Source organism: Ovis aries, chromosome 15, assembly GCF_016772045.2.
Source record: "Ovis aries strain OAR_USU_Benz2616 breed Rambouillet chromosome 15, ARS-UI_Ramb_v3.0, whole genome shotgun sequence".
In the NCBI taxonomy this organism is placed as follows: Eukaryota; Metazoa; Chordata; class Mammalia; order Artiodactyla; family Bovidae; genus Ovis; species Ovis aries.
In genome coordinates, this window is record NC_056068.1 from 47,727,430 (window position 1) to 47,871,608 (window position 144,179).

General features: G+C 39.7%; 7 protein-coding genes and 2 pseudogenes across 12 annotated transcripts; 1 reads left to right on the forward strand and 8 right to left on the reverse strand.

Annotated features, from left to right (window-relative positions):
- Window positions 1-9,893: 9,893 nt before the first annotated feature.
- LOC101122462 (olfactory receptor 51I2) lies at window positions 9,894-10,832 on the reverse strand. Its single transcript, XM_027979025.1, has one exon. The coding sequence runs from the start codon at window positions 10,830-10,832 to the stop codon at window positions 9,894-9,896; it is 939 nt and encodes a 312-aa protein (XP_027834826.1).
- Window positions 10,833-30,901: 20,069 nt separating this feature from the next.
- Window positions 30,902-31,846, forward strand: LOC101103669 (olfactory receptor 51I1). The gene is given in 1 exon segment (XM_015100791.3): window positions 30,902-31,846. A coding segment is annotated over 1 exon segment (945 nt).
- Window positions 31,847-42,631: 10,785 nt separating this feature from the next.
- On the reverse strand, window positions 42,632-43,651 carry LOC101122723 (olfactory receptor 51Q1). The gene has a single exon (XM_004016650.4). It carries the CDS (start codon window positions 43,649-43,651, stop codon window positions 42,632-42,634), a length of 1,020 nt encoding a protein of 339 aa, XP_004016699.3.
- Window positions 43,652-53,349: 9,698 nt separating this feature from the next.
- LOC101122977 (olfactory receptor 51J1) lies at window positions 53,350-54,303 on the reverse strand. The gene has a single exon (XM_004016651.1). The coding sequence runs from the start codon at window positions 54,301-54,303 to the stop codon at window positions 53,350-53,352; it is 954 nt and encodes a 317-aa protein (XP_004016700.1).
- A 5,499-nt stretch (window positions 54,304-59,802) lies between these two features.
- On the reverse strand, window positions 59,803-66,646 carry LOC114118376 (olfactory receptor 51I1-like). The gene has a single exon (XM_060400175.1). The coding sequence runs from the start codon at window positions 63,168-63,170 to the stop codon at window positions 62,235-62,237; it is 936 nt and encodes a 311-aa protein (XP_060256158.1). The 5' UTR covers window positions 63,171-66,646; the 3' UTR covers window positions 59,803-62,234.
- Window positions 66,647-73,707: 7,061 nt separating this feature from the next.
- On the reverse strand, window positions 73,708-76,181 carry LOC114118235 (olfactory receptor 51L1-like; annotated as a pseudogene).
- A 2,196-nt stretch (window positions 76,182-78,377) lies between these two features.
- LOC114118271 (olfactory receptor 51M1-like) lies at window positions 78,378-88,626 on the reverse strand. Its single transcript, XM_027979026.3, has 2 exons — window positions 83,671-88,626; window positions 78,378-80,084 (listed from the first exon to the last, which is right to left on the reverse strand). The coding sequence occupies exon 2, from the start codon at window positions 80,067-80,069 to the stop codon at window positions 79,107-79,109; it is 963 nt and encodes a 320-aa protein (XP_027834827.1). The 5' UTR covers window positions 80,070-80,084; window positions 83,671-88,626; the 3' UTR covers window positions 78,378-79,106.
- A 513-nt stretch (window positions 88,627-89,139) lies between these two features.
- Window positions 89,140-110,473, reverse strand: LOC114118272 (olfactory receptor 51M1-like). 6 transcript variants are annotated; one of them, XM_060399395.1, is made up of 4 exons: window positions 110,328-110,473; window positions 103,314-103,429; window positions 93,320-93,494; window positions 89,140-90,901 (listed from the first exon to the last, which is right to left on the reverse strand). In XM_060399395.1, exon 4 carries the CDS (start codon window positions 90,884-90,886, stop codon window positions 89,900-89,902), a length of 987 nt encoding a protein of 328 aa, XP_060255378.1. In that variant the 5' UTR covers window positions 90,887-90,901; window positions 93,320-93,494; window positions 103,314-103,429; window positions 110,328-110,473; the 3' UTR covers window positions 89,140-89,899. The 6 variants fall into 6 exon arrangements, with proteins under 6 accessions (XP_060255378.1, XP_060255375.1, XP_060255376.1 ...); XM_060399392.1 differs by having other exon boundaries at window positions 93,320-93,521; XM_060399393.1 differs by having other exon boundaries at window positions 93,320-93,521; window positions 110,256-110,473.
- Window positions 109,379-110,418, reverse strand: LOC105613974 (olfactory receptor 51B6-like; annotated as a pseudogene).
- Window positions 110,474-144,179: the final 33,706 nt, after the last annotated feature.

Genomic DNA, 144,179 nt, shown 5'->3' on the forward strand with positions numbered 1-144,179 from the left:
TGCTCTCTCTAACATGTAGCCACCCAGGAAATGGGCAGCCTTCCTGTGTGAAATGTCCTACATCAAAACTGCAATAGCCTCCTACTCAATCCTGCTATCAGAGCAGCAAGGAACTTTCATTGCTCCATTTAAATTTCCAGGGGTAATAAGGAACTGGTCTGCTGTGGAAACCTTGCGGAAACTCTCCTTTCATTCAGGTACAGTGGGATGCACCTCTGTATTCCTTCCTCTTGTATGAGGGGTGGGGTGTTGGTTACTATGAGTGAAATGACACAGAACATACAAGACACACAAGAGACAGACAGGACACCACTCTGGCCAGAGGAACAGAACTGGGCAAACTAATTGCCGTTTATTATTATAAAGCCCTCCTTAGGCAGAATTCCAGACTGTAAAAATAAGCCTTTTCAGTACAGTGCAGGTGCATACATGTTATCGTACAGCAAAGGGGAGTGAAATCTCTGTCTACTGCAGAGTCTGCACAAAGCCCTCATCTCCCTCTTATCTCAAGAAGGGAATGCTCCCTCGTTTGCAAGGGACCATTAAACTCAAGGCTGTATCCAGACTCTTTGGCAGAACGCCTCGTATGCAAGGACGCTCAGCCTGAGCAGAGAGACCCGTTTGCAGGCACATCTCTGCTACCCTATTAACCCTTCATCTCCCCCTTTTTTATTTTATTCAAGCCCTAGAGACATTTGTATTGATGTTTTGTAGAGCAAGGCGTAAAGCTGTAGGCAGCCAACCTCTAGCCTCGCTAGCCCCTCTTGCGGCTGTGCCTGTCTTAGGTTGCCCTCCTCTGAGGGTCTTACCCGTCATTGGCTATCCAGCCATCTCTTAGGGGCTAGGCGGAATCTCTCTAGATGATGGGCATCTAGAACTCTTTATTTATATGTCTCGGTTAATCTCTTGAAGGGCTCATGTTAAATGGTACAGGTGTTATACAAAACAGAAGAATTCCAATCACATTTTAACAAACTTCGTGTAGATAAAACAGCCAATTGATCTCCATGCCAGGAAAAGGTGTGTTTGAAGATTAAGCACGTCGGTAGCAAGTTGTGCATCCAAATCTCGCTGTTGTTGCCATAACAAATGAGAGTCCTTTTGCCAGTCCAGAACAAAATCAGCTGTTTGAATTCCTTGGTGTAACGCAAGGCCTGCTACAGCTGCTGTTGCAGTTACTGATGCGACTGCGAGAATCGAAGCAATGACCACAGCAAGCATACGTCGAGATCGGTGTAGCAAAGTCTGTACAGCGGTTACTAGATGAGAAGCAGCAAAAGGATCTGACCACAGCTGAGTCAGATTTATAGACAACCATACTTCTGTCCGAGCTTTAACAATTACTAGAGAGAAACTGGAGTTAAAGGCTTGTCTTTTAAATTTTTCCCACCAAGACATTTATACATTGAGTTAAATTACAATAGTTACTTGACATAGACCCCACAGTATCATTTTAGGTCCAATTCCCATATAACAATGTAAAAGGATATTTTACACATGCCATTGAGGAATAAGATTTATTAACATGTAAATTAACATGGAATGGACCCGAAGAGTCACCACTGTCCAAAGTATAATTTCTTGACCAGATAGTGAGATTACCAGAAACCGCCCATAGTTTTTAAATATCTCCTTGAATGTGCGGATATCCTTGCAATTGTAATTGAGGAGGGACAAGTGCAAATTGCTGCCAATTAACTGTTTCGTTACCGTTGCCCATCAAAGTGGTATTTGCGCGATGCCACCTAAAAGGTTTATTTGACCATTTTTTTAAGAATTGTCCATGATCTGGACTCCAATCTACAATGATGGCCCCAGAATAATTCATGACCTTAAAGAGTCGATGGCCTCGGTAACGTTCCCACTCCAAAGACTCTAGAGAAGGAACGAAAAGGTTAACAGGACATAGCGACATGTGTTTTCCATTATGAGTATCCATCGGTTTTGTCCAGGTACTAAATCCTGGTGGAAACAAGCACAGTAAAAGTAGCAAAATGGTAATTATTATACTTTACCCCCCATGTATTATAAGAATGATGAGAATGTTCCTTGGTGGACAGACAAAAGGGGTGTCCCCCTATATATAAAGGAATATCTTTTATTGCAGTGGTCAAATTATTAATATTATATTATTGTTTATGATGAGATAGTTGTTCTATTCCCCCGCAAGCTGGCAGGGGAAAGAAGGCAGTCTCATTAGTACATACCTGCACTTCTGGTTCCCCCCAGGAAACTGTTCTTACTAATGGGGGATTAGGTATATATGCCCAATATGTATGATTACTTGCCGATATGCCGATTACCTGACATGTTACCACTGCCATCGTGGCAAGCAAAAGATTGGTAGGATTTAGAGGTTGCCCCACCTTCATTAATGTCTTTTCTGCTTCCTGGGTCAACCTCTTCATTTGACCCCACGTAGGAGGTGTTGCTTCCCTTGTACGGGAGGTAAGGCTTCTCTGCATAGTAAGCTCTTCAAATTTTTGAACAAGAAGATTAACCATTGCTGATTTTGATCAATCTTGTTGGGGTCTAAAACCTGTAATTATCAACAGAAATGAAAGCATACCCTTGCCCCAAATATATTAATGATGCTGGGATCCAGCCTTTCTCTTTATCTTTATACCAAATGGGCGTATTCAAGATCTTTTTATCCTCTTCTTTCCCTTGAAAGTGCAACTTTGCTGCTGATAGATTTCCCCTGCTCCAAACATTCAAAAAATTTAGGGTAAGTAAGGTTTTATTCAGAATGTCTTTAGGTTTCATAAATCTCCCCTGTTCCCCCTTTTTTATTTTTTTAAGATAATCATGCAATGTACGATTAGCTCTTTCAATAATAGCTTGCCCTTGACTATTATAAGGAATACCAAAAGTATGAGTTATATGGTATTGGGATAAAAAGTGAGCTAATTTCGTGGGTTAATAAGCAGGTGCATTATCAGTTTTTAATTCAATTGGTAATCCCATAACTGCAAAACAAGATAACAAATGAGTAATAACAGCGTCAGCCTTTTTAGAATGTAATGCAGTGGCCCACACATTTTTGTTGTCCGAAGGAAGAAATGTAAATTACATTCATTTGCCATATCTGATTTGCTTGTTGTCCTCTCATGTTGACACCTGGTGAGGTAAATGGCAAAGCAAAGTGTGCACATATGGAACAAGAACGAACAATATTTTGAGCTTGTTTTCGAGTAATAGCGTGAGATTTTTCTAACCCTTTGGAGTTGGTATGTTGTAAGAGATGTTCTTGCTTTGCTGCTTTTATAGGATTAAGTAAGGCATCAATTGTAGCATTTCCGAATGATAAGGGTCCAGGAAGGGCAGAATGTGCAGATGTGAGTAAAGAAAATTAACTCTGAAAGTTGCAAGAGTAATTGTTGTACTTGGTAAAACAATTTATCAATAGCTGTTTTAAGAGTCAGCGGAAGGGAGACATGAGGAAGCTGTAGGCAAGAGAGAACAGCATATCGAGAATCTGAAACAATGTTAATAGGAAGTTGGGGAAAATCTTGTAAAACTAAATAGATAGCCCACAATTCAGCAGGTTGTACAGAAGAAAATGAGTGGGGGAGAACCTTGGAATTTTCTGGGGTCCAATATCCAGCAGTAGTTTTATTTGCATCTGTAAAAATAGTGGGTCCTTTAACTGGAACATCTGAAATTGGGGAATGAGATATCATAGTGTTAGTCTGGAGAAAATCAATCAATTTAGATGATGGATAGTGATTAGAAAACGAACCAGGATATGAAGCAAGAGAAATTTGCCAGTTTTCATTAAATTGTAAACATCGAGATATTTGAGCAGTTGTTAACTGAGTAACAATCTGGTGTGGTTCACATTCTTGATAATTGTAAAATATGATGGTGACTTTTTTGTATAAGGAAGGCTAATTTATCCATATATATTGTCAATTTTTTGGAAAAACTGTTAGGTAAGAAAACCCATTTTATTAATCCTTTTTTTTTGAGCAATTACACCAGATGGGGAATAAGGGGTATGAAATATGATAAAAGAAATAGGTTGAGATGCATGTAAGTAAGTCAAAAAGCTGTCATTCAGTCGTTGTTCAACAAGTTGAAGTTCTTGTAAAGCCAATGGGATTAAGGTCCGGGGGCTATCCAAAGCTGTATCTCCTTTTAAAGTAGAAAACAAATGTCGTAACTGATAAGTAGGAATCCCAAGTACCGGGCGTAGCCAATTAATATCTCCCAATAATTTTTGAAAATTATTTAAGGTTCTGAGATGGTCTCTTTTAATTTGTGACTTTTGGGGCTTAATTTTATGTTGTTCCAATATTGTCCTTAAATATGAAATAGGAAAGTCCTTTTGAATTTTTTCTGGGGCTATTTGCAAATTGTGTAGTCTTAAAGCCTCTTGTACTTTTACTATTTTTTATTTTTTATTTAATTTTTTAATTTTTTAAATTTTAAAATCTTTAATTCTTACATGCATTCCCAAACATGACCCCCCCCCTCCCTCCCCACAACATCTCTCTGGGTCTTTTAAAAAGAATTAGTCACGTTCAGCAATACTAGGAGCTGCCAATAGGAGATCATCCATATAATGATATAGAATATAATTAGGGTATTCTTGACGGAGAGATTGCAAGGAGTGAGCTACAAATTCTTGACATAAGGTAGGACTATTTATCATTTCTTGCGGTAGGACTGTCCATTGATAACGCTTAACAGGTTGAGCATGATTAAGAACAGGAACTGTAAAAGCAAATTTATTTCTATCTTGAAATTGTAGGGGAATGGTAAAAAAACACAGTCTTTAAGATCTAGCACCATTAAGGACCAATTTTGAGGAATAAGAGCTGGAGAGGGGAGTCCCAATTGCAATGCTCCCATAGGTTCAATACATTTATTAACTTTTTGTAAATCAGTTAACATTTTTTATTTTTTAGATTTTTTTTAAATAACAAAAACAAGAGAATTTTAGGGTGAGGTAGAGGGCTCTATATGACCAAGTTGGAGTTGTTCTTGTACTACTTGTTCTAATGCCTCGAGCTTCATTTGTGGTAATGGCCACTGCTCAACCCATTTAGGAGTATTAGTTAACCATTTTAGTGGGAGTGCTCGAGGAGTTTGAGCAGTGGCCACTAGTTTTCCGATGGAATGGTTACAGAAGCCCCCAAAGGATAGAGGAGATCTCTCCCCCATATATTAATAGGTATATTTACAATATAAAAGGTAACAAACACTGATCTTCCATTATGGAATTGACATTGCAAGGGGTGGGTACTCTTCCAAATATCTGCAATGGAGCCCAATCCCGTCAGCATTAAAGGGCTCTTTTTCCCTTTTCCCAACCTTGGGGCCATTGCTGAGAAGAAATGATTGAAACATCTGCCCCTGTATCTACTAGTCCCTCAAAGTTGTTTCCTTGTATAATCAAGGGGAGAACAGGGTGAGAATCTCTGATAAGCATTTCCCAAAATATATTTCGCCCAGTACTTCCAAATCCCCCTGTTTGTTTATTAGGAAGAGCCAAAAAGGGGTGATAAGGTAGGAGAAGTATTTGGGCAATACGTTCTCTAGCTAACAATGAAAGTGTGGTAGAAGTAGAGACCATAATTAAAATTTCCCCAACATAATTAGAGTCTATTACCCCAGGAATTATGGTTAGACCCCTCAAAGCCACGCTGCTATGGCTTAATATTAAGCCAAAAGTGCCTTTAGGCAGTGGTACAAATACATTTGTTTTTAATTTATAAATGCCTCCCCCTGGTGACAAAAGAACATTATCAGCTAGCGGCAAATCAGCAGCAGCACTTCCTGAAGTAGCAGACCATAAGTCCGAAATCATCATCTGAGGTCTTCTTAACGGGGCAGATGGAATGGGAGGAGGGCAAGGAGGAGAAGCCCCCGGTATTGTTCCTGGGCCCCAAGGACTCAGGCCCACAGGATAGTTTCCCGGTATCGGGTTGCCCATTTTGTCTGTTTTAGATTTGCATTCATTAGTCCAGTGAAATCCCCTCCTGCACCGACGGCAAAGTCCAGGAGGAGCCTTATTCTTCCTAGCAAGAGATCTGTCTTTATCAGCTTTTAATTTCTGACACTCTTTTTTTATATGACCAGGTTTTCCACAATGAAAGCAGTAACCTCCCTTTGGTGGTCTCATAACCTTGGCCAAGGCCGTAGCAAAGACATTAGCCTGGTGCTCAGTTCCTCCTACTCCCGAGCAGGCTCTGATATATTCAGCTATAGAGGCACCCTGTCCCTTTAAAGGTCCCAGTATATGCTTGCATTCAGGATTTGCATTTTCAAATGCCAAAGTTTGTAATAATATCCCTGAGATTTCATCCCTCCCTACAGCCCGTTCCACAGCTACCCTCAATCTTGCTAGAAAATCAGTATATGGCTCATTAGGGCCTTGCATTGTTTTAACAAAGGAGGGCTGGGCTTGGCCAGTAGGCACCACACGGCGCCATGCTCGTAAAAAGACCTGGCAAACTTGTTGTAAGTCCTGGTCAGAGTATTGAGCCTGTTTTCTTAAAGCCCAATATTGTCCCTCTCCCATTAATTTGTCCTCGAGAGGACCAGGGGGATTTTGTCCCTCATTAATCCGAGCTTGCTTCCTGGCTTTTTCCTCCCACCAGCTACGAAGTTGCAACCATTGAGAACCCTCCAAGACAGCTTGGGCAATGGATTCCCAATCTAATGGAATGATTAGTTTGCCTTTTCCCAATGATTCCAGCATAGCCAAAACAAAGGGAGATTGAGGACCGTATTGCGCTATTGCAGCTTTAAGATCTTAAAAAAATTTATATTCCAAAGGAGCATATTGAACATTTATCACATTGCCATCCTGCTGTCTCTGGATGGGAAACAATTGTGGAGGATCAATAAACCCACCAGGGGGAGCAGACAAGTCATCATCATGAAGCATAGACAAAGGAAAGGAGAACGGACAATGTCCCCTGCCCACATCGGGCCGATCAACTGCCGTGGGGAGACGAGAAGCACAAGCAGGAGCAGAAGGTATAGATTTTTTCTCCTCCTTACGGGATTTCCACTATTCCCAGAATAGATGGGTCATTTCTTTAATCTCTTTGCCCTCCTCTGACGAAACTGAAGAAGCCTCTGAATCTGATTCTGAACTATCAGATGTTTCACCATTTCCAGAAGAAGGCTTATTTGTATCCTTACTTTCAGGCAAGGCAGAAATTCCACCAACATTTGGCATATCCTCATAAATTGCCTCTCCCTTCATTAAAGCATTAGATTTAGTCTCATTATCAGTAGATAGCAAAGTCAAAGCCTGTGTTATAGCATTACATAAATTCTATAACATGATTCAATATATAAATTCACATATTGTGCCCATAACGAACATTTATTTCTTCCTAGCAGGATTTCCCCATGGTTTTTTGAACCATGAACTTTTGAAAGTTCCCATCTGCTAGGGTGAAGAATTCCCCATGATTATGTACAAGAATTCACCTAGCAATTTCTTCCGCTAGGGTGAGGAATTTCCATGTTTCCGAAAGCTCCCCTGCTATGGATCTAAAATCCCCCCGGGGTTTCTTACCTCTTTCGGTTTCACTCGAGCCCCATCCGTTGGGCGCCAGATGTTGGTTACTACGAGTGAAATGACACAGAACATACAAGACACACAAGAGACAGACAGGACACCACTCTGGCCAGAGGAACAGAACTGGGCAAACTAATTGCCGTTTATTATTATAAAGCCCTCCTTAGGCAGAATTCCAGACTGTAAAAATAAGCCTTTTCAGTACAGTGCAGGTGCATACATGTTATCGTACAGCAAAGGGGAGTGAAATCTCTGTCTACTGCAGAGTCTGCACAAAGCCCTCATCTCCCTCTTATCTCAAGAAGGGAATGCTCCCTCATTTGCAAGGGACCATTAAACTCAAGGCTGTATCCAGACTCTTTGGCAGAACGCCTCGTATGCAAGGACGCTCAGCCTGAGCAGAGAGACCCGTTTGCAGGCACATCTCTGCTACCCTATTAACCCTTCAGTGGGGGATGGGAGATTTAGCTCTTTCCAATGAGTCTCTTCAGAAACCTTTATTTAAATCCTCTAATTCATAACTCTTTTAAATTTTTGTTTAGAGCAGAGTTTCTTAACCTCAGTAGTGCTAACAGCTGAATACAAATGTGCTGATCTGAGTTCTGAATTAGTAAGGCATCACCAAACAAAATAGTGATAGTAATTTCTTTCAGTGTTTGAAAGTACTCGCTTTCCAGCTCTTGCTTGGTTAGGGACCTATGGGGCATGTGCAGGTGTGTACACACACAGCCTGTTTGTAGTGACCTTAGATTATAGAGACATTTGTTGAGGAGGTTGAAAATGATAAGCCCTTATATTCTTAATAGAGAAAAACATAATCCATTATATATGAGTATGTATGTAAATTTGCATATGTATTGCTTTGTTTTAATTTTGCTGTTGTTTGGTCGGTTGTGTCTGACTCTTATGACCCCATGGACTATAGCCCACTAGGCTTCTCTGTCCATGGGATTTCCCAGGCAAGAATACTGGAGTGGGTTGCCATTTCATTCACTAATGTATATGTAATATTTCTGACTAATAAATGTTGACCAATTTCCTAATTAACAGACTTGTGGGGAGAAAGAAGTGTCTTTTCTGAGATAAGTTGTATTTGTTGAAGCTATTAAAATAAGTTTTTATGTAAGCTATTGATATCTAAATAAATGATAGACTATAAACTTGTTTATGATATTTATTGGAAATTGGAAGACACTTATTCCTTGGAAGAAAAGCTGTGACAAACCCAGATAGCCTATTAAAAAGCAGAGACATCGCTTTGCTGACAAAGGTCCGTGTAGTCAGAGCTATGTTTTTTCCACTGGTTATGTACAGATGGGAGAGTTGGACCATAAAGAAGTCTGTGTGCTGAAGAATTGATACTTTTGAACTGAAATGCTGGAGAATACTCTTGAGAGTGCCTTGGACAGCAAGGACATAAAACCAGTCAGTCCTAAAAGAAATCAACCCTGAATATCCATTGGAAGGACTGATGCTGAAGTGGAAGCTCTGATAGTCTGGCCACCTGATGCAAAGAACCGACTCATTGGAAAAGACCCTGATGCTGTGAGAGACAGAGGGCAGGAGGAGAAGGGGATGACAGAAGATGAGAAAGTTGGATGGCATAACCCACTGAAAGGACACAAGTTTGAGCAAACTCTAGCAGCATGCCAGGGAGGCCTTGGGGTTACGAAAAGCAGGACATGACTTAGTAACTGAACAATGAACAGCAAATCTTTTTCTAGAGTCCACATTTAAGCAATGTCATATGATATTTATCTTTCCCAGTCTGGCGTACCTCAAGAAGTTGTAATGTTAATAGTGATGTCAGTTAGAGAGGCAGTATTTGCAGTAGTTGGGTACAAACACTGGAGACAGGCTAGTATTGAATCTCACTTGGATCATTATGTGAGTTACTTTGAACAGTTTATTCCATTCTCTATACTTCATAAGATTGTTAGAAAGATTAAATGAATTAATGCAAAAATAATTTAGAACTGAATCTGGCACTTTTAGGAAACAGATACTACAATTATTATTATATTAGTAATATTTATTATTATGGAAAATGATTCCTAGCTTAATCTTCCTCTGAAAAGTTTTGTCTAATCACTCAATTGACTCTCATAGTTATCTTTCTATGAATGAAATTGATTTTTGTTAGATGTGTTGTTGCACATTTGTTCTGTCCTATAAGTTTTGAATCTCCTTTCTGATCTTTTACTCCCCCTAAAACCCCCCAGTATATCTACCTTTGTAATGATAATTATGATATCTAGGATAACAACATCAACAATGACGATAATAACGACACTGTGGATGATAGTCTAGGACTACAGCGATCATTATATTTTAAAGCCAAACGTGGAAGTCACATTTTGATGTGGTGGAACATGTGAACAATGGCTCGGCGGATCTCCTTTGTCTTGGCGCTATAAATGAGAGGGTTGAGCACAGGAGGCACGAAGAGGTAGATGTTGGACAAAAGGACATGTATGTAGCGTGGGACATTTTTCCCAAAGCGGTGTACCATGGAGACCCCAATCATTGGTACATAAAATGCTAGTACAGCCAAGATATGTGACACACATGTGTTGAGAGCTTTGAGGCGTTCCTCACGGGAGGCAATGGCCATGACTGAGTGCAGAATGAGCACATAGGAGAGGAAGATAAATAACAAGTCCATGCCAAACGTCGATATAAGAACAAAGAGTCCATAGACGATATTGATTGTGATGTCAGCACAGGCCAGCTTCATCATGTCTGGGTGAAGGCAGTAGGAGTGGGAAAGGACATTGGATCTGCAGATAGGCAGCCTCTGGATGAGGAAGGGAAGAGGAAACAGGGTGATGAAGCTCCGAGAAGCCACTGCTAAACCCATTCCAGCGATGACTTCGTTAGTGAGCACAGTGGCATAGCGCAAGGGATCACAAATGGCCACATAGCGGTCAAAGCTCATGGCCAGCAGAATGCCTGACTCCATCATGGAGAAGGAATGGATGAGGAACATCTGGATTAGGCAGGCATCAAAATCAATGGTGCGGGCATTGAGGCAGAAGGTTCTGAGAACAGTAGGCAGTGTGGCCATGGACATGGCCACGTCGCTGAAAGACAGCATGGACAGGAAGTAGCACATGGGCTGATGCAGGCTGGGCTCCGCTCTCACAGCCTGCAGGATCACTGTGTTGCCCCCGAGAGCCACAGCATACATCACACAGAGGGGTCCTGCTAGCCAGAACTGAGAGCTCTCCAGGCCAGGGATACCAGTCAGAAGGAAAAAGGCAGGGTGAGTGATATTGAACAACCCCATGGCAGGAGGAAACCAGAGAGCTTTTCAGGGTTAGACCTTCTGATTTAGTGATTTCTGGAGGTGCACTTACTGGAAGGGAAGGAACCAGGGAGTAAAAGACAGAGCAGATGGTGTCTACACAGTTTAAACTGATGCATTCATGAAATCACTTGTTTTGAGAAAATACAGGCAAACTTCTTTTCTGCATACTTTATGATCATCAAGTCATAGGCTGGGCTACATATCCCTCTGTTTTATGAAAGAAGGACAATATTGACAAATGCTTAGATGTGTCAGTTAGTTACAAAGAAAATGTTCACCCTATGGTATCTACAATTTTAATCACATCTTTGAATGGGAATAGGTTAATTAAACTTCATAGAGAACTATTACAAAGGACATTGGGAGTATGACTCATCAGTAATTATACAAGTATTTAAATTTTTCCTTCACAGTGTTGTTTGATTCAGACGTGTCACTAATTAATGATAGCGTACCCCAGAGCTAGTCTGAATTATGATATATGTTTGGTTAGGGAGGAGAAGGGCCAGTGAGACTTCGATGAAGTTAACTGCCAGTGGATATCAGCTTTTTACTAGCAGAGTTGCTGCAAAAAAGCAACAAAGAAACCTTTTATTTGTGCAAAGGTGTGAAGTTGTTCCTGTCTGGGGAAAATTTATGAATTCTCCTCTAAATCTGGTATAGGTATACTAACATTCAGGTTGTCTAAAGACCATAGTTTTTTTCTTTATTTTTTAATTGAAATATAGCTGATGTAAGGACCATGGTTTTAAATCTATGTCATAGTCATCCATGTTTAGATATGCTCATCCATTTATGGCTACAGCTTATGACTAACTGATTTCTTTTTCTCTGGGGGACTTTTATATACTTTTTTATTTACCCTGAGAACTTTTATATATCTTTTTCTCAGAATTAATAAAATGAGAACAAAGTTAGATCATGTGTGCTGGCTCAGCTGTTAGTCTGAGCCATGGAATTAGCAATGATCACTTCGCTCCTATTTTTCTGAACCTTTCTTGCGCCCAAGTCCTGCTTTACTTCCTCAACTTGCAGCAATGTTAGTGAATCATAGAAACATTGATCTCAAGGAATCTGACTCTGGAGAGTGACAATCTAGAGAAGTACGGCGAATCACTCCGAATTACATAAGCAGTAGCTATTTCAGGATTAGAACCCCAAGGCAAAGGACAGTCCCACTTATTCTGTTCACTCAGCTAAGATACTGCCTCCACGCAGTGTCTCTCTCTTCTTCATCCTACCCTTTTCCCAATGTAACCCCTTCTTGGGGCAGGGTTAAACCCTTTCAGGACAGTCAGCTAGTTCACCCCTACTGGGTTTCAGAACTCACCAGAGAACAGAATGACGGGAGACATCCATGGAACAACACATTCTTCTCTCTCTGCTCAAGTGCATTCATGCCTGCCTGTTTTATATCTCACTCTAAGCCCCAGGAGGAGGGCAGTGGTGCTGACTTTGTGCCTGAAAACTTGTTAGGAAGATTTTATTCTCTTGAGGACTTTCATGACTACTGACAATAAGCACTTTTAGCTGAAAAAGAACTCTGCAATCTGCCACACCAGTTATCTCCCCAGCGCAAGACACTGCTTGGTGAAGGCCAGGCAGGCATGTAAGACAGGAGCTCATTATCTTTAAAGAAATCCCAGAATTACATAATATATTGATTTAGCCCAACAAATAAGGTATAATCAGAAAATAACTGTTTTCTTATCCTGTTGAATTTATTGACAATGCTTAGTTCTTTTTTAAAATTAATTTTATTGGACTATAATTGATTTACAATGTTGTGTTAGTTTCTGCTGCACAGGAAAGTGAATTCATTATATATATACATATACATATATATGTATATATATTGCCTCTTCTTTGGATTCCCTTCCCATTTAGGCCACCACAGAGCACTGAATAGGGGTCCCTGAGCTATATAGTAGGTTCTCATTAGTTATCTATTTTATGCCTTCACCTTTGTAGGACTATATATTCTTCTGATCAGAAGTGACAACACCATGGCAACTCTCTCTAACATGTAGCCACCCAGTAAATGGTTAAACTTCTTGTGCATAACTAATGCTCTACCTCAAAATGGCAATAGTCTTCTATTTAATCCTGCTATCTGAAGAGTGAGACGACTACTTAAATTTTCAAGTGTAATAAGAAACCAGTCTGCTACGTCTCTTTTCCCCTACAACTCAGATGACACATGCTCCTGAGTAGAATCCTTGAGGAAACTCTTTATTCAATAACAGTGGGATGTACCCCCATATCCCTTTCTGTTGCATGTAGGATGTGGGATGGGAGACAGCTCTTTTCAATGATTCTCTTCAGACATCTTTATTTAGATCCTCTAATTCATAACTCTTTTATACCTTTGATTAGGGCAGAGTTTCTCAACCTCAGCAGTGTTAACAATTTGTTCTGAATAATTCTTTGTTGTGATGTGATGTCTTGTGCGCTGTAAGAATTCTAGCAGTGTAACTGGCCTTTACCTAACAGATGCTCTACCCCCATTATGACAATAAAAAAATGCCACCAGGCATTGACAAGTGTGCCACGCAGTACAAAAGAACCTTTGGTTGAGAACCACTGAATTTTGCAAGTTCAGTTCAGTTCAATTCAGTTGCTCAGTCGTGTCCGACTCTTTGCGATCCCATGAATCGCAGCACGCCAGGCCTCCCTGTCCATCACCAACTCCTGGAGTTCACTCAGACTCAACGCCCATCGAGTCAGTGATGCCATCCAGAAAGAAGTGTATAAGTCAGCTAACTGGTTCTATGAGAATCAAAATTTCCCACGATTGTTCATTAAAAATACAATAGCCATTATCTTCACATATGAACCAGTCTAAGATACACAGGATCCATTTTAAAATTCTGTTTCATGTACAAAGCATCTCAAACTCTTAGCACATTAGAATTTCTCATCTCAAAAGTGTGGTTTGTGCATGAATAAGGAAAGAATTTCCAGACACGAGGCAGAATCAGAGGTGAATAGAGTTTATTACAGAGAAAAGATGCTGTTAGAATAGTGGGCCAGCTCAAAGGAAAGCAGAGCCCTTTCAAGGGCTACTAGGCAATTTTTATAGCCTCATGACAAAATTCCTGCAGGAACAGTGGCGTTAGGTGATTGGTTAGGATGCTATAGGGTGGTTATTTTACCTAATATGGGGTCAGAGAGCTGGCTGGGGTAAGTCAGGGGGCTTGGTAATAGTTGCTATGGGGCTTGGTCAGTTCTGGAGAATTTTGTCCTGTGACTGTGGTAAAGGGTTCCGCATCTGTGGCCTTAGTACAAGGTTCCCCACCTGTGACCTTGGTGTAGGGCTCAATAATAATCTCTCAGCTCAAATCTTTATTACATTCCTTCCTTTCTTTCTTTCTTTTTTAACTGAACCTCTTGCAGATTCTTAAACAAATATGCCATTTCATGACCTTATGCTTCTGTATTTGTTCTTTATCATGTCCTCTGCTGGGAATTTTTGCCACCTAAAACATTTCCTAGTGAATCCTACAGCTGTAAGAACCTTACCTGCTTATTTAATTATTTTCCTAATTTCTTGTGTGTTTTTTTGTGATTGTTTGTGAACTTGACATTTCCCTATTTCTGGTTTTATCAAATGCTACTGAAACTTTACATAAATCACGCATTTTGTATCTTCAGTTCAGTTCAGTTCAGTCACTCAGTCGTGTCCGACTCTGCGACCCCATGAATCGCAGCTCACCAGGCCTCCCTGTCCATCACCAACTCTCGTAGTTCACTCAGACTCACGTCCATCAAGTCGGTGATGCCATCCAGCCATCTCATCCTCTGTCGTCCCCTTCTCCTTCTGCCCCCAATCCCTCCCAGCATCAGAGTCTTTTCCAATGAGTCAACTCTTCACATGAAGTGTCTTCCTCATTACATTATCCTCAATACCTAGCTCAGTACCTGGGGCTTTTTTGACCCTGAGAAAGAATGAATAGAGAAAATTATTTTCAGCTTCATAGTCACAGAAACCATGTCTTATCCAGAGTCTGGCTTGACTTCACATGATGTAGGCATTTAGTAATTGATTTTGGAATGGAGTCAGTCCATGACAGTGTACATAATCACAGAAATAGCTAAAGGTTTCCTCACAAATAAGCAGTTTTAACATGTAACCTAAGATAGAGTTATCCACATTCAGTGCCATTCATGAGTTTTCAAAATTTCTCTAAAAAGAAGTTGAGGGAAATTTCTAAGATGAAGAAATAATATGGAATGCACAACTAACCATTTTAAGGATATTAAGTGATATTTGGCCTCTTTTAACCCGGAGTTTGAGTCATCTTCTTGTACCAGTTATTTTCTCCCAAATACTGCCTACCTCTTAACACTACCAGGAATGTTTTAGGTACTGTCAATGAATTTATTCACAATTTCCTCAGACTATCATCACAAAACTCAATATGGGGCTCTAAAAAAGGAAGGAGTCTGGTTCCTCTTGTTTCCCCACAGTATATATTGGGTACTCAGTTTATTTGTTAAATTATAAAATTAATTAATAAATAAATTAGCCAAATACCATTTTTAAGTAGCAACTATATGCTTAGACTTGATTAAAGTTTTAGATTATGATGTATGAATCCTGTATCTATATTAGTTACCAATTGATATGTAACAAATTAACAAAAAAAAAAAAAACTCAGTAGCTTAATACTTATTAACTCATTAAGTTATGAACTTTGTGTCTTATTTATGAAGGACCAGTGATTGACTTGGTTGAGTTGTTCCAGCTAAGATTCTCTCATGGGGTTGCAGTCAAACTGCTGGTTAGGGCTCCAGTTCATGAAGAATTGACTAGGTCTGGAGGACCCTCCCCCAAGTTAACATGGGTGTTGGCAGGGGGCTTCAGTACCTGGTTGCTTAACCCTCTCCACAGAACTGTCTGCGATACAGCTTCCTCCAGAATGAGACAGGATGGATGGTGCAATCTTTATCTCTAATCTGAAAGATGGATGATGTGCTGTTACACCTCCTCATTAAAAGAAAAAAAAATTTAGACTTTGTTTCACACATGATCATTTACTTCTTATTTTATTACTTATAAGTGTCCCTAAGTCCACCCATACACAATGGGACAATATTGCACAGGGGCATGCCTACCTGTATACTGCTTCCCAGGTGGCTCAGCGGGTAAAGAGTCTGCCTGCAATGGCGGAGCCACAGGCAACATGGACTCGATCCCTGCCTGAGTTGGAAAAATCTCCTGGAGGAGGAAATGACAACCCACTTCAATATTCTTGCCTGGATAATCCCATGGACAAAGGAGTCTGGTGGGCTACAGTTCATGGGGTCACAAAGAGTTGGACATGACTGAACACGCACACACATATATGCATATCTGTAGCTGGGGATCTTTGGGGGCAGGAGAAAATTAATGTTAAAGCATGTGTTGATGATTATAAGAATAATTTCTAGGATTTAAAATATTTACCTCAAAGCAAAAAAGAAAAGAATACAGGAAAGTTCCATGGATTAACTGGTTGTAAATAAGTTGGTGTTCAAATCACTACCATCTTCCCATAATTTTTCTCTTTTTGTTTCTCATTCTTTTTCTCTTCTTTCTGCTTCTGCTTTTGATTCTACTTCCCTTTCTTCTAGATATTTCTCTTATCAATTAACTTTTTTTCTAACTGCTCAGCGTTTGTGGGATCTTAATTCCCTCACAAGGGATGGAAACTCAGTTGCAGTGGAAGTGCAGAGTCCTAACCATTGGATATATAGGGAATTCCCCTCTTATTTCTTCTTATTTTCTCATATTTTCTTCTTTCCCAGCTCTCTTCTTTTTTCTTCTTTTTCCTATGTTATGGTCCATTTATCCTTCTTTATCTTCTTCCACAGCAAGAGCTGTGGTAGCATTGGTGCCTTCAGCTTGACATCATCAAACCCTAGGCTTCAGCTCATGCTGTTCCGTATCTCCTTCACACTGCAGAAAACCAACCAAAATAAACAAAAGAAAACAAAACTCTAATTCTACATTGCCCAAGCCATTTGAAACCATCTCTATTTATTCAATCAATATATATAGAGCCTTCATTAAGTGCCAAAGGGCTTCTCAGGTGGCCCTAGTGGTAAAGAATCCACTTGCCAAAACAGGAGACACAAGAGATGCGGGTTCCATCCCAGGGTCAGGAAGATCCCCTGGAGGAGGGGATGGCAACCCATTCCAGTATTCTTGCCTGGAGAATCTCATGGACAGAAGAGCCCAGGGGCCTACAGTCCATAGGGTTGCAAAGAGTTGGACACGACTGAAGCAACTTAGCATGCACACACGAATGTATCGCTTAATATGTCAGCATTAGCAAGCCTTAGAATATAACAATATATTTTTAGTTTTAATTTTATTTTCTTCAACCCTCTCTTCCTTCTCTGAAATTCCTTGTTATTGCCTATCATCTCTATAAACACCATCCAAATTAGCTGTGGCTGTTTTGTTCACAGTTGTGTCTACATTATTTTAAATATTGTAGGACACTTGTTGGGTTTTTAATAAGCATCTGTTGACCAAATGAACTTATACTCCCTGTTCTTTTAGATGAAAAGAGCAGTGAAAGACACATTATATATATGTCTCTTGCTTAAACATCTTTGAAATTTTAGGGTATTTTCTGTTCAAATGTTTCTAATTACTTGCATAATGTATGCTCAAGTACTCTCATAATATTCCTTACTTTCTTGGTAACTGTCCTTTCACATGGATTGTGATGAACTCACTTGTTACATTTCCAACTGGACAATAAGCTCTCTTAGAGAAGGATCCCACCTGTGTTGATATTGCTACATCTCCAGGTCCTAGGAATGCAGGAAAGTGCTTGGAAGGTAGCATATAGTGATGTCTATTGAATTCATGCGTTAGTTGTGATCTAACCCAGGAAACAAAAACTTAGTATAGCTATGGTCCAGTCAAAATATAAGGACCACGTCAGTTCCTTTAATTAAGAAAAATTAATGTAAAACTTCATAATTAATTATTAAGTAATGCATAAGACCAAAAGAGATTATGATGGTTGTCACTGGAGGTGATAATTTCAGGAAATAGCTTCTAACCATAGGACTTGAAGAACAAGGTTAGAGTTTTGAAATTATTAATTCTTACAATTTTGAGGGAATAGTGGTGAAGAGCTGAAACTCAGACTCCTGAGAAGAAGATACTGTTTAGGTGATGCTGGGATCTAGAGTTCAGACAAGAGGCCTTACATAAATAAGATTTACTCCCCTGAGGTGAGAGGGACAGGGAACTTCTCTGGCTTATTCAGAGGTCTTTAAAAGGTCTCATAAGACCCCTTCTGGAGTTTTGTTGTTGTTTAGTCACTAAGTCATGTCTGGTTCTTTGTGACTCCATGGACTATAGCCTACCAGGCTCCTCTGTCTTTGGGATTTTCCAGACAAGAATACTGGAGTGGGTTGCCATTTCCTTCTTCAGGGGATCTTCTCAACTAACGGATTGAATCCAGTTATCCTGCATTGGCAGGCAGACTCTTTACTACTGAGCCATCAGGGAAGCTCTTGGAAAGCTAGAAAATGGAACCAGCTAATGCATTGGAAAGAATCATTGTTGCTCAAGTGCAAAAGCGTTGCTGGGGTAACACTGAAAGCAACAAAAAAAAATCCTCCATCTTGCTCTAGTTTCCTAGCACATCCTATTTCCAGATCTGGGGAACTGATTGGAAAGTGAGAAATGGAGTTTACAGAGACCCAGTACCACAAGGTAATGTAAATGTGTAATTGAGACTGAGAGACAATAATAAAATAACTAGTACAGTAAAACAGAGTGAGCTTAATCTTGGAAATTGTTTGTACATATTTCAAAAGATCCAGGAAATGGATCTGCTGTTGCTAATACAACTTAGAGATTTGCCACTATGATCCACAGGCTGAAGACTTGAGGTGGGATCACCAGAACTGAAGCCAGGGTGGTTCTAACTGGCAAAAGCTGGAGCTGTGGAAGAAACGTAACACATTCCAGAGACTTCTTTAGGCAGGAGAATGGAGGGAGTGACATAATCTCTCTAACTACTGAATGTATCTGGAAGCTAGCTGATATTCAGTTCAGTCGCTCAGTCGTGTCCGACTCTATTCGACCTCATGGATTGCAGCATGCCAGGCTTCCCTGTCCATCACCAACTCCCAGAACTTGCTCAAACTCATGTCCATTGAGTCAGTGATGCCATCCAACCATCTCATCCTCTGTCATCCCCTTCTCCTCCTGCCTTCAATCTTTCCCAGCTTCAGCGTTTTTCCCAATGAGACAGTTCTTTGCATCAGGTGGAGCTTCAGCTTCAGCATCAGTCCTTCCAATGAATATTCAGAACTGGTTCCCTTTACGATTGGTGGTTTGATCTCCTTGCAAAGGACTCTCCTTGTGAAGGGACTCTCAAGTGTCTTCAACACCACAGTTCAAAAGAACCAATTCTTTGGCACTCAGCTTTCTTTATATTCCGACTATTACATCACATCACATCACTACTGGAAAAACCATAGCTTTGACTAGATGGACCTTTGTCAGCAAAGTAATACCTCTGCTTTAAAAAAAATTAATTTTTTTGAAGGATAATTGCTTTACAAGGTTCTGTTTATGCCCTCCAAGAGTCTATTTCCCAGTCCTGTGTAATTTCTGGCAGCTCTATGGTGGGGTTAATGGCAACCTCCTCCAAGAGGGCTTATGCCATATCCAAGTCTGCTGCACCCAGCCATACCCAAGTCTACTCTACCCAGAGCCCCTGCACCTGATCAGTCCACTTCTGACCTGTACATCCACAGGAGATACTCAAACACAGTTTTGTCTCAGTCTCTGTGGGGTCTCTGAGTCCTGGTGCACACAGTTTGTTTGAGCTCTCTGAGCATCTCTGATGCGTATGGGATTTGATTCCAAATGTGATTTCACCCCTCCTACCATCTTGCTGGGGCTTCTCCTTTGCCCTTGGACGTGGGGTATCTCCTCACAGTCACTGCAGCACCTAGTGTCTTACTGGGGTTTCTCTGACCTTGGATGTGGGATATCTCCTCATGGCCACTACTCTTGACCTTGGCCATGCAGCCACCTCTCCAGCTGCCATCCCATCACTTCATAACAAATAGACGGGGAAACAGTGGAAACAGTGGCAGACTTATTTTGGGGGGCTCCTAAACTGCTGCAGGTGGTGATTACAGCCATGAAATTAAAAGATGCTTGCTCCCTTGGAGAAAAGTTATGACCAACCTAGACAGCATATTAAAAAGCAGAGGCATTACTTTGTCAACAAAGGTCCATCTAGTCAAAGCTATGGTTTTACCAGTAGTCATGAATGGATGTGAGAGTTGGATTATAAAGAAAGCTGAATGCCGAAGAATTGATGCTTTTGAACTGTGGTGTTGGAAAAGACACTTGAGAGTCCCTTGAACTGCAAAGAGATCCAACCAGTCCATCATAAAGGAAATTAGTCCTGAATATTCATTGGAAGGACTGATGCTGAAGCTGAAGTTCCAATACTTTGGCCACCTGATATGAGGAACTGACTCATTTGAAAAGCCCCTGATGCTGGGAAAGATTGAAGGCAGGAGGAGAAGGGGATGAAAGAGGATGAGATGGTTGGATGGCATCACTGACTCAATGGACATGAGTTTGAGTAAACTCTGAGAGTTTGTGATGGACAGGGAGGCTTGGTGTGCTGCGGTCCATGGGTCTGTAAAGAGTCAAACACGACTAAACTGAACTGAATTTCTTTATAGAATTTTGCTGTTTTTTGTCAAACCTCAACATGAATCAACCATAGGTATACATATACCCCCTTCCATCTCCTGCCCCATCCCACCCCTCTAGATTGATACAGAGCCCCTGTTTGAATTCCCTGAGCCATACAGCAAATTCCCATTGGCTATCTGTTTTACATATGGTAATGTAAGCTTCCACGTTACTCTTTCCATACATCTCACCCTCTCCTCCCCTCTCCCCATGTCCATAAGTCCATTCTCTTTGTCTGTGTCTCCTTTGCTGCTCTGTAAATAAATTCTTCAGTAACATTTATCTAGATTATGTATATATGCATTAGAATATGGTATTTATCTTTCTCTTTCTGACTTACTTCACTCTGTATAATAGGTTCTGCGTTCATCCACCTCATTAGAACTGACTCAGATGCATTATTTTTTATGGCTGAGTAATATTACATTGTGTATATGTAAAACTACTTCTTTATCCATTCATCTGTTGATGGACATATAGGTTACTTCCATGTTCTAGCTACTGTAAATAGTGCTGCAGTGAACAATGGGATACATGTATCTCTTTCAATTTCGGTTTCCTCAGGGTATATGCCTAGGAGTGGGATTGCTGGGTCGTATGGTGGTTTTATTCTTAGTTTTTTAAAGGAATCTCCATACCATCTTCTATAGTGGCTGTATCAATTTACATTCCCACCAACAGTGCAAGAGCATTCCCTTTTCTCCACATCCTCTCCAGCATTTATTGTTTGTAGACTTTTTGATGTTGGCCATTCTGACTGGTGTGAGGTGATATCTCATTCTAGTTTTGACTTGCATTTCTTTAGTAATGAGCAATGTGGACCATATTTTCATGTGTTTGTTAGCCATCTATATGTCTGCTTTGAAGAAATGTCTGTTTAGGTTTTTTCCCCACTCTTTGATTGGGTTGTTTGATTTCTGGTATTGAATTGTATGAACAGCTTGCATATTTTAGAGATTATTCCTTTGTAAGTTGTTTCATTTCTGTTATTTTCTCCCATTCTGAGGGTTGGCTTTTCACCTTGCTTATAGTTTCCTTTGTTGTGCAAAAGAGTTGAAGTTTAATCAGGTCCTACTTGTTTACTTTTGTTTTTATTTCCATTACTCTGGGAGATGGGTCATAGAGGATGTTACTTTGATTTACATCACCAAGTGTTCTGCCTATATTTTCCTCTAAGAGTTTTATAGAATCTGGTCTTACATTTAGGTCTTTAATCCATTCTGAGTTTATCTTTGTGTATGGTGTTAGGAAGTGTTCTAATTTCATTCTTTTACATGTAGCTGTCCTGTTTTCCCAGCATCATTTATTGAAGAGGCTGTCTTTGTCTGGGAAAAGGAGACCTCTAACACAATAAGTTAAAAAAAAATAAGGCAGAGAAATACTATACAAATGAAGGAACAAACTAGAAACACAGAAGTCCAAATAAATGAAGAGCAAATAGGTAAACTACTTGAAAAAGAATTCAGAATAATGATAGTAAAGATGATCAAAAATCTTGAAAACAGAATGGAGGAAATTCAAGAATCAAGTAACAAAGACCTAGAAGAATTAAAGAATAAACATACAAAGACAAACAACACAATTACTGAAATTAAAAACACTTTAGAAGGAATCAATAGCAGAATATCTGAAGCAGAAGAACGAATCAGTGAGCTGGAAGATAAAATGATAGAAATAACTTCTGAAGAGCAGAATAAAGTAGAAAGGTTGAAAAGAACTGAGGACAGTCTCAGAGACCTCTGGACAATATCAAATGCACCAGTATTTGATTTACAGTGGTCCCAGAAGAAGAAGAGAAAAAGAAAGCATATAAGAAAAATTTTGAAGAGATTATAGTTGAAAATTTCTGCAACATGGGAAAGGAAATAGTCAACCAAGTCCAAGAGGCACAAAGAGTACCATACATGATAAACCCAAGGAGAAACATACCAAGACACATACTAATAAAACTAAAATGGACTAAACACAAAGAAAGAATATTAAAAGCAGCAAGGAAAAAGTAACAAGCAACATACACTTAAAGCTGATTTTTCAGCAGAAACTCTGCAGGCCAGAAGGGAATTGCAGGATATATTTAAAGTACTGAAAGGGAAAATCTATAATCAAGATTACTGTACCTGGCAAGGATCTCATTCAAAATTGATGGAGAAATAAAAAGCTTTTCAGACAAGTAAAAGTTAAGAGAATTCATTAGCACCAAACTAGCTTTACAACAAATATTAAAGGGACTTATATAGTCAAGAAATACAAGAGAAGAAAAAAGATCTACAAAAACAACCCCAAACAATGAAGAAAATGGAAACAGGAATGTGTATATCAATAATTAGTTTAAATGCAAATGGATTAAATGCTCCAACCAAAAGACACAGACTGGCTGAATGGACACAAAAAGAAAATCCATATATATGCTGTCTACAAGAAACCCACTTGAGACCTAAAGACAAATATACACTGAAAGTGAGAGGATGGAAAAATATATTCTATGCAAATGGAAAGCAAAAGAAAGCTGGAGTAGCAATCCTCATGTCAGACAAAATAAACCTTAAAGTAAAGAAGATTACAAGATATAAGGCAGGACACTACATAATGATCAAGGGATCAATCCAAGAGGGAGATGTAACAATTGTAAATATCTATGCACCCAACATAGGAGCACCTCAATACACAAGACAAACACTAACAGACATAAAAGGAGAAATTGACAGTAACACAATAATAGTAGGAGACTTTAACACCTGACTCATACCAATGGAAAGATCATCAAAACAGAAAATTAATAAGGAAACACAAGTCTTAAATGGTACATTAGACGAAATGGATCTCATTGATATCTTCAGGACATTCTATCCAAATGCAGAATAAGCATTCTCAAGTACCTTCTCAAGTACGCATGGAACATTCTTCAAGATAGACCACATCTTGGCTCACAAATCAAACTTTGGTAAATTTAAGAAAATTGAAATCATATCAAGCATCTTCTCTGACCACAATGCTACGAGACTAGATATCAATTATAAGAAAAAATGCTGTAAGAAACACAACCACATGGAGATAAAACAACGTTTCTAAATAACCAACAGGTTACTGAAGAAATAAAAATGGAAATGAAAAAAATTTTCTAGAAACAAATGACAATGAAAACATGAAAACTCAAAACCTATGGGATACAGCAAAAGCATTTTAAGAGGGAAGTTTATAGCCATACAGTCCTACCTCAAGAAACAAGTAAAACATCAAATAGCCTAAATTTACACCTAAAACAACTGGAAAAAGAAGAACAAAAACTCCCCAAAATTATTAGGAGGAAAGAAATCATAAAGATCCAAGCAGAAATAAATGAAAAAGAAATGAAAGAGACAATAAAAAAAGATTAATAAAAGCTGGTTCTTTGAGAATATAAACAAAATCAACCAACCTTTAGCCAGACTCATCAAGAAAAAAAGAAGAATCAAATTGGCAAAGTTAGAAATAAGAAAGAGGTTACAACAGACAATGCAGAAATACAAAGGATTATAAGAGATGATTATGAAGAGCTATATGGCAATGAAATAGATAACCTGAGAGAGATGGACAGATTCTTAGAAAAGCTCAATCTTCTAAGACTGAACCAGGAAGAAATAAAAATTATAAAGAATCCAATTACAAGCACTGAAGTTGAAGCTGTGATCAAAAATCTCCCAGAAAAGAAAAGCCCAGGATCATATGGCTTCACAGAAGAATTCTATCAAACATTTAGAGAACAGCTAATGCCTATCCTTCTAAAACTCTTTCAAACAACTGAGTGGAAGAAACACCTCCAAACTCATTCTATGAGGACACCATCACCCTGATATCAAAACCAGACAAAGACAACACACAAAAAGAAAACTACAAGCCAATATTATTGATAAACATAGATGCAAAAATCCTCAACAAAATTTTAGCAAACAGAATTCAGCAACACATCAAAAAGCTCATACACCATGATCAAGTTGGGTTTGTTCCAGGGATGCAAGGATTCTTCAATACATGCAAATCAATCAACGTGATACACCATATTAACAAATTGAAAGACAAACCTCATATGATAATCTCAATAGATATAGAAAAAACCTTTGACAAAATTCAGCACCCATTTATGATTAAAGCTATTCAAAAAATGGGCATAGAAGGAAGCTACCTCAACATAGTTAAGGCCATGTATGATAAGCCTATGGCAAATATTATTCTCAGTGGTGAAAAACTGAAAGCATTCCCCCTAAGATCAGAAACAATACAAGGATGTCCACTTTTGCCACTATTATTCAAAATACTTCTGGAAGACCTAATTACAGCAATCAGAAAAAGAAGAAAGGAAGAAAAGGAAATAAATGGAATCCAGATTAGAAAAGAAGTAAATCTCTCACTGTTTGGAGATGACATGATACTGTACATAGAAAACCCTAGAATTAGTATCAGAAAATTATTAGAGCTAATCTGTGAATTTTGCAGAGTTTCAGGACACAAAATTAATACACAGAAATCACTTGCATTTCTATATATTAACAATGAAAAATCAGAAAGAGAAATTAAGGAATCAATCCCATTCACCATTACAACAAAAAGAATTAAATATTTAGGAATAAATTTACCTAAGGAGAAAAAAAAAAAACTGTATACAGAAAAGTATAAGACACTAATGAAAGAAATCAAAGACAATATAAATAGATGGAGAGATATTCCATATTCCTAGGTACGAAGAATCAATATTGTGAAAATGGCTATACTACCAAACACAATCTACAGATTCAATGTGATCCCTATCAAATTACCAATGGCATTTTTTTCACAGAACTAGAACAAAAATTTTCACAATTCATATGGAAACACGAAAGACCTAGAATAGCCAAAGCAGTCTCGAGAAATAATAATGGAGCTGGAGGAATCAACCTTCCTGACTTCAGATTATACTACAAAGCTACAGTCATCAAAACCATATGGTACTGGCACAAAAACAGAAATGTAGAACAAGAAGATAGAAAGCCCAGAAATTAACCCATGCACCTATGAGTGCTTTATTTCTGCTTTTTAATATGCTGTCTAGTTTGGTCATAGCTTTCCTTCCAAGGAGCAAGCATCTTTTAATTTCATGGCTGCAGTCACCATCTGCAGTGATTTTGGAGCCCAAGAAAATAAAGTCTGTCACTGCTTCCATTGTTGACCCATGTATTTGCCATGAAATGTTGATACTGGATGCCATGATTTGCTGACATTAGAGTCTGGGATATCCTTCAAGTAATAAATGGAGCCCTGTGATATGGAGAAGAATCACATAGAGTGAGAGGTGAATCCTTGGTATAGCACAGAGGCAGGATTCTTCCACTCATCTCAGTCTTGTTATATCACTAGAACTGTAAAATACATGATCTCCTATGGACTTTTACCTTCATAGTGAGAATGATGTAAGGTATCAAGTCACTATAGTCTTTAAAAATCACAGTTGGACTTAGTTTTTAGAACTAGAGTTTCTATTGTATATAATAATCTTCCCTCTCAAAGCCAAATAGCCAGGATATCTTGGAGTTATTTCAAAATTGGCACACATTCAAAACATATCCTATAACCTAACTCAAGTAGAAGTGATTCTTTATTCATAACATTGTTCATTTCCGCCATGAAAGCAGCAATCATAGTGTTATAGCTGTTCCTGTGTGGTTTTGTAGCCTTGATTGCAGAGAAAGCAGTGTAGGGGAAGAACCAAATACCCCTAGGATGAAGCACAGGTATGACCCGGAGTGCTGATTTGTTCACCATAAGCGGCTGACCTTGGAATAAAATGAGCTGCAGCTGAGAAATTTGATTCTTGTCTTTAATCATATCAAAAGGTATCAATTTTGTTAAATACATAAAATTGATCTCATAGTTATATAGAAGATGTTCAGGGTTGATTTAAAATAGGTCTTGAGATCATTTATATCAGATTGAATTTTCATTGCAGTTGAATGGGGTTTGTGCTTGCTGAAGAATGGTCTATGTCCAGCAAACTCTTGTGTGTGTGTGTGTACAGATGTGTGATCAGTGACTAGAGCATTAGAGAATTGTAGGAATATATTTGTTTCTATCTGTAAAGAGTCAGACATGACTGAGCGACTGAACTGAACTGAATTGAACTGAAAAGAGGCAATGTAAATGTTAGTAAATAAAGGGCTGAATGTGCCTAAGGGTATATCTGTGGGGAGGAAGGGTCTCAGAATGTCTATGATGCATCTTTGTATGCATAAGTAAGTGTGTATTCCTTGGCCAAGGAAGGATTAACATAGTAAAGGATAACATAGTAATGGATATAGATAGAGACATTAGCATTGTCGAGGCTGAGAAGCTTCTCCTGGGAGCAGTCCTCCTATGGGCATTCCGTTACTCATTGACACCACCGTCCCCATTATTTTCACTCTCCCTCCTCCCATCACAAACAAACAAGCTCAGTGGTTTGATATATTTATGAGTCACAGAAGACTGGGCTGATGCTGCTCAGCCTGGGGGATCCACAGACCACTACCTCCAGTTACAGGGAAGAGTTGTCTGCTATCCAGTGAGTGCCACCTCCTTCAGATTGCTCATCAGGGCTCCTTATTGAGAACTTATCCCAAACTTTAACACTTTTACTGTGACTCCAAGCAGACTCAGACCCTCATACTCTTTAGACATTAGATAACTAGCTTTTCTTCCAAAGCCCGTGATTACAAACCCTGATGCCAGGTTGCCATCTAAATGAAAATCCTAGTACCAAACCACATATGTTTAGATTAAGAGACGATTCATCAAATCTAGATTTTGTGTTGATGGTATCTATATTTTTTCCCCTGCAATTTGAATTATTGTATCCTATACCTAACTCTTGGGTGTGTAGCTGGTCAAAATCAAGAACCAAACGAACTGAAGTCATTGAACAATGAAGTCTTCAGTTTTAGCTGGATTTTCATTATTGAGTATGCCATGGGAACATAATTAATTAGGATATTACTGTGAGTCTGTTAATGCATTTATAGCACTGTGTGTGTGCACATGTGTACTTAGATATATACCTTCAGGTGGGTATAAACATGGAAGGATATCTGCAACATACCATATAATACCAATGAGGAACTATTAGTCTTATTAAATTCTGTGATTGTGCTAGTGTTATTTGAGCAAGGGACTATGCAATAGTTTCTATCTGTGTGATGCGAGGTAGTGCCTATGACTACATGGGTGTATAAGTGTGCACAGCAGTGTATTCATTGGTACCTTTATGCGACTGTGTATAAGTATACATGCTCATATACATGCTGTGCAAAAGAAGTACATTGCTTGTATCTATGTTTTTTATATATATATATTATGTCTAGATTAGTTATATTTAGCAAGACTTAACTGACACCCCTTTGGTCAAAACAAAGAAAAAATTGTTGCTGGGTGGTGACAGATCATGTTTTCCTTGGGGGAGACATTTTCAAAATTACCTTCTATAGTGAGGAAAATCTGAAACACTGGTGAAATACGCCCTCTGGACTACATAAATTTGCATACCAGTGGTTAAGGACAGTGGGGTAAACCTGTCTTGTGAAGAGTCCTTCATGTTTGTTGATCCTCTAAGAGTTTTTCCTTTTCTCCAAGATCTAGAAATCATCTTGGAATGAAGATGATAAAAGAGTAGATATAAGAGAGGTTGTATCTAAGATGATTTTTTAAGAGACATAAACTTTTAAACCTAGGTGAGGAGGAAGTGAAAAGTTTACAGGGGAAGTAAGAAAAAGAACTCCTATTTATTAAAGGTTTCCTTTGAATTCTCAGTTGAAAAGGAGGGAAACCAAATGAATATAATTCCTTCTTAGGGTCCATGTACTTTCATGACTATTGCTGATATCAGGGCACCTCCAGCCTCTTGTCACCATCTACTTTTACTGATTTTACTAAGAGGGCTAGGAAGATGATGGAAACTAGAAAAGTCAAAGAAACATGAGGCTTAACTATTTCTAAATTTCAAAGCAGTTTTATCTTATTTTTAATTTTAAATATAGATTTTCTAGCTTTATTGAACTATTACTGACATATAACATATGTAACCTTAACTTACACAATGTGAGGATTTGGTAAGCAAATGTATTGCAAAATGATCACCATAATGAATTTAGTTGGCACCTCTATTTCCTTACATAACTATCGTTTTTTTTTAATGTGGTGATAATATTTAAGATCTACTTTCTTAAAGGCTTTAGTATGTATATTGGTAGTAGTGGTTTTGTCACTAAGTCATGTCTGACTCTTGTGACCCCATGGACTTTAGCCCACCAGGCTCCTCTGTCCATGGGATTTCCCAGTCAAGAATACTGAAGTGGAATCTTCCAGACCCAGGGGTCAAACTCCTGTCTCTTGCATTGCAGAAGTATCCTTTTATGCCTGAGCTACCAGGGAATCCTAAGTATGCATATTACAGAATTATTAATTATAGTCAACATGCATTTTATAGCTGGAAGTCTGCACCTTTTCATCAGCATCTCCCCATCTTTCCTCCAACCCTGCCACAGACCCCTGGAAACCACTGTTCTACTCTTTACAGAGTGAAGCTTTAATTTTGAGCTATCTGTTCCAGAGATATATAATTACAGAGATATTTTGGTTAAAAACTGGAAAGAAGTCCTTTATGACATGGTTTCTTAATTTTTACTATTCTGACTATTGATTTCTTTTCCAGGAGTTAGGTTGGAAAAGGACAAAGACAGAGAAAGAGGAATCAATAAAGAAGGTAGAGATGAAAATGCCAAGGAAGGAGGAAAATTAGGGAAATGCTTCTGAAGTAAGAAGGCAGTTCTAAAAGGATGAGTTACCAACATGTTAAGTCTTATAGGAAAGTCAAATAGATTAAGAAAGAGAAGGTTTTCATTAGATTTGGTGACAAAGAGGTCACTAATGACCACACAGAAATTAGTTTCAATTGGGAGGGTGCAGTGTAGAAGCCACAATACAGTAAATCAAGCACCGATAAGGCAAATTCTTGAATCTGGGGATCTCAGAATGGATTGGAAAAACAGACATGCAAACAAGCTCCCCTTCCTTGGCATCGAGAGAGACAGGGTTTCAAGAAGTTTGGCTATGAATTGAGAAGGAATAACAGCATGGAAGCTAGAGAAGGAAAGTTATGTTTCTATGATGGGATAATCTTGTATGTGCTTATTGCTTGATGGGAAAGAGATAGAAAGTGAGAGGTTGAAGTACAACAGACTAATGGAAGAGGTCTCTGAGTGAAATGGCAAGAAACACAGTCCTAAAGGTGGAGGGCCTGGGCTTGGGGAAGAGACACCTTTTTCTCAGAAACCAAGGGCTAGCTGAGAGCAAGTTAAAGTTTTTGGTAGTGGTAAATAATCTCACTCTGTCTCCTCTTTCTTCCCCAATAAAGCACTTGCTTCTTTGGCTTTATCCAGCTGCACAGCCAATTTGGTTATAGGATTTATCAGTGGTTATGAGTGAACTCTGGGAGTTGGTGATGGACAGGGAGGCCTGGCGTGCTGTGATTCATGGGGTCACAAAGAGTCGGACATGACTAAGCGACTGAATTGAACTGATGGTGTATTTTATGAATGTGAAAGAGAGGCAAAGGGAAGATAAAGATACCAGTCCTAGAGGGAGGGTAGGTCAGGAAAGCAGTGAGGAAGGAAGAGTTAATAGATAAATGGAAGAAGATGAAAGAATGGTTAAAACTTTGAAAGCAAGATCATGTGGTGAGAAGGTAAGATTATTGGTAGGTGGAAGGCCATAGTCAGAAGATTAAAAAAAAATAGAATTTAAGACTTCAAAGTGATAAGGAGGTTGATGTAAAGTCTGAGTAAAGTTATTGAAGCTGTAATTTTCTAGCTGTAGAGGTTTCATCTTTGACACCTACAAAATGTTTCCCAGAGACAAGGACAGTGTTTCCTTTTCCCTGTACATCTTAATTTCTAATTTTTTCTCAAAATTTCCAGAATATGTTTTCCAGGGTGAGATGGTGAAGTAAAGGAATACTGGAGTTTTAAGTGAGAACTAGGAAACTATCTCATATAATCTCCTGTCCTGTCACTTTGCTCTTGCTCACTTGTTCATCATACTTTCATGGAGTTTATAACATGGTCGTGAGAGGGAACTGGCTCTGGTGAGTCAGAGATGAGTAGAACTCAGTTATCCTCAAAGAGCTCATAGTCTAATGGAGGAAGTAGGACCAGAAGCCAACATTTTCAATCTCTGACCTTTTGTGTTGGAGATAGGATGTCTGAAAAAGAGTGAAGAACATTCCCACACACCCTCTTGGGCACATCCCCCATCTGTGTTCTTACATCTGCCTGCCATGTTGGGCCTCAACGGCACCCCCTTCCAGCCAGCCACACTCCAGCTAACAGGCATCCCTGGGATGCAGACAGGTCAAGCCTGGGTTGCTCTGGTTTTCTGCACCCTCTACCTGCTTTCCATCATAGGCAACCTCACCATCCTTGTTTTGGTGATTCGAGAGCCTGCTCTACACCAGCCCATGTACTACTTCCTCTCTATGCTCTCCCTTAATGATCTGGGAGTGTCCTTTTCTACACTTCCCACCGTGCTCGCTACCTTCTGCTTCAACGATCGTCATGTTGACTTTGATGCCTGCTTGGCTCAGATGTTCTTCATTCATACTTTCTCTTTCATGGAATCAGGCATACTGCTGGCCATGAGCTTTGATCGTTTTGTGGCTATTTGTGACCCACTACGCTATGCAGCTGTGCTCACCAACAACCGCATCTTGGCTATGGGCCTAGGCATCCTTGCCAAAAGTTTCACCACTCTCTTTCCTTTCCCCTTTCTGGTGAAATGACTGCCCTTCTGCAAAGGCAATGTTTTACATCACTCATACTGCCTCCATCCAGATCTCATGAAAGTGGCATGTGGAGATATCCATGTTAATGACATCTATGGGCTCTTTGTGGTTATTTTTACCTATGGCATAGACTCAACTTTTATCCTGCTTTCGTATACATTGATCCTGAGAGCCGTGCTGGCAATTGCATCCCGGGAGCAGCGGTTCAAAGCTCTCAACACCTGCATGTCCCACGTCTGTGCAGTACTGGCTTTTTATGTGCCTATAATCACTGTCTCCATGATCCACCGCTTCTGGAAAAGTGCCCCACTTGTTGTTCATGTCATGATGTCCAATGTCTACCTGTTTATACCCCCCATGCTCAACCCCATCATCTACAGTGTGAAGACAAAGGAGATACGCAGAGGGATCCGTCAAGTCTTCTGTAAGTCTTGGGCCTGAGGAATGCTGCAGACCCTGAGAGAACCATTTTGGAGGAAGGACTGGGACTTTTTCTGACTTTAGGAATGTTAAAACAAGGAAAAGGACCAGGATCTTGATAGCGGTGAATATGGAACTAATAAAAGAACACCGGACTCAGTAAAATGACATGTATTGAACACTTACTCTATGAAAAACTTTGTGCTAGTTGCTAGCAATGTTATAATGATGAATAAGACATATTCTTAAGAGATAGATTTATCAAGGAAAAACCATAAAAATAAAGATGCCCTGAAATATATTTGACATATGTGAAAATATTAGAAGCTCTACAGTGCACTTACCCTTGAACACAATTCTACTACTACCAAGAGTGAGGAAATGATACACTGAAGGCAGAATTCAGTGGAAGTTTGGTGCTTCTTTGGGTGGAAAAGGGCACTTTCCATGTGGTACTAGTAATAAAGAACCTGCCCACCAATGAGGGAGATTTGGGTTTGATCTCTAGGTTAGGAAGATCTCCTGGAGGAGGGCATGACAATCCACTCCAGTATTCTTGTCTGGAGAACCCCATAGACAGAGAAGCCTGGTGGGCTACAGTGCATAGGGTCACACATATTTGAACACGACTGAAACAATTTAGCATGCATGGGGAGAAAGGGCCCATTGGTTTGTGGAAATAAAAAATTTTTTTCTATGTTTGTGAGGTAGACTATGAAGGAAAAGAAGGGCTATGGTAGTTGGTCAGGGTGGCAGAAAGACAGGAAAGTAATGATCTTGGCATAACAAACTGCTTGAGAAAAAAATATTTAGGCAAGCACATTTAGACCTTGTACTCCAAATGTGGTCCAGTGAACAAGAGAATTGTTATATCTGGTGGTTTGTTAATGAAACAGAATCTTAGACCCTGAACAAGACCTACTGAATTCAAATTTCTTTTAATAAGACCTTGGAGTGATTAAAGGTTGAGAGGCATATTGTTTCTCTTTTTCAACCCCTCTAAGGTTATGGGTATCTAATGTGCAACAAAAATAACAAAGATCATGAATAATAAGAGTCTGAAAAACTAGTTCTCAAAGTGTCATTCCCAGACTAGTGTCATCAGCATTGTTTGGGAAATTGTTAGGCATACGAATTCTCAGGCCTTTCCTCAGATATCCTGATCAGAAACTCTTAGGTGGTGAGGTCCAGCAATATGTATTTTTAATAAGTCCTCCAAGCAAATCTGATATATATTACAGGTTGAAAACATTTAAACTAGACTATTGGTCTAGACTATTTGGGAAAATTGCAAACAGCTTTGTTTAGACAAAGGGGAGGTTTCACACTAAGAAGCTCTGGAAACAAGATCGATCCTGAGAGACTGCCTAAGATTGTGTGTGTGCGCTCAGTCGAACTGGACTCTTTGTGACCCCATGGGCTGTAGCCTCTCCAGGCAAGAATAATGAAGTGTATGACCATTTCCTGCTCCAGGGATCTTCCAGACCCAGGGATCGAGCCTGTGTCTCTTGCATCTCCTGCATCAGCAGGTGGATTCTTTATCAATGTGCCACCTGGGAAGCCTAAGCTTGCAGGTGATTTTTAAAGCTGGAAGAAATTGAGTGCCTGACAACTACGTGTAAAGCGTTGGTGGTAAAGGGATACACCGAGTTATAGCCTCTTATCTCCACAAAGTGGTTCACATGGAACACAGAAATGACTTAAATGGGCTGAACAATCTCCAGCCTCTTCACTAGCACTCAGGCTCATCACTAGATTCCTTTCTTTTCTCCAAATTTCCACCTGCTAAGATCTCAACTAACCTGAAATCCTAAATTCAGGTAAAATCCAACTGGAAGGCTACCCTCTAAGTAAATACAATATAGAAGGGAAAATAATTCGTTGGGTGTTACACTGAGATACAGAATCTTGCAAGAGTTCTTGGGGTGAGATTTCCATGCATACAAGTCTCCTGATCAAGACCACTTCTGAGACTTTTTTGTTTTCTACAAACTCCATTAATTTCCTTCTGAAGTGTGTATTCCTTTTCTAAAATGAGGAATTCTTAATGTGATTGTATTCTTCTGCACCAAACGTGTACCTGCATTGTGCCTATCTTTTCTTTGCTCCATTGAAAAAAATTTTTGACTTAAACACCACAAGACAAATTTATTTCCCTATTTAAGCTCTGTGGGGCAAAATGTTTCATAATTTTTCCATAAATGAAAGTGAAAGTGATAGTCACTCAGTCAAGTCCAACTCTATGGGACCCCATGGACTGTAGCCCACCAAGCTTCTCTGCCCATGGGATTCTAAAGGCAAGAATACTGGAGTGGATTGCTATGCCCTCCTGCAGGGGATCTTCCCAACCCAGGGGTCAAACCTGTGTTTCCTGTATTGCAGGCAGACTCTTAACCATCTGAGCCACCAGGGAAGCCCTAACTTGCAATAGATCCCAGTTGTTGGGATTTGCACAAACATTATATTTGGCATTATCACTCTTGCAATGAACAAATACTATTTTCCCTGACTTCTTTTCTCATAAAATAGTGGCAGACACTAAGTCTTGAAAGAAGACTTTTCAAAAGTTGAAAAAGAGTTAGTGAAATGATAGTCAAACCTAAAATCTTACACCTAGCGCAGTGTTTGTTATGCCCAATGCATGTGAATTAAATCAATAACCAAATGACTAATTAAACAAATGAAAGACTATATCAAAGATGATGCTTATTTCCAATTATGCTGCCTCTAACGACATAGTTAAGAGACACTTCCCTTTGGGTCTTCTTAAAGCCTAGATTCTCCTCACGAGGAACTTATTATGCTCAACCTGAGGCACCATTGTAGGTCTCTCTCTTCTCCATAATTCTATGACCTCATTCACAAGACTGTTTTCTGCATTCTCTTTAATTATATCTTCTCATTCCTAACCCATTAATTTTTACCTAGTGGATTCTACAGTGATGGAAAGCAGAAAGAGTTTTCAAACTGCCTCTCTAAGATACATCAAAGTTCCACATGGAGAAGGAAAAATTTCTTCTATGTCCATATTTTGTTTCCATCCCCTAACCATCCCACGACTCGATAGAAAAAATAGAGAGGGTCTCCCACCATTCCTTCCCTCAGTACACCTTTACTCTGTCTGAAACTGAAACAAGGAGGAGGTAGAATGAAATATTTAATGGGAAGATCAGTTCTTTGGAAAAATAAACTATTTGGAGTATCTGAAATTAGAACCTTTAGCAGAACTTCTAATGAGTATAATTACCCTACCACATGTAGTACAATCACATTTTTAAAGATCACTTTCTTCTTTTTATTTGAATCCTTTATAGACAGGGTCTTTTTTTTTTTTTTTAATAGATCAGGTACCAGTTTGAAGGAATACCAGTTTGAAGTTTCATGAAATTATGGAGCTCAAACTCATGTCTATGTGACTTTGAACTCAGTGGTCTTTCTGTGGGGACGTCTCTCCTGGAGGAGATCTCAGTCTTGTAGAAGTTGGTAGAGGGTTGGATTGGAGGTGATGGGAGTGGGAATGAGCAGGAAACACCAGTTATAAGTGGATGGAGGTAGCCATGGTCATATGATCTGTTGGTTAAATCTTGGGAATAGCTCTGCACTTCAAGGTCTATTTTCTTGGCTCTGAGTTCTGGAGTTTGCCCATTGGGTCTATGCTTTAAATAGGTGTTCTCAGTCCTGTCCAGTTCTTTGTGGCCACATGAACTGTAGCCCACTAGGTTTCTCTGTCCATGGAATTTTCCAGGCAAGAATAGTGTAGCAGGTTTCCGTTTCCTTTTCCAGGGGAGCTTTCTAACCCAGGGATCGAACCCATGTCTCTTACGTCTCCTGAATTGTCAGGCAGGTTCTTTAGCGCTAGTACCACTTGGGAAGCCCCCAAAGTGAAAGTGTTACATGCTCAGTCCATGGGGACTCTTTGAGGCCCCATAGACTGCAGTCCACCAAGCTCCTCTGTCCATGGAATTCTCCAAGGCAAGCATGCTGGAGTGGATTGTCTTTCCCTTCTCCAGGGAGTCTTTACAACCCGGGGATTGAACCCAAGTCTTGCACATTGCAGGCAGATTCTTTACTCTCTGAGACACCATGTAGCTTCCCTGAAGGCTCAACAGTAAAGAATCTACCTGCAGTGCAGGAGACATCACTTCGACCCCTTGTTTGGTAAGATCACCTGGAGAAGGAAATGGCAACCCACTCCAGTGTTCTTGTCTGAAAAATCCTGTGAACAGAGGAGTCTGGGTGCACTATAGTCCAAAGGGTCACAGTCAGACATGACTGAACACACACACAACAATTATATACTATTTAGGACTTCCCTGGTGGTTTAGAGGGTAAAGCTTTAGGTTCTGCCTAAAACATGGATTTTTAAGCCCCCAAACTGGGGATTTTAACTCTGAGTTCTGTGCTGAGAATTCTGATTTTGAGAGTGGGTAATTGGAATAGGAAGAATGTTGCTATGGAGCTTGGAGGAAAATTCTCCTCTTCATAGCAAGGATGCAGTTGGAATTTTATTTTCTCTTTGGAGAGAGGGCAGCGTCTCCAGGGATAGTTTTTGTTTTCCCTCCTTCTGTTCCCAAGTGACATCTAATCCTCCTTTTCTTCCCCCTTTACCAACACAGTATCACACTCAGGCAAACCAGGACCCCAGAGGCTTTGGTGCCTAGGAACTCGTATTCAGAGACATAAAGTCTACCTCTCTGAGGCTAGTACCTGCTTGAGGTTCATTCTGGAAACACTGTGAGCTCAGGTTCTTTGTCTTTCAAGCCAACTCTCCCTTCGCTGAGCTCTTTCAGGTGAGTCTGAAATCTATTTGTATGAGCACAAAAAGTGTATTTCAGTCTATAATTCTCTCTGTGCCCCTGTGTGGTTCCCTCAGCCTCTCTCAAGTCTCTGTGTCTTTGAGTGAATTTCTGTCCATGCTTGTGTATTTGCTATCATTTGTTTGGCTTATGATGGAAGGGTTTAAAACAAATAAAAATAAAATTACCTTTTGTCGGATTCTTTTGTTGGATCAATTGAGATGATCTTGGTTACTTTCCTTCATTCTATTAAGACGACATTTCAGATTGATTGAGTTTTGTCTGTTGACCCATTCTCAAATTCCAAGAGTGGATCCCACTTGGTCATAATGTATAACCCTTTCAATGGAAAAAAAAAAATTAAAAAAAATTCCAAAATCTTAGTTTCATGTATATTTTCTTAAAAAAGAGAGAAGAAAAAAAGAGTAATATACTTTCCAGCACCAGGTGTCCTCCAGGACAGCACTTTTAGATAAGGCTACAGAAACTGCTCTATCAGTGAAGGACACATGGCAATCCCATGACAGGGGCTGAGAGTTTGCCTCTGTTCTATTCCACACAGAACCGAAGTCATGATATTGTCAGCATCACAGACCAGGAGAGATTTTGACCTCCTGGAACATCAGGCCCAAGGGCAGAAGGAGACTTGAAAGTGCCTTTAATCCCAGTTCAGCAGCTGCTGGAATTCTAGCCCCAGCATTTCTATCAATGGTTACACAATTGTGGCAATTGTTGCTTGAACATGCTCACTGATAAAAACTTATTGTCTCATCTTGTAAGCTTTGACTCAGAAAAATCTTCCGTACCTGGTCGCTAAATTGTCATCTTCATCTCTATCTGTCACTCACTACCTCTTATACCCATCCCCGACCATCTCTGCTGCAGTCTCTTCTTCTCAGAAAAAAAAAAAAAAAAAGCATCACTGGTTCCTTCAATGCTCTTTATATGACTTGGTCCCCTCTATCTCTGTGTGTGTCCCGTTGGTTTAACTTTGATCTAGAGAATAGAACCGAGAACTGAATGTACTTCAGTTATGACCCTGAACAATGTGCTCATCATGCTTTTATTAATTCATGAATTATTGAGCATGTCTTTGTGTTAGAAACATGAAGCAGTGGGAGGCAAGAATGAATCAGACACAAGCTTACCTAAGATTCCAAGGGAGAGCAGAGGTGTAAAGGCACGTCTCATAAAATAAAAAAGTATGTATAAAATATTTTAAAGTCATAGATGAGGCTATTATTTCCACTTAAGTAGTAATAGGAAAAGCTGCAGAAAAAATAAAGGTGTTGACTATGAATGGCAGTGAGAGTTCAAAAACAAGGAAGAGGAGGATAAAGCAAGTAAATCTCCTAGTCTGCTTAGGAGGCAGGAAAAATAAATCTATCTGCCATTCTCTACTTTGCTCTGCCTGTGAAGGTAAAGATGACCAACTTCCCAATATCTCTACCTTCTTCTTACTTCAATTCAGTTCAGTTGCTCAGTCATGTCTGACTCTTTGCGACTCCATGAATTACAGCATGCCAGGCCTTCCTGTCCAAATACCAACAAATTGATATTTGTTGTAATGACATGTGGCCAGACTTTGGAGACTTAACATTAAAAAAAAAAACACAGAGGGTAAACTATCTTATAATTTTTTAAACATAGGTTGCATGTTTAAATGATTACATTTTAGATATATTGGGTTAAATGATGCATACTTTGAAAATACTTTAACTTATTTCTGTTTACTTTTTTAATATAGCTACTAGAAAACTGTAACTAACATATGCTTGTCTTGTGGATCTACTGGGCAGAACTAGGTTTGAAGCTAAATTGCGTAAATTATATAAGTAGAGCGATACATTTCAATTAGCAATCAGCATTTCTTTGTTTAATGAATCGCATAGGTTCAGGTTCAAGAAATTTCCAACATGAATGGTAGAGAAAACGTCTTATGTTTAGATAACTTTACATACATTTATATGTATATAATACATTATACATATTTTTCTAATATTTATTTCTTTCACCTACAAATTGTGAAACATGATCAGCTTTATTATGGAGACAGATATTCCTCTATATTTTAAACAATTTAAGCATGTATAAAGGAAGAGCATATTAGAAAGGGAAAATACATGCTTAAATTGTATTTAATTGAAGTAGGTTGCCATTTTCTTCTCTTGGGGAATCTTCTCAAACCAGGAGTAGAACCACACTTCCTGCATTGGCAGGTGGACTCTTTACTACTGAGCTACCAGGGAAGCCCCTGCAATAACTTAGCTGGCTTTTAATACCCATGATGATGCTACCTTTTTCTGCCAATTTACAGGTTAAAAGTTGTTATTGGAGCTTTTAGTTTTGCAAATATTACCTGGTATTTAATACACAATACAGATACTATACTCACTTAAAGTATTTATATACATATATTTATATATTTACTGAAAATAGTCAAGCCATGACAAAAACCTAGCTTCTAAGATGAGAGGCAAAAGAAATACAAATAGATAATAAGTTTTAAAAATCCATAGTCACAATAACACAATGACAGAATATGCTCATATTGACATAAATGTTATGTAAAATGTTTTAATATTTTATAAATAAATTCAGAAGGGTTGTACAAGTATTCAAACTTGCTTAGTATTGTTTGTAAGACAAGTTAGTTTGGTATTTTTACAAAAAAGTTTAAATCTCTTATTTTTCTGATGTTATTTCAGCATGGAAAATAGTGAAAGAATAACTTTAATTTATACAAGTTTTCAGTTAATTTTCTCACTGGAAATCTGACAAATTTTAGCTTCAATATTTCCTGTACAGATTTTTTCAGATAAATTAAAATTATTTCCAAAAATATTGAATTGTATGTGATATATGCAATTGTTGCTACTAGCTTGTCATTTCTTCTTGGTCCTCCCAGTTAAGAGAGCAAGAAAATATATGTCTGTATACTGACCTATTTATATACAAATATTTATAAATATGTTTTACTTAATCATCTGTATCTACGTTAAGCGAAACACGACTTCATACTGATGTCTCCAACTCCAGTCCATGGATCATTCATGTTGCTCCCCTTGCTTTTCCATAACATCCCAGCCAAGTAGGGAGAAACTTGGTTCCCAGGTGGCATTAGTGGTAAAGAATCCAACTGCAGGAGACATAAAATATGCTGGTTTGATCCCTGGGTGAAGCATTTACTATATTTCATTTTGCCTTTAGTACAGATCCCACCCAATTCCAAAGGTCAGCATCATTTCCCTCCATCTTTTCCAGTGCAGTTGCTTCATATATTCATTACAGAACTACATTTTAGCATATTGTGTCTTCCATCCTGAGTAATTTTAAAAATATATATATAATAAATATATATAAATGATATACATTAATGATCACTCTGTGCTGCTGTAAATTTCTGAGTTTTAGCAAATGCCTAATGTCATCTGTGTACCGTCACAGTATTACAGAATGATTCTACAGTCTACAAAACCCTCTGCGCTTCACTAATTTCATACTCCACTTCCTTAATTCTTAGTTACCACCAATAAGTTTACTCTCTATGAAGTTTTGCCTTTTTCAGAGTTTTGTCTGTATGAAATCATAAATTGTTTTAAAGACCTGTGAGACTACCTTCCTTCATTTAGCAATGAACATTTAGGATTCATCCATGTCTTTATGTATCTTGATAATTCTCAGCAGCTGCTATAAAGACGTTATGCAGAGGCTTGGCTGATGCTTTCTGTCAAACATTCTTTGTCTTTAATTGCTTAGCTTGTATTTTGCAGTCATTCATTGGTCTCTGACCCCTGGAGAAGGAAATGGCAACCCAATCCAGTGTGCTTGTCTGGGGAATCCCATGGAGAGGGAAGGCTGGCAGGCCACAGCCTACGGGGTCACAAGAGTAGGGCACTACTTAGTGACTAAACTACCACCGCTGGTCATTGAGCAACTTATTTTGCCCCCAAATCCCCCTTCATGTTTCTAAGCTCTAGTCCCTTTATAACCTAAATATTAATATTTTTTCTCCTATAGCTGACCTTTATTTCACAGTTTCAGAAATACAGTCTATAGGTCTTTGGTTGTATTAGTTTGCTAGGATGGCCATAAAATGGGTGGCTTAAACAATAGAAATTTACTTTCTTCAAATTTTGGAGGCCTCTAGCAATTTCTCACATTTCTGGTTTCTTTGGAGCCTCTTCCCTGGCTTGCAGGTGGCTGTCTTCTCCCAGTGTCATCATTCTGGTCTTCCTTCTGTGCTTGTGTCCTAATAGTCTCTTCATATAGGGACATGAGTCACACGGGATTAGAGTCCACCCTAAGGACCTCATTTTAACTCAATTATGTCTCTAAAGTCCCTACCTCCAAATGCAGTCTCATGCTAAGATACTGGGGTTAGATTTTCAAAATGGGCATTTGTGGGGAATTCAGCCCAAGTCACTGGTAGGTCGAATTGTCCTGAAGCTAATTTTGTTCTGTCTCCTCTACCTTCAGAAACCCCTTTTTGTCCTGGGATGTGTTTAGAGGGCAATTGGGAGCAGCTGCGTATGTGGATGATTCCCACTCGGCCACCCTAATTCCTGTTCCCACAATGGCTGCAAACATAAATGTCCTCATAGATGTTCTTATCCATAATCTGGAGTGCAAATTGTGGAGTGAAGGAGAAAATAATTCACATAAACTGAGCACCTATGAGGCTATTAGTAATGCAAGACTGTATTTTTTACATGGACTTCCCAGGTGGTGCTAGTAGTAAAGAACCCACCTGCTAATGCAGGAGACAGAAGAGATGTGGGTTTGATCCCTGGGTCAGGAAGACCCCCTGAAGGAGGGCACGGCAACCCATTCCAGTATTGTTGCTTGGAGAATCACATAAACAGAGGAGTCTGGCTGGACCACCAAAGAAATTCCATGGCTGCCCTTCAAACTGATATTTCTGAGAGAGGCTACCTGGTTTCCATAAGATAATTTTTTATGATTATTAAAGCCACATCTATTTTGTTTGTTCGTTTTGGCTGTGCAGGGTCTTCACTGCATCACACAGACCCTTCTAGTTGTGGTGCAAGGGCTTAGTTGCCCTGCAGCTGGTGGTATCCTTGTTCCCTGACCAGGGATGAATCTGTGCCCCCTGCATTAGAAGGCAGATTCTTTACTAGGGACCACCAGGGAAGTCCAAAACCCACATCCTTTCTATCATAATATTTTCTAGTACAAAGTCCAGAATGCCAAAGGGAAACTGCCTCTAAGAATTTAAACCACATTAAGAACATTAAGGTTAAACAAAAAGAAGCCTATCACAGTGAGAAAAATAAATTTATATTCCCACAAATGTTACCTGCAGACATACTTGAAGTTTTGATACTAAATACTAAGACCCTCTAGCAATGCAGGAGAGTTAGTCCAATGCTGGGGGCTCTAACTATACCAACCTCCATCTTTAGGCTCTTTGCTCATTGTGTGTGTGCTTAAATCATGCTGAGTATAGATTAGGTAATCTCAGTTGAATAGCTGAGAAATATCTTGATCAATATCCATACAGCCTGGATCAATATCCAAACAACTTGATCAATATCCATCTTCCCTCAAATATTTACTATTCTTTTGCAAGAGAAACTCAGAGCACACCTATCCATTATATGAACCAGAAAAGTGGAGTTTACTTGGAGTAAGTGGAGCTGCCTAGGAGAATATGTGGTGGGGGCAACAACAAAGGTTTTCATTCACATTTACTTAACCAAGCCCACTGGAGAGAACAATATTCAGAAAGGAAGAAAAAATTTAAACAGACCTTTACTCAGTCAATGACACTTATTTCATTGGCAGATAAATGTGCTAGAATCAGATCAAATTGGATACACAACTCTTTTGGATAGAATGTTTGCTGCTAGTTTTTCCCAGAACAAAAATCTCATTAAATGCAAGATCATGTGGGATTTTTTTTACACTGTCCATTTAAAAAATTTGACTATACTCTCCCTGTAGACCTATGACTGCAATTTCTGTGTAATTAAGAGCATTCAGTCCTTCACCTTAAATGCATGCTTCTTTGAGAAATGAGGCGAAAAATTCCCAGGCGGATCTGCTTAGTCTTTACACTGTAAATGATGGGGTTCATCACTGGAGGTGCCAACAGGTAAATATTGGCCACAATAACATGAACTAGAGGAGGGGCGTGCTTGGCAAATCGATGGGTCATAGATACCCCAACCATGGGCACATAGAGGACCAGAACAGCCAGCATATGGGACAGACAGTTATTGAGGGCCCGCAGTCGCTCAGTCCATGAGGCTGTGCACAAGATACTTTTCAGGATGAGTGTGTAGGAGAGCACGATGAGCAGAGGGTCCATCACAATAATGAGCAAAACCACAGCAAAGGCATACCAGCTGTTGACTTGGATGTCAGCACAGACCAGGCGAATCATATCCTGGTGGAGGCAGTAGGAATGAGAGAGAAGGTGGGAGCGGCAGAAGGGCAGGCGCATGAGTAGGAAAAGGGAGGGAAGAACAGCCAGAACACAGCGGCAAAGGATGGCTAACCCCATCCTGCCAACGACACTGTTGGTGAGGGTGGTGGCATAATGAAGGGGGCGGCAGATGGCCACATAGCGGTCAAAGGACATGGCCAGTAGGACTGAAGATTCCATAAAAGAGAACGTATGGAGGAAGAACAACTGGGCAAAACAGCCCTCAAAACTGATGATCTGATTGTTAAACCAGAGGAGCTGCATGACTGTGGGCAGGGTGCTGAGGGTGAGACCCAGGTCAGTGAGGGCCAGCATGGAGAGGAACAGGTACATGGGCTGGACGAGGGATGGCTCTGTGCAGATGACAGTGAGAATGGTGGTATTTCCCATGATGGAGATGGTGTAGAGACAGCAGAAAGGGATGGAGATCCAGATGTGGTGGGCCTCAAATCCAGGGATGCCCGTGAGGATGAAGTAGAAGGGGTTTTTGGTGGTGTTAGCCAGGCTTGATGAAGGCAAAACCAGCATCTGTGTGTTCCACATAAGAATTCCATCAGCGTGTTGCTGCCATAGAGACATCATCTATTCAATCCAGGCCCCAAATATGTGTCTAGGATTGTTCTAACACCATGGAGCAATATACCAGTCAGAGCACTAACAACAGAACTGTGGTTCTTACTGCCCTACATTCTTTTTTTTTTTCCCCAAACTTTTAAGAGTATTTTTTCTTTTTTTTTTTAATTTAAGTTTATTTATTTTAATTGGAGGCTAATTACTTTACAATATTGTATTGGCTTTGCCATACATCAACATGAATTGCCACGGGTGAACACATGTTCCCAATCCTGAACCCCCTCCCACCTCCCTCCCCATACCATCCCTCTGGGTCATCCCAGTGCATCAGCACCAAGCATCCTGTATCCTGCATTGAATCTAGACTGGCTATTCGTTTCTTATATGATATTATACATGTTTCAATGCCATTCTCCCAAATCATCCCACCCTCTTCCTCTCCCACAGAGTCCAAAAGACCGTCCTACATTTTTATTTACAGGGACCTTTGGGAGACTTCCCTGGTGGTTCAGGGGCTACGACTTCATGATCCCAATGTGGGAGACTGGGCTTTGACCCCTGGCCAGGGAAGTAGACTTGCTGCAACTAAGTGTTTGCATGTTGCAACTAAAGATCCACATGCTAAAATGAAGATCTAGTATGCTGCAACTAAGACCTAGTGCAGCCAAATAAATAAACATTTTTAAAATAAATAGATTTTAAAAATAAAATCACCTGTGTTTTCAACTTTCATGCCTGACCCTATACACTAAAATTTAGCATTACTCTTCCTGTAAATCTTGTTACACACTTCCCACTTACTTGTGTGTAAATATATATGTACATACAAAACTTACATGGGCTTCCCAAGTAACGTTAGCAGTAAAAAACCTGCCTGCCAATGCTGGAGACATAAGAGATGCAGGTTCAATCCCTGGATCGGGAAGATTCCCTGGAGGAGGGAACGGTAACCCACTCCAGTATTCTTGCCTGGAGAATCCCATGGACAGAGGAGCCTGGTGGGCTAAGGTCCACAGGGTCACAAAGAGTCAGGCACAACTGTAGTGACTTAGCATGCTCACACATAAACTTATGCATTTTCTAACTGAAACTTCTCTCATCAATATTTCAAATAACTTTCAGTTCAGTCGCTCAGTCGTGTCCGACTCTTTGAGACCCCATGAATCGCAGCACGCCAGGCCTCCCTGTCCATCACCAACTCCCGGAGTTCACTCAGATTTACATCCATCGAGTCAGTGATGCCATCCAGAGACTTATTTCAGTTAATCTTGTACTTGACATACAGAAAAATAAACTTCTGCTAACTACTTCCTTCTTTTCAGTTGAATGGAACTATTATTGAGAAAATAAATTATGACCATATCACAGTATTTCGTTTGAGCAACTGTATGGTTGCAAGAGTCAGATACAACTTGACTAAACTACCACCATATGGATTATAGTCCCAATTACTTTTATTTGGCACAGTAGAAGAAGAGACGGGGAAAGATTAATGGCTTGGTTTGTACATGTTGAGTTTGATGTTCGTAGGAGCTATCTAAGAGAAAGACAACTAGGCAGATGAATATAAGGCCTAAGAACAGAAAAGTTCTGTTGAGCATTTTCAGTCTTTGGCATATTGGTAGTAGCCAAGAACCTGGAAGTTGATGTGATCATCTTGGCAAGAGATAGAAAAATGAAGCTTGAGGCGAGATCTAGATAAAAATGCAAGATTTAGCAATACGGTAGATGTAAAAGATTGGAGAAGGCAGTGGCACCCCACTTCGTACTCTTGCCTGGAAAATCCCATGGATGGAGGAGCCTGTTGGGCTGCAGTCCATGGGGTTGCTAAGAGTCAGACACGACTGAGCGACTTCACTTTCACATTTCACTTTCATGCATTGGAGAAGGAAATAGCAACCCACTCCAGTGTTCTTGCCTGGAGAATCCCAGGGACGGGGGAGCCTGGTGGGCTGCCGTCTATGGGGTCGCACAGAATCGGACACGACTGAAGCGACTTAGCAGCAGCAGCAGCAGCAGATGTACAAGATAAACTGAAGGAAACTGTGAAAGACTGCCAGGGGGAGTAAGTAAAATACAAGGGAAATGGTAGTCACAGAGGCCAAGCAGGTAAAGAGTGTGGTCCATAGTCTAGCGCTTTGTAGATATTCAGTAAAATACCTGCTAGAAATTGTCTATATAATTTAGGGATGTAAATGCTAGTAGTAATCTTTTCGAAAGACATTTCTGTAGAGAAATGGGACAAGAAGCTAAATTAAAGTGGTTTGAGAACTGAATTAATATGAAGGATTGGAGACAGTTTCCATATGTTTTGTATTCTAAAGGGGAAGCTATATTGTTCCTAGAAGATTAATAGAGACTTTTATTCTTTAAATACAAGGGTGAATGTAACTTGAGGGAATGAATGATAACTCGTGTTTGAAGTACACTAAGAAGGAAAGCTGTGAACCTTCTTGTGAGGAGATACACATAGCATTTAATGGGTTCCTGGTATTTGTGGTATCTACTCAAACTCCCTGTAAAGTGCCCATAAATGCCAAACTAAGAATCCTTCAAAAATCATTATACTTATGAATTTAGAAAATAATTCAGAATAAAATTAGGGGATAAGGGGAAATAAAGATGAGTAAAATGAAGGATTTTTTCAATTAGAAAAGCAACGGGGAGGGAAGAGGGTGGAGGGTTCAGGATGGGGAACACCTGTATACCTGTGGCGGATTCATGTTGATGTATGGCAAAACCAATACAATATTGTAAAGTAAAAAAAAATAAAAAATAAATAAATAAATAAAAATAAAAAAATTATGTGGTTGAAAGCATCTATGCAATCTGAATCCCTCTAACAAATCTGATAAAGAAAATGAAACATAGGCAAACATTTAGAAATGAAATGCAATGATAGAAGTAAAACTGTTGAAGATTATGGAGGTCAATGAGAGGTCACCAATAAAATTTTAAATAATAGGAATTATTTGTAGGACTTAAACTATAAACCAAAAGACAGGAGATCAGGACAAAGGTTTTTTAAACAGCACTGAGTACTAATGGACTTGATTAACATAGTTGAGGTATTGGAAACACTTTTTAAAATATTCTAAGTAAAGAACATGCTAATCAGAGAGATGCATGGTCTTTATGGAAGCATAAGGGAAAGAACATTGTAGGTACAAATGGTGATGGTACCTATTCAAATACTCATGTCCAGACTCACTTTTGCACTTTTCTGTCCCTTCAGTGTTTCTGTGGCCTTTATTCTCTCCTCTGGCTGAGTGTGGTTTTATGCTCCTGAAGATTCCAGGCTAGATTGTAAGAGGTGGATGAAGAAACTTCTGAAAGAATCTTATAGGAATACGAGGACTGTGCTCTGAGACTTAAGGCTCCAAGGGACAGAACCAGGAAAAAATGACAGTAAATAGAATAGCTAACTTTTACTGAGTGCTCAACATGTACCAACCACTGAGCTAGCCAACCCATGGAAATGTGTAGATTTTGTGAGGTGATGTGGAAAAGACATAGCCTGTGCTCTGGCAGATTTATTTATTTATTTATTTTCTCCTCAGCAATCAGTTCCCTTCTGCTTACTACAGTAAGAGAGGGACTATTATATTGGAATAGAGCTGCCCTTCGATGTTGTCATCTTGAATGTGATGAAACTCAGTTTTGATACAGCTAGACGATTTGGGGAAAGATATCCCAGATCTCTTGATAGATTCAGAAGTCAGACAGGCAAAATAGTTTTTTTTTTTTCCTCTCGGGGTCTTACAGATATTAACCTAACATACATTGCATTTTACTTCTTCCCTAAGAAGAAATATCTAGAGATAACTGACCTAGGGTTTTATGTGTGAGTTTATTTAGAGTATGCTTTTCTTCAGACAGTGGAAATCAGCAACTGTTTAGGTATTCACTGTGAAATCTATTGTTTTCTACATCCAAAGGCAGTGTTTCCTGCAAATGTGGCTTATCTTTGTGATTCTTCCTGTATCTGGCTTACTTGACTTTTGAGACTTTTTTGGTTCCAGGGAAGACCCCTCCCACAGGAGACAGGGATTCGATCACTGGGTCAGGAAGATCCTCTGGGGAAGAGAATGGCTACCCACTCCAGTATTCTTTCCTTTAGAATTTCATGGACAGAAGAGCCTAGTGGGCTACAGTCTATGGGGTCACAAAGAGTCAGACATGACTGAGTGACAAATACTATTGAGTATTTAATTTTATTTATTTGTAATTTTAGTATTCCTATTTTATTTTTAATAGCTTGCAATTGAATTGCTTAAATTCTACATCTCGAAACTTAAGTCCTAGGCTATATTAATCAAAAATATTTTAATGTCTGTGTATGCTAACCCCAATACCTGGATCACTGTGGATCTAATCCTTTGTTTTCTTTTTTTTTTTTTTCTTTTTTTTTTTTTTTTACCCTCCCCATAACATCTTAATCTCTTAATTTATGTTCAAATTTTGTACTTTGCATTCCTGTTTAGGTTTTAATGAATGTCATGAAAAATTATGAGAATAATTTGAAGTGCCGATTAATAACTTCCTGCTGAGAGTATTTAATTTTCCTTTTGGTTAGAGTGACCAATCACCCCAATTTGTGGCTGAAGGATTTCCTAGGATATGGTACTATCTGAGATACAGTTAGGGAAGTTCTGAAAAACTAAATTGGTTGGTTACCCTAAGTGTTACAGACAGAAGAGTAAAATTAGGTAGTGAGTTGACTTTATAAAGAAAACTACGTATTTCCCTGGTGGTCCAGTAGTTAAGACTTCACCTTCCTATGCAAGGGGTGTGGGTTTGATCCCTGGTTAGGGAGCGAAGATCCCACATGCCTTGCAGACAAAAATCCAAAACATAAAATAGTAGGAATTTTGTAACAAATTCAAAAAAGACTTTAAAAATAAAATAAAGAGAAAAGAAAATGTTTTTTATTTATTTATATAAAATAAACTATTTGTTAGTCTAGCTTGTTTCTAAATTTCTCTATTCTAAGGTGAGAATTTTCTGAGATAAAAATAAATGCCTGGGCATTTATTAGTCCCCTCGTTCTTGGAGATAGTTGTATTTTTTTTCCCCTTTGCAATACAGCCCTTTGAGGATGCTGTAAGTGTTTCTGATTTTAAGTTATTACTTTTGAGTTGACAGATTTCTTCAGTGGGAGAACTGCACAAAAACAGCCTCACTCTTCTATGTCTCCCTTGTATTTGGAATCTCATCCTTTACATCTTCCTGGCACTGGATGCTCTCTGAAGTCATTTACAAAGCATTTCTTTAACTTTTCTAATTATTCTTTATTTTGTATTAAAAAATTTTTAATATAAATTTATTTATTTTAATTGGAGGTTAATTACTTTACAATATTGTACTGGTTTTGCCAGACATTAACATGAATCCACCACAGGTATACATGTGTTCCCCATCCTGAACCCCCCTCCCTCCTCCCTCCCCGTTCCATCCCTCTTGGGGATGCACCAGCCCCAAGCATCCAGTATTATGCATCGACCCTGAACTGACGATTCATTTCATATATGATATTATACATGTTTCAATGCCATCCTCCCAAATCATCCCACCCTCTCCCTCTACCACAGAGTCCAAAAGACTGTTCTATACATCTGTGTCTCTTTTGCTGTCTCACATACAGGGTTATCATTACCATCTTTCTAAATTCCATATATATGCATTAGTATATTGTATTGGTGTTTTTCTTTCTGGCTTGCTTCACTCTGTGTAATAGGCTCCAGTTTCATCCACCTCATTAGAACTGATTCAAATGTATTCTTTTTAATGGCTAATACTCCATTGTGTATATGTACCACAGCTTTCTTATCCATTCATCTGCTGATGGACAGCTAGGTTGTTTCCATGTCCTGGCTATTATAAACAGTGCTGGGATGAACATTGGGATGTGTCTTTTTCAATTCTGGTTTCCTTGGTGTGCATGCCCAGCAGTGGGATTCCTGGGTCATATGGCAGTTCTATTTCCAGTTTTTAAAGGAATCTCCACACTATTGTCCATAATGGCTGTACTAGTTTGCATTCCCACCAACAGTGTAAGAGGGTTCCCTTTTCTCCACACCCTTTCCAGCATTTATTGCTTATAGACTTTTGGATAGCAGCCATTCTAACTGGCATGAAATGGTACCTCATTGTGGTTTTGATTTGCATTTCTCTGATAATGAGTGATGATGAGCATCTTTTCATGTGTTTGTTAGCCATCTGTATGTCTTCTTTGGAGAAATGTCTATTTAGTTCTTTGGCCCATTTTTTTATTGGGTTGTTTATTTTTTTGGAATTGAGTTTCAGGCATTGCTTGTATATTTTTGAGATTAATTGTTTGTCAGTTGCTTCATTTGCTATTATTTTCTCCCATTCTGAAGGCTGTCTTTTCACCTTGCTTATAGTTTCCTCTGCTGTGCAGAAGCTTTTAAGTTTAATTAGGTCCCATTTATTTATTTTTGCTTTTATTTCCAATATTCTGGGAGGTGGGTCATAGAGGATCCTGCTATGATGTATGTCAAAGAGTGTTTTGCCTATTTTTTCCTCTAGGAGTTTTATAGTTTCTGGTCTTACATTTAGATCTTTAATCCATTTTGAGTTTATTTTTGTGTATGGTGTTAGAAAGTGTTCTAGTTTCATTCTTTTACAAGTGGTTGACCAGTTTTCCCAGCACCACTTGTTAAAGAGATTGTCTTTAATCCATTGTATGTTCTTGCCTCCTTTGTCAAAGATAAAGTGTCCATAGGTGCATGGATTTATCTCTGTGCTTTCTATTTTGTTCCATTGATCTATATTTCTGTCTTTGTGCCAGTACCATACTGTCTTGATGACTGTGGCTTTGTAGTAGAGCCTGAAATCAGGCAGGTTGATTCCTCCAGTTCCATTCTTCTTTCTCAAGATTGCTTTGGCAATTCGAGGTTTTTGTATTTCCATACAAATTGTGAAATTATTTGTTCTAACTCTGTGAAAAATACCGTTGGTAGCTTGATAAGGATTGCATTGAATCTATAGATTGCTTTGGGTAGTATACTCATTCACTATATTTATTCTTCTGATCCATGATTATTCTTGACAAAAGGATTGGTCAGAAACAAATCAATATTCCCTTGATGAATGTAAAAATGCCTATATTTCATTCAGTTTTCAAAGCGTTCTGATTAGTAATTTAGCTTATGTCTACTTGAATATGAGGACTCAATTTTGTCCTACTGTGAGAATAAACAATCAAGGTGGTGTCAAAGGTCTAAATTTTAAGTTAAGATAGTAAACATAAAGGAAGAAAAATATAATGACAAACAATATTTTTTCATAGTCACATTGGATTCTACTTATTATTCAATTTTATAGACACCCGAAGACTTCCCATATGGATATGGTAAAGAATCTGCCTGTCAGTGAAGAAGATGCAGGTTCAGTCTCTGGGTAGGTGAGATCCCTTGGAGAGGAGAATGGCATCCACTTTAGTATTCTTGCCTGGAAAATCCCATGGACAGAAGAGCTTGGTGGGCTACACTCCATGCGATCTCAAAGTGTCAGATATGACTAAGCATACACAGCACAGATACAGAGACTTCTAAATTATTTTCACTGTGTGATTTTCTAGAATTTTGTCTGATCTTAAAGTTGTGTTTAAGTCTGGACCTTAGGAAGATAGAAAGATTCAGACTGGAAAGATTGGAGCTAGCTAGATAAGGCATGGTGTACAGAGTTCTTTCTAGGATAGAGCTAAATTAACCATGATCTGATAACTAATGATAAACTCTAGCTATAACAAAATATAACTGTCTTTGATGGCCTTGAATATAGAATTAATAATATTCTAGAAGTCTGAGGATTCATCATGTAATCTGAGAGAGAAAATGGAAGTGAGCACATAAGATCTTCATTTTACGTCAAGCCACCTGACAACCTGGTCCCATCATCTCTTACTGAAACTTTTAGCTATAGAATATCTTTCTCCAGACACTCTAGTGATATCCTGGATTCCTTTCTCCTCCCAGGGAATCACCATTCGCTCACTTCTCTGGTTATCTATGGGATGCCCCTTCCTGTGGGTTTACCTGCTTGGTTTCATTTGATATTTTTAAGTCATAATTCTCTTCAGAGTTCTACCATCCATCAGCAGGCTGTGAATCTAGGATATAGTTGCACACAACTGAAGACCCCTAGGTCAGAGTATATGGAAAAAGAGTATCTAGAAACCTGGTGGTAGAGTTACAGAATTAACTTAATAAAAATCTTTGGATTTTTTTGGCATCTCTACAACATACAACACAAACAAAGATTTTAAAAATTTAATTCATATTCAAAAACTTTATTTGTTTTATTCAAAAGTATTACAAGGTTTATTTAAAATTGGTTCTAAGCACCATTTTGGGAAGCATAAACTTGAACCCTGTAGTGGCAGAAAACAAGTTTCTAAGCTCCATGAGGAGTTTAGTTTCTTTTGTCCTCACATTGTACCTAGGGTCTAGATTTGTGGAATAAGTAAGCAAAAAAATTTCTTTCTGACCCATTGAGTTTGTTCAATTAATGATATCTGACTGACTACTGAGAGGATTCAAAGAGCTTCAGTTCTTGCTTAGCTGACAGTATAATTTAAGCTTTTATGCTGGAGTTTGATCCAACTGGATTCCACTGCTAATTTTTGGATGTATAGGTTTCAGTAAGATACTATATCTAAGCATCAGTTTTCACCTGAAAAATAATAATTACATTGAATATAACTCATAGGATTTTTGTGGGGAGTAATTGAGATAATAAATATAAACTTCCTAGTGTACATTTTCATCTCAAAAGTCTTAGTCACTTTCCATAAAATATAAATGTTAAATGTTTACATTATTCCAAATATCTGCAAAGAAATATCAAATCAGATAGAGCATATTAATGCCCACAAAGGGAATTTTCCTTTTTTGAAATATCCTGTGTTATGTGTGGGAGACCTTCAGACTTTGCATCATGAGCAAGATTTGTAATCTTCAGACTCCCAACTTGGGAGTCTTGGTAAGAATGAGTGAATGCAATACTGGAGCCAGTACTGAAAGTCTACTCAGAGTGAACTCTTGGTATGTCCTTCTGTTATTGAGCTTGGGTACAAACAACTCAAGAAAATGTAAATCCTTGCACTTTCTCTTTTCCTAGAACAGTTGACTCAATAATTTCCCAGGACATCTTCCAATTTCTGATTACTTTTATTCCTTATGTGGAGTTCTATGTCTTCATAAACAATCCTTCTGGCATTCTTGTTCCATCTATGCAAGGCATTGCACACCACATGTTTTAAAATGACATCAGTTCTTTACATTGTTCTGTCATACATAATCCCTTTCCGCTTGCACCCCAGCTCCTGTTCACTGCCATATTATGGATAACCTCCTCTTGTGCTCAGTCACTTCAGTTATATCTGGCTCTTTGCTACCCTGTGGACTGTAGCGAGCCAGGCTCCTCTGTCCATCGGATTCTCCAGGCAAGAATAATGGAGTGGGTTGTCATTTCCTTCTCCAGAGGATCTTCCCAACCCAAGGATCAAACACACATCTCCTGAGGCTCCTGCATTGCAGGAGGATTCTTTACTATTGAGCCACCAGGGAAGCCCAACCTCCTGTTAGATACCATATTTTAAGGTAACATCATTTGTATAACATGCAAGTTGGGACCACTTGTGATTATAGGAAAAGGTCTCTTTCTACTTTGTCCTTTGTCTAAACTCTGGCTTTCTTCTCTGATAATATCCAGGAAATACCATGACGGATTTCCTTGGTCTTAATGCTGTACACAATGGGATTGACAACAGGTGGTAAGAAGAGGTAAGCATTGGCCATCATAGCATGGAGCAAAGGGGACACATGATATCCAAGGCGGTGCACCATGGACAAGCCAATCATAGGCACATAGTAAGAGAATACAGCACAGACGTGTGAGCTACATGTGCTGAGTGCTTTCCTCCGTCCCTTCCCAGTGGCAATGCTTAGTACAGTGTGGAGTATGAACCCATAGGAGACCACAATGAGGAGTGAATCAAGCCCAAAGGTGGAAGTAACGATGAACAGCCCATAGATATTGTTGATAGTAGTGTCTCCACAAGGCAGGTGGATAAGGTTGGGGTGAAGACAATAGGAATGGGAGAGGATATTATGGCCACAGAAGGTCAGGTGCCTTAGGAGAATGGTCAGTGGGGCCATGAACACAATGCTTTTCAACCCAATACTAGCTGCCATACCAAAAATGCGGGGCACAGTTAGGATGGCTGTATAGCGCAGTGGGTTGTAGATGGCCACAAATCGGTCAACAGACATGGAGAGCAACACAGCGGACTCCATAATGGAGAAAGAATGGATGCAGAACATCTGGAGAAGGCATGCATTGAAACTAATCTCGGTGATACCAAAAAGGAAAACACCTAGCACTGTAGGCAGAGTGGATGCAGAGACACCGACTTCAACCAGTGCCAGCATGGCAAGGAAAAGGTACATGGGCTGGTGTAGGGCAGTGTCTGTCCTGATGACATGAAGAATGGTGCCATTCCCGAGGAAGATGATCGTGTACATCAAGCAGAAGGGGATGGATATCCAGATGTGCTCTGCCTCCAGTCCTGGGATGCCAACCAGAATGAACATTGTAGGTAGGGACTCCAAAGTACTACTGGAGTTCCTCATGTTGAAATCTCATTCAGTAAAATCAGTGCTTCCTTGATAATTAAAGGCAAACTAGTGAGATGACATTATAGTGGAGACTGACTCCTGGACACTAAGGAAAGGGAAGAACAAGACAAAGTCACAGATTAATGTGTTAAATGTCTCATGACTGAAAACTGATGATCATCATCAGGAAATTCCCACTTACAAGGAGGTGATAGTATCCAACAGAAGGAAGTTCAAGGTTAGTAGAAAATTATCCCTATAAATGGTAGTGCCCCTTGAATCTGCTAAGGGAGAAATGGCTGTCAAGTCGTGGTATGAAAATGCCTGAGCCTGGAAAGCTGCTGGAGAGAAGGGATGTGTAGGCAATCTCAGCATGCTGTCTGCTGTGCTTAGTCACTCAGTCCTATATGACTTTTTTCTGTCCATGAGGATTCTACAGGCAAGAATACTGAAGTGGGTTGCTATGCTCTCCTCTAGGGAATCTTCCCAACCCAGAGATTGGACCCAGGTTTCCATTGCAGGTGGATTCTTTACTAGCTGAGCTACTAGGGAAGCCCAGCATAAGATATGGGATAATGTTAGTAATAGATGAATACAGATATTTTTGGAAAGTATCTAGATATAAGGCAAAAGGTCACTATATAAAAACAGTGAAAAATACCTGATAAATATATATAGATATATAAATAATTAAAGCAAGCCTGAGAAGTGGTGATGACCAGAGCCTGGAGCCAGAGTCCAAAAAAGTTAAACTAGAAAACAATAGAACTTGGACACTCACTGGTGTTAGCTGTTTTGGGCTTTGAAAGGACTAGGAAGCACCTTCATAGATTATGCATAAAGGACAGAATAAGGTAGGAACCAAAGTTGGTGTATTAGTATGGAGACGTTCTGGCTCATGAAAAGACTGCTATGATGGTCTTCACAATCTTTCAAATCACAGTTCTCAGAGACAACCGATCTGACCCACTGGGACTTCTTTCTGGCTCAGACAAATCTCTGAATATATTGCAACAAAAATGGAAACCTAAGCAGACTGTCAAGGAAGGTTTTCTTGGGCAGGAGAGAAAGGCAAGATAAAATGACTTCTCTAAATTGAGTCCGTTTGAAGCTGGGCACTGTCTAGATCAGAAATAACAATAGAGTTCTAGACTGGCAGGGTAGGAGAGGCTCTACAGGCATTTTTCAACTCATTCATCCAACACACAGACACATACTCACACACATATCTACTCACATGTTTGCACATGCACATATTTCCACCCTTGTTGACATCCTGTCTGAACTTCCCTGATGTGAACTATTATCCAGCCACTGCTGAATAAAGGACCTTGGCAGCACAGATTCCTGGAGAGATCTTCCCAGAAAATCTCGGCAACTTTCAACTGCAGGTCAAAAAACATACTTTCCCCTATAAGTAGTCAAATGCAATCACCAAATGCCCTGGTCTTCTCTCTAAGCTAGTTAAATTATGTTAAGTGTTGCAAAAGGAAAGTTCATAATACAATGAGAAGGAACTAGAAGGAAAAAACCTACTTTATTCTAAGAGTCAGGGAAACCTACCTCAGAAAGTAACATTTCAGCTATTTCTCAAGGAATTAATGGACATTTTTCAGGCTAAATGGAGAATTTAACTGCAACAAAACATAGAAAAAATTACCACACTGTGAGTATGTAAGGCCCTACATTGTCAAAGACTAAAAGAAATAATTGAGGCAATGAAAACTGTTGATGTAATATGATAACAAAATTGTTGATTTTCCCATAATTTTACTTTCATGAAAATATGAGAAGAAAAAATGAAATAAAAGACCATTGTCTGCCTAAATCCAGGATCCTTGTGCACCTGTCTTGGTCTGATGCAGTTTACCTCTTTAAATATTAGCTTGGGTAAAACTCTGTGTCATGGGTTGTACTAAAATTTAAAGCATGGAATTTCAGGAACACATTATTGACCTCAAGAAATTATCATTGTTATCAGAACTTCCTTTGGTTGAGAAACTTGAGAGATACTTCTGAACCCTACTTGTAATGATCTTTTCCCTGTTCTCTCCTCACCTCCAGATGGCTAACATAACTTTATTTACCCTTTCAAGGACCAAATATAGGTCTGTCTCTGGATAGAATCTGCCTGTCAATGCAGGAGACACAAGAGACTCATGTTCGATCCCTGGGTAGGAAAGATCCCCTGGAGAAAGGCAAGCTATCCACTCTGATATTCTTGCCTGGGAAATCCCAAGGACTGAAGTCGGATGCAACTGAGCACATACCACCGAGTAAAGTGGCTCTTCTACGTGTAGCCTCACTGTACTCTTAATCCTATTGCACCCTATTTCTTGCCTATCTCACTCCCAGTGACCAGATATTTGGAAGGGACAGTCTTGAAGGATACTTGAATCTAGGATTTCCCCTTCCCTGTTAGAAGCTGTCTTCTCTGCTTCTTCATGCTCTCTTTTGTTTTCTTTCTTTTTTCCCTTACCTTTATTTATTATTATTATTGCTCTTTTTCATTCTTCCTATCTTCAAGAATCTTCTCAGAGAAAATTCAGGTCTTTTTAAAGAAGATATTAAAAGGCAATGATTCCCCTGAGTTTAGGATTTGTATGACAGGAGTGTTTCAGTTTTAGAGAAGTTAAAAGGCATAATTTAGTCTATTGCACCAGAGAAGGAGAAGGCAATGGCACCCCACTCCAGTGTTCTTGCCTGGAGAATCCCAGGGATGGAGGAGCCTGGTAGGCTGCTGTCTATGGGGTCGCACAGAGTCGGACACGACTGAAGCGACTTAGCAGCAGCAGCAGCAGCAGCGGCAGCAGCAGCAGTCTATTGCACACATAAGAAACAACAAATCCTTAGAAAGAAAAGTATGCGATCCAGTTCATACTACATCTCTGAAAGTGAATAGAATTAGAAATGAATGCTATGTGCAGAGTACCTTTATTTACTTAAGCATTTGTAAAACTTTATTTCTTTGTGTTTAAAGAGAGAGATATGAATACCTACATCTCAGAGTGGCTCTAGGTGTTTAATGTGAGCTTTGAGCAATCAATGAATGTTATTACCCCTTACTCTTTCTACCTCCACCCTCAGGCATTATCAGAAGGAATCATCCAAAGTCAGTTTGTCCCCACATATTTATTAATATTGATATATTTTTGTCTTTGTTTCACTCATACTCAGACTATATCTGTGAGGGAAACAAGGACACAAGGACTTTCCACTTAACAGATGAGAATATAAAGAAGACATATACATTGTATGACCAACTGAAGACAGTACGGTGACTAAACTCTTTCTGAAATCCATGACAGCTGGATGTTTTTATTTTGTTCTTCATCTGCTACCAAGTTTAGAAAAATCTTCTCATCCTGTCACATAGGCTCAGGAAGCTAGAAAAATGGCCACTGACTATGGAAATATCTAGAGGGCAAATTGCGAGGTAGAGTTGAGACTCTTGTAACTGCTTCTGAAAGCTGCTTCAGGAGGCAGGGCTGGAGATTATGGGCTTGAGTACTCACCGCAAACAGACCTGAACTCTGAACATCAAGTAGGACTAGGGAGCTCAGTTTACCAAGTCCCAGCCATCTTGGCTTTAATACTTCCCTCATCCTAGGGGGATGCTGTGCCCTTCTTTGTAAGCTGATCAGCTCTGGTGAGTGGAGGAAGAGAGAGCGACTTGGGTTCCCTGAGGAGAAATTGCTTAGGTAATTACATCACTTTTCAATGTCCAGGGATCCTTGAAAGAAACAAGCAAGTGTACTGAGTCAGTACCTCTGTGAAATGAGTATAATAATAGTAATAATAATTGAATGCATCCTGTATGAAAATGAGATAATTCATATATACAGATTGCTTAGAAAAGTGTCTAGATTATCAGAAGTACATCATAAGGGTTAACTATTATTATAACTATTGTAAGAAAATTATATCCCAGAGAAAGTATATATTCCTCTACTATGATCATTGACTATGGCTTTCACAAATATATATTTAATATAATGCATGTAAGAATTAAAGATTTTAAAATTTAAAAAATAAAAAAAAGGGGAAAAAAATAAAATAAAATAAAGACTGTTACAATAGACAATGATAAATTTTACAACATGAGGAATATAGCCAATACTTCATAATAAGTAGAAATGGACTATAACTTTTAAAATTGTGAATCACAACGTTGTACACCTAAAATTTCTGTAATAATGTACATCAAATATATCTCAAGAAAAAAATATATATATAAGGAACAAGGTACAAAAATGTTGATATCCATAAATATCAAGGATGTTTAATATCAGGAGATGACAGGATCCAAGGGGTTATATTATTGTGAGAAAAAGTTCCAGATTGAGTTAGGGTCAAGGGAAGGGGAGACTGGTCAGAAAGGTATGATGAATAGGGCTTCCCAGCATAAAATGACAGTGGAAGAGCTAGTAGAAAGTGAGCATTTCCAGAATCCAATGTTAAAATGATTTAAAACTGCTGAGCAAAATGAGTTTTGATTATATATAGATGGCTGCTTCATTTGCTAATTTTCTGACTGACAAGAGGGAAAAAAAAGAGTTGGCTTAGAAATTCTACCATTTATAGAACGTTTTTAAAATTATTGAGGTATAGTTGGTTTACAATGTTGTGTTAGTTTCTGCTTTACAGCAAAGGGGAATATATATATGTGTATATAGAGAGAGACCGCAGCCCGCCAGGCTCCTCTATCAGCGGGATTCTCCAGTCATGGATACTGAGGATTACTGCTGAGGACAAAAAAGAAAAATGAGTATGACTGCTCATTGTCAATGTTCCTGGTCAATATAGTGCTATAATTGCAATATATAGTGATTCCTCTAATGGTTCTGGGAAAAGGAAATTGAAAAAAAATTTTCTGGAAATTATTCACCTTTTGAGATGCCATTAAGAATATTTCTAATTCATGGGAAGAGGTCAAAATGTAAACATTAACAAGAAGTTGAAAGAAGTATTAACCCTGAGTAAATTGGAGGGGTTCAGGACTTCAGTGGAGAAAGTAAGTGCTGTTACAGTCGATTTAGCAAGAGAGCTAGAATTAGAAGTGCAGCCTGCAGATGTGACTAAACTGCTGCAACCTCAAGATGAAAATTTAATGGATGAGGTGCCACTTCTTAGAGATGAGCAAAGAAAGTTATTTCTCAAAATGAAATCTACTCCTGGTGAAGGTGCTTTGAAGGCTGTTGAAACTAAAACAAAGAATTTAGAATATTACATAAACTTAATTGATAAAGCAGTGGCAAGGTTTGAGATTGACTCCAATTTTGAAAGCAGGTATACTTTGGGTAAATTACTATCAGAAATCAAACATACTACAGAGAACTGCTTCATAAAAGGAACAGTAGACTGATGCGCGTTAATGTACTTTACAAAATTGCCACAGCCTCCCCAAACTTCAGCGACCACCACCCCGATCAATCTGCAGCCATCAACATGGGGGCAAACCCCTCCAGCAGCAAAAAAATCAAGACTCACTGAAGGTTTAGCTAATAATTAGCATTTTTTTTAGTAATAAAATATTTTTATTAAGCTATGTACATTGTTCTTTAGACCTAATTCTATTGCACACTTAATAGACTATGGTATAGTATAAACATAACTTTTTGTACATTGAGAAGCCAAAGAAAAAATGTGTGACTTTTTTTTATTGTGATATTTACTTTACTGTTGTCTGGAACCAAACCCACAATATCAGCAAGATATGCCTATATATTGTATTATGAAATCATGTATTGACCTTTTTATTTTAGTAGTAGACAAATCTGTTAAGAGAAAAATAACCTTGATTAGAAACAAAATTCAGATACAGCCTAATTAAGTAAAACATAAAAATTATCCATATCTTTCTTTGGGTGATATAAACATAAGAGATAATGAAATATGTGTAGACCTGTATTCATTCATTCAATAATTAATTTATTCATCCACCAAATATTTACCGAGTAGCTAGTATATTTCAGGCATATCTGGAATCACTGGAGGTACCTAATGAGAAGAGAAGACATAGTCCATGCCTTAATAAAATTAAAGTATAGTGGACCAGAGAGGCATTTAAAAGGTAAAGCAATATAAAAATAATTACTTGATTACAACTGTGATGTGTGGGATGAGACAAACAGTAAGAAGTAACAAATATGACTAGTCTTCATAGCCACGAATGCTACTATGGGAAAGATAGAAACAGGCCAGTAGGAATCCAAGAAAAATAAGGTATCAGAAAAATTTCTCTTCCCATATTACCTTGCTAACATTCAGTCTACAATGACTCAGACTCAGTCAGCTTCTTGGGGCTGGTGCATGGGGATGATCCAGAGAGATGATATGGGGTGGGAGGTGGGAGAGGGGATTCAGGATTGGGAGCTTGTATACACCCGTGGTGGATTCATGTCAATGTATGGCAAAACCAGTACAGTATTGTAAAGTAAAATAAAGTAAAAATTAAAAAAAAAACCCTCACATTTCAAAATCTCAAGTGGACAAAGGATATCCTAGCATTAGCAAACATCTCCTCTGCTTTCCATGTCATCATCTTCATGAGAAATTTTCCAATAAGGTCTTAGCAGGAGAATTGTGGAGGAGCTGGAAGGCTTTAAGCAATACTGAGAATGTATTTGCTCCACTCATGACGAAGGTTGGAAGCTGGAAAGAGCATAATAAAGGGTTATGAGCGTTCACCGAGTACCTGAGGCTGGGAATGGATAACAAAGGGTTATACACCCGGCCTTGAGCCGTTCGAAGGCTTCCTTCTGACCACCTGTTTCTGGGAGCAAGGACTGTTGTTTCATGATAAGACTCCCTTTAGAGTTTCACCAAAGCTATGTTATGGCTTGGGTGGTAGGAACTGTATTTTATGCTTGAATGCTTTGATGTTTTATCGAGAAAGGCTACGTGCAAGTCTGCTTTATGCTCTGTTCCCTGAGACCATATATTTGCAAAAGCTGGATAATAAAATTTGTCAGTCCACTAGAAGCTGTCCCTGAGTGTCCCCTTCAGAGTGCGGCCCTCCGAGCTTTACGGAGAATTAGTCTTATTCCCCAAAGTCAGTATTCCTCAAGAAGTTTGCAGACTTCTGATTCACAAAACTCTTCCCTCTAGACTTATTCTCAGTTATAGGACTTTGGTTTTAGTACCTAGCTTGATTCTAATTGTCTTAAAGTTTGAGCAGGTTTCCAATATAAACACAGATATAGGAACTGTCCACACTGTGAAATATTCTCAGGAAAAAAAATCCAGATATATAAGCAAGAAAATAAAGTAAAAAAAAAAAAAAGAAATAACAAATCACACACACACACACATACGTTTGATAATACTTTTTGTACAACAATTTGACCACATAAAAATAGCAATTTGTTGGTATATGTAATAACACATATTAAATTGATAACAGTAATAACTCTTTTGAAGGAGTCAAAAGGAATTCTCTATGTGTATTGTTTATAAAATTTAAAGAATATGACATTCAACACTCTCTTTTGTTATAAAAATAATAAAATCCTCCTGTTGCAGACAGATTCTTTACCATCTGAGCCACCAAGAAAGCCTTGTGTACATACGTAATAGATACATTATATATATGTGTGTGCATATATATATAATGCATGTATATATATATATATATTTACAACAAAATAGAAAAAGCATGAAAGTATGAATCTAGGGCTGTGCTAAGATTTGGAATTTCTGTCTTAAAGAGTAGGTGCCTTTTAAGTTGACATATAAATAGTCGACAAAACACTAAGCAGTACTATTTCAGATGACAGCATGGAGTACAGGACAATGAGCAGTCTCTCTAATACATATTCATCAACATGCAGTTTTATCAAGCTTTCCAACTTTGAAGGTGATGAGTACTCCCTCCCTCCCTAGACCCCGTGGATGATGACACTGAATGCTTTGAGGGTAACCCTCTCATTGCCCCAACACCGTTCTTATTTTCTTTGAAGAAAGAGTCGGATTAGCCCCTGGCGAATCTGCTTGGTTTTACAACTGTAGATGATGGGATTGAGCACAGGAGGCACCAGAAGATAGATGTTGGCCAGGAACAGACGGAGAGCAGGGGCAGCCTGCTTCACAAAGCGGTGCACCAGGGCCACACTGATCATGGGCACGTAGTACACGAGGACCGCACAGATATGTGAGACACACGTGCCAAGGGCCTTCCGTCGTCCCTCCCCTGAAGAAATGCCCAGCACTGTGTGCAGGATCAGCATATAAGAGATGACAATGAGCAATGAGTCCAGTCCAAAGGTAGAAGTCACAATGCAAAGCCCCAGAATGCTGTTGGTGCGAGTGTTCCCACTAGGCAGCTGGATTAGGTCTGAATGAAGACAATAGGAGTGGGAGAGGACATTGTGGCCACAGAAGGGCAGACGTTTCAGGAGCAAAGGCAATGGAAACATGAGCATCACACTTTTTAGTCCGAGAACAGCAGCAGAACCAGCAATACGGGGCAGGGTCAGGATGGCGGTGTACCGAAGAGGGTTGTAGATGGCCACAAAGCGGTCCACAGACATGGCCAGCAGAACTCCTGACTCCATGATGGAAAATGAATGTATAGAGAACATTTGGAAAAGGCAGGCTTCAAAGCAGATCTCATTGGCACCAAAAAGGAAGATGCCCAGCACAGTGGGCAGGGTAGAAGCAGAGACACCAAGCTCTGCAAAGGCTAGCATAGCTAGGAATAGATACATTGGCTGGTGGAGAGAGGTATTTTTCTTGATCACTGTCAGAATCAGACTATTGCCCACAAGAGCCACAAGATACATGGTACAGAATGGAAAGACAAACCAAGGGTATAGGGTCTCCAGGCCAGGGAGACCAGTCAGCAGAAAATATTTTGGGGTGAATTGACTACTGTTGAACATTTTCCTATGTCTGGAGTCTGGGGAGCTTGACCTAGGAAGATGCCAAGGATGCAGCCTGGGGTGAGATGCAGAAAGGTTATGAAAGGCTGAGAAGGATCGGAGAATTACCTGCCTAGTACTATCTGCAAACCTATGCCACTTCTCCTATCATGACCAGCTCCATTTGGTCTTCCATACTAAATAAAAATGTGGAGTCATCTTTGCAAGTAGATATAACTCCAGAATAAGGAAATCCGGTAGAATATTTTATAATTCAAAATTAAAATTAACCCCTTAGTGATGCCACTGTGAATATTGGGTAGGAATTGGATGTTTCTCATGTCTCTATGAAGAGATGATATTGTATAGTTTAAAGAAGGTACCAATAGAAAGAAACTTACATAAAGAAAGCTGTAATCTATCAGATATTCTATAGATCCTGGTTAGAGTATGTTGGATTTTAAGTGACTGATGGGAATAGGAGTTAAGAATAAAATTACTTCGGCATTAATATAGAATCTATACTAGAGATTCTAAATGTCCATGCCTGCCCTTCCAAGTAGCATCGGAAACTGCCCTCCATTGGAGAATTATCTACCTTTACCTGACTCAACATCCTTGAAAGGGGCTCAAATCTCTATGTTCATTTCACCAGCTCTCAGGTGTCCTCAATCTCCAGGACCTAATGTCTAATCATCTGAGGTCAAGCTAATGTCATAATAATAGAAATAAAGTATACAATAAAGGTAATGTTCTTGAATCATCCCCAAATCATCCCCACCCCAGTCTGTGGAAAAATAGTCTTCTACAAAACTGGTCCCTGGTGCCAAAAAGGTCGGAAACTCCTGTGATTACTTTGCTTCTTATACATCATCGGGAGAGTATAGAAAAATGACAGTGTTATAAAAGTTGATAGAAAGACGTTTTCACCACTTAGAATTCTTATTAGTGGGGAAAATATTCTATTAATTGGAAAATTCTTCTCCTGTTGTCAGTCTACACATTGGCGCATGGTTAATCGATGTTTGCTGTGTATACGAGTTCAGCAAACAAAAGTCCGGGAATATGTTCCCTTTAACCATGTTTCTTTTCCTTTTTTGACAAAATATTTGCTTTTATTTGGAAATACAAGAGCTAGATGTCTTCTAATACACCATGTTTCTGAAACAGGAATAATGACAAACATTTTTATCCATAATGGCCCAACTTAATAGTGTGCTGTCTTCTGAAACCCATCCTGGGAAGGCTATCTGTATCTGTTTAAGTTATCCAAGAGAAAGATATCTGTTCAGGACAGAGGAAAACAACCTCTGCCTAACAAGGAGACATATCTATGAGGAAACAAACATCAACGCCTCAGGATAGAAGGTCAATCAAAATCTCTGTGTTAGAAAAAAATATGAGAGGAATAAAATGTCTCTCTTCTCAGGTCAAGCAAACAGATCTGATTCCCCACAGGAAACAAAAAACTGCCTGATACAGGGGAAAATGTACTAGGGATAAAGAAGCTGCAGGTATTGAAAGGTGAGCTACAGTTGAATCTGCAAACATGATTTTAAACCTTTGATTTCTATTAATAGTTTTTAGCAGGCTATTCTTTGAGCTGTAAAATGGAGATAATTATAATATATAGCTCCATAGGCTTGTTTGGGGGCTTAAATAAGTCAATGTAAGTGGATCATTAGTGTATGATGCACTTTCAATAAATGTTACTATTGTTGGTGAAATAATAATAATGACAATAATAATATCAATACCAATCAGGGACTTAAGTTTTATAAAATTAGTTTTTGTGTAGGCTTTTATCTTCCTTCTTTTATGAGTAATATTCAGTTTTTCTTTTGCAATTAAGCCATTTCTTAATTGCTTTAATTTTTCTGGTTGATGACACCAACTTTATATCTTTACCCCAAGATACATTACAAGTATCTGGAGTATCTCTAAGAAATAATTTAACCCTGTTTCCTGATTCATCAGGGACACTTCATCTCACACATATTAAAAAGTCTGCTGCTTCCCATAGCTCCTCTGTGCATTAATAACAAAGAAGTAGAAAAATGTTTTCATGAAAAAAGAGTCATTACTTAGAACCATCAGTACTAAGTGTCACCTGCCAAGTAAAAGGAAGCAGCCGTATGTTAGCTTCATGTATGTCATCTTTTTTTTTATCATCTAAATGCTCAAAACGACCAAATCACACCCAATTTACAACTTGAGAGTGAGAAATTGGTATTTAAATTGACTTGGTAAATCACTGTTGCAAAACTTAAAGTTAGGAGAGGAGAAAGAAAAGAAGAAAAAAAAAATGCAGAAGAAAAGCCATACAAGGAAAATAGAGATAATGACTAAGAAGGGGATGAAGATAAAGCCAGTCAGCCAGAGAAAGAAATGAACTGGTGAAGCGTTGGTCATCCATGGAGTTGGGTTTAAGAGTGACCATACCTTAAAGGTCGTGCAGCTGCCTACAAGGTTAGAGGGGACAAGGCCTATTTATTGGGTGTGGAAGGTGAAAAAGAGGAGGATAAATAGGCATAATAAAGGAAGATAGATTTTAAAAGAGTTGCATGACTATTTAAAAGAGATGGATTTGAGGACAAAATGGAGGCTTCCTTGTCCCAGGTTTCCTGAATTAACAGAGAGGAAATAAATAACACAGACTCCAAATGTTTCTCGGTCACACTGACTTTCTGGACAAAAGTCTGTGTCTTATGTTTATCAGAGGGGGAAGGGTGGGAGGGCAGGGATAGTTAGGCAGTTTGAAATGGACATGTACACACTGCTACATTTAAAGAGGCAAATAGAACTACCTTATGACCCAGCAATCCCACTGCTGGGCATACACACCAAGGAAACCAGAATGGAAAGAGACACATGTACCCCAATGTTCATCGCAGCACTGTTTATAATAGCCAGGACATGGAAACAACCTAGATGTCCATCAGCAGATGAATGGATAAGAAAGCTGTGGTACATATACACAATGGAGTATTACTCAGCCGTTAAAAGAATTCATTTGAATCAGTTCTGATGAGACGGATGAAACTGGAGCCGATTATACAGAGTGAAGTAAGCCAGAAAGAAAAACACCAATACAGTATACTAACACATATATATGGAATTTAGGAAGATGGCAATGACGACCCTGTATGCAAGACAGGAAAAAAGACACAGATGTGTATAACGGACTTTTTGGACTCAGAGGGAGAGGGAGAGGGTGGGATGATTTGGGAGAATGGCATTCTAACATGTATACTATCATGTAAGAATTGAATCACCAGTCTATGTCTGACGCAGGATACAGCATGCTTGGGGCTGGTGCATGGGGATGACCCAGAGAGATGTTATGGGGAGGGAGGTGGGAGGGGGGTTCATGTTTGGGAACGCATGTAAGAATTAAAGATTTTTAAATTAAAAAAAAAAAAGGATAACCAACAATGTCCTACTATATAGCACAGGGAACTCTGCTCAGTGTTATGTGGCAGCCTGAATAAAAGGAGAGTTTAGGGGGGAATGGATACATGTATATGTATGGCTGAGTCCCTTTGCTGTTTGCCTCAGACTATTACAGCATTGCTTGTCAGCTGTACTCCAATACAAAATAAAAAGTTAAAAACAAAAACCCAAACACCAAAAAGTCTATGTCCTCCAAGGTAGAGTCTTTCATGACATGAGGAAAGAGAAAATAAAATGTATACTAGAAATGAACTGCATGTCAGAACAAAAGCCCCAGGTTGAGCTTACTTGGACAAATTTCTCATCCTCTTGCTCCTATTGACTGGACTTCCAGGCACAATTCACTCATCTATGAAGACCCAGTGTGGGTTGGTCTCAGACTTTCAATGGGGTTGGTCTCAGGCCTGGTCTCTAGGTTGCTAGTTGGAGGCAGGAGTAGGCCGGCCTTCTTATTTACTGTGACTCCAGAACCAGCCCTCTCCTTTCTCCATTTTTGTTAGTCTGTCCCCTGGGATATTCAGACAAACCAGCCTCAGAAAAATATGCTTTCTCTTACTGGACCTGTAAGAGAGAGGTAGGCCAAGAGAGAAGAGTCCCAGAGGGAACAAATTCAAAAACAAAGTCAAATTCTGAGAAAATATAGAATGAGATGATGTATGTAGGGGCATGCATATGTGTATATACCTGTCTGTGTAAACATGTTTTAATGTCCATAGGCACATATATAAATTTATGTAGATGAACATATGAACAAATCTCTATACATGCATAAGAATACAAGTATATCCATAATCATGTGTAGAATTTTATTTGCAAGTTTTCATGGCTGTATAAGCTCTAATATCTTTCCACATAGATATTTATCATCAGATGTGATACATTCACATCTATGGATGAGAATGTATGTGCTGCATTTCTCTAGATATGTCTTTATGTAATAATATATGATTTCTTGAAGAACCTTCTAAAATACTACGATTATTGTCCCTGGCCTAAACCTTATTGATCAGATATATCCCACTGGCAAAGTCTGATCTAACGGGCCTTTGAATTTGTACCTTTCATTCAAATCTGGAGGTTTGTTCCTTAGGTTAGCAACTCCAGGGCATACCTCTGTCATAGTACCATCTGTAATTTTGATCCCCTCAATCTCAATTTTTCTCACTTTGGTTATAATCTAGGCTTTTATGTTTCTCCTGGCTAAATTTTACCTGTTGTTTGGACTCTGAGAATGCATTCACTGTGATGTCTATTTCAGAGCCCAAGTTATTTTGCACCTGGAGTTGACATTTCCTGAATTAACCACAGAACTTGAAGTCAAAGCACCTGATTTCACTGTCTGTTTTCTCTCTTTAATGTTACTTTTTCATGGGACTTCCCTAGTGGTCCAGTGGCTAAGATTTCACACCCCCAATGCAGGGGGCCCAGGTTCAATTCCTGGTCAGGGAACTAGATCCCACATGAGGCAACTAAGAGTTGGCATACCACAATGAATGATCCCATATGTTGCAACTAAGACCCTATGCAGCCAAATAAATAAATAAATATTTTTTAAAATTTTACTTTTTCATTGAGAATGTATGAATGGTCTCTGTACTTATTTCCTCCCCCTTAATAATGTGAATGATTGTGCTTGTTTCAAAGAACAAAATATTAGTATTTTAGTTTTTGAAAACTTAATTAAACAAAATTAAGTTCAATCAAATGTTTAAAAGTAGTAGGTACTCAAAATGTTATTTGGTTGTTCTTTTTCATCACCAGCAGAATCCCATTGCCAAAGAAATCATTCCCAGTTCTCTCTAAAATTAACCCTTGGCTTGCACTAATTCTCCTTTTTCTCTGACCTTTGCCCCTAGGGACTGCAATTGAAATTTTGTTTTCTTGGATCAGGCACTGACTTTGCTAGTCTGAGGTCTGATCCTGATGGCATTCTTCTTAGATGACCAACCTCACTTAGCCTCCCCTGAGGTAGAATCCCCCATATCCAGATTATGCAAGGATTTATAGCCAGAGTTATTGGGATGATTTTCTCATTTTCAGCTGCTCACTTTCTCCTGTGTTCTGAATTATCACCAAATTATAGAAAATCTAGTTTTATAAGACACTCATCTCATGGCAGTGTCCTAGGCCGTGTTATATTCTAAGGCTCATGACTTGGATTTCCTTTGGTAGGATTCCCACCCCAGCATAGTTGCAAGGAGATATACCCTTGATTTCCCTTCATAATCAACCTTGATTCATTTAGGTATTGCAACCATCGTACTTCTCAGTGTGCCTTTATATATTTTGTGGCATCTATAATCCCTTGTTCCCCAGGGATAGAGAGAATGACTAAGCAGCTATGTTGGGATGGGGAAGTCTTGGCCAAACCTTGTGCAGCATTCAGGTTTTCCAAAAAATGTTTAGAGGTAAGCTTCCTATGCCTCCTCCATAGCTATCTCAACTTACACCCTAAGGAGAGTTCCATTCTTCTTTCCCAAAAATAAAATAGATTAAATGTCTCTGTTTAATAGCAGCTTATGTATGTGGAGCACCTATTATGGTCCAGCTAGAGCTTAGAATCCTATCATACATCCACCCTCCTACTCTGCATAAACATTGCAATCTGCCAAACAAGAGCTAGAACATAACTTTTATAAATGAGAATCAAGAAGGATAAATACTTCAGAGATGAAAAACTAAGAGATAGAGCAAACACATTTCAAAACAGTAATTTTATTGTACTTTTCTCACCTATTCTTACATGCTGTCCACTTTATTCTTTACAGTCCTTGGCATATTATTCATAGCTCATTTAAATTTCCCATTCAAGATTTTCAGCATTCTTGTCAAATCTGATTCTGATTCTAGTTCTGTCTTTTAAAAATGTGGGATTTTTGCCTTTTGGTATGACTTGAACTTTTTTCTTGATAACTGTTCATGATGTACTGGGTAAAAGGAACTGTCATAATTGAGCCACTAGTAATGCGGTGATGAGGTGTGAAGGTAGGAAAAGCATTCTATAGCATTATGGTTAGGTCTCAGCCTTTTAGTGGGTCTGTACCTCTCTGGACTGTGAACCCCACAAGTGCTTCTTTTTTTTTTTTTTTTTCTTTCTCTCCCCTTAGGTGGGACAGGATGGGTTGAGCCAGCTGTGAAGTTAGTTATGTCTCTTCCCCAGTTAGTTAGACATTGATAATATACCTTAGCAGGTTTGGTTAACTAGTTTCTCTTGAGGACAGGCTTTATTAAAGAATGAATAGTGTTCTAACATATCACAGCATGGTTCCTTTTCCTCTTCTTCTGATGAAAAGGCCTGAGATAATTTTTCTCAGATATTTATTGTGGACTCAAACAGAGCTAGTGGGGGCAAATCTCTCCTAAGACTTAATCCTTTGGGAGTTTTTTTATTCTGTTGTCCCCACTGAGCCTTCAGCAATATTCAACTACAGATCAATTTTTCTTGTCCAGACACTGGCGGCTGCACTTGCTTCTGCTCGAGGATCTCTGCTCTGGTAAGCCATGATTTATTTATCTGTCCATCTCTTCATTCTTGGGAACAGCATTTTACTCTGTGTCTTCCCCTCTCTTATGGATCCAAGAAGTTATTGATATTTTTCAGTCTGTTTTGCATCTTACTTTTTCGGATTGAGTGATGCAATCAAGCTCCCTACATATGGAATCAGAAAACAATAATCCTTTTCTCCATTTTTAAAATACTTTCCTCTTATGAATTTTGTGACCCCATATTATATTGTTCCTCTTGTCTCATTAATCTTCCCTCTGGTCTCCTTTGCTTGATTGTATTCTAACAAAACCATAAATATTATGGTTCTATTAAATAACATAATAAATATTATGTTCTATTAGTATTCTGTTGAAAACTATTGCAGCTGCCTATACTTACTTTCCCTAAAGGTCATTTCCACTTTTATGAATTTCAATACCAGCTATATGCTGATGACTCATAAAGTTATAATTCCAAGCTTGAAACTCAACTGTCCAAATATGAATCATTCAAATATGAACAATGAGGATAAAAAAGCAGTATTGGAAGTTCAGTTCAGTTCAGTTCAGTCGCTCAGTCGTGTCCAACTCTTTGCGACCCCATGAATCGCAGCACACCAGGCCTCCTTGTCCATCACCAAATCTCGGAGTTCACTCAGACTCATGTTCATCAAGTCAGTGATGCCATCCAGCCATCTCATCCTGGGTTGTGCCCTTCTCCTCCTGCCCCCAATCCCTCCCAGCATCAGAGTCTTTTCCAATGAGTCAACACTTAGCATGACGTGGCCAAAGTACTGGAGTTTCAGCTTTAGCATCATTCCTTCCAAAGAAATCCCAGGGTTGATCTCCTTCAGAATGGACTGGTTGGATCTCCCTGTAGTCAACGGGACTCTCAAGAGTCTTCTCCAACACCACAGTTCAAAAGCATCAATTCTTTGGAGCTCAGCCTTCTTCACAGTCCAACTCTCACATCCATACATGACTACTGGGAAAACCATAGCTTTGACTAGATAGACCTTAGTTGGCAAAGTAATGTCTCTGCTTTTGAATATGCTATCTAGGCTGGTCATAACTTTTCTTCCAAAGGGGAAAGCATCTGTTAATTTCATGGCTGCAGTCACCATCTGCAGTGATTTTGGAGCCCCCCAAAATAAAGTCTGACACTGTCTCCACTGTTTCTCCATCTATTTCCCATGGAGTGATGGGACCGGATTCCATGATCTTCATTTTCTGAATGTTGAGCTTTAAGCCAACTTTTTCACTCTCCTCTTTTACTTTCATCAAGAGGCTTTTAGTTCCTCTTCACTTTCTGCCATAAAGGTGGTGTCATCTGCATATCTGAGGTTATTGATATCTCGCCTGGCAATCTTGATTCCAGCTTGTGTTTCTTCCAGTCCAGCGTTTCTCATGATGTACTCTGCATATAAGTTAAATAAGCAGGGTGACAATATACAGCCTTGACGTACTCCTTTTCCTATTTGGAATCAGTCTGTTGTTCCATGTCCAGTTCTAGCTGTTGCTTCCTGACCTGCATACAGATTTCTCAGGAGACAGGTCAGGTGGTCTGATATTCCCATCTCTCTCAGAATTTTCCACAGTTTATTGTGATACACACAGTCAAAGGCTTTGGCATAGTCAATAAAGCAGAAATACATGTTTTTCTGGAACTTTCTTGCTTTTCCCATCATCCAGCAGATGTTGGCAATTTGATCTCTGGTTCCTCTGCCTTTTCTGAAACAGCTTGAACATCAGGGAGTTCACGGTTCACGTATTGCTGAAGCCTAGCTTGGAGAATTTTGAACATTACTTTATTAGCGTGTGAGATGAAAGCAATTGTGCGGTAGTTTGAGCATTCTTTGGCATTGCCTTTCTTTGGGATTGGAATGAAAACTGACTTTTTCCAGTCCTGTGGCCACTGCTGTGTTTTCCAAATTTACTGGCATATTGAGAGCAGCACTTTCACAGCATCATCTTTCAGGATTTGAAATAGCTCTACTGGAATTCCATCACCTCCACTAGCTTTGTTTGTAGTGATGCTTTCTAAGGCCCACTTGACTTCACATTCCAAGATGTCTGGTGTGATGAGTGATCACACCATCATGATTAGCCGGGTCATGAAGATCCTTTTGTACAGTTCTTCTGTGTATTCTTGCCATCTCTTCTTAATATCTTCTGCTTCTGTTAGGTCCATACCATTTCTGTCCTTTACTGAGCCCATCTTTGCATGAAATGTTCCCTTGGTATCTCTAATTTTCTTGAAGAGATCTCTAGTCTTTCCCATTCTGTTGTTTTCCTCTATTTCTTTGCACTGATCACTGAGGAAGGCTTTCTTATCTCTTCTTGCTATTCTTTGGAACTCTGCATTCAGATGCTTATATCTTTCCTTTTCTCCTTTGCTTTTTGCCTCTCTTCTTTTCACAGCTATTTGTAAGGCCTCCCCAGACAGCCATTTTGCTTTTTTGCATTTCTTTTCCATGGGGATGGTCTTGATCCCTGTCTCCTGTACAATGTCACGAACCTCATTCCATAGTTCATCAGGCACTCTATCTATCAGATCTAGGCCCTTAAATCTATTTCTCACTTCCACTGTATGATCATAAGGGATTTGATTGAGGTCATACCTGAATGGTCTAGCGGTTTTCCCTACTTTCTTCAATTTAAGTCTGAATTTGGTAATAAGGAGTTCATGATCTGAGCCACAGTCAGCTCCTGGTCTTGTTTTTGTTGACTGTATAGAGCTTCTCCATCTTTTGCTGCAGAGAATATAATCAGTCTGATTTCGGTGTTTCATTTAAATCTACAACAAGGTTACTTTGATGAAAGAATATAATAGAACTATTACATTATGAGGAATTGTGGTATATCCATTAGTTAATCCAAGGAATGTGAAATGATGATTCAACTTTCCACATCATCAGAGTAATTTATCATTAATGCCATTATTATAGAATTAATATTCTAATAAATCAGTAGAAGATAACAAAAAATCACTTTAAGGGCTTCTCTGGTGGCTCAGTGGTAGAGAATCTACCTGCCAATGCAAGAGACACAGGTTCACTCCCTAATCAGGGAAGATCACATGTGCCATGGAGCTATTAAGCTGGTGAACCACAACTACAGAGCTTGTACTCTAGAACTCAGGAGCTGCAACTATTAGAGCCCATGCTCCACAACAAGAAAAGTCACCACGATGAGAAATCTGTGCTCCACAACTAGAGAGTAGCCCCTGCTCACTGCAACTAGAGAAAAGCCTGAACAGCAGTGAAGACCCAGCACAGCCAAAAATAAAATTATAAAAAATAAAGTGTTACTATCTCATGCAGTTTATAAAAAAGGAGAAAAAGAAGTCACTTTAAACTTGCAGACATTTATGTAAAAGGCAATCATTTTTATGTAAGAAAATGTTTTACTCTATATTTGTAACTATATATACAAGTAGCAATATAAGTATATACAAGTAGCAATAAAGATATATGTAATCTTAACATTAGAGTAAATTAATGATGTACAGTCAACAGATCAAACTAAATGAACAGAAATTGTTTTGTGATAGGAAGATTCTAGAAAGAAGCTTTACTGCATATCTCATTTTAAATTGCCCTGGTCCATTTCTACTGTCTCACTGTATCTTCCCTAGGTAGAGCACCTTGAGGATGGCTCTGCGGATCTGCTGGGTCTTGATGCTGTAAATAACAGGGTTCATCAAGGGTGGGAAGAACACAGAGACACTGCCCATAACGATGTGCACCAGGGGTGAAGTGTGGCTCCCAAACCTGTGTACAATGGACAGACCTAGCATAGGCACATAGAAGCAGAGCAGGAGGTGGGAGACACAAGCGTTGAAGGCCTTGAGCCTCTCCCCAGCAGAGGCCATGGCCAGCACAGTACAGAGAATGATTGTATAGGAGAGCAGAATGAAAAGAACATCAGAGCCCATGGCCAGCATGATGATGCACAGTCCATAGAGTCTGTTGAAATGTGTATCTGAGCAGGTCAGGTGGATCACGTCCTGCTGAATGCAGTAAGAATGGGACAGTGCCCCATGGTGACAGTAGTCAAATTTCAAGAGATACAATGAAGGTGCGGTTGTGATGGCAGGGCTCCGCAGGCCCAGCAGGACCCCGACCAATGCCACACGAGGCCCCGTGAGCACAGATGTGTAGCGCAGTGAGAAACGGATGGCCACCAGGCTGTCCAGAACCATAGAGAAGAGCATGGCAGATTCCATGAAGGAGGAGTGTAGGAAGCTGCCGGGGGCCAGCGTGAGGAATTCCGCCCATGGCAAAGGTCATGAGGAACGAGGCTTGGCATACGCAAAGGCGTGATCAAGCCTCAGGAAACCCCCTGTTCCTGAGCATCTAACCCCAAAACCAGAGTCTGTTTTATGCTCTCACCTACACCTCTGACTTTACGGGGACTCTCCCCCATAACCGTTTCTCTCTGAGAAGGAGTAAACGTGCAGCTCCAAGGCAATAAAAATTCCTGGGCGTGACAAGACTGTTTCAGCTTACGGACTCCTCTGAAGGTTATCTAGCCCACCTGTATAGGTTCGTCCGGCCACATGTGATTGTTTACAGCCTCCAAATCTGAGAGGCATGAGATGTTTTAGACTTACTAAAGGCAAATTATTTTGGGGAGTTGGAAATTATTAGTATAGTGTGTTGGTTAGGAATTATATTGGTGAAGGGTTCTTCATTTGTTGTGTCAATAATTGTTGCTAATTCCCTGCTCTGGGTGGAACAGGGATGTCTCAGGTCAAACCTCTCTGCTGACAGACTAGCTTGTGTGACAGGATTATCCTTACTGCCGCCACTAGGCACATGATTGTTTACTACCTCTCAACCATAAACAGCACAGAGAGTTTTGGAGTATTTTGAGAGTCTTAATTAGCATAGGACTTTTTCTTCTTGTTGAGTCAATGATCGCCACCAGGCCTCTATATCCTTAGGTACCTGGGAATATATTAATCAATGTATTTGGAATATAGCAAAGGAAATATGGTAGTTTTTGATGTTAGCAATATTAGACTTTTTGAGTTAATGGATTTTCTCTTTTGTAATAGATCACTGTACTTTGTTATAAATCACTGTGTCCTTGCTATGTAAGAATGTAACTTTATCATGTCTTAAGACTAAATAGATCTTAAGGGGAGCATTGGTGAAAGGATTTTCATTTGTTAGGCTGATGTTTGCTGCTAAATCTCCATGTTCCCTACCCTTATAATGAATATAACTAGCATATAGGAAGAAATAAGTATTAACCTTTAAGCATATAGGAGAAATAAGTATTAACCTTTAAGACTAATCATGTTAACCTTGGGTTAAATGAATTCCTTTCTTGATTGTAACTCACTACACCCTCACCCTATAAGAATGCAGCTTTATTTGGAGGATGGTGCCTGGTTTAAGAAAACATCATTGGGAAAAATAAGATTTTTGGTTATCAGAAAGAAAGGATCATAAAATGTCAGCAGGTCTCACTCATGGCCAGAAGATGATGTACCTTTTTTATACATTTATGTGAAGCACCTGATTTTGACAAAGGTCAGGACTGCTGACCCCCGTGTGACTCTGTATTCATCCCTATGTGTAACAAAAGGTATATAAGCAAACCCCAAAATAAAGAAATCAGATCAGTTTCCGGAAAGACTGATTCCCCATGTCGCTTCTTTCTTGCTCCCGTTTTTCTGGCTGAATTCCCATCTGGAGCATGGATGCTATTCCACGTAATCCAAGTTATTCAGCCTCCTTTTCTCCACTAATCTTCCTACTACACTATCCATTTCTAATCTCTATATCTGTGATTAAATATGTATTCAAAGAGTGTAGGAAGCACTGCTGCACAACACACGGAACCAGGCCCACCATCCGGGTCTCTAACCACAGCGCGCCCAGCACTGAGGACAAGCACAGGCCCAAATCTGTCACAGCCAGGATGGCCGGGAAGTAGTACACGGGCTGGTGGAGGCAAGGGTCGTACCCGATGCAAGATGGTGGCATTGCCCAGGAGGGCCACAAGGTAACGCACACAAATGGGCAGGGAGTTCCAGGGGTGAGCCCACTCCAGGCCTGGGAAGCCCGTCAACAGGAACATAGAAACTCAGATTGGAGCTTGGCAAGGTGGGCACATCGTCATTCTCAAGAGTCCTCTTTGTTCTGTGAAAGGTGGCCATGGGTTCAAGTTTACTAGGCCAGGAAGCATGAGCTGTTATGCTGTCATAGGAAAATAATGCCCTGCTGGCTGGTCTGGCCTCTGCTCTCCCTGGAATTCAATGACCTTGCAGGAAACCCCTGCCCTCACAGACAGCCTGTCCTTTTCCTGTTTTTTTCCATCTTTCTCTTATTCCCATGTAATCTTTTACTTTGATGACATCAAGTCTCAGCAAGGGTTTTCTGTATTCTTATTCTAAACCAGCTAGTGAAAGCCAGTTTATTTTTTTAACCTCCCTTACAAAATTCTACATGGCTCAACCTTAACAGAATGCTCAGTTTCTCAGAAATATCATTACTCCCAAATTGCCTTCGTTTGACTTTACCACTTCAAGCTTTACCTATGGAAGAAATGATCTCTAAGTTTTCAGAGTGAAGTAAAGATGCCCATAGAGTTTCCTCATGCAATCTGCTCTGCTCTCTATCTCTTTATTGCCATGATGTGAACCTCTCTGCATGTCCATGCGATCAGGAGAAATGGTATCTTGCTTCCCTCTAAACTTAATCTTCTCAAAAAACTCAGCGCTCATGGTTTCTAAAGAAAAGAAAAATAAATATTTGCTTCCAAGGAACTGACACTGTAATATCTTTATTTTTCCATTTTTAGTTGTTTTATTAAGATAGATTCAAAGAGTGGTATTTCTGAGACAGGGTGTATGAATATTTTAAAAAATCTTTTGATCCATTTTTTTTCCTATAGAAAGTGAAAGTCACTGTCATGTCCCACTCTTTGCTACACCATGGACTGTAGCCTGCAGGCTCCTCTGTCCATGGAATTCTCCAGGTCAGAATACTGGAGTGGGTAGTCATTCCCTTCTCCAGGGGATCTTCCCAATCCAGGGATTGAACCCAGGTATCCCATATTGCAGGAAGATTATTTATTGTCTGAGCCACCAGGGAAGCCAAATCATATTATGTTTTCACACCAGTGTATGAAATCCTTCTTTTACCATATATTTGTCAGCACAGACCTTCATTATTAACTGTTTTCTTCAATACTTACTTATTAGCATGATGTAAATATGTTAATTTGCATTTTAAATTTCAGCAAAGTAGAAATTTTAAAATGTTATTTTGGATACATATTTCCTAAGTTCAAAAATAAGAAAACTTCAGTGTTAGTAGCCTATTTGCTAGTAACTGACAGAAATTGAACTCCAACTCTAAATCTGAATTCTATTCTTTAGACCTCATTCTACTAATGGGATCCATAGACAGTAAAGTTCCACTCAATCTGGAGAAGAACATTCTGAGTCTTAGAGCTGCTCTTCAATAGTGTGGCCTACAGTGTGGATTTCAATTGAAGTTCAGAGTGGAATCTGTTTGCAGAAGGTCTGCCTTGAAAAATGTCCATGAGGAAGCAACCTCAATGCTGAGACTCCAACATGAATTTTGTTTAGTCAACAGTAGGGGAAATCTCTGCCATTTTTAGGTTCACAATATCATAAGCAACAGGAGCATGACTTTAGATGTATTTGTGGTAGTTTCCTTTATTAGAGCTTTGTTGCATTTCAGGTCATTGTGGAGATCTCACGATTAGAATACCCAGAAGCAAACAATGACTTCAGTCAATGTCAGTAAATCCATATGAAAGATAAAATCAGAAATGATAAGAGCCAGGGGTGGGGTCCAGGGTGTCTACTAAATGAATAAGGCTGGAAGAAAGTACATCATCAGAAACATTTGGAGAAATTAAATTAGAAAAGAGTGCAGGAGTTCTGATTCTTCCAATGTGACTCAAGAGTCCAAAGGATATGGGTTATGTAGGATAGAAATTTAAGGGAAGGATTGGCCAGCCGAGAAAGGAGGCAGTCCCAAGGAGCCATGGAAGAAGGTACATTTTGTGAAGTGAATTTAAACAACTGATACTTACCTGTTCTCTCATAAGTTCTGTTCTATGCGCTTATTTGTTGATTACTCTTCTTCAGTATTTGCTTACTTTCACTTTAGTTTTTACACTTTGATAGCAACCTTCCTCTGGGCAGTTTTTGCTGCTACCGAAATATCTAAGTCTTATATAGAGAAGGCATTATAATTCAAGCAAGAGAAGGTCAGCATCACCAACTCATAACTCAAGAAAGAAATTCACCCATATTTTATTTAGGGCAGTAGAAAAAAGCCTGGGAAAACAAAGGGTGTAATCAGTTCAGATCAGTTCAGTTCAGTTCAGTCACTCAGTCGTGTCCGCCTCTTTGTGACCCCATGAATTGCAGCACGCCAGGCCTGCCTGTCCATCACCAACTCCTGGAGTTCACTCAGACTCACGTCCATCAAGTCGGTGATGCCATCCAGCCATCTCATCCTCTGTCATCCCCCTTCTCCTCCTGCCCCAATCCCTCCCAGCATCAGAGTCTTTTCCAATGAGTCAGCTCTTCTCATGAGGTGGCCAAAGTACTGGAGTTTCAGCTTTAGCATCATCACTTCCAAAGAAACCCCAGGGCTGATCTCCTTCAGAATGGATTGGTTGGATCTCCTTGCAGTCCAAGGGACTCTCTGGAGTCTTCTCCAACACCACAGTTCAAAAGTATCAGTTCTTTGGCACTCAGCCTTCTTCACAGTCCAACGCTCACATCCATACATGACCACTAGAAAAACCATAGCCTTGACTAGACGGACCTTAGTTGGCAAAGTAACGTCTCTGCTTTTGAATGTATTATCTAGGTTGGTCATAACTTTTCTTCCAAGGAGTAAGTGTCTTTTATTTCATGGCTGCAATCACCATCTGCAGTGATTTTGGTAGTAACAGGTACTAAATACTTTCAATCTTTGGCCTGATTTGGAACTTTCTTCTGGGCACTCAGTGGAATTTTTAACCCAGGAGCTTGCTGATGACACGGCGAATCTCCTTGGTCTTAATACTGTATATGATTGGATTAAGCATGGGAGGCACAAAGAGGTAGACATTGGCCATCAGAAGGTGGACAGCAGGTGGTGCATTCTTCCCAAAGCGGTGAACCAAGGACAGCCCCATCATGGGCACAAAGAATACCAGCACAGCACAGAGGTGTGAGGTGCATGTTTGAAAGGCTCGAAGCTGCTCCTCTTTGGAGGCCAGTCTTGCCACTGTGTGCAGGATGGCCCCGTAAGACAGTGCAATGAGCACCAGATCCAGCATCACAGTAAAGACCACCAATGACAGCCCGTACAGGTTGTTGAGGGTGGTGTCTGTGCAGGCCAAGTGTATCACCTCCTGGTGCAGGCAGAAAGAGTGGGAGAGGACTCTAGACCCACAGTAAGGGAAAGCCTTCAGGAGGAGAACAATGGGAATGAGGGCCACAGGGCCCCGCAAAATGACAATGAGGCCTACCCTGACCACTCTTTGGCCAGTGATAATGACTGAGTACCTCAGGGGATAACAGATGGCCACAAACCGATCAAAGGACATGACAAGGAGCACTGAGGACTCCATGAAGGAAAAGGAGTGGATACAGAACATCTGGACTTGGCAGGCTCCAAAGTAGATGCCATGGGACTTGAACCAAAAGATTCCCATAGTAGTGGGCAAGGTGGACACTGACAGGCCCAGGTCAGTGAAGGCCAGAAAGGAGAGTAGATAGTACATGGGTGTGTGCAAGCGAGGGTTGGTCTTAACAATGATCAGGATGAAGCAGTTGCCCGAGATGGCCACGAGGTACATCAGAAAAAAGAAGATGAAGATCCAGTGCTCGACGGTTTCCAATCCAGGAAAGCCAGTGAGGTAGAGCATGGGACTGAACTGCGTGAGGTTGGACAGGAGCACGATGTGAGGATGGAGGGGATATTGGGCTGTCATTCTTCAGGGGCTGAGCTGAAAATAAATGGAAGTTCTGGTTATTAATTCTTCAGTTTCACAAACACACCATCATAAACAGATAATGACCATCATTAGCTTTGATATCCTCTACTTCACTGTTATCACTTATAATACCAAACTATCTGATTAAAACTTTCTTTGAATATAGCAGATTTCTCTACATTTATATTTCTTAGTCTTCTTTCCTGACTTCTCTTTATTTCAGTTCAGTTCATTTCAGTCGCTCAGTTGTGTCTGACTCTTTGCGACCCCATGAATTGCAGCACACCAGGCCTCCCTGTCCATCACCAACTCCTGGAGTTCACTCAGACTCATGTCCATCACGTCTGTGATGCCATCCAGCCATCTCATCCTCCATCATCCCCTTTTCCTCCTGCCCCCAATTCCTCCCAGCATCAGAGTCTTTTCCAATGAGTACTATGCTGAAATATGCCTGCTTTTATCCTTGGAAATTTTCTGGCCTTACTCTATTATTCTTTCTCATACATCATCATTCCCATAATTGTTTATCATACTTAAGCTGATGAATGTCAAATACAAAACTATAATTCTCTTCTTCTTTTATATGTCCAGCAGTAGGCTGAGCATCTGCATCTAGGTGTTTCACTGTTATTTCAAAAGCATGCTGAAAATTTTAATTATAGTCACATCCCCCAACAGGGTTTTCATCTATTCATTTTCATTGACTCATTAGTAGAAATGAGAAATGCGGGTAATAGAAATGTGGACTTCAGAAATAAGTTGAAGAAGAGATACATGTTTGAGAGGTATTAGTATATAGGCAGGAAACAGAAATCTAAAATATTCGTGTAGGGAGAAGTTTCCAGTATCGACTGTACAAATCTGATATTTAGAGTTGGAGAAGAAAAGACTGCATTGAAAGAGAATGTGGGGAAAATGCTAGTCAGAATAAAATCAGAAGAATGTGATCTTGTATCAGTTTTAAGAGGGATTAATTATATATGATGTTGCCAAGGGGTCAGGGTTATAAGGACTGAGAACTGACTAAAGGATTGAGCAATGTGAAAGTTACAGCTGACCTTGAGAAGAACAGTTTCAGAGTGGTGATGGTGGTTTAGTCACTAAGTCGTGTCTGACTCTTGTGACCCCATAGACTGGAGCCCATCAGGCTTCTCTGTCCATGGGATTTTTCCAGGCAAGAATACTTGGGAATAAAATCATCCCTGCCTACTCCAGAAGGACTATGACCTTGTCAATATTGCTACTTCCCTCTGCTGTGAGCATGTCTGCTTCTGATCCTGAACAATCACAGTTCTCAATTATTTTCCACAGGACCACCTGAGTGGACAGCTGCACAGTATCAATAAAGCAGTTCTTAGGGAGGAAAAGTACATTCATATCTTCATAAGATAAAGAGGAAAAAAATAGGAAGAGAGAAATTAGGTGTTCAAGAGCAATATAGTAGGATTCCAGGCAGTGACAAAAGAATATTTGAATTTTGTAAGTTCAAAGTGGAACCAGTCAGTGTTTTTAAGTGTGTTCTTAATCACTACACTATCTAATTCCAAAGTGAGCAGTCCTAATAGGATGTGTTAATAATATTCCATCATTGTCTAGTCCTTTCATCCTTTGGCATCTTTCCAAATTTATCTTTTATCTCCCACAGTTAATAAGCCCATTTCCTTTTTTTTTTTTTTTACCATTCCCCATATGTGTTTTTTGTTTTGTTTCTAATCTTTATATTACTTTATATTTTGCTTTCCTAACAGAAAGCACCTTGTTTTTTTGACCAGTGAATATTTGCTGATCCTTTAAGACAGTACAGATATCATTTCTCTGACAAATGTCTCTTGACTTTCACATGTAGGCTTTAGGCAAATCCCTCTCTGTATGCACATAGTTCCTTTGCTATAGCACCATTAAAGTTGTAAATGCGTAGATATACATCTTATACATTATATATATATATTTATTAGTTTATAAGGGCTTTCCAGGTGGCTCAGTGGTGAAGAATCTTCCTGTCAATGCAGATGCAGGTTCAGTTCCTGGAATGGGAATATCCCCTGGGGAAGGAAATGGCAACCCACTCCAGTATTCTAACCTGGGAAAACCCATGGACAGAGGAACCTGGCAGGCTACAGTATATGGGGTTGCAAAGAGTCGGATACTAATGAAGCAACTTAGTGTAGCATAGCATAGAATACAGTCCCTATATATGTGTGTCTTTTTATAACCTGATTTTTACCCACTTTAAAAAAAAAATTCAGCCAGACCACTGGGGCCCACTGCAGTGTCTAACACAAGGGGACACCACTTTGTTTTTATGTGAAAAACTAAGCCAGTGCTTACCTCTTGTCCTGATTATCTGTGTCTAGAGTCTGGGGTTGGGTCTTGTTTTCACAGACTTTAAAATAAGGCTGAAGATCTGGGGGAAATGAAAATTTTATACACAGACCATGATAGGGCTGGGATTGTTCTTCCTGGAAAGGAAGGTCCAATGAGTTTCCCCTAGAAATGAAAGATTGTTCTCTATGTTATGACACCCACAGAGTCCATTTGTCATTACATAGTCATGGCTCACAGTAATCTGTTTTAAATATTCACAACAAAAGAGATGTAGGAGAGACCTAAAGAGGAAATTCATGAAAACAGTGATATTCACTATGAAGTGAGCAATTAGATCTCTACTTCATCTGTATGTTCTAAATATTCATGTTTCAACTCCATATATTCTATTTTAAAAAATAAATTAGTGGTGGAGACTGCTGCTCCTTATGTGTAGGAGAAGATGCAGATAGAGCCATGCCTAAGCACAAGGACATAGATCAGACATCTCACCTTTGAACAAGGAAGAACCTTCCCACAGTTGTCAAACTCCTGTCAACATACCTCTTATGACTGGGGTAGCAGAGGACTATGAAAGAGAGAGGGTGGATCCCAAGTGCTGGGGAAGTCACAGGGGGTGTCTCTACCAATTCATAAAGGCTGAGGCAGGACCATCTCTGCTTTAACTGATCTGGGACATAAAATGCACTTAATATGTGTGTTGTTAAATAAATGGCAATTTGATGGATGAGAGGAAAAGGGAAGGCTATATGTACCAGCCAGCTCACTAGAGAGGTGTCTGTGGAGACTAAAGGGCTTGTGACATCCTGGAGGCATTTGGAGGCTAATTCCAGACAGGAGCCAGGAAGGAACTGGCCTGGCCATGAAGACCATGGTCAGGAGGAGAGAGGCAGCCCTCTCTCCAGTCCAAGTAATATGATAGTGCAGATTGTCACCCCCACTTCTCTAGGGGGAACAAGTCCTGATCCCCTCTCTGGCTCTGGGTCTGTCCAAACACACTGAGTATCAGAAGTGAAAGAGCTGTGCGAGCCTGGATTCCAAGACTTCATTTTGCATTTGAAAAATTAAGCAAGGTCCAAGATAGAGAATATACCTGTCTAAAGTCTTTTAAGTGTTAGGAGAAGAGTCAGAACTCAGACTACCTCCTTTCAGGATCATTGCTTTCTTGGAAATCTATACATTCCCTTCTCCTTGTAGTTTCTCCCTTTCCTCTCCCATGACCCCCTAATACCCACCCCTGAGACCCTGGCACAGAACAGCAGTGGAGACTCACCAGCAGCTGCTAACTTTTAAAAAGAGAAGCCAGGTCATCAGTACTGAAAAAGGATGAGGGTAGGCAGGATGGCACCAGTGTCACTGAGGGGCATCAGGCTGGGTCTCTCATGGAAGAATTTATCCTCCTCAACTTCGGTGCATGTGGAACACTAGGGCTCCACCTGGGAGAAGCTGAGGACAAACAAAGATTCCCCAGGGCTGGAGGCCCATGGGCAGAAGTCGTCATGACTCTCCTCTCCCTTGCCTTCATTCTTCGCTCCTTCCACGGGCTCACCTGAGGCTGGAGAGCCCTAAATTTATAGGATTCAGTCTCTAGGCTTTAGCTCCAGACATCTGCTGCAGAAAACCCTCTTTAGGTTACAAAACTGAATGTGTTCTTTGGAAAACTTGAGTAATGCAAAGATGGAGAAATGCACAACAATAAGTTATATATAATATGTTTTTCTATGGGTATATTTTAAAGCTTTTATCCAGCAGGTGTTTTTAAATAGATATTTTTAATTTTTTCACTTAATATTAGTGTTGAAAATGGTTTTCTAAGTATTTAAATATTATTTTTAAAAGCAACAATAATTTATCAAATGAAAATGCTAAAATCTATATAATATTCTTCCTAGATATCTGGACTGCTTATAGTTTTTTATTATTATGAATAATAATACAACTAACTTGTAATATTAATATATCTGTTATTTCAACAATATTTATTGAGCCTTAAGGTAGATATTGAAGTTAACTCTGTGACAAAACAGGATAACAAATATTTGTCCATAAAGAGCTTGCATCCTAAAACCTTTCTTTTCCATTTACAATTACTTGATTAAAATAGAATTCCAAGTGTGGTATTTCTGAGACACAGTGTATGAATATTTTTAAGTCTTTTGATGTATTTTGCTCTCTACAGAAAACAAATCAGATTATGATTTCACATCAGTGTATGAAAATCCCTCTTTCACGACATACTGGTCAGCACAGATCTTGATCATTAACTATTTTTTCAGTATTTGATTATTAACAAGATGTTAATATATTTGCATTTTAAATTCCAGTAAGGTAAACCTTTTCAAATATGTTATTATCTATATGGATTTCCTAATTTTGAAAATAAGGAAATTTAGATGTTAGTGGCCTATTTGCTAGTAAGTGGCAGAAATGGTACTCCAACTCTAATCTCAATCTGAATCCTATTTTCTTTATACTTCATTATACTCATAGGATTTATACAGTAAATTTCCACTCAATATGGTAAAGAGCATTCTGAATCTCAGTGTTGCTATTCAAAAGTATGCTCTACCCTGTGAATTTCAAATAAAGTTGAGTGGAACCTGTCTCTGGGCTCTGAGATTCAAACATTCCTTCCTACCCTCACCACCGGACACACAAGATAGCACACAAACACAAACACTTTCACATCCAGTTTTAGAATCTGTTTTTTTTTTTTTCACTTTGAACATTTATTTTAGAAGAAAAGGCTTCAGTTGTAAAATAAAGAGGATGATATAATGATCACTTGACTGAATGTTAATGTTTCAACATTTTGCCTATTTGCCTCAGATTTTTTTCCAGACAGAATTCACACCATTCATGTAACATTTTTCACTTCAGTTTGCTTCCCTTTTTCCCTAAGAGGAGCTGTCCAGAGTTCCTATTTATCATTTTCAACATGGTTTTTAATACCTTAATGCACATATACACACACAAACACATCAGAGACATGGCATTGCATACTTAAAATACTCTATAAAAGTTATAATGTAAATATGTATTTGCATTATGATTTAGTCATGTTTATCATTTTGCTAAAGTTCATTGGTTTTAATAGTGTATATTAGTATATATTAATTTATTAGTCTATTTACTTTCACCTGTTTTTTCTTTTATTGATGGACAGTTAGGTTATTTTCATTGTTTAAAAATGGAGCAGCAGTAACATTCTTGTACATATTTCCTTGCACAAGAGGTAAGAACATTTAGATAAAAGTCAGTAGCTATATCATAAAGCAGGTGCATCTTTCACCTCTAATAGATATTCTCAAATAGATCTGCATAGATTACACTAATCTACACTGACCATAAATTATGAATCATTACTTCACAACTGCACCAAAACTTGGTATTATCAGGCTTTTACCATTTTTTGCTATTTTTATTGGTAAAATATGGTATCTCTTTGTTATTTATTTTGTTTTCAAATTTTATAGTGAAGATAAAAGGGTTTTCATATTTCTGTTGGCACATTATTTTCCTCATTTCAGCATCGTTCAATCTCATTTGGATTTTCTTTTTTTTTTTTTTTAATTTTTATTAACTTAACAGCCACTCTAGAAGTTCTGGATATTAAATCACAGTTACTCATAGATATATATTATAAATGTCATCTTTTAGTCTGTGGCTATCATTGTCTCTGTTTTTTTGGTATTTCTGTCTTACAGTAGTATAACTACCTATTTATCTGTCTGTCTATCTATCTACCTATTTGTCCATGTGTCTCTTCATTCTTCTGTATTTCCTTTAAACATTTTCAGGTTTTCTTTTCAACATTCACGTCTTTAATTGAATGTGGTTTTTTTTTTTTTACTCAATAATAATGATAAAATTTTATTTTCCATTAAAAAATAAAAGTGGAAGTCGCTCAGCCATGTTTGACTCTTTGTGACTCCATGGACTCCAGGCCAGAATACTAGAGTGGCTAGCCTTTCCCTTTTCCAGAGGATCTTCCCAACCCAGGGATTGAACCCAAGTCTTCCACATTGCAGGCAGATTCTTTACCAGCTGGGCCACAAGGGAAGATATTTATTTTCCGTATGGATAACCAATTAGGTTAGCACTATTTCTTGAATAAGCCAATCTTTTTCAACTATTTCAATATTACTTCTTTTAAATATTATTATGAGTCTGTGCCTTTTTATTATTTTCTTTTTTTCATATTTTATTTTATTATTATTATTTTTTTACTTTAGAATATTGTTTTTGTTTTGCTATACATCAGCATGAATCTGCTATGGGTGTACACATGTTCCCAATCCTGAACCTCCCACCCACCTCCCTCCCCATACCATCTCTCTGGGTCATCCCAGTGCACCAGCCCCAAGCATCCTGATTCCTGATCGAACCTAGACTGGTGATTCATTTCTTATTCTGTTTATGTATTTAATTCCGCACAAGCACTACACTACAACATGCTATAGCTTTGCAAAAACTCTCTGAGTCTGTTAGGGGTTGCTCTCATTCACAGTTTATTTTTAAATTGTTGTGGTTATCTTTGGCTATTTTCACTGTCTTATGAATTTCAAGATCACCTATCAAGTTCTACAGGATGATCAGTTGGAATTTCTCTTAGAAGTAGATAGATTTGCAGGTTAATTTTGAATAAATTGACACATTAAATAAAATATTTAATCTTCTTAATCATTAAGAAAATATTTCTCTCTACTTACTTATGCCTGTATATTTTGTTTCAATGACATAGTCACAGAAAACTTGTTCATCTTTTGTTAAATTTATTCTTAAATATCTTATATTTTTGTCTATTTTTCAACTTTTTAGTTTTGTTGTTTAGTCACTCAATTATGTCCAGCTCTTTGTGACACCATGGACTATAGCCCACCAGGCTCCTCTGTCTGTGGGATTTCCCAGGCAAGAATACTGGAGTGGGTTGCCATTTCCTTCTCCAGGGGATTTTTCAGAACCAGGGATCAAACCTGGGTGTCCTGCATTGCAGGCAGATTCTTTACCTGAGCTACAAGGGAAATACTTTTAGTTTATTGTTAGAAAAACTATTTATCAGATACCATATCTGTAAAAAGTGCTGTCTTCCATCAAGATTCAAGAAATATGGAAGCCAAAAGATGCCTAGATCCTGGACAACCAGAAACTAAAATAACCAGGACCATAATATGAACTGGGAACACTGGGAAGTGCAGTAGGTTACAGTGGTGTCTGATGTGTCTAACCCTACCAGGGTTATTTGTTTATTTTATGGCAGTCAGGTCACTCTTTGTTGTCTGAGCAAGAACATGAGTTGGCACAGGGCTATGATGACTCCAGGACTGTACAAAGAGGTTATTTTCACCCCTATTCTCTACATCTTCATGTGAAATCGTGAAATCGCTCAGTTGTGTCCGACTCTTTGCAATCCCATGGACTATAGCCCGCCAGGCTCCTTCATCCATGGAATTTTCTAGGCAAGAGTAGTGGAGTGGGTTGCCATTTCCTTACACATATTCTAAATATATAGACTAGTTTCTATTTTAAATCACCACCAACACTATCTGCTATCAGCATGTCTCCTCTTATTTTGATCAGACATACAGAAAAACAAACAAACAAACACACACAAAATTTAAATCAGAATCAAATATCAACCATTTGTATACCACTTTAAGAAATTCTCTCAGAGTGTATCAGCTAAGGAAAGAGAGACGGGGAGGCTACAACATAGAGGCAAAGAAAGTTGCCTTGTGTAGAGCCTGGGAACATCTAAATTCCTAAGTTCATGGTAAGAAAGAGAGAATTGCTGAGCTGATTAAACAGTCAACAAGTTTTCTGTTGGATGCTAGATCAGGCAGGAGAAGTAGTAAATCACATTTTTACAAGGTGTTTCATGCTCCAAACCTGTGAAGAGCAACTCTTGGGAGGACTTCCTGTTCATTGTAATTTTGATCTGTGGCAGAGGGGGCTTCAAGGACCATGAGCCCAAATAGAGCACAACTAGGAAAAAGATGGGGAACCTTTGTATGGATGCCATGAAAGAGTTTCCTTAGGATTTCTGGATGTGAAGATGGGAAATTTCCTTGGGAAATAAGAGACATTCTCTTTCTTAGCTTTGAATCTCTCTCTGAGTGTGTTAGTCACTCAGTTGTGTCAGACTCCTTGTGACCCCATGGACCCCCCATCAGGCTCCTCTGTCCATGGAATTCTCCAGCCGAGAATACTGGAGTGGGTAGCCTTTCCCTTCTCCAGGGGATTTTCCCAACCCAGGGATCGAACCCGAGTCTTCCACAATGCAGGAAGATTCTTTACCGCCTGAGCCACCAGGGAAGCCCTGAATCTCACTTTATGCGTATATTAATATATTGAGGAATACATTTAAATAATTATTCCTTGAGTATCTGAGACAATTGTTGCATTTATGGAGATTTACTGATAAACAAGGCATGAATAATCTTTCTAAAGAGCTTAATTTAGGAATCCAGTGTGAAGGACCAAGAAAGAAACTGAACTAAGACACAGAACAGTCCATTACTATGAAACAAATGTTACAACTGGAAATGCAGGATTCTGAAGGAGAAGATAGATGGAAAATCTGCTTTAGTTTTAGAGAGAACCTGTCATGAAAGTGTCCATGAGAAAGCAACTTCAGCGCTGACTCCAACATGAATTTTGTTTAGTCACAGTAGGGGCAATCTTCTCTGCCAATTTTAGCTTCACAACCTCTTTAACAGTGGAATTATGACTTAGACTTGTCTGTGATAATTTCCTTCATTGGAGCTTTATTGCATTTCAGGTCATTAAACAAGATCTCACAACTAGAATGCCCAGAAGCAAAGACTATCTTCAGTTGCTGTCAGCAAATCCATAGGAAAGATAAAATCAGAGATGAGAAGAGTCAGGGGTGGGATCCAGGGTGTCTATTAGATGAACAAAGCCAGAGGGAGCACATCATGAGAAACATTTAGAGGAGTTCAACCTGAATGAGCCATTAGGAAAGAGTGCAGGAGTTCTGAATTCTTCCAGTATTATTCCAGAGGGTGAAGGATATGCTTATCCAGAATAGGAACTGAAGGGTAATATGCTGCCCAGGGAGAGAAGAAGGAAACAGTCCCAAGGAACCATGGAAGGAGGTATGTTACTCAAGTGTATCCAAACAACTGACATGTATCTGTGCTTTACTAGTTTCTGTTCTGGTTGCTTTTTAATTTATTGCTCCTTTTAAGTTTTTATTCAGTTTCCTTTAGTTTTAGTTTTTACACAAGGCTCAAAAGGTCTTCCTTGGGGGCATTTTTTGATGTTGCCAAAACATCTAGGTCTTATATATACATAGAATACCATTATAATTTAAGCAAGAGAAAATCAGCATTGCTAACTCATAATTCAAGAGAGAAATTCATCCATACTTTATTTAGGGAAGTGAGTAAAAATCTTGGGAAACATAATTGGTACTAAATGCTGTAGATCTTTGGTCTGATTTGGGACGTTCTTCAGGGTACCCAGTGGAATTTTTAGGCTCATGACTCAGCATTGGCCTTTCTAAGACCCAGGAGCTTGCTGATGGCATGGCGGATCTCCTTGGTTTTAATACTGTATATGATTGGATTAAGCATGGGAGGCACAAAGAGGTAGACATTGGCCATAAAAAGGTGGACAGCAAGTGGGGCATGTTTCCCAAAGCGATGTATCAGGGACAGTCCCACCATGGGCACAAAGAATACCAGCACAGCACAGAGGTGTGAGGTGCACGTTTGGAAGGCTCGGAGCCGTTCCTCTTTGGAGGCTAGTCTTGCCACTGTGTGCAAGATGACCCCGTAGGACAGTGCAATGAGCACCAGGTCCAGCACCACAGTGAACATCACCAGTATCAGCCCGTACAGGTTGTTGAAGGTGGTGTCTGTGCAGGCCAAGTGTATCACCTCCTGGTGCAGACAGAAAGAGTGGGAGAGGACTCTAGACCCACAGTAAGGGAAAGTCTTCAGGAGAAAAACAATGGGTACAGTGGCTATAGGTCCCCGCAGGATGACAACCAGGCCTGCCCTGAGTACTCGCTGGCCAGTGATAATGAGTGAGTACCTCAGGGGATAACAGATGGCCACAAACCGATCAAAGGACATGACAAGGAGCACTGAGGACTCCATGAAGGAAAAGGAGTGGATGCAGAACATCTGGACTTGGCAGGCTCCAAAGTAGATGCCATGGGACTTGAACCAAAAGATTCCCATAGTAGTGGGCAAGGTGGACACTGACAGGCCCAGGTCAGTGAAGGCCAGAAAGGAGAGTAGATAGTACATGGGTGTGTGCAAGCGAGGGTTGGTCTTAACAATGATCAGGATGAAGCAGTTGCCCGAGATGGCCACGAGGTACATCAGAAAAAAGAAGATGAAGATCCAGTGCTCGACGGTTTCCAATCCGGGAAAGCCAGTGAGGTAGAGCAAGGGGCTGAGCTGCGTGAGGTTGGGCAGGAGCACGATGTGAGGATGGAGGGGATACTGGGCTGTCATTCTTCAGGGGCTGAGCTGAGAATAAATGGAAGTTCTGGTTATTAATTCTTCAGTTTCATAAACATGCACACCATTATAAGCAGAATCATCACCATCATCAGCTTTGGCATCTTCTACTTCACTACTGTTTCCATCATCCAACTACCTGATTGAAACTTCCTTTGAAAGTACCACACCTTCATCAGTTTTTCTCTGTATTTTTATTTCTACTCAATCTTCTTGGCTGGCCTCTTTTAATTGATGAGCCCTTAAATATGATCATCCTCAACCTCAACAATTTTCGGTCCATGCTGTATAGTTTCTTCCTCAAACAACATCATCCTCAGGACTTTACTTAAGATCTTTATGTTCACAAATATCAAATGGCTATAATTCTCTTCTTTTGGTTTGCAGACTCATAGATCTTACAGTAGGCTAAGATTCTGCATCTAGGAATTTCATAGTGATTTTAAAAACATGTTAAAATTTAACTTATAGTCAGTTCCACCAACAAGCTTTTCATGTATTCATTTTCACTAACTTAGTAGTAGAACTAAGTTGGAGAAGAGATATACATTTGGGAGGTATTAATATACAGAGGAGGAAACCAAAGAAGTGAGGATAGAGAGAAGTTTCTAGTTTTGAGTCCTGGGCAAACTGAAATTTAGAGTTGGAGAAGAAAAGGCTCCACTAAAAGTGAAGGAGGAACATAAAAGCCAGTTAGAAAGCAAATGAACAGGAGACTGCGGTCTTGTATGAAGTTTCAAGAGGTATTCATCATTCATACATGATGTTACCAAGGGTTCAGATTCACAAGGACTGGGGCAAGACTAAAGGATTGAGTAGCATGGAAGTTACAGCTGACTTTGAGAAGAGAAGTTTCAGAGGAGGGGTTGGGAATAAAATTACCCTCGCCTACTCCAGAAAGACTATGACCTTGTTGATATTCCTACTTCCCTCTGCTGTAGTCGAAGCTGCTTCTGGGCTTGAATGATCACAGTTCCCAAGTATTTTCCACAGGGCGACTTGAAGTGGACAGCCATGTAGTATCAATAAAACATTTCTTAGGGAAAAAGTATGTCTAGATGTTTATGAGCTCAAGGGGAAGAGACAGAGGACAGAAAGATGAGAGCAATGTAGTAGAACCCAGGCAGTGATGAAGGCACATTTGAGCTTTATGAGTCCAAAGTGGGACCAGCTTAGTGCTTAGGTGTGTTTTTAGTCACTGAACCACCTGGATCCAAAGAGGGCAGTCCTAGTACGATGTACTACTCTGTATTTACCCAGCCCTTTCTGCTTTGATATCCTTCTAAATTCATATTTTTTCTGCTATAGACAAAAAGCCCATATTGTTTTTTTCCTACAGTTCCCCATATATACATTTCTTGTTTCTATTCTTTATATTGCTTTATAACTTGCTTTTTAAACAGAAACCACTCGCTTTTTTCACCAGTGAACATTTGCTGATCCTTTAAGATAGCACAAATATTTCCTCTAGCAAATCTCTCTTGAGACCATGACTGGGGCAGTTCTAGTGAGTTTCTCCAGGAAATGGAAGATTATTCTCTATGCTTAACTTGCAGTGTGTGGCTAGACTTATGCATATGCAGATGGAACCAACCCTGAGCACAAGGATATGAATCAAACACCTTGCCCTGAACCAAGGAGAACCTTCACACAGTGGTCAATTTCCTGTCAACACACCTCTTGTGGCTAGAGTGGCAGAGGGCTGTGAAGGAGGGAGAGTGTATCCCAGGTGCTAGGGAAGTCACAGGGGTACCTGTATTATTAGTACAGGGCAGAAGCTTCTATGCTTAATTGGTCTGGCACACAAAATGCACTTAATGTGTGTGCTGTTAAGTGAATAGCTGTTTGGTGGATAAGAGGAAAAGGGAAGGCTATATGTAATAGCCAGCTTTACCAGAGAAGAGTCTATGGAGACCTGAGGGTTTGTGACATTCTAATGGCATTTGAAGGCTGATTCCAGACAGGAGCCAGGAAGGAATTGGCCTGGCCATGGAGACTATGGTCAGGAGGAGAGAGGCACCTCTCTCTCAGACCCAAGAAACATGATAGTGCAGATGGCCACCCCCACTTCTAGAGTGGGCAAGCCTTGATCCCTCTCTGGCTCTGGGTCTATGCAAACACTGAATATCAGAAGTGAAAGTGATTCTGTGACAGCCTGGATCCCAAAATTTCATTTTGCAAATGAAAAAAGCTAAGCAAGTTCCAATATAGGGAATAAACCTGTCTAAAGTCATTAGACATAAAGTCATTAGACATAAAGTGTTAGGTGAGGAGTGAGGATGAGAACTCAGACCACCTCCTTCCAGGATCATTGCTTTCTTGGAAATCTCTACATTTCATTCTCCCTGTATTTTCTCCCTTTCTTTTCCTACGACCCCTTAACACCCACCCCTGAGACCCTGGCACAGGACAGCAGTAGAGACTCACCAGCAGCTGCTAACTTTTAAAAAGAGAAGCCAGGTCATCTGTACTGAAAAAGGACGAGGGTAGGCAGGATGGCACCAGTGTCACTTGAGGGGCATCAGGCTGGGTCTGTCATGGAAGAATTTATCCTGCTCCTTCCTCTGTGTGTGTGAAACACCAAGGCTCCACCTGGGAGAAGCTGAGGAGAAACAAACAGTCCCCGGGGCTGGGGGCCCATGGGCAGGAGTCGTCATGACTCTCCTCTCCTTTGCCTTTATTCCTCACTCCTTCCATGGGCTCACCTGAGGGTGGAGAGCCCTAACTTTATAGGAGTCAGTCTCCAGGCTTCAGCTGCTGACAGGTATGCGCTGCAGGAATCCTGGTGCTCTCTTACTTTACCCACCAATTCTGCTTTATGAAGAAACCAATCCGAGTCACCTGCCACCTCATTTATTCCTTTCCTTTGTTCATTAGAATAAGCCTACAGTTTGCTAGAGTGGTTGTACATAATATATGAAGATTATCCATGCAGCTTCCACATCAGCTATAAATTGCTCATCTTCCTTGCAGGGCCACACCTACCTCTGACCCAAAGTGCTCTCACTCTTACACTCATTTTTCTACCCATTTCTGTGTTTCCTTTTACATGATCATTAACTTCCCCTTTACCTCTACCATGGACAGTGTCTTTGAGTTTAGTGGCCAGTCAGAAAACCTTTTACATTTATTCCCACCCAAATACCTGTCCAGGCCAGTGTCTCAGGCTTTTCCAAGGCTCTTTATTCAGGAATAAAATATACAAGAAAATATTTGTGACCTTTTTTAAGACAAAATATCAAAAAGTATAAAGAAAAAGTATTCAATAAACTCAATTTCATTAATATTAACATCTGCTCTGCTCTTCAAAAAACTGTTGAAATAAAAGTTAAATTCAGAGATTGGGCAGATATTCTTTACAATATACACACTTGAAAAAGAGCTTGCATCCAGATTAGGTAAACAACTCTTACAACTCAAAAAAAACTTTAAAAATCCAATAAAGCAAACAAATCTTTAATTTTCACAAAAGAAGATAGTTAACTGGCTGAGAAACATAATCAAATTATTCATCATTAGGGAGCTGCAAATTAAAACCATCATAAAATGCCCCTCTTTTCACACCAGAGCAACTACAATTGAAACAACAGAAAATGACACACTGTGTTGTTATAGACATGGGGCCCCTGGAATTCTCATGTGTTCATTGTGGGAGAGTGAAATCCTTTCATAACTGGAGAGATACTCGAGAGTTGAGATATCAAAGCACAGCATGTTTTATAAATCTCTTAAGGTCTCATAGCTGATAGAAAGGGTCAGAATCTGAATCAGAACTCAACTCTACAAAAATGCAAGTCAGTGATGTGTTAGACAAGGTCTTAATTTTTCAGTCCTTCATATTATCTATTGGAAAAGAGTTTTCAGACTACCTTATTATTTTGTGCTTTTCTCTATTGCACTTCAAAGGTCATGTTTATTTGCAAATTGAAAGTGCATGGCAGCCTGCATGAAGCAAATCTATCAACACCATTTTTTCCCCACAGCATTTGCTCGTGTCTATGTCACATTTTGGTAATTCTCCCCATATTTCACACTTTTATATTATTACTATATTTTCTGTGGGGATCTGTGATCAATGATCTTTGATGTTACTATTATAATTATTTTGGGCTGCTGCCAACCACTCTGATACAAGATGACAAAACTTTATCAGTAAATGCTCTGATAACCGCATTCTGACTGCTCCACCTACAGGCTGATTCTCCATCTCTCTCCCTCTCATTTAGCCTCCCTATTCTCTAAGATTCAACAATATTGAAGTTAGATCTCAAAAAATAAGCCTACAGTCATCACTAATTGTCTAAGCAAAAAGAAGAGTCACACATCTCTCACTTTAAATAAAAATCTAGAAAAGATTAACCTTAGTGAGAGAGGTGTGTAAAAGCCAAGATAGACTGAAGACAGTCCTTTTGTGCCAAAAATTAGCCACTTTGTAAAAGAAAAGTTCTAGAAGGAAAGTAAAAGTGCTACTCCAGTGAACACATGAATGATGAGAAAGCAAAACAGCCGTATTGCTGATATGGAGAAAGTTTCCATGGACTAGATAGAAGAGCAAACCAACTTTGACATTCCCTTAAGCTAAAACCAAATCCAGAGCAAGGCATTAATTCACTTCAATTTCATTAAGGCTGAGAGAGGTGAGGAAGCTGAAAAAGAAAAGCTTGAAGCAAGTGGTGGTTGGTTAATGAGGTTTAAAGAAAAAAACATTTCTATAACGTGAAAGTGCAAGATGAAGCAGCAAGTGCTGAAGTAGAAGCTGCAGTAAGTTATTCAGAAGGTCTAGCTAAGATAATAAACGAAGGTGGCTACATAAAGCAACAGAGTTTCATTGTAGATGAAATGGTCTTATTTTCAGTTCAGTTCAGTTCAGTTCAGTCACTCAGTCGTGTCCGACTCTTTGTGACCCCATGAATCGCAGCACGCCAGGCTCCCTGTCCATCACCAACTCTTGGAGTTTACCCAAATTCATGTCCATTGAGTCGGTGATGCCATCCAGCCATCTCATCCTCGGTCGGCCCCTTCTCCTCCTGCCCCCAAACCCTCCCAGCTTCAGCGTCTTTTCCAATGAGCCATCTCTTCACATGAGGTGGCCAGAGTATTGGAGTTTCAGCTTCAGCATCAGTCCTTCTAAAGAACACGCAGGGCTGATCTCCTTTAGGATGGACTGGTTGAATCTCATTGCAGTCCAAGGGACCCTCAAGGGTCATCTCCAACACCACAGTTCAAAAGCACAGCCTTCTTCACAGTCCAACTATCACATCCATACATGACCACTGGAAAAACCATAGCCTTGATTAGACGGACCTTAGTTGGCAAAGTAATGTCTCTGCTTTTGAATATGCCATCTAGGTTGGTCATAACTTTTCTTCCAAGGAGTAAGCGTCTTTTAATTTCATGGCTGCAGTCACCATCTGCAGTGATTTTGGAACCCCCAAAAATAAAGTCTGACACTGTTTCCACTGTTTCCCCATCTATTTCCCATGAAGTGATGGGACCAGATACCATAACAGCTTGATTTATACAATATTTTTGCATACTAAGTTCCTCAAAGCTATAATTCTCAACTTTTTCTTTTTGCTTACATTTACTCATCATATTTCTGTCCTTAATTCCACCTGGCTAATACTATTCTTGTTGTTGTTCAGTTGCCCAGTCACGTCCGACTCTTTGTGACCCCATAGACTGCAGCACTCTAGACTTCCCTGTCCTTCACCAGTGCCCGGAGCTTCTTCAAACCCATGTCCACTAAGTTAGTGATGCCATCCAACCATCTCATCCTCCGTCATCCCCTTCTTCTCCTGCCTTCAATCTTTCCTAACATCAGGGTGTTTTTCACTGAGTTGCTCCTCTCATCAGGTAGCCAAAATATTGGAGCTTCAGCATCACCAATAGTCTCTCCAATTAATATTCAGGATTGATTTCCTCTAGGATTGACTAGTTTGATCTCCTTGCAGTCCAAGGGACTCTCAAGAGTCTTCTCCAACACCACAGTTCAAAAGCATCAATTCTTAAGTGCTCAGCTTTCTTTATAGTCCAGCTCTCACATCCATACATGACTACTAGAAAAACCATAGCTTTGACTAGACAGACCTTTGTCAGCAAAGTAACATCTCTGTTTTTGAAAATGCTGTCTAGCTTGGTCATAACTTCTTTTCTTCCAAGGAGCAAGTGTCTTTTAATTTCGTGGCTGCAGTCACCATCTGCAGTGATTTTGGAGCCCAAGAAACTAAAGTCTGTCACTGTTTCCATCGTTTCCCATCTACATGTCATGAAGTGATGGGACTGGATGCCATGATCTTAGTTTTCTGAATGTTGAGTTTTAAGCCAACTTTTAAACTCTTTCTTTCACTTTCATCAAGAGGCTCTTTAGTTCCTCTTCACTTTCTGCCATAGGGTGGTATCATCTGTGTATCTGAGGTTATTACTGTTTCTTCAAGCAATCTTGACTGCATCTTGTGCTTCATCCAACCCTGCATTTCATAGGATGTACTCTGCATATAAGTTAAATAAGCAGGGTGACAATATACAGCCTTAACATACTCCTTTCCCAATTTTCAACAAGTCTGTTGTTCCTTGTTTGGTTCTAACTTGCTTCTTAACCTGCATACAGATTTCTCAGGAGGCAAGTCAGGTACTCTGTATTCCCACCACTTGAAGAATTTTCCACAGGTCTTACACTATTTAAGAGCTGTAGAATACTGTTGATACTATTCTTATCTGTTAATTATTGTTACTTCTTGGCATCCATGATTATAACCATAGCATCTTCTTCAGGATTCCTCATATAGATTCTGACTTCATCATCTTCTGCTCTATCTGGATAAAAAGGCTCATTTTAATTACCAAGGAGAAAAAAAATTCTCCTCTTCCCTTCAGGTTTTTATGGTTGGTGTAAAAATTAAATTGATATGAGACCGATTATCAGGTAAAAATCATGTGAAAATTTAATTTCATGTATGGGAGAGAGCAGGAAAACTGAGCAACTCTTTGAAGTGGCCGAAGCCCTCAACTTAAATGCCATCCTCAGCTAAAGATGAAAGAGGATTTTGAGGGTAGGAAAAGTCAAATATAGAAGATTACCAGAAAAAGCACAGTTAGTGAGGTTGTCGTTGTGATTGTTATGGGGGTTTAAGTCATTGCCTTCTGCATTGACAAGAGTTTCTGGTTATTTAGTCATCCTCAGCTAGGGAGATACCTTTACAAATGAAGCTTTCCCTTACAAATGTAAATGTTTCTTACAAAACAGGAACTTCTAGTTGGTTTTCAGAATTTCTCTCAGGCCTGTTGTTTCTTAAAAAAACCGTATGCCAAAGAGACATATTATGGCATGGTAAATTCTGCTCATCTACCATACATGCAGTTGACCCTTAAACAACACAAGTTTAAGTTGCATGGATCTACTTATTCATGAAATTATTTCAGTAAATACATATAATAGTAGTACATGATTCAGGATTGGTTGAATCTATGGATAGGGAACTGAGGATATGTAGAGATGACTTAAAGTTATGCATGGATTTTAACTGCATGGCGGATGATGCCCTTAAACCCCATGTTGTTTAAGGCTTAATAGTATATTGTACAGATCTAACATGAAAAAGAACTAGCTAAGAAATGATCAAACAGCATAAAATAGTGCTCAGTTCTGTAATTGGCCTAAATGATTTTGCATTACATTGGATTATTTAATAATAATCAAATCCCTCATTACCAAGCAAGTAGTTTTATTTGCATGCAAAGCTGTTGCTAGCCTAGTAATATAAATAATACTTTGTGTCTACCTTCTCTTTTTCCATACTTTTATCTTTTCCCTCTTTTGTTTTCACTGTCTTCAGATGTTTTCCTCCAATAAAACATTAGCCCATAGATTTTCCTCAAGTTTTGTTTTCTAAAACTTTCTCTTATTTTGATTTCTGTCATTCAATTGCAGAGAAGGCAATGGCACCCCACTCCAGTACTCTTGCCTGGAAAATCCCTTGGACGGAGGAGCCTGGTAGGCTGCAGTCTATGAGGTTGCTAAGAGTCAGACACGACTGAGCGACTTCCCTTTCACTTTTCACTTTCATGCATTGGAGAAGGAAATGGCAACCCACTCTCGCGTTCTTGCCTGGAGAATCCCAGGGACGGAAGAGCCTGGTGGGCTGCCCTCTTTGGGGTTGCACAGAGTCGGACACGACTGAAGTGGCAGCAGCAGCAGTAGCAACATCCAATTGCACTTTGTGAGGAGAAATTCTTAGATACCAGCCTAAAGTTGTAATCACTTATTGTATTTGTGTTTTTAAAATTTGCCTTCCTTGTTAAAATATAAGCATTATAGAGGCAAAGCCTACTTGCAGTGGTAGATCCCTGGTAACTAGTACTTATTAAAATATAGGGGGTTTCTGTTAAATAAATAAATGAATGAATAATTTTCATTGACCAATTGAATAAAGCAGAATGGATATTTTCTGTCATTAAATCTCAATGCTGGATAATGGAACAGTAACATATCAAGAAATGTGCCCCTCTGGAGATTTGAGTTTAATTTTCTCTATAAATGACACTGACCTGATGTTCCTGCCACTTCAGTCTATATAGATAACATATGTGTTTCTGCCTCACTTTTCTGTAGCAGTTCCTGCCTTGGCCTGTTAGTATAAGAGGTAGATGTGTTCTTCACCTATGTGATGTCTCATAGGATTAATAATCCAAAGTCTGAAATTTAGGATTTACTTAAAAGATCAAGACTGTCAGTGATAGAAACAACAAGTATGAAAAGGCAAAAAGATAGGATATTGAAAGATGAATTCCCCAGGTTGGTAGGTGCCCAATATGCTACTGGAGATCAGTGGAGAAATAACTCCAGAGAGAATGAAAAAACAGAGCCAAAATAACACCCAGTTGTGGATGTGACTGGTGATGGAAGTAAAGTCCAATGCTGTAAAGAGCAATACTGCATAGGAACCTGGAATGTTAAGTCCACGAATCAAAGCAAATTGGAAATAGTCAAACAGGAGATGGTAAGAGTGAACATCGACATTTTAGGAATCAGTGAACTAAAATGGACTGGAATGATGAATTTAATTCAGATGACCATGGTATCTACTACTGTGGGCAAGAATTCCTTAGAAGAAATGCAGTAGCTCTCATAGTCAACAAAAGAGTCTGAAATGCAGTACTTGGATGCAGTCTCAAAAACGACAGGATGAACTTTGTTCATTTCCAAGGCAAACCACTCAATATCACAGTAATCCAAGTCTATGCCCCAACCAGTAATGCTGAAGAAGTTGAAGTTGAATGGTTCTATGAAGACCTACAAGAACCTTTTAGAACTAACACCCAAAAAAGATGTCCTTTTCCTCACAGGGGACTAGAATGCAAAAGCAAGAAGTCAAGAGATACCTGGAGTAACAGACAAACTTGGCCTTGGAGTACAAAACAAAGCAGATCAAAGTCTAACAGAGTTTTGCCAAGAGAACACACTGGTCATAGCAAACACCCTCTTCCAATAACACAAGAGAAGACTCTACGTATGGACATCACCAGATGATCAATACTAAAATCAGATTGATTATACTCTTTGCAGCCAAAGATGGAAAAGTTCTATACAGTCAGCAAAAACAAGACCGGGAGCTGACAGTGGCTCAGAACCTGAACTCCTTTTTGTCAGATTTAGACTTAAATTGAAGAAAGTAAGGAAAACCACTAGACCATTCACATATGACCTAAATCAAATCCCTTATGATTATACAGTAGACAAATAGATTCAAATGACAAATAGATTCAAGGGATTATATCTGATAGAGTGTCTGAAGAACTATGGACAGAGGTTCATGACATTTACAGGAGGCAGTGATCAAGACCATCCCTAAGAAAAAGAAATGCAAAAAGGCAAAATGATTGTCTGAGGAGGCCTTACAAATAGCTCAGAAAAGAAAAGACACTAAAGGCAAAGGAGAAAAGGAAAGATATACTCATTTGAATGCAGAGTTCCCAAGAACAGCAAGGAGAGATAAGAAAGCCTTCCTCAGTGATCAGTGCAAAGAAATAGAGGAAAACAATAGAATGGGAAAGACTAGAGATCTCTTCAAGAAAATTAGAGATACCAAAGGAACATTTCATGCAATGATGGACAAAATAAAGGACAGAAATGGTATGGACCTAGCAGAAGCATAAGATATTAAGAAGTGGCAAGAATACACAGGAGAACTATACAAAATAAGATCTTCATGACCCAGATAATCATGACAGTGTGACCACTCACCTAGAGCCAGACATCCTGGAATGTGAAGTCAAGTGGCCTTTAGGAAGCATCACTATGAACAAAGCTAGTGGAGGTGATGGAATTCCAGTTGAGCTATTTCAGATCCTAAAAGATGATGCTGTGAAAATGCTGCACACAATATGGTAGCAAATTTGGAAAACTTAGCAGTGGCCATAGGACTGGAAAAGGTCAGTTTTCATTCCAATCCCAAAGAAAGGCAATGACAAAGAATGCTTAAACTACCATACAATTGTACTCATCTCACATGCTAGCAAAGTAATGCTCAAAATCTTCCAAGCCAGGCTTCAACGGTTCATGAACCATGAACTTCCAGGTGTTCAAGCTGGTTTTAGAAAAGGCAGAGGAACCAGAGAGATCAAATTGTCAACATCCGTTGGATCGTTGAAAAAGCAAGAGAGTTCCAGAAAAACATCTACTTTTGCTTTATTTTTATGCCAAAGCCTTTGACTGTGTGGATCACAACGAATTCTGGAAAAGTCTTAAAGAGATAGGAATACCAAACCACCTGACCGACCTTATGATAAATCTGTATGCAGGTCAAGAAGCAACAGTTAGAACTGGACATGGAACAACAGACTGGTTCCAAATCAGGAAAGGAGTATGTCAAGGCTTTATATTGTCATCCTACTTATTTAACTTATATGCAGAGCACATTATGAGAAATGCTGGGCTGGATGAAGCACAAGCTGGAATCAAGATTGCCAGGAGAAATATCAATAACCTCAGATATGTAGATGAAAGTGAAAGTGAAATCACTCAGTCGTGTCCGACTCTTTGCGATGCCATGGACTGTAGCCCACTAGGCTCCTCTGTCCATGGGATTCTCCAGGCAAGAATACTGGAGTGGGTTGCCATTTCCTTCTCCAGGGGATCTTCCCGACCCAGGGATCAAACCCAGGTCTCCCACATTGCAGGCAGACGCTTTAACCTCTGAGCCACCAAGGAAGCTTGACATCCTTATGGCAGAAAGTGAGGAAGAACTAAAGAACCTCTTGATGAAAGTGAAACAGGAGAGTGAAAAAGTTGACTTAAAGCTCAACATTCAGAAAACTGAAATCATGGCATCCGGTCCCATCACTTCATGACATGTAGATGAGGAAACAATGGAAACAGTGAGAGACTTTATTTTGGGGGCTCCAAAATCACTGTAGATGGTGATTGCAGCCATGAAATTAAAAGACGTTTGCTCTTTGGAAGAAAAGCTATGACCAACCTAGACAGCATATTCAAAAGCAGTGACATTACTTTGCAGACAAAGATCTGTCTAGTCAAAGCTATGGTTTTTCCAGTGGTCATGTATGGATGTGAGAGTTGGACTATAAAGAAAGCTGAGCACCGAAGAATTGATGCTTTTAAACTGTTGTGTTGAAGAAGACTCTTGAGAGTCCCTTGGACTGCAAGGAGATCCAACCAGTCCATCCTAAAGGAAATCAGTCTTGAATATTCATTGGAAGGACTGAGGCTGAAGCTTAGACTCCAATACTTTGGCCACCTGATACGAATAACTGACTCATTTGAAAAGACCCCGATGCTGGGTAAGATTGAAGGCAGGAAGAGAAGGGGATTACAGTGGATGAGATTGTTGGATGGCATCACCTACTCAACAGACATGACTTTGAGTAAGCTCTGGGAATTGGTGATGGACAGGGAAGTCTGTGCTGCAGTACACGGTTTAGCAAAAAGTCAGACATAAATGAGTGACTGAACTGAACTGAATGATTATTGTCATGGTTGCTTTTAAGTCATGATTTGGTAGCCTGTAGCATTTTCTTCCAGAGAAGGCAATGGCACCCCACTCCAGTACTCTTGCCTGGATGGAGGAGCCTGGTGGGCTGCAGTCCATGGGGTCGTGAAGAGTCAGACACGACTGAGTGACTTCACTTTCATTTTCACTTTTCACTTTCCTGAATTGGAGAAGGAAATGGCAACCCACTCCAGTGTTCTTGCCTGGAGAATCCCAGGGACAGGGGAGCCTGGTGGGCTGCCGTCTAGTCTATGGGGTCGTACAGAGTCAGACACGACTGAAATGACTTAGCAGCAGCAGCAGCAGCAGCAGCAGCATTTTCTTAAATATTTTCTGTTTTTCTCCAAGAATCACCTGTAGATGCTCTACCAGCCACAAGGTGGCAGGAGTGTTTTATGGAACTGCTGACTCACCTGGGGCCATCCAGGAGTCACTTTGAAGGAAGAACTTGCAGACCGGATGCAAGGAGGGTTGGAGATAGATGAGAAAGTAAGGTCTCTTTCCCCACTTCTTTTTCCCGATGGTAATGCTAAAAAAAAAAAAAAAAAAAAGTCGCTTTTCTTTCCATTGTTGACAGAAAAGACAACAAGTGCATCACTAAAACCATGGACTTCTTTGGGGATCTTAGTCTATATTCACTTTAACCCAAGAATGCACACAGCCAGCATTGCTCTTAGTGTAGCAAGATGGAAACAGCCCCACACAACTCCTGCCTCCAACCAACAAGACTGTATGTTTGAGTTTTTTATATACGTGTATCTAAGTGTGAAGAAACAAGGGCAGGGGGATTAAAAGAAGGAATTCTCTCTAAGGAAGGTATGAAGGTAGAAGTCAGGGGTCTTTCAATTTATTTTTAATGTGTATGAAGTATATCTATTATGTTATATTTGTATCATAGAACTATTTAAATTATTCTTGGAAATTTTAAAAGATTCAATTATTTACTCGTTACATGATCTTAAAGATTTTTTAAATCACCAGATTTTTTAAGTAAAAATAAGATGTAAAAAATCTTTTCTTAATAATGAATCTAATAGTGCTACGTGTGGCTCATAATGGCTGCTAAAATACCATGGCTCATGGACTTCTAACTATAAATCATCATTCCTTGCCTAGCATCTCACACATAAGCACTTACATCTCTCATGCTGGCCTCTTAGTGCTAGATAATAAGCAGGTGCTTAAGTTACATTTGTGAATGAATGAATGTGCATATGTGTGCTAAGTCACTTCAGTTGTGTCCGATTCATTGTGACCCCATGGACTGCAGCCCTCCAGGCTCTTCTGTCTGTGGGATTCTCCAGGCGAAAATACTTAGTGGGTTGCTATGTCCTAAATACCTACCTTTAAAAACTTCATCCTTCTTATATGTCTAATTCTAGATCCTGATCATATAGCTATATATATAATGATATCCAAATATTCTAGCACAGATTCTACTTCAGAGTCACTTAACAAATGTTGATAAATGAGGGTCTAATCTGGTCCACATAACTGACACATGACCTAGGTTTCTTGGAAGTCTATATGCTAGATATGTGAGGGTCACAAGAAAGACATGTTTTTGAGAAGAAAAAAAAAAAAGTTTTTCTTTCAACATCCTCAGAAGAGAGTTCCTCTGATTCCTCGTGAAAATGTGCAAATCCAACATTCTACTCTCAGGAACACTTTGGCCTACAGAAGAAAGCCACCACTAGATCTGTAATCTTGGTTCTTCCTGTTGCTAAGCATTAACAGCTTAAATCACTCAGTGTCAGGAACCTCAGAAACCTTCTCATAGGGGCTTCCCTAGCAGTCCAGTGGATGAGACTCTGTGCTCTCAATGCAAAGGAACCAGGTTCAATCCCTGATGAGGGTACTAGATGCCACATGCTGCAGATAAGACTTTGTGTGCTGCAACCAGAGATCCCACACGCCCCAAGGAAGACTGAAGATCCCATGTGCTGCAACTTCGACCTAGTGCAGCCAAATAAATGAATAAACATTAAAAAAAAAATCTTCCAATAAATTGAGCTAAAACCTCCACCAGCTCCCATTTTCTCACAGCGTCCTTGTAAGAATAGAATGCAAGTCTTTCCATTAAAATATCTCGCTATCAAGAATTGTGCTTATAATCAAGTTTTGAAAAAGTCTTGGCTTTCTTTGACAGATCAGACCAGGTGTCTCTTCATCCTGAATATCAAACGATCCCATTTTCACAAAATTTCTAGTAATAGTAATAATAATAACTAAACCATCTATAACATTTACTATGAGCCAGGAATGATTAGGCGCATTACATGTATTAGTGCATTTAATCATTAAAACAATCCAACACGTGAAAGAGACCAAACAGATTAAGTGATTTGCTGGAGTACAGCCAGAAAGTGAAAAATGGCATTCTACACCATAGCATCTGATTTCAAAACTATTGCACTAGCTTAGTCAATCCTCAAGGAAATCAGCTGAATATTCATTGGAAGGACTGAAACTGAAGCTGAAGTTCCAGTACTTTGGCCACCTGATGTGACGAGCCAACTCATTAGAAAAGACCCTGCTGATGGGAAAGATTGAAGGCAGGAAGAGAAGGCAATGACAGATGACAAGATGGTTGAATGGCATCATCAGTTCATTGAACCTGAGTCTGAGCAAGCTTCGGGAGATGGTGAAGGACAGGGAAGCCTGGTGTGTTGCAGTCCATGAGGTCGCAAAGAGTCGGACAAGATTGAGTGGCTGAACGACAACCAATGTATATGCTCAGTTGCTCAGTCGTGTCCGAATCTTCATGCCCCACAGACTGTAGCCCACCAGGTTCCTCTCTCCATGAAATTTTTCAGGCCAGAATATTAGACTGCGGTGCCATTTCCTACTCGACCCAGGGATCAAACCCAAGTCTCTTGTGTCTCCTACATTGGCAGGCAGATATTTTACCATGAGCATCACCTGGGAAGCATATGTATGAAGAACCATGAAAGGATAAATTTTCGAAAGCCAGAGAGGTTGTAACTGGACTGGGGCTTCCCAGATGGCACTAGTGTTAAAGAACGCAGGAGATATGACAGACTTGGATTTGATCCCTAGGTCGAGAAGATCCCCTGGAGGAAGGTATGGTAAGCCACTCCAGTATTCTTGCCTGGAGAATCCCATGGACAGAGGGGACTGGTGGGCTATAGTCCATAGGGTCACAAAGAGTAGGATACGACTGAGGCAACTTAGCACGCACACACATACAACTGGATTATCCATTCTGAGCCATATTAATGCTTGAAGATACACCAAATATGAGCAAGCTGGGGGCTCCACAGAAGCAAAGAGCCAAGTGAAGCTTGGGTTACTAATAAGGTATAATTGGAAGAGGGAGTAGTTTTGCTCTGGCAGAAGTAAAACTTTGAAGAATGTCTGACTCTTTACTAACTGCTGAGTCAGGACTGGGAAATGCCTCATCTTGATCAAGATTTGGATATGAGACCTGAGACAATGAGAAGAGATACAGGAATAACGCTTAAGGAAAAGAATACATTAGACAAGCCCATTCACAATTTCTGCTCTGCAAATAGATTCATCTGTGCCATTTTTTAGATTCTACATTATATGCATTAATATGTGATACTTGTTTTCCTTCTTCTGACTCACTTAGCTATGTATGGCAGACTCTCGGTGCATCCACATCTCTACAGATGACCCGATTTCATTTCCTCTTACGGTTGAATACTATGCCATTGTATATATGTACACATCTTCTTTCTCGAGGAGTGGGGAAGGGGAAGTAAGATGAATTGGGAGGGTAGCACTGACATATATATGCTACCATGTGTGAAAAAAAAAGCTAGTGGGGCCTGCTGTAGAGCACAGGGAGCTCAGCTTCCTAGATGGATGAGATGGGAAGGGCGGGTGTATGAGAGGGAGATCCAAGCAGGAGGGGATATATGTATACATATATTGACTGGCTTCATTGTGCAGCAGAAACTAACACAACATTGTTAACTATACTCCAATAAAAAATTATGGTAACACTGAAAACTGTGCCGATAGAATGTAAAAGGACAGATGGTATTAAAAGAAGAATACATCTGGATGTATATATTTTGCTAGTGTCTCTGTTGTGATGAACCAGGGAATCAGAAACATGATTTTTCATTTTAACTTCAAAAACCTCTGTTTCAAGTGGCTTTATTCCAGTTAAAAGTGAAATGACTAAAACCCAGTGGTTAAAGGACTTTGGAAGTTCACATGGCAGTACTCATCATAGCTTCTCTTCCATCTGAACCATATTGAGACCTCAGAGACTATTCCTTCCCCCTTTCCTAGAGTCTTTACTTCTGGGTCATTCACTGTAGGGGAGGGGGAGTATTTGCAAAGCGTGGGAGGGGAGTAGTTAGAGACCATAAAGTCTGTGCCTAAGAGATTAGACCCCAAGTGCTGGAAGGAGCTAGAAGTTTGGGCCTGTGTTGCTTGGCTCAGATAACAGCTCCACCTCAACTTGCATTCACAGGAACTCCTTTTGGGACTGGATAGGAGTTAGTCACTGGTGAAGAGTTGTTTTCTTGAATTTAAAATTTAATTCCAGAGATTTCAAGTCCCAGAGGAACACCCTGATTTCCTTTCTTCCTTTAGCGTCCTATTGACAGAGAGACCTTCCCCTAGACTCCTTTCTGGGCCTCACTTCAGTTTTCTAGCTGTTTCTCCTTTGTCTTCTATACTCCTTTTGCTCATTTTCCTTTCCCTTTACTCCACTGACCTTTAACTGACCACCTAAGGCCTGTTCTGGTTTCTTTACTCACTGCTTATCTCGCCCACTTGGGCTCATCTCTAAGGCATCTAAACTTTAGCATCAGCACAAAGCTGGACAAGCAATTTATGTCCCTAAGGAATTCTTGAGTTATCAACTTCCCCATGGTCATGCTTCCCCACAAGGTGGTAGATTGATTCTAAGCATGCTAAGCACCCTTCTAACAAGCTCCTTGCAGTGCTTCAGTTTGTATGTTAACCAGAGCAGAGGACGGTGCTGGTATTCCCCTCTCCATCCTGCACTCATGCCTCCTATGGCCACCTTCAGACTGCTCAGATTCCCCCAGAGAGGTAGGCAGAGGTCCTCTATGAATGGTTAGGGACATAAACTTCATCCTGTCAACAAGTCAACACACATCGAGCACCTATGTGGTGAAACAAGTAGATCTCTGCACCCATCTATAGAGGGCTTAACTGGATTAAATCATATATTCTGTCTAGGTGATCTCAAGCCGCATTATCATTCTGAGGCTGTGTCCTTGAGGCAGCTTCTAGTAGAGCGCACAGTCCAAGTACAGGGAAAAGGAGCCTCTGATTGCCCACGTCCAGCTCACCAGTCAACTGGTGGTCACTTCCACCTTTCCAAAACCCTTGTGTTTCATTGTCTATCTCTTGTTCACAAGAACATATTTCGGTTCACTTTAATACTTGTCATTTTAGTCATAGGTCCTGGCTCTTCAGCTGGTCATAGAATCATGAACCTACTCTCCTTAAGCCTCAAAATCAACTTTGCTCAATATTTGAAGCTAGAAAGGGTAATTTTTTTCTTCTACTTATCAGCATTGCCTCCATCCTCTCTTTTTCTCCCCACTTTATCTCCAGTCAAGTAATGTTGTTGGTAAAGATAATAATATAATTATATATCTGTTGTATTATTTCTCTATATGTACATATACTGGTAAGTCAGTAGGTAAAGAATCCACCTGTAATGCTGGATATTGTCTGCAAAGTAAGAGACCTGGGTTCGATCTCTGAGTCAGGAAAGTTACCTGGAGAAGGAAATGACTACCCAATCCAGTATTCTTGCCTAACCCTAACCTTATTTTTCCTATGGAAATCCCATGGAGAGAGGAGCCTGATGGACTACAGTCCATAGGGTGGCAGGAGTCTGGCATAACTTAGTGAATAAACCACCACTACCACATATATTACCAGTGATAACAATAGTATTTAATAAATGTTTATTAAAATTTTCACTGACCAGACTTAGATATAATTAGATATACTTTTCCTAGAGTTGTCATTTTAAACTGAGGAGAATAAGTATCATTGCTCCACTTAGTGCAATTTTCTAGAAACTAGTTCCATATGAGAAAATTTTCAGCAACTACATGTCTGGAGTTGAGTGAGTTTTTCCTAAATATATCAAAGCCTATACATACAAAACATATTGAAAAACACTGAGCTTTGATTTAAATACTAGTGGCCCATACTGTAAATCCAAGAATCATATATTGGGTGCCATAGGTTCATTCAACAGAACGAGTTATCTGGGAAAAGAGCAAAGATCAGTTGGACAATTGAAATATATGTTTAGTATATGCATATTATATAATATGCAATTCAGCTACAAATGGATAGTGTGATATGATCCTCTAAATAGCAGAGAGGTTGGTTATATTAACTTGGTTTTCCTTAGTTGCTACCATTAACAAAGCTGTCATCTTGCCCAAGTTGCCTGAATTATTCTTCAGAGCACAGTGTGTCAAAGTTATGCTCTAGAATGAAGCAGAGAGAAAAAACCAACTATACCAGTCTGGATCTGCTTGGTTTTAATGCTGGAGGGGACAGGATTCATAAAAAGTGGGAAAAGGAAGCATATAATGCTCATCGTGATGTGGACCACATGAGGAGCACGTCTTCCAAACCTATGACTAAATGTCAGACCAACTACAGGGGCATCGAATACCGGGAGGCAGCAGATGTGTTGAGGTCCTTGGCCCTTTCTTCTCCAGAAGCAATGCCCACGACAGTCTTGAGGATCAAAATGTAGGAGCAAAAGATGACAAGGAAGTTCAATAAAACCATTGCCAATACAACCACAACAGGATAGAGACGATTGACTATGATATTGGCACACAGTAAATTGATGACATCTTGGTGTAGACAGAAAGCATGAGAGAGCACATGGGATCAACAATAGGGGAACCAGGGAAGGTGAAGAATTATTGGCTTAATTGACAGCCTGGCCCTTTTCAATACCCCCATCCCAATCTTTATTACCCTGCTGTTGGTCAGGATGGAGGTATATCTCAAGGGGTTACAGATGGCAATGAAGCCGTCATAGGCCATGGCAAGGAAAACACCAGACTCTATGATAGAAAGAGTATGAATAAAGTAGGCCTGAGAGAAGCAGGCCCTGTGGCTAATCTCTCTGTGATTCAACCACAGGATCCCCGAAACTGTGGGCATCATGTTCAGTGTCACTCCAAGGTTGGTGGCTGCCAACATAGCTAAGAAATAGTACATGGGCTCATGGAGGTTATGGTAATCCCTAATGGGAAAGAGAAAGGTTCCACTACCAAGAAGCATGGAGACACAAACCCTCAACAAAGGAATGGAGATCCAGCGATGCGCCTTCTCCATACCTGGGAAGCCAGTTAGCAGAAACAGAGGCAGTGGTGGTGAGCACGTCCTCCCCCAGGAAGTCCACTTCCTACCTGCCCAGAGCCTCGCCTCCAGCCTCTTCACATTCACTTTGCCCCACAAGCTAATGATAGCAGCTTTCTTCTCGGCAGTAAAATGCACCATGATGTCAAGTTTTGGAGCTTACAAGTGATTACAGAAGCATCAGAAGCAAGTCTGTGCTGCTGCTGGATGCTGTGGCCTTTTATTCTTTACTGCTGAACTTCTGCTCCCTGCTCCCTCTTGTCTTAGAAGTCATTGGTCAAGGTTAGGCTGTGTCCCTCAGGGGTGGAGTCAGGTCAGCTGATGGTCAGCAAGGAAGATGTATATTGAGTGTGTGATAACCTGTTGGTTCCTGAGACATCCTTCCTTTGTTATGTCCTCCTCCATCCTCAACACTATTTTCCACTCATTCCCCATTTTTCCTCTCAGCTCTTCCCATGTCATCCTCCACAATGGCATCCATCTCCCCCATTCTCCTTCTCCCAGAATGATCCATGGAGTGTAGCTAAGCACCAGACAAGGAAGGAGCTCTATTCAAACCATTTTAGTATTGGTTAAGGATGGTGAGATGGTGACAAGGACAAAAACATGCTCAAGATAAAAAATACTATTGTAGACAAGAAACTCAATCAGTTCTAGCTCTCTTGGGGAGTGGACTATAGCCAAGCTCTGGATTATAGTTTTCCAGGGATGAAGAAAACAAAACAACACACACATATATGATTACTTCAGGAAGCTGAATGGAAATGCAAGGGATCTGCAACAGAAATAAGAGCTCAATCCAAATTAAAATATCCGAAGGTTATTTCATAGAGAGAACAGGCAGAATAAGCTTGCATCTTGTGCTTCCAGGGAACTCTGTCCATTTCTCTGTGACAACAAGGGAAACTGTCTACTCTGGAGACATTGCCCTGAGTGTTCTTCTTGATTTTCTCTACTTATTTATACCAGCGAGGCAGATAAGAAATCTGAAATTATTTAAAACCATGATTTGTGATCACACTGAGGAATACATGAATTGATAAGAGAGGCTAGGAGTTGGAATATGTTTAATGTTTGTTGATGCCACCAGTGATGGAGACTTCAAATTTCTCTAGTGCCCTTGTTTTGTTTTGATTTTTGATGTCCCTGTTGTCTGTAGGCTTCCCTAAGAACACATCATCATGAAATGAAGTATGCAAATTTTTCAACTGCAATCTGCTGTTATTATACTGGAGTCCTGTTGATATGATGGTAAGGAATGGTGGAGGAGAAGCAGCCTATAATTGCATAATTAAAAAATCAGCCTTTAGTGGATCAGTTTGCCTGGGCTGTGACCTTTATTTCTTAGCTTCCCCTCCCCCTCCCCCCCCCTGCCCCCACCTTAAGAAAAATAAGAAAAGACTCCCTGGGCTAGACTACATAACCTAGGATGACACAATTTGAGCTTGAGAGAGCAGATATTTTATCACTAAAGTAGAAGACCAATGAAAGGACAAGAAATGTCTGGCTACACTGTGAAGAAATAGCCCTTGTGCGACTAAGAACATCTTTTTATCTATATTTGGTTTGTAAGTGTTCAGCAAATTCTGGATTTCTATATTTAGTTTCAGGTGTTCAGCAAATTGATTCAGTTATACAGTAAGCCCCCATATATGAACTTTCAAGTTGCAAACTTTCAAAGATGTGAATTTGTGTTCCATCGACTTCAGATGTGAGTGAGATTGTGGCTTGCTTTCCATCTCCTATTGCTGATGATCCTCCAGCTCTACCATCTCCCACCTCTTCTCCCTTCTCCAGCCAGTAACTCCTCTTGCCTGTTCACTCGATGCCAGCCCCTGTATGCCAGCTGCTGTGCTGTACTACTGTAGTTTTCAAGATAGTATGCTTTAAGATTTAAAATGTTTTCTTTATTTTTTGTATTTGCTTTTTATGTGTTATTTGTGTAAAAAGTATTGTAAGCATTTTGTAGTACAGTACTTTATAGCTGCTTATGTCAGTTGACTGAGTGCATGCTCAGTCATGCCCAACTCTCTGTGACCCTACGGACTGTAACCTACCAGGCTCCTCTGTCCATGAGATTTTCCAGGCAAGAATACTGGAGTGGGTTGCCATTTCCTTCTCCAGGAGTCTTCTGAACCCAGGGACTAAACCCATGTCTCCTGCATCTCCTACATTTCAGATGAATTCTTTACTGCTTGAACCATAAGGGAAGCCTCGTTAGTTGGTTAACTAGGCTAACTTTGTTGGACCTAGGAACAAATTAGACTTATACATGCTCTCAGAATTGAACTTATTCATATGTATGGAACTTAATGTATATATATATATATTTTTTTTCAGATTGTTTTCTCTTGTAGTCTATTACAAAATATTGAGTATAATTCCTTGTGCTATACAGTAAGTTTATCTATTTAATATATACTAGTGTGTTTATGCTCAGAGAAGGCAATGGCAACCCACTCCAGTACTCTTGCCTGGAAAATCCCATGTACCGAGGAGCCTGGTTGGCTGGAGTCCATGGGGTTGCTAAAAGTTGGACACAACTGAGAAACTTCCCTTTCACTTTTCACTTTCCTGCATTGGAGAAGGAAATGGCAACCCACTCCAGTGTTCTTGCCTGGAGAATCCCTCGGATGGGGGAGCCTGGTGGGCTGCCGTCTCTGGGGTTGCACAGAGTCGGACATGACTGAAGCGACTTAGCAGCAGCGGTGTGTTTATGCTAATTCCAACCTTCTAATTTATCCCTCCCCCACCTTTCCCCTTTGATAACCATATGTTTATTATATCTGTGGGTCTATTACTGTTTCGCATATCAGCTCATTTGTATCATCTTTTGGGGGCTTCCCTGGTGGCTCAGTAGTAAAGAATCCACCTGCCAGTGCAGGAGACATGAGTGGATCGGGAAGATCCCCTGGAGAAGGAGATGACTACTCACTCCAGTGTTCTTGCCTGGGAAATCCCATGGACAGAGGAGCCTGGTGGCTACAGTCCATAGGGTTGCAAAAGAATCGGACAACTTAGTGAGTAAACAACAACAATACACACACACACACACACACATCTTCTTTATCCATTCATCTGTTGATGGACGTTTAGATTGCTTACATGTCTTGTCTATTGTAAATAGTGCTACTTCAAACATAGGGGTGAATGTATCTTTTTGAATTATGTTTGATATATTAATCAGTAGACTTAGGGCTCTTGATTTCCAAGGCAAATTTCTATAGATATACACTGTGAGGACAGTGACTCTTTCCTTAGACCTTGGGTATGAGGATCAGACATTGTCAAAGTCCAGGGAGTAAGAACCAGGCCCCATTAGACCAAAAGTTTAGGAAACAAATCCCACCTGCAGCAGATAGTATGAGTACTTCCCATTCTCCTTCCGGAGTGTGGACACCAGTCTTCTCTTAATTTCAGAATGTAGAGTTGGGCCCTCTTCTTCTCCCTCATACCCACTTCAGGTACATCCTTCTCTAGAAACACCTTTCGGAACACACCTGGCTTCCCTCCAGGGATCTGGCCCATCTCTTGACTTCTTATTACTAAACATTGTTGAAAAAGTTTCTCAGAAATGTTATAGGGCTGAAAGATGGCATGTCTGTAGCTTAGTACAAGGTTAATGAATTCTGATTCTGAAGTAGGTAGCCTGAATAGAGTTTCATTTTTACTTAGGTGCTTGTTCATTCAAGCTCAGTTATCTCAGCTGCCCATTTTTAAATATTTTATTTATTTCTCCTATGAAATACCATGATAATTGTCTCTTTCTCACAGATGAAAAACCCAAAGTTTAGAGAGATAAGTGATGTGATTATCCACGATACATCAGGAAGAATAAATGGTCAGAAAAAACTAAGATTATTCATTTATTGGCTATAAATTAAAATTAATAAAATAAAAATGTTATTTCTAAAGGTATTTAAATTAAAAGGACATTTTAAAAGAAATTCCAAAATTTGATAAAGACTAGCTCTTGCCTCTTCGGAGAAGGCAATGGCACCCCACTCCAGTACTCTTGCCTGGAAAATCCCATGGGTGGAGGAGCCTGGTAGGCTGCAGTCCATGGGGTTGCTAAGAGTCGTACACGACTTAACAACTTCACTTTCACTTTTCACTTCCATGCATTGGAGAAAGAAATGGCAACCCACTCCAGTGTTCTTGCCTGGAGAATCCCAGGGATGGAGGAGCCTGATAGGCTGCCATCCACGGGATCGCACAGAGTCAGACATGACTGAAGCGACTTAGCAGCAGTAGCAGCAGCAGCAGCTCTTGCCTCAGGGAATTTTGTAGCACTTGTAATTTGGTAAACTCTGTGCAGGATGCTAAGAAATATAAGACACTGGTTTTAACCAAGGAAAAGTAAAATATTTTATTAAAACTTTCTAGCTAACTATGACATATATACTAATCCTGTAAGTAAAATTATGTATTATCTTTAGGTGCTATTAGTATGGAGAATTATGTAAACTATAAATTTTAATAGATAAAAATAGATATTTGATTCCATTATATTTGTTTATAGTATTAGCTGAGAAAAAAAATACTGCAGAAGTTACTCTTCACCACAAATGTGTTTTTTTAATTTTCAATTTTAAAATTGGAAAATTATGAACACAGTTTATAAACCACTGAAGATACAAAAAAAGCTGCTTAGTATTCTTGATTAGAGAGGCTATAAATTAGTCTGCTTTCATTATAACCTGAATATATCTTGTTATAGTAGAAATACATAGGATCCAAGTTCCTATTAAGTGATGCATTAGCCTAGAATAAATTGGGTACCAATAATAGCTGGAAATTCTAATGGCTGCCAGACAGCAAGCCAATGTATACCTTCTGCTATAGTAATAATTGCGATGAAGGAGAGAATAGACACAACTTCTAGCCAGGCAACACTCCTGCTTTGTAAACACAGGGGCTCTGCATCAGCTCCCACAAAGACTGAGGGTGACTCTGAACCCCATCTGGGTCCATTTCTAGAGGGATTCCTTTATGTTGGTGGCTGACAGCACAGGCATCGATGGTTTGATGGACCTCTGGGAGCACTGTGACTAAGGCATAGCCAGAGATGCCTGTGTATGTTACTTAAGCAAGAGGAAACTTTAGTAGGAAGAGGGAATGGAAAGCAGAACCAGCAAGTTATTATACACTTGTCTATGCAATGAACTTTGAAGGTAAAGAGCTGGAATCCGACAACTTATAAAAATCACAAAATTCTCATTTTCCCATTTTATAATGTTACTTTCTTGGCTCCACTAATGTTTTTTTGACCTTATGCAAAATTGCCTTCATTTACATTTATGATTAAATTTTTGAGAAATTCCAGGGTTTTTATGTCCAATTTAAATATTATTACCTAATGTATTTGATTAACTAAGCAACTCTGAATAGTTAGAAAGAATGAGAGTATCACTGGAACCAATGAATTGTAGCTTTCTAAGCTCCTCTGTTCATGTAATTCTCCGGGCAAGAATAATGGAGTGGGTAGCCATTCCTTTCTTCAGGGTATCTTCCCAACCCAGAAATCGAACCCTGGTCTCCTGCATTGCAGGCAGATTCTTCACCATCAGAACCACAAGGGCAACCCTCACTGGAGCCAGTGCTTGCTAATCTTCCTTTTTGCTGCTGCACTAACATAACTCATTGGTCTCATATCTCATGGATATTACTCAAGGTTTTAGCCAAGTACTAATTTTCCAGCTTTGTTCAAATGTATTGATAGTAGCTTTGAAGCATACATAAAATCAAAATTTAAATTTCTATCTAGAGCTGATTCATATGGGATTCTTCTAGGTATAGGCTTTAGAATTCTATGTCCTAAGATTGGAAAGTCCTTGACTTGGTGACTTTGAATTCTAAAAGATTAATGACTAAAGTTTTTTCCTAGTCACATTATCTTCAATATTTCAGATACTTGGTACTGAATCTATAGCCCAGCATGTCTCTTGAATAAGAAATCTACACATATCTGAAACAGGATAGACTTGAGGTTTTGAAACTCAGCAGGGCTTAAATGGAAGCAGTGATGACTATGGTTATATCCCACCCATTAACAAGATCATCTACTATGAGGAATTGTGAGAAACTAGGATCCTTTGTATTATATGGTCTAGTGAGGGCCATTAGTGATTGCTGCTCTCCCAAGTCCCTTTCCATACTGTGCCGTGCCATGCTAAGTTGCTTTAGTCATGTCTGAGCCTATGAGACTCTATGGACTGTAGACTGCCAGGCTCCTCTGTCCATGGGATTCTCCAGGCAAGAATACTTGGCTGAGTTGCCATACCTTCCTCCAGGGAAATCTTCCCAACCTGGGGACAGAATGCGTATCTCTTAAGTCTCTTGCATTGAAGGTGGGTTCTTTTACCTCTAGTACCACATGGGAAGCCCCAAACCCCTTTCAATGTTTGCTAATTCTAGCCCCAGAAGGGCTCTTTCTGAAACCAAATATCACAACCCTTGTCTTACTGAGTCTGGGGTGTCTGTGAGGGAAAGGAAAACTTCTTAGGTTTCTAGACCAACAAGCTACTATAGCCCTTCTCTCTATTCTAGCCCCATTCATGCATTAGTGTCACCAATTATTTCTTGCACCTGTTTTGTTTTTTTCTGTTTTTCCTTCCCTTCCTTTCTTCCCCTTCTTCTTTTCCCTCCTCTAACCCTCTCCTCCTTCTCCTTCTCTTCTATCTTCTTCTCCTCCTCCATCTCCTTCTCCTTCCATGTGTTCACTTGTTTTCTGGGACTTTGGTGGGGGGTGGCATTTATTTTATTTTGTTTTGTTTTCAATTAACAGAGGTAGGGAGATCCAGTGTCTTTCTCCTTCTGGGGTCTTGGGCTGGTGATAGCTGGATGGGTCAGAAACTGTGAACATAGATAAGGGTTCAGGAGTACACGAAGAGAGGACCAGCTAAAGACAATGAAAGCCAGGGTGCTACTCTTACTGCTTTCAAAGACTCTGTCTTTCGTTTCCATACAAGTAGATAAGTGAAAGAGATCATGGGTTTGTGCTTGGGGGTCTTGCATGGTTAACTGTTCAGAAATGCCTGGTCAGTATGCCCTGTGTAAATTATATGTATGTGTGCATGTTTATAAATATGTGAGTACTTCAAAATACGAAGGCTGCAGTGACTAGATAGCATGCAAGACCTTGAAAGCCAGGGGGAAAATTTCACTCTAATTTTAATTTCAATTAAAACTAAATTTAATTTAAAAAGTGATGAAAACTAATTTGAATAAATACAAAAGACAGATGCAAAATCACCTGAAAGAAAAAGAATGCTTCCCAGGCCAGAAACTCTTAACTATAATCTATGGAATGTTCTGATGCGTAAAAGTGTGTTAATCATTAGAGAACTGGCCAACAAGGGAAGTATAGGTAAAAGAAGGCTGCTCTGTTGGCTTAGAATCTAGAGATGTTGAACCTCACTTAACATTTATGTTTAGTCCGTATCTATCTTTCCCATGAACAGGATGAGTAAGTCATGTCTAAACTTCCTGTCAACATGCTTCCTTGGCATGACTGAATCCAGCTACTTGCCTTGTAACAGTTTGCTTCCTCTGCATTTACTTGATTGATAAAAGGAAAGTATGTATTACTCACAAAGAAGTGAAAATTCAAGTTATAAATCCCAATGTAAATTAATAAATAAGTACATTGATTTCTATTTTTAGGTTTGTGCGCCTTTTATTTTGACCAGAATTAGTCTTCAACAGTCAACCTCAACCTGCAAACAAATGGGCCACATTCTGAAACTAATTCAATCAAGGTCCTGTTTGCTGAGGTCTAAATAGTGCTGGTTGGCGTTAACTATTTTGGCATTACTCCACTGATGTCTTGATATGCATGTAGTGGTGGCTGCATATGTCTGCGTTCATGCATGCTAAGTTGCTTCAGTTGTGTCCAACTCTTTGCAACCTGGACTGTAGCCTGCCAAGCTCCTCTGTCCATGAGATTCTCCAGACAAGACTACTGGAGTGGGTTGCCATGCCCTCCTCCAGGGGATCTTACCAACCCAGGGATCGTACCAGAGTTTCCTGTGACTCCTGCATTGAAGGTAGATTCTTAACCACTGAGCCACCAAGGAAGTCCGAAGGTGCCAATATAAATATTAGCAATTGTTATTTTAGGAAATTAGGCTGTATTATGAGTGATGCAGGAAACTATCAGGGAACTTTAGACAAAGAGATTATCATACGCGATTTGCATTTTTACCATTGTGCTTTGGCTGCCATATTGGGAAGCCACTGTTAGAAGAAAGATCAGTTAGGAGTGTGCAGTAAGCATCCAGGTGGAGATTAGACTGCCTCACACCAGGGACGTGGCAGCAAGGGGCCAACCTGTGAATGAATATTTAAAGTAATGCCAAGTGGATTTTCGAACAGGATGTGGAATTTGTGAGGTGTTTGTCTGTGTATGCCCGTGCATGCCTGCACATGCTCTTGTACTTGCTAATTTCTTAGTGTGAGTATCTGTGTGAGGAGAGTGTTTATGTTGAGCTTTGTCAATTCCTTTGTTCATTACACTAAATGCCTCAGAATTCTTGCTTTAAAATGAGGATAGTGGTACTTCCCTGGTGGTCCTGTGGTTAAGAAAGCACTTACCAATGTAAGGGATACAGGTTTAATCCATGATAAATCCAGGAAGATTCCATGCCACTGAGCAATTAAGCCCATGGGCCACAACTGCTGAGCACCACAGCTGCTAAAGTCTGTGTACCCTGGAGTCTGTGCTCCACAGCCAGAGAAATCACAGTGAGAGGCCTACGCACCACAGCTGGAAAGTAGCCCTTGCTTGCTGCTACTAGAGAAGGCCTACACCCACCAATGAAGGACTAGGGCAGCCAAAATTAAATAGATAAAATGAAGATGGTGGATGCGTAGGTGAGAAAATCAGAAAATATCTCTGGAGCATGTTCACACATTCAAATTTTAGCCAAAGTGACATGAACAGTGACAGCACTTCGTGGCTGCTGATCAGAGGCCTAGAAGGTAAGACATTTTCCCCTGAGAGCAGCAGCGCCAAGATGGGCCTGAGATGGTTCCTTGAGTAGAGTGTTCCCTGGTGTCATCCCCAGTCAGATCTGCCCAGCATGTCACAGGCCGTTTGTCAGCAGATTAGGGGTGCCCTAAAATAGTGAACAATGTTTTCCTGTTCCTGTTTCATGCCCCTCTCTTTCATCCTCATATCTCAGTTATAATCACAGAACCCTGCAAAGTGAACGCACAGTATGTGGAATCTTAAAAACGTGAGACCTAGGACTCTCCTGGCGGTACAGAGAATAAGAATTCATTTTCCAATGCAGAGGACATGGGTTTGATCCCTTGTCTGGGAAGATTCCGCATGCTGCAAAGCAACTAAGCCTCTGCTCTGCAGCTACTGAAACCTGCACTGCAGCTAACGAAGCCCACACACCACTACTACTGAGCCTGCACGCTGCTGCTACTGAAACCCGTGTACCTAGAGTGTGCGCTCCACCAGGAGAGGACACTGCAATGAGAAGGCCACACACTGCAGTGAAGAGTGGCCCTGCTCGCTGCAACTAGAGAAAACCCCAGGCAGCGAGAAGATCCTAGCGCAACCATAAGAAAAATTTAAGAAAATTTAAAAAGGTGAGATCTGGAAAAATTATTTAGTCATCCAGCCCTGCCACATCTTTATATACTGGAGGCAATGGTTTAGAAGGGCTCTGTCCTGGGTTATACAGTACATGAGAAAGAATCAGGACTTCACTAGCAAAGGCTTCATGCTTTAAATTACTCGGATCACATTTGATTTATTTTGTAAATTAAAAGTCCATATGCATGTACTTCTAAGGTTTTCTTCTTTTCTCTTTCTCTCTTTTTCTGCTCTGGCTGTGGGAGACTACCTGAACGGTGAATATTTGATGAACAATGACTGATCATTCAATAGCATCTATGGGACAACCAGAAATACACTTTAAATCCAAAGGGAACATATTCCAGGATACTTCACATTCTGCCTCAGTATCCCTCTTTCCTCCTGATGCTGGCTGGGGTGGAGTTACAGTCAGGCAGTGTACTTCTCCTTTTTTGTCATCTGTCCTGTGAGCCTCCTGCTGGGAACACAGATAGCAGTCAACAGGCAGGGCTGAGAACATCTGGCCACACACCCTAAGCCTCAGCATGACTCAGCATGACTCAGATGGCCGTTCTGGGGGCGGGAGCAGACCCTCGCCCTTAAGGCTAAGCAGATCAAGAAGATAGGCAGCAGGGCATTGACTTAGTTCTAGAGTTGGCCCCGAGCATGAATGCCTATGGGAAGGCAGCAGTGGAGGTTTAGACAAAAATGAATTATGAATTAAAGGGAAATTGGAGCTTATTTAATTGGAGATGAGATGGTTGGAGGGGATAGAGGGGCCTGGGCTTGTAGGCAGAAGAGTCATCTAGTAAATGTTTTCAGCGAAGCTGTTAGGTGGTAGAAACTATTTTCAGTGCTTGAATAATAAGTAAGACATGTATCTTGCTTTCCAGGAGTCCTAGTCAGACATAGTTGTTAATTACAATGTGTATAATATTACAATATTTTATGTATTCAATAGAGATATATGTGGGAGGGGAAAATTATGACTCTCTAATTTTCTTCTCTGCAAGCAGAATAATAGTTAATTAATTCTGCTGCTGTAATCATTTTGCTATGTATATGTATGGGCTTCCCTGGTGGCTCAGCGGTAACACCTGCCCATGCAAGAAATGTGAGCTTGGTCCCTGGGTCAGGAAGATCCCCTGAAGAAGGAAATGACAACCCATTCCAGTATTCTTGTTTGGAAAATTCCATGGACAGAGGAGCCTGGCAGGCTATAGTCCATGGAGTCACGAGGAGTGGGACATGACTTAGTCATAGAACAACAATGCTGCATGGTAGCTAGTTCTACGTATCTTTTATGAAGCATAAAGGAGAATGGGTCTTCATTCATCTCTCAGTGCTCACCTTACATTTTTTTAATCCTGTAAGATCTTTTGGTACATTATTTACTCCCCCAAAATAAAGGCAGCATGAAGCCCAAACTGACCTTGGAGAAGTTACATATAAGACAGGGTCCTGCTCTGGTAACATTTGTGAGGACTCATTGTCAAAGCTCTGCAAAGGGAGTTTCAGGGAACTTGCAGACCTCTTCATTTTTTGTTCTCTTAACTCATCACCACAGTGCTGCCCCTGGTGTGGTTTAGTGTCCTGAGTGCTTGGCACAAATTAAGATGTCACAAATACCTAAATAAATAGACATGCCTTTTAGGTTCATTGACTTTAATATACTCTCATCCTTAACCAAACTTGCTGCTTGGCCAAGGGGTCAAGAGGTCATTTGGGCCAGTATGGACTTAACCTACAATCCAATAATCTCTGCAGTCCAAGCTAGAGCCTCTTTTTAAACTGAACCTGTTTCCAATTCTTTTTCTTCTTTCCTTTCAAACTTTCCTACAGAGAGATATACCCGTGTGGAGAAGATATGGTCTGCAACTATGGCTTGAACCCTAATCTTCAATCTCCATGGTAAAAGAGGTAGGGAATAGGATCAGTTTAGCCTGCTTCTATTCCTTGGGTCCACAGTGGATGTCCATGTTGATGTTTCATTGTAGAAAGAGCAGAGTCTTTAGCAGCAAGAGAACTGGGCCTGCATCTTAACCTCACTACTTACCAGCTCTGTGAGCTTGGACAGTTTATTTCATCTCTTTGATCTTCAAGTTATCCACACAATGTCATATAGACAATAGATGAGCCCAGAACACCTGGGTTCAGATTAAAAATTGGCTACTTATTCAAGACAGTTTCTTACATTTTCTGTGCCTTGGTTTCCTCATCAGCTGAGCAACATTAATGGACTTCTGAATATTGGTAGAGGATAAACTAAGTTAATTCATATAATGAACTGAAGTTATATCTTAGCATATATGAAAAACTCAAGAAGTATCACTTATCATTAGCATGAATTATGGGGTCGTGAAGAGTCAGACATGACTTAGCAACTGAACAATGACAACATATTTCAGGATATATACTTTACAGAAGTACCATATTAAATGAGACTATTTAAATACCTAGAATAGTATCTGACATGTAGAAAGATTTCAGTAAGTGTTAGCTCCCATCCTCTTTTAATTTTCCCCTAGTCTAAATCTCTTCTGCTTCTTCAAGTGTCTTTCCTGTGGTCTCTAGTTCCTTAATCATCCTGTTTCCTGTTCAGCTTCTGGTCAGATTCTTAGTGGACCTCTTATGCTTCAGGATCTAGGGTTGTACATGCTCCATGTGAAGTGAGATTTTCTTTCTTTCTTTTTTTTTTTTTGCTATTATACAGGTATGCTTTATTTTATTTATTTATTTTTAATATAAATTTATTTATTTTAATTGGAGGCTAAATACTTTCTTAAAGAGCAAAGTTGCTGTTAGCTGCCTTCTTCTGCACCTATGCCTTCAGGAGTTTCGGCCTGAAAGCTAAGCTCTGGACTTTGACCACAGTACCTGGGAAGATGGCCTGACTGGGGAAGGGGAAGTCTCTGCTTATACAGCAACTCAGGCCATTGTTCAATGATGTCTTGAGCTTTGCACAGTCTGCACATCTTTAAATGTGGTTGGTGTTATTTTCAAGGACTTACCTGTTGCTTTGAGACGTCTGGTCCCTAGTGAGCCCATAGCTCTACCCTGAACTGCTGTCATTGGTCCTGACAGTGTGTCTTCAATAACCCCATAAGATAGATATAATTATTATCCTTATTTTACAGATTTCAAGACTGTGTTCAGAAGCACCAAGGCCCCGTTATTTGGCTGGAGTGTCTCACGTGGTGGTAAAAAGTAAAATGCTGCGGTGCTGGGCCTTACTCCCCTTTCCCCTGCTCACTTCTGTTCTCACAGTCTATCTGCCCTGAGACTCGCAACTCCACCCAGAGCCGCCAACCTGACCTGACCACCTATCTGACCCAACAGACCTGTAGCCCTTCTGGGCTCTGATAGCCAGCAACTAGTCTTGGCCCTGCCCTCTCTGTGACCTCTGATAGACACATCTTGCATCCTAGCTCCCAGAGTCCCTGCGGAGACCTCGGGTTTGCTGAGTAAAGTCTGCTGAAGTTCAAACCCAGAGCAACTCCTGCTCCCAGAGTTATAGTCCCAGACTTCTCCAGGCCTTTCTCCTGCATCCAGAGCCCCATTCCTCTGCTCTCCTAGGCCTATCCATCTCATGCTCCTCAGCAGTGCAGCAAAGGGCTTGTGAGCAGTGGATTCAAAGTCTGATTTGGGTCCTAGAACCAGTGATGCATCTTACATGTCTGACTTCAGGCAACATGTCTTGACTCCTCTCAGGTTAGTCTTAGTCTCCTCATCTCAAAATAAGGATGATGATCTTATCCATTTTACAGAGTTTATGTGGGATTAGAAGAAAATATGACACACTCTGAAGCAGCAGCTTATTTAATTAGATTTTAGAATATAGAAGTTCTCAAAAAATAGTAGCCTTTATCATCCATTAATCCTGTCTACCTTCTCGCACAACTCTCCTATTCATTCCCCATCTCCTTATTTCCCTACATTCCTCTTCATTCTCTCTTACTTATAGTGATTTCAGATGTTTAAAATGGGATTTGGGGGAGAAGCCATTAACAAGTGAATTATTTCTTGAAGGAGCCATATTCATCAAATGGGTCATCTCAGCAGCTTTCAAGGGGAGGAGAGGGGATGAAAGTCAACAGCGGGAGCCCAGGAGGGAACCCCAGGCAGCTGTACTCAAGGAACTGAGAGTAGGAAGCTGAGGACCAGTCTCTGGATGCTGGGCTCCTAGGGAACTGCTTCAGGGAAAAGGAACACAGACTGGGAAAAACAGTTTCAGACTGGAGGTAAGGACATTTTGATAGGACCGACTGAAGAGAGGGTCTCTAGAGGTTTGGAGCAAAGGGATCCTTGTCACACTAAGAAAACCTGCTCCTTGTGGACACTTGTCTCTTTCCTGTGCATATCCTATGGGGTTCCTGATTTTAGGCCAGGCTTCACAAAGCTGTAACTTGCCACCAGCTGGACCCCTGAACCAGAAGAAAATATTGTGGTTTTCACTTGGAACTCATGTTTTGCTCTGGTTCCCTCTTTTCCTCAGCATATCCACTTGATAATTTGATTCATCCAATGAAGAAGTGAGGGGAGAGCCTTCTCTCATGTGTTTCCATCACTGTGTGTATGATAGGGAAGAAGAGAATAAAATATAACAGCCCAGACCTTCATAGAGCTATGCGACCCTAAGAATTCATCAAGGACAATCTTCAGCTTACCGTGTTTCATACAGTCGCAGTGAAGCCCTCCTCTTACAGGGAGGCACTCATGGCTTTTCCACTGAGCCCTTGTTTTTGTTAAAAAACATAATATTTACAAAGTTCTTATGCAAATTAAAATTCTTTAATCCCGTGTCACATAATAATACTCAAATCCCTGTTTCAGAAGATAACCTTCCCATATTGGAATAGTCATTTTTTACTATTGTCAAAAATATTAGTCAATATTTTTAAACCAAAATTGCATGCATTGCAATATGGTGACATACCAGTGACCCAGAGAGTCACAGTCCTTGACTTCATAAAGCCAGCTACTAAAATGAAGACAATAATCATAATCACCACCCTTTCTCCACTTGTATACTCTTCTTTCTAGTATACTCTTCCTTCTCTCTTAGTATACTCAGGGAAATACGTTAAATGATGTAAGTTACACAAAATCCTTGCTGAAATGTCTGGCACATTAGTAAGCTTTCAATAAATGCCATTTGTCTTATTATTACTGTTACAAATGCACTGGGGTGAAGTGCAGAATAAAACAGTGGTTGGCTCAATAAAAACAGCAAAAGACCCTAGAGCACTTAGCATATATAAGCCACAAACTTTGCACATATTTACTCTCTCAATGTCACAACAATCTTCTGAGGATGTTAAAACCCCATTTTGCAGGTGTGAGAATTGGGTCATACAGCTAGTAACTGGTGCTGAGTTCAGCCACTCAGACCATCTGACTCGATAATCCGTGCTCTTAACCACAGCTTTCTACCCTCTAAGACTTCCTTGAAGTAAATGGTTCAATCTCTGAAGTGAGTTAGTGGAGGCAGCTAAGTGGGGAGGGTGTCAAGTTCTTTCCTAGATGTGTGAGCAGAGAATGGAAGAAGAGCATGCTCTCTTCTCCACTCAGTAACCAGCACACACACACTAGTACTAGTGGGTTTGCTTAGGAGAATTTCCTAGCTGAATGGGAGGACCTCAGAAAGTCTTGCTCATTGAGAAGTATAGGGTTCAATAACACTCCTGGTTTAAGTGTTGAGGGAGCTTACAAATTTAACCAGGAGAAATTCTCTGTTGGTAGAATGACAATTTTATCTGCACTGTGCGCTGTGACTTTGTCCATGTCCAAAAGAGAAATCTGAAGCACAGGGAAAGATGAGGACTTTCTCAGTGTGATGTAATTTGTCATGGAAATGCCCAGGCTAGGAATCAAAGCTCCTGACTTGCTCTCCAGGGCATTTTCCCTAAGGCCCTTGGCCTTGAGCTGTGCTCGTTCTGAGAGAAGGAATAAATGGAACATAAAATATCTTAGGGTAGTTTCCATGCTACAGCCAGGTTGTGTGGGATCAGTGGTTCAGTTCAGTTCAGTTGCCCAGTTGTGTTCAACTCTTTGAGACCCCACGGACTGCAGCAAGCCAGACTTCTCTGTCCATCACCAACTCCCGGAGCCTGCACAAAATCATGTCCATTGCGTCGGTGATACCCTCCAACCATCTCATCCTCCATTGTCCTCTTCTCCTCCTGCTTTCAATCTTTTCCAGCATCAGAGTCTTTTCCAATGAGTTGACCCTGCATCAGATGGCCAAAATATTGGAGTTTCAGCTTCAGCATCAGTCCTTCCAATGAATATTTAGGACTGGTTTCCTTCAGGATTGACTAGTTGGATCTCCTTGCAGGGTAAAGGACTCTCAAGAGTCTTCTCAAACAGCACAGTTCAAAAGGATCAGTTCTTTGATGCTGAGCTTTCTTTATAGTCCAACTCTCACATCCATACATGACTACGGGAAGAGCCATAGCTTTGACTAGATGGACCATTGTTGGTAAAGTAATGTCTCTTCTTTTTTAATGTGCTGTCTATGTTGGTCACAGCTTTTCTTCCAAGGAGGAAGGGTCTTTTAATTTCATCACTGCAGTCACCATCTGCAGTAATTTTGGAGCCCCAAAATAAAATCTCTCACTGTTTCCATTGTTTCCCCATCTATTAGCCATGAAGTGATGGGACCTGATGCCATGACCTTACTTTTCTGAATGTTGAGCTTTAAGCCAACCTTCTCACTCTCCTCTTTTACTTTCATCAAGAGGCTCTTTAGTTCCTCTTTCTTTCTGCCATAAGGGTGGTGTCATCTGCGTATCTGAGGTTATTGTTATTTCTCCTGGCAGTCTTTATTCCAGCTTGTGCTTCCTCCAGCCCAGCGTTTCTCATAATGTATTCTGCATGTAAGTTAAATAAGCAGGGTGACAATATACAGCCTTTACATACTCCTTTCCCAATCTGGAACCAGTCTTGTTCCATGTCCAGTTCTAACTGTTGCTTCTTGACCTGCATACAGATTTATCAAGAGGCAGGTCAGGTGGTCTGGCATTTCCATCTCTTTCAGAATTTTCCACAGTTTGTTGTGATCCACACAGTCAAAGGCTTTGGTGTAAAAATAAAACAAAAGTAGATGTTTTTCTGGAACTCCTGCTTTTTCAATGATCCAGCGGATGTTGGCAATTTGATCTCTGGTTCCTCTGCTTTTTATAAATCCGGCTTGAACATCCAGAAGTTCACAGTTCACGTACTGTTTAAGCCTGGTTTGGAGGATTTTGAGCATTACTTTTCTAGCATGTGAGATGAGTACAATGTGCGGTAGTTTGCAGGCTATTTCAATGACAACATGCGGACCCTGACTGTAGTATAGTAAATATAGTTAACAATACATAGTTAATTTTCCCTGGTGACTCAGATGGTAAAGAATCTACCTTCAGTGCAGGAGGCCCAGATTTGACCCCTGAGTGGAGAAGATCCTCTGGAGAAGGGAATGGCTACGACTCCAGCACTCTTGCCTGGGACAGCCCATGGATAGAGGAGCCTGGCAGGCTACAGACCATGAAGTCCCAAAGAGTCAGATACCACTAACACTTCCCAATCCAACAAAAGTGATGGATGCAGCCTTAGGATGAAGGTCAGAATTTAATTTTCAATAATAAAAAAGATAGGTTTTTCTTTCTTGGGCTCCAAAATCACTGCTGATGATGACTGCAGCCATGACATTTGAAGATGCTTGCTTCTTGGAGAAAAGCTATGATGATATTAAAAAGCAGAGACACTACTTTGCCAACAAAGGTCCATATAATCAAAGTTATGACTTTTCCAGTAGTCATGTATGGATGTGAGAGTTGGAGGCTGAGAGTTGGAGACATAAAGAAGGCTGAGCACCGAAGAACTGATCCTTTTGAATTGTGATTTTGGACAGCGAGGAGATCAAGCCAGTCAATCCTAAAGGAAATCAACCCTGGATATTCATTGGAAGGGCTGATGCTGGAACTGAAGCTCCAACAGTTTGGACACCTGATGCAAAGAGCTGACCCACTGGAAAAGACCTTGATACTAGGAAAAATTGAAGTAAGGAGGAGAGGGGGATGACAGAGGATCAGATAGTCGGATGGCATCACCAACTCACTGAGTTTGAGCAAGCTCTGGAGATTATGAGCACAGGGCTGCTGTGTTGCAGTCTGTGGGGTCACAAAGAGTCAAACATGACTGAGTGGCTGAATAATAACAACAAATCAAAAGGAACTTAAAGATTAAGACTTCAAGTTTTCTGACAGTTGGCACTGGACTAGAATGAGTCATCTGAGGCCTTGTAGTTCCTGTTTAGCTGTCCTCAGGTAGAACTCTGCAGAGAACTAGTGGTCCCCCAAACTGTGCCCTAAGATAATATTTTTTATTATGCAAAACATCCAAGCAAGTCCATTTCCTATTTCCTGAAATCAGCAGACAATGACTCTGGCCCACCTTCAGGGAAAGGGAAGATTTGAGGGGTTTGAGATGGTGACTTTGGGGGTTCACAATCTTCTTTGTCCACCAAGTTTAACACTCCTGTCTACTTCCACAGCTAACACAGTAGGTGAGAGACTGAAAGTGCTGAGATCCTGGGATCTCAGATGCAGGGAAAGAGGAGATATTAGTGTTCATTCCCTATTTCTTCTTTTTTTAAAATTGAACTCTAATTGATTTACAGTATTATATCACTTTCAGGTGTAGAGCATAGTGATTCAGTATTGTTACAGTCATATCTATTCAAAATTATTGCAAGAGAGTGGCTCTATTTCCCTGTGCTATACTATCTGTCCTTGCTGCTTGTCTATTTTATACACAATAGTTTATATTGGGTTGACTAAAAGTTTGTTCATGTTTTTCTATAAAATCTAATGGAAAAACCCAAAGTAAGTTTTTGCTAACACGATCTCATAATCCTACTTCCTTAATTTGTCCCTCCCTTCCCTCTTCCCTTTGGTGACCATGGGTTTGCTTTCTATATCTGTGAGTCTGTTTCTTTCTTGTATATGTCCTCATTTGTATTACTTTTTATATTTCACATATAAGTGATCTCATACCAGTCATTCACTCCCTATTGACATTATTAACATGCTCCTGAAACTCTTTAGTCCAATCATCTTGGAAGTATGAGTTTTGGGTCAGAAATTGTTTTTAATTTTTTTAATTGAAGCGTAATTGATTTACAGAATTTTGTGTTCTTTCTGTCATGCATCAACAAGAATCAGCCATAGGTACACCCATGTCCCTCCCTCCCAGACCTTCCTCCCATCTCCCTCCCCATCCCACCCTTCAGTCTGTCATAGAGCCCCTGTTTGAGTTCCCTGAGTCACACAGAAAATCAAATTAAAAAAATATTTTGGCTTCCTTTGACACCAGAATTTAACCTAGGCACTAATGAATTAAGGCCCGATATCTCAGATCTGAGACCTAGTCTTTCAGTCCCCTCCCTTCATCCCTGTCCCCACTACCACAGACTATGCAGTCTAGTTTCCCACATTGCATCCAAAGTGTGATGGATAAGGCTTGCCCTTGGAAAACCACCTCAGTGATCATGGTATGTCTCCTGCCAGGTAAATATAACACTGGGACTTTTCAAACAGGGTAAGGAGACAGTCATGAAGGGAAGATTTAATTCATCTATCTATTCATCTATTCGCCACCTATCTATCTATAATATTCATTCATTATAAATGTAAGCAAAACTCTTAGCAGATAGTATGAAAGTGCTCAGGTCCTTGTGTGTGTGTGTGTGTGTGTGTGTGTGTGTGTGTGTGTGCTTTTGTGTCTGGGTTTAACTTAGGTGGATGTACAACTCTGCTGCCTCCCTGTGGTCTTCAGACTACCCTGCAAGTCTCTGCCAACTGCTTAGCTTGATTTTGAGATGCTATGTAAAACCTGCCCTCTCTGTGTTTAAATTTCCTCAGGATAATAACTTTCAAAATAGAATAATCATATCATATGTAGGAGGGAATTTTCAAAAATTAGATGAACTTCAGTTTGAGTTCAGTCGTTGAAACAAATTTATGGCACATAGAAATTTAATTAACATGTGTGAGTCCAGAAGTCTTCAGGATGAGATTTGTATCCTATTATACAAATTAAATCTTAATTTCTGATGCATTTACATACTTCCTGTAGTTCCTAGCATAAATTAAGACCCTTATAAATATTATCTTTTAATATATCTATTTTAAGCACCTTCAGCATATTATTTGGGCTTCCCTGGTGGCTCAATGGTAAGGAACCTGCCTGCAATGCAGAAGATCCAGGTTTGTCCCCTGGGTCAAGAGGATCCCCTTGAGAAGGGCATGGCTACACACTCTAGTATTCTTGCCTGGAGAATTCCATGGACAGAGGACTTGGCAGGCTACAGTCCATGGGATTGCAAAAAGTCAGACACAACTGAGTATGTTCTTTTAATGATTTGAGTTTTACATGCAATATTTCTCTTAGTCATTAGTACACTATGCAGAAATCATTTATCCCCATTTTCTAAGTGACTAAAGTATAAATCAAAATATGTAAGAAAATATTTAAGCATTATATAGCTAGAAAATAATTTTATTTATAGAATACTCCAACAATACAAACACTCGCAAACTGAAAATTGATAGTTCTTATCCTACAGTCCTAATCTCATTCCTCTTCCTACAGGAAACCAGCCTTAGCAGTCTGGTGTGAATCCTTCCAGAATGTACTTCTGATTCATGGGGATGGGTGTGGGAGAGAGGGAGAGAGAGAGAAAGAGGAACAGAGGGGTGAGGAAAGAGATTCAATATTTGTTTATCTCTTAAAGCTCTTCCTATTATGTTAAATTGAAGGTAATATTTCCTTTTTGAAATCTGGGATAAATAAAGACAGATTAATATCTAAAATCATTTGAGGGTCTGTGACATTGTGAAAATGTAATTTGATATTTTACTATCCTTTGCTTTACTATTAGAAATGGGAAAGAGAGTGTAGCCATTTCCTCAGGGGACATTACTGGGGAAAAGGAAGCTGAAAGAGGTACTCAAATACCTTGTCTCTGCAAGGTGGGGGCACCTACCTTCAGTCAAGAGACCTCTTCAACACTGGTTTCATAGGAGGCTCCACCCATCATAACCTGGTAACTACGTCAGTATGTCCGTCCCTCTGATGGCCATAGCAATAGCAGCAGCCTACTTTTCTAAATAAATCTTCCAGATATATATTGGAGAGTATTAACACCCTGATGAGATGAAAATATATAGTTTGTCCTTTTTTATCATCATGATTACCACGGATATTCTTAGTCTTTCTTGTGGTCACTCTGGTTACACTGAAGGTCATCAGCTGTGAAACATTGAATCAGAGAAAAGGTAACCTCATGCTTACAGGTTTAAGCTGAAACAGTTAAGCAGAGTGAATTAGAAAGCTTACAAATATTTTTCAGAAAGTGTGAAATAAGTCTTCTCCAAATTAGTGCATAGAGAAGAATAGTGGACAGTGGACCCCATATTAGGATAAGCAACTCTAGCATGAATCTACACCAATTTTTAGTCCAGATGCAAAGACAGGCTATGTGGATCATGTCAGGGAGGCAAGAGGGGAGAACTGATGGGAGCAAGAAACAAAAAGCCGTTTGATCTGGAATAGTAGAAAAGAACATAACAACAGCTGATTGTGATGCTAACAGTGCAAAAGAGATCCTGGTAAAGAGATGGAGGCCTAAGGCAGGGAGTAGCAGACAACCATGTGGTAGTCAAAGGACTTGGAAAAGGATCCCATAAAGAGTAATCTAAGGATGGAGCAATATTAGACATAGGCTTAGAAGATAAACTCAGAGGCATTAAAACACAGGATTCCATGACTGTGGGGAGGATGGTGAAGGTTAAGTTGTTTTTCAGTCGCTAAGCCATGCCCTACTCTTTGCAACCCCATGGACTAAAGCACACCAGGGTTACCTGTCCTTCACTATCTCCCAGAGTTTGCTCAAATTCATGTCCATTGAGTTCGTGATGCTATCCAACCATCTCATCTTCTGCAGCCCTCTTCTCCTTTGCCTTCAATCTTTCCCAGAACCAGGGTCTTTTCCAATGAGTTGACTCTTCACATCAGGTGGCCAAAGTATTGGAGCTTCAGCTTCAGCATCAGTCCTTTAGTGAATATCCAGGGCTGATTTCCTTTAGGACTGACTAGTTTGATCTCCTTGCAATCCCAGGGACTCTCAAGAGCCTTCTCCAGCATCACAATTCAAAAGCATCAATTCTTCAATGCTCAGCTTTCTTTAAGATCCAACTCTCACATCCCTAAATGACTACTGGAAAAACCATAGCTTTGACTATATGGACCTTTGTTGGCAGAGTGATGTCTCTGCTTTTTAATACACTGTCTAGATATGTTATAGCTTTCCTTCCAAGGGGATAGCACCTTTTACCTTCATAGCTGCAGTCAACATCAGCAATGATTTTGGAGAAATAAAATTTCTCAATGCTTCTGCTTCCCCCCTGCCCCCTTCTATTTGCCATGAAGTGATGGGAGTGGATGCCATGATTTTATTTTTTTGAATGTTGAGTTTTAAGCTAGCTTTTTCATTCTCCTCTTTCACCCTCATCAAGAGCTTAAGTTCCTCGTCATTTTCTCCCATTAGAGCAGTATCATTTGCATATCGGAAGTTGCTGATATTTCTCCTGGCAATCTCAATTCCAGCTTGTGATTTATCCAGCCTGGCATTTCACATAATGTACTCTGCATATACATTAAATAGGCAGGGTGCCAATATACGGCCTTGTCATACTCCTTTCCCAATTGTGAATCATTAAGTTGTTCCACATAAGGTTCTAACTGTTACTTATTGACTCTCATACAATTTTCTCAGGTGAAGATAATGACCAGATGCATCTATCTCACATGGAGAGAAACATAGGCTCACTAAAAAAGTGTTGTTTCCTGATGTTGGCCAAAACTGTAGCACTGCCCACTGGGACATGTAGAGCTAACAGAATGAGATAGAGATGCTGGCAGAAAGGGCTAGGTATGCCTGTGAGACTGACTAGGAGCTTCTTGTTGTTAGTCACTGTGGGTGTGATTGGTAAAGGAACCACAGAGGCCTTTGCCTTAAAGTCACTCAGAAATCTGGGCCACAGTTCAAATCTCAGATGCATAAGAATGCAACAATGGATTTAGATAAAGCTCAGTGGTTCCCTACATTCCATGAATGTTGATCAATTTAGGTGAACTTGAGAAAATGGGCAAATGTGGGGGAAAACTAAGAAACTAAGAAAATCTTTTTTATTTTTGGAGGTCTGGAAGTGATGGTCATTTTATCCTCAGTGAGAACTTTAAATGACATTGTAATAAAAAATAGGATTGCAGTAAAAGCAAACAAGAAAGGCATAAACAAATACAAATGCACAATATCTGGCACACGATTTGCCTCAATAATTTTGGGCAGGTTCTCATAAATTAGTGTTTATTCATTGCTTATGTCACAGGCAGATATTGATTATTAGGTAGTTCTCCTGGGTGCTCACCTCCAAGCAGAGACACAGTATTTGAATTCTCTACCTCAGAATTCCTTTATTCCTCCCAACGGGAGGAGAGAGGTATGGGGACAAATGATGTGATGACACCCCTGATTTTGCCAGGAACACACTATTACCTTCATATTCCTTTATCCAAACCAGTCACAGGGCCAGCTTAATCAAAGGGCTGATGGATCTGATAGACAGCACATAGATTTCAGGACCCTGAAGGAAATGGCAACCCACTCCAGTGTTCTTGCCTGGAGAATCCCAGGGACGGGGGAGCCTAGTGGGCTGCCGTCTATGGGGTTGCACAGAGTCAGACACGACTGAAGCGACTTAGCAGCAGCAGCAGCAGCAGCAGCAGCACACTGTCTCTGCCATACTGGACACTAGCATTTAGCATTATCTAAAAATCTTCTTGGTTACAGAAAGAATTAAGTCACTAAAGGGAAGTTCCCAGTAATGTACACAGATTTCTGACTGGAGTACAACATATGCTAATATATAAAAATGTTGCTAATATATAAAGATATATAAAAGTTAAGTAATGAATGATTTGAGAATTTCAAAGTTCATAGAACATTTAGAGGCTTTGTACAATCATCTGCATTTGACCTGGATATTTAAAATGCTAGTTAAATGTGTTGATTTTTTTCAGATATTTATAGCACTGGGCAATCTTTGAGATAGTCTGTTCCCTTTGTGTACAGCTCTGATTGTTGAAAAGTCTTTCCTACATTGACCTAAAAATGTGCCTCCTTGTAACTTTCCACAACATATTTTAGTTATTTTATATAAAGAAACTCATATTAGTTTTGCTCAAAATGCCACTCTGTTACTACCTATCTTAGTTTCTTTTTCTTTTTGTTAAGTTTCTTTTTTTAAAATTTTAATTTTAATTTTATTTTACTTTACAATACTGTATTGGTTTTGGCATACATTCACATAAATCCACCACGGGTGTACATGAGTTCTCAAACATGAACCCCCCTCCCACCTCCCACCCCATATCATCTCTCTGCATCATCCCCGTGCACCAGCCCCAAGCATCCTGTATCCTGCATCAAACATAGACTGGCGATTCATTTCTTATATGATATTATACATGTTTCAATGCTATTCTCCCAAATCATCCCACCCTCTCCCTCTCCCTCAGAGTCCAAAAGTCTGCTCTACACATCTGTGTCTCTTTTGCTGTCTCGCACACTGGGTCATCATTACCGTCTTTCTAAATTCCATATATATGTGTTAGTATACTGTATTGGTGTTTTTCTTTCTGGCTTACTTTACATAAAGTTCAGTTCTAATCTGTTCTCAGTTTCTATCTATGATCAGATCTTTGTCACTCTTATTTTGTTTTCCCCTCTTCAATTCTGTTGTATGTATAGAATGCTAACCTCAATTCATATTTAATAACAGGTTAATGGGTGCATTTTCAGCACTCAAAGACAGATTTAGGCTTAAATGTCTAGCCAGTATAAATATTACCTTTAAAATGTATTTGTTGTATTCATCTGTTCCTTCATGATAACATGATGAGGAGATATGGAAAGGGAATTTCTGATACATTTTCTCTTTTAAAGTCACTTCATATTAGTTAACTATTTCTTATCTGCCCCTGGCAGTGTGAGCTGACCCTCTTTTCTATGATCCCAGAAGCTTTTGATAAATAGGCTGCATTTCTTATAGCTCATTTCAACATATTTCAATTCTGTATTTCATGCATTTCTCCCTAATTAGGCTCCGTTATTAAATTAGAGATTGTATTTTATTCCCCTTTGTTTCTCCAGTACCTACTGTAGGATCTGAGGCAGTTTAGACACTTAATGAGTTTTGGTGAATGGATAAACTTTAAGTGATCCCTCAGATTTGTATTAGATATACACTATGATGCACACTTTCCACTGAGACTCAGGGCAGTAGAGATACCCAGGCATTTAGACATTACCGAGGAATAGACATCTGTATGCTGAAAGTAGTTGATACCTCTAGGCACACCAGGAGATGTAGGATCAAACAGGCACACTTTTACACACACACACACTATTCATAAATATAGCCTCTTCACACAGGCAAGCATCATGTGAGTCTTACATATACTCTCATAATCATTGCCTTATCAACCTTCTTCTCCTTCTTTATAGGCCCACCGACTCATACATATTTAGGATATGATACTTTGATTCATGTACCCATCGCCCAAGTCTTCAGCAAACATTGAAGGTCCTTTTTAAGTGTGATAAATAGATTGAATATTCTACTTATTCCCATCTGCCCAGAACCCCAGAGAGGCAAAGCACTCCCCTCACTTGCACCACAAATTCTCTTTGTATATTTGTATCTTATTAAGTTTCACAATGTATGATTTGGGATAAAATATTTAACTTCAGGAAATTAACCGAGACTATTCACTGGAAGGACTGATGCTGAAGCTGAAGCTCCAATGCTTTGGTCACCTGATGCTAAGGACTGACTCTGATGCTAAGAAAAGACCCTGGTGCTGGGAAAGATTTAAGGCAGGAGGAGAAGGGGACAATGGAGGATGAGATGGTTGGATGGCATCACCAATTCAGTGAACATGAATCTGAGCAAACTCTGGGATATAGTGATGGATAGGGAAGCTTGGTATGCTGCAGTCCATGGGGTCGCAAAGACTTGGACATAACTTAGCAACTGAACAACAACTTAAGTAACCCACCTACATCTTAGTCCCTTCATCTGTGTATTGGGGATTATAATGAAAAGTAATTCAATTTTCATGCTGCTTAATTAGATAAAAAGACATTGAGTAGCAAAAGTAAGATCTGACCACATAATTGACTTTATCCTATTAATGTTAGTACATCCTGAAATCATGTTAGAATCTAGATTTATACCTAAGCTTCTCAAGCCAGCTTAAAAATACCTGTATTTTCCACTTATAAGTTACAGCGTTGGGTCTTACTCTTAAATGCAGTACCTATGTTTATCCCTATTACAATTCACTTTGCTAGTTTTGTTCCCTTTCCTATCTGTCAACAATACTTTTGAATCCAGCTGTTCAACAGTGATAACATTTGATAATCATGCTAAGAGGCTTGGGTGGGCTATCAGAGGAGTCAAGGCTACTGAAGGCTATAAGGGGAATCAGTAAGAAGTCAGATAAACGAAGTGGTAGGAGAAGGTTGTCATGGAGGAGTATACAAAAGATGGAGAGAAAATAAAGAAAGGAAGAAAATTCTACATGTAATATAGAGACACCAAGGTCCCTGTGATTTCTATAAGGTGTGTGAGCAAGAGAGGTACCAAGATAGGAGGATCTAGCACTTAAGACTTAGATGTGGGAGATTTCTGGCTGAGAGAAAATGACAGATGAGGCTTTCCCATGTTGAAGTTGCTGGAATACTCTTAGAGAGCTCTCTGACTGGATAGGCATCAGTATGGAGAGTCTCTGAGGTGAGGCAGAGAGAACCTAGACTGGACTTGCTATATCCTGGGCTTCGTATATAAGATCTAATCAGAACATAGGATGTGGGGTGCAGGTCCAAGTAGAAGAACCAACTTAGAAATATGAAGAAATGACAATTTTTGGAGAGCAATGAGCATTACCTTTTTAGAGCATGTGTTCAAAACTAGCCTAGCTCCATATAGTAGGACAGAAACAACAGCAGATGAATGTTAATTAGCATAACCTATAACATTAGCAACAGACTATAGGCTATATTTCTTTTTTAAAATTTTATTGAAGTACAGTTGATTTACAATGTTGTGTTAGATTCAGGTGTATAGCAAGGTAATCCAGATATAAATGTATATTCGTTTTTAGATTCTTTTCCATAATAGGTTATTATAAGATACTGAGTATAGTTCTCTGTGCTATGTAGTAATAGGTCCTTGTTGGTTACCTTTTTTATATATAGTACTGTATATATTTTAATCCCAACTCTTAATTTATCCCTCCACCACTTTACATATTTCTCTCTAGCTTGATGAAAGCTTTTGTATTTTTGCTGACTATTTCAACCAAAATGAACAACAAAAAGACAAAGATTTTGAAGAAAGTTGAAGGAAAAACCTATTAAATCAGTTCATAGTGTTACTTTTTCCAGGTTTTCTGTCTTCATTAGCAGGAAAATTTTGTAAAGTAAAAATGCTCTGACATTTTCTCTGTCAGAAAGAAGTGAGGAGAGATGGAAATAGGAGCTGAAACATTAGGAAGCAAATTAGAAAATTGGAAAGAAGAAAATTAGTATATTGATGCTTATTAGGATAAAGGAAAGGTGTGCTAGGGGATCTGACTTCAAAACTAACTGATAGGAAATTGGTTGGTTGCTATTGAGTTTTTAATTGTATCCATTTCCCTTTAATAAAATAAAACATATGAATTTGCTAAGGGAAACTGAAGTTTCAGGAGTAAGTTTCTAAAGCTGTATACACTTGCTAGTTTTCCTCACTTATAAAACAACATCGTTTCTAAGAAAGATTCAAAACATAGATATGGGCAGATGATAAAAGTATCACTATAATTCTATTTTATACAGCACACAAAATGTACCTCCAATTGCACATATATTTTTCAGACCAAGTTTGAACCAGGCTATGTTGTTGTTCAGTCATCAAGTTGTGTCCAACTCTTGTGACTCCATGAACTGCAGCATGCCAGGCTTCCCTGTCCCTCACCATCTCCCAGAGTTTGCCTAAGTTCATGTTCATTGAATTGGTGATGCCATTCAACCATGTGATGTTGAAGCTGAAACTCCAATACTTTGGTCATCTGATGCAAAGAGCTGACTTATTTGAAAACACCCTGATGCTGGGAAAGGTTGAGGGCAGGAGGAGAAGGGGACAACAGAAGATGAAATGGTTGGATGGCATCACCGATCCAACCATGGATGACTTTGCGTGAACTCCGGGAGTTGGTGTTGGACAGGGAGGCCTGGTGTGCAAAGGGGTCGCAAAGAGTCGGACATGACTTAGTGACTGAACTGAACTGAACTGATCTTGCTATGAAACCAGATCCTTATTTGGGGCCCTTTCTACCCTTGTACCTGCAAGGGTAGAGTGAGGCTTCAGTGAGAAGTCTTTAGATGCCCTCACTGACCTGGATTTTGGTTCTTTCCCATTCTTCAGTACCATAGTCATGAATGGAATTCTTAGCCTTATATAAGAATTTAGTCAAAATTCCATTCTTTTCATCATCTTCATGAAGTCCTGGCTGGTGGGAACATTTATTTTAGAAGCTCCTCTCCAGGGTGCATTCCTAATTTAGGTCACTCACTGTCCCTCCTCTGTCTTCACTCTCTGCGTCCTCCCCTTCCATGTGTCTCTCTTTACATCTTCTGCATTCTTGTTTAGACCCTTGGCTTTGGAGATCTGGGACTTTGAACAACAGTCCCCAAGGTCTCTATCTTAGCTTTTACTTAAGCCTTATTGCTAGGAGAGTGATTAGTTATTTATATCTATTATTATATGGGAGGAAAAAGTAAAATATTAATATTTATTAATCTGGAATGAAACAAAGTTTTTAAAGTCCTTAGAATGAGGAATGTATCCAAATTACTGGAGAGCAGGATATTTGTTTTGATGAAGTAAAAGAGCTCCCCCAACCCATCCTCTCTCTCCTAGTTTTGATATTGGACTGTGATATTGGACTGAAATCAGTGGGAGCCCTGAGCCCTGCCTCCTGGAAGGGAGCTCCCTTTTCTTGTCCCTAATTTCCCGTATCCATCTGATTATGTCCTCCATATCCATGTTCTCTACAAGGAGACAGTGAAGGATGGATGTCATTTTCAATCATCATAGATACAGAAGGCAGGGATTATAATGCCAATTGTCTGGAAGCCAGGTATCTCATTTTCTTCCCATAGAGAACTGGCCACACAGTATGCATGTGATTAAGAGCATTAATGTTGGAACTTGAGTACTTTGGTAATGTTAAGACTGTGACTTTTGCTGTGCTACTATAGAAAAGTTATTCAACCTCACTGTACTTTGCATTCATTATTGCAAGAATATATGTAATTATAATTACTGTTACATAAAGTTGCTGTGACGTTTAGATGTAAATCACTTAGGACAGTACTCAATATGTAATAATGACTTAATCAATGTCAGCTATTGTTACCTCTGCCATAATCAATTACACCTATTGTTTGTATTTTGGACCATCTTTCACTATTGAAGAGTGAACTGTTTGAGAAATAGACCCCATCTTTCACAGTTTAATGGCACAAAGATACACAAGTGACTAAACCATAGAATCAATATCATATTCCCTAATTTCTGATCCTGAAGGTAGATAATAGCAGAGACAATTTGACTATGTATCTCTGATTGATAGAGAGTAATTTTCATTTCCAGATTAAAACCACTAACTCATGAACACCAGTTTACTTAACAAAGAGCTTTTAAAAACCTAGATTTTAAAATAGGTCTATCTACAGAGTATATAGAGACAAGCACAGGGATGTATTCCTACCTTAGTTAAACCAATTATGAGATTCAATTTAATTATCAATTATTTTTATTTAATTATTAATATAATGAGAAAAAACACAATTGAGATAATACATTATAGATAAACATGAGCTGACAATCAGAAGAGGCTTCAATGAACATGTTTTTAAGTAAAAAAAATTTGAAGTTAATTTATATAAAGAAATGTTAATGAATTATGAAGGTCTAACACAATGAATATTATGTTTTTAAATTAAAATTTAGTTGATTTGAAAGTGCTGTACTAGTTTCGGATATACACATAGTGATTCAACATTTTATAGTTTATACTCCACTTAAAGTTATTAGAAAATATTGGCTATATTCCTTGTGCCGTACATTGTATCCTTTTCATTTATTATATACCTAGTAGTTCATACCTCTTAATATCCTTCCTCTATCTTGTTCTGCCACTCCAGCTTTCCCCATGGATTACCACTTGTTTATTCTATCTATGAACTATTTTTTGTTTGTTTGTTTGTTTTGCTATGTTCATTTGTTTGCTTTATTTTCTAGGTTCCACATGTAAGAGAAAACATGCAGTATTTGTCTTTGACTTATTTCATTAAACATAATAACCTTCCAGGTCCATCCATGCCATTGCAAATAGCAAAATCTTATTCTTTTTTACAGCCTGAATAATATTTCATTGTATAATATATAAGTATGTGAAAGCCACTCAGTCATGTCTGAGTCTTTGTGACCCCATGGACTGTAGTCTCCCTGGTTCTTCTGTCCGTGGAATACAGGAGTAGGTAGCCATTCCCTTCTCGGGATCTTCTCGACTCAGGGATTGAACCTGGGTCTCCCACATTGCAGGCAGATTCTTTACGGTTTGAGTCACCAGGAAAGCCTATTATATATATATATATATATATGTATGTATATGTTTGTGTGTGTATATGTATACATATGACACATCTTCTTTATCCATCCATCTGTTGAAGACTGTCGATGGATACTTAGGTGGCTTTCACATCTCAGCTATCATAAATAATGCTACTATGAAAATTAGAGTGCACTACTTTCCCCCCGAAATTAGTGTTTTCATTCTCTTAGGATGGATACCCAGGAGTGGAATTACTGGATCATATTATTGTTCTACTTTTAATTTTGGGGATTCTCCAAGCAAGAGTACTGGAGTGGGTTTCCATTGCCTTCTCTGTTAATGTTTGAGGAACCTCAAAAATTTTCTATAGAGGCTACAACAATTTACATTCCCACCAACAGCATATCAGGGTTTCCTTTCCTCCATGTCCTTGCAAACATTTATTTTTTGTTTGGGGCAGAAGCACTGAAGAAGCTGGGTTTCTCAGGTGTGATGGGATGGCAGTCTAGTTTGGGGTGTGGCTGGGCCCTGAGGGCTTGAGGCTGTACTACTTCTGTGCTGGTTATAATTTTTCCCCTTTGTTTGCTCCTTTGTTAGAGGCTGGTTTGGGGCAGAAAGCGTTGATGTCTCACTACTCATCTGGCTTCTCTTCCTCCCATGTTTGTACAGGGATGCCAGCTCTGGCAAGAGGCTTCTGCCCTGGAGCTAGTTTTGCTTCCTCCCTAGGGGTGTTGGGTGCCTTCTTCCAGGTCAGAGGCAGGGCTGTGGTCCAAGCTCCCTCCAAGTGTGAGCACTCTTGTTGGCAATGGCAGCCTCTGCCTTAGTTGGGAAGCCTCCCTGGGAAAGAGGCTGCAGCAGGCTAGGGGACATACTAAGGCAGTCTTGGAATGCAGGCCAGAGCTCTACGAAGTTTTCAATTTGCTCTGACTGGGAAGAAAAAAGTTTGTGTGTGAGTCCTTTAAAAGTGGAGTCTTGGTTTCTTAGAGTCCTCCAGTAAGCTCCACTGGTTTTTTTAACACAAGTTCCAGTTGCTGATGCACAGTGAGTTCAAACACAGGGAAATGTCGGAATTTCTAGCAGAGAAAGGTTTATTGCAGGGCCATGTAAGTAACTGAGGTGGCCCATGCCCTAAAAATCCTTGAGCTGCTAGAGAGTATCAACAAAGCATTTTTAAAATCCAGGTGAGGCAGTGGGGGTCATAGGGTATGTGATCAAATTGTGTACAATTCTTTGATGATGAGGGAACAGGGTGGTGTCACAGGAACTTTGTCAGTGCTGAGGTTCCAGGAGGCCTGGGGCTGTGTGCTCAGAGTCATCAAGTAGCTAACACCTTCCTTTTGGTGGTTTTCTTTTTGGTGTTTCTGCAAAACAACTCAGGAAATTTGCATCTCCTACTCTAGTACTCTTGCCTGGAAAATCCCATGAATGGAGGAGCCTTGTGGGCTGCAGTCCATGGGGTCGCTAAGAGTCAGACATGACTGAGCAACTTCTCTTTCACTTTTTACTTTCATGCCATTGGAGAAGAAAATGGCAACCCACTCCAGTGTTCTTGCCTGGAGAATCCCAGGGATGGGGGAGCCTGGTGGGCTGCCGTCTATGGGGTCGCACAGAGTCGGACACGACTGAAGTGACTTAGCAGCAGCAGCAGTAGCAGGTACTACTTCAGAAAGGAGCCAAATCAGAGGATAAGGAGGAAGGCTTGTCCTGGGAAGGGCTATCCTGGTGACTTTGGCGGTAAAGAGTTCACCTGCAATGCAGGAGGCCAGGGTTCAATCCCTGGATCAGGAAGAACTCCTGGAGTAAGGGAATGACTACCCGCTTCAGTATTGTTGTCTGGAGGGGCCTGGCAGGTCCCAGACCATGGGTTTACAAAGAGTTGGACAAAACTGAGCAACTAAGCACTGTCCTGGGAAAGCCACATAGGATCCAGCTGAGTTATAGTTTTCAAACTAGTTAAAGGCTCATCTCCCCATTGTCAAACCTCAGTGTTAAAGTGCCTAACATGAGGCTTGAACCCCTTGCTCTCCAGAATAATATCCTCTTCCTCTCTGTGTCCTCCGCTAGGGTTGTGGGTCCTAACCAGATTTCTTCTCCTTTTCTACCAGATTCTGTATGGACATTTCTTTACAGGCTTCTTTGTGGAAGAGCCATCCTGCTCGTCCCCATGCTGATTTTGTAAGAGTGGTTTTACGTATAGTTGCATTTTTGATGTTTTCTGTGAAGGAAATGAGTCAAGCCATCCTGGTCTCTTTCCTCCAATAATAGAATCTTGCATAACTGTGACAAAATATCAAAACAAGCAAAGTGATATTGGTAGAATCCACAAGGATTATTTAAATTTCAACAGTTTTACATGTACTCATTTGTGTGTATATGTGGATAGCTTTATGCAATTTTATCACCTGTGTAGATTCATAAAAATGACATCACAGTGAAGATACAAACTTGTATCTTATATCAAATAAGTGTCACCATCTCAGGATATAAAACTGATCCATCCTAACAATGAAACGAATTGGTGTCATTTCAGGGAAGCTCCGAAGAGCTTCAATACCATAGTCCTTAATGTCTCAGAGCAGAGAAGAGTGAAGTAAGAGCAAAGTGGTAGATGAGAAATTATCTATTAGAATAGGATGCTGGTGAGGTTTACAAGTGGGCAGGTGAGAAATGCCACACCCTGGGAAATTAGTAGGAGACAGTTTTATAATCAAAGAAAAAGTGGGGAGGGGAAGAAGAACTTTTTTGTCTTTCTTGAATAGACGTCATATTTCCATCATCAATTCCTCCCCCAGAATTGGCAGGAAAGTTTACTTGTCCCATCCTATATGGTTAGGCCAGGACTATCACAGAACTTCGGAAAAGTATTTTCAGGTCTCAATACAATGAGGGTCTTTCATTTTGAAAAGTCACCTTCCATAAATGATTGCTTTTTGTGTGTGCGCAGAGCCTATTTTGAGGGTCTGTAACTTACTGAACGCACTGGACATGCTGTGGGTCTCACGCCACCATTGTTTTATTGTTTTGGGACATGTCTTATGCTTCTGTTGCATGGTTTTATTGTTAAGAAAGCTTGATGGTTTTGTGGCTAAGCAAACCTGCTTTCTCCAGTAATCATTAACTTACAGGAGTTTCCCATATTTTTCTACTTATAACCCCTTCAGATTAACTATTTAATCACCTATTTTATCCCTTCGTTCTGTTTATCCCTATCAACAAAGCTTACTCCTGTTACACCTTTATAGACATATCCATCTTTCTTTCCACCTTTCCCTCATCAGTAACCTCTGGTGACTACTCATCTGTGCTTCCTATCTAAAAATCTAGACATTTTTCCAAAGTAGACACACAAATGGTCAAGAGATATATGCAAAGGTCTTCAACATCTCTAATCATCAGAGAAATATAAACCAAAACTACAGTAAGATATTGCCTCACACCTGTTAGGATGTCTACTATTAAAAAAACAAAAAAAGACTAGAGATAATGAACATTGGCAGGGATATTGAGAAAAGAGAACCCATGTGTACTTTTGGTG

Bases quoted from the DNA above. Each gene is read 5' to 3' on its own strand.
- LOC101122462 (XM_027979025.1), bottom strand. From the start codon at position 10,832: ATGGGGTTGTTCAATATCACTCACCCTGCCTTTTTCCTTCTGACTGGT.
- LOC101122723 (XM_004016650.4), bottom strand. From the start codon at position 43,651: ATGTCTCTATGGCAGCAACACGCTGATGGAATTCTTATGTGGAACACA.
- LOC101122977 (XM_004016651.1), bottom strand. From the start codon at position 54,303: ATGAGGAACTCCAGTAGTACTTTGGAGTCCCTACCTACAATGTTCATT.
- LOC114118376 (XM_060400175.1), bottom strand. From the start codon at position 63,170: ATGTTCAACAGTAGTCAATTCACCCCAAAATATTTTCTGCTGACTGGT.
- LOC114118271 (XM_027979026.3), bottom strand. From the start codon at position 80,069: ATGACAGCCCAATATCCCCTCCATCCTCACATCGTGCTCCTGTCCAAC.
- LOC114118272 (XM_027979028.3), bottom strand. From the start codon at position 90,886: ATGACAGCCCAGTATCCCCTCCATCCTCACATCGTGCTCCTGCCCAAC.